Source organism: Cinclus cinclus, chromosome 15 (assembly GCF_963662255.1).
Source record: "Cinclus cinclus chromosome 15, bCinCin1.1, whole genome shotgun sequence".
In the NCBI taxonomy this organism is placed as follows: domain Eukaryota; kingdom Metazoa; phylum Chordata; class Aves; order Passeriformes; family Cinclidae; genus Cinclus; species Cinclus cinclus.
This window is the reverse complement of record NC_085060.1, coordinates 18,900,610-19,044,344: the sequence shown is the minus strand read 5'-3', so window position 1 is coordinate 19,044,344 and position 143,735 is coordinate 18,900,610. Positions and strand designations below refer to the sequence as shown.

At 48.1% G+C, this 143,735-nt stretch overlaps 2 protein-coding genes across 3 annotated transcripts; one reads left to right on the top strand and one right to left on the bottom strand.

Annotated features, from left to right (window-relative positions):
- The first annotated feature begins 72,234 nt into the window (after positions 1-72,234).
- On the top strand, positions 72,235-84,369 carry F9 (coagulation factor IX). Its single transcript, XM_062502902.1, has 8 exons — positions 72,235-72,301; positions 74,307-74,470; positions 74,758-74,782; positions 76,485-76,598; positions 78,176-78,304; positions 80,300-80,562; positions 81,077-81,200; positions 83,822-84,369. Exons 1-8 carry the CDS (start codon positions 72,235-72,237, stop codon positions 84,367-84,369), a joined length of 1,434 nt encoding a protein of 477 aa, XP_062358886.1.
- Positions 84,370-84,903: 534 nt separating this feature from the next.
- MCF2 (MCF.2 cell line derived transforming sequence) lies at positions 84,904-132,429 on the bottom strand. 2 transcript variants are annotated; one of them, XM_062502639.1, is made up of 29 exons: positions 132,385-132,429; positions 131,720-131,834; positions 125,825-125,915; positions 117,906-118,025; positions 115,777-115,893; positions 114,973-115,122; positions 112,118-112,242; positions 111,532-111,646; positions 111,052-111,171; positions 109,755-109,946; positions 108,313-108,504; positions 108,008-108,179; positions 105,318-105,406; positions 104,667-104,755; positions 104,373-104,439; positions 102,510-102,625; positions 102,339-102,408; positions 101,914-102,006; positions 101,467-101,559; positions 100,398-100,523; positions 99,430-99,651; positions 96,001-96,093; positions 95,635-95,713; positions 95,032-95,095; positions 92,927-93,033; positions 92,742-92,854; positions 92,352-92,464; positions 90,815-90,915; positions 84,904-87,044 (listed from the first exon to the last, which is right to left on the bottom strand). In XM_062502639.1, exons 1-29 carry the CDS (start codon positions 132,407-132,409, stop codon positions 87,004-87,006), a joined length of 3,210 nt encoding a protein of 1,069 aa, XP_062358623.1. In that variant the 5' UTR covers positions 132,410-132,429; the 3' UTR covers positions 84,904-87,003. The 2 variants fall into 2 exon arrangements, with proteins under 2 accessions (XP_062358623.1, XP_062358624.1); XM_062502640.1 differs by lacking the exon at positions 84,904-87,044 and adding an exon at positions 90,510-90,562 and having other exon boundaries at positions 95,032-95,098.
- Positions 132,430-143,735: the final 11,306 nt, after the last annotated feature.

Here is a 143,735-nt window from a genome sequence, read left to right as displayed (position 1 = left end):
ACTTTCTCAAAAGGACAACATGGCTGGAAGCAGGACTTGTCTGTTCCCTTGCTTTGTCTTTATCCTGCTTGTATTTTTATAGAAGTATGAACAGAGAAAACAAATGTTTCCCGTATGTCCTCAGATAAAAGCTGCTCTAACAGTTTCACATGAGAGCCACAAAGATTCTGTCTTTGGGCTCTGTTGTTCTGGTTTTGGACAGAGACAAGGAGGTGCCATTACTCAAACTCCACTGATTTCCAGAGTCCTCAAATTTAGGTTGGAAAAAACCTTTAAGTTCACCAAGGGCTACTATTAAGTTAAACCACCAAGCCCACCACTAAACCCTGTTTTTAAGTGCCACAACTACACGTCTGCCCTTCTTATCCTTCTCCTTTGCCCTTCTTCCTCATTCATCTCCACTCTCCTCTGCCCATCCTGGCCCTTCCTTTGCCCTTCTCTCATCTTCCCCCAGAGCTGTGTCCACAGCACAGCTCATACAGACACGGATTCTTTTCTGTGGAGGTTGGATACTGAGTTGTCCTTGAGAAAAAAAATCCCTACAAGAGATGTTTTGCTTCTTTAAACACTTTAAAGGTTTATGAAAGTGAAAGGAGATTAAAAACATATATGTGACTGCTCATTACATAAGTAGTTTTTGAAGGCATGCTGAGTTTAATGATCTCTCAGTGGAACAAAATGAAGCAAATCACCAATCACATAAAAAAATATTCTTTTAGCAAAGTACTTTTCTTAGTTTCTTGTTTAAAGTGGTTTCACCTGCCTTATGAACACTGACATTTAATCAATCCATTTTAGAAATGATATCTATATCCAAATACCCCAAAGCAAACAAATTCCCAGCACATGACCAGCCCAAGAGCCCAATGAACACACATGGGACAGCACAGTGCCATGGGTGAGACACTGCCAGAGCCAGGGACAGGGACACACCAACCCTGTCCTGAGACAGGGCACAGGGACACTCCAGCCTGCTCTAACCAGCAGCAGGGGCCAGAGGAGCAGTGTGAGCACAGGGATGCAGGAACTGACCCCTGGCAGTGCCCAGCCCTTCATTCCCCAGCAGCTGCACAGCTCCACATTTTACAGCCTCTGGCACCGACTGCTGCCATCAGCTACAGCACACTTGCCTTTCATCATCCTCCTCCTGGTCCCAGCCCATCTTTTTTCCTCTCCTATCTATTGAAATGTACCTTTTCAGGGCAGGGGCCATCTCGTACCTTCCTGCATCCATAAAACTCATCCAGGGCTGTCCTGAGCTCAGCAGAGGTCTCCAGAGTCAGGATGTCCTGTGGGGACAGGAACAGGCTGCAGGCACGTGCCATCACCGGGCTGTGATTTCTGACACCCAGCAAGCCCCAAGGTTTGACAGAAAAGTCTCCAGATAGCCAATCCAGGGAAGCGAAGCTCTCTTTTTTATGAGCTGCAGGCAAGGCTATTTATATTCCAGTTCTCAGTTAATGTCATGGCTTTGTGGTTTCCCAAAGCATGTTTTAGCATTTCTCTTCACTATGACATCTGGCAGCACATCCTCAATATTCCCTGACAGCAACGAGGGCTGCCAGTATTCAGCTCAATACCTGGATTACAATCACACTGACCACATCTTCATCTGCAAGTGGTTCCATCACTTACCCTGAAACTATTTCCACACAGTGAGGGAAGAGCAATAGAATTTGGCTTCAAACACACAAGAACTTGCCAGGCAGAAGTTTTAAGGACTGACATCTAAATGAATGAAATCACTCACATGGCAATAACCCACCAAAAGCAGTGTCATCAAGGCTTTATAAATGAAAAAGCTTTTAAGAAATCAGCTCTAATTAGCTGAACTCAGATACGCTACTCACTATCATGGAATAAAGTAAATCTCAGTGGGGTTTTTTTACCATCTGATGCATTACAAAATAGTGCCTTTGACAAAGACTCCTCTCCCCAGCATCCAAAAGGCCCTTTCCCCTTCCTCTAGGTAAAGCCACTAGCAAGCAGCTGTTACCTACGTGAAGTCCATTCCATGGCCCAGCAGTAACTACACACTGAACATCTGTAGGCCACTGCAATCCTGCTTCTCCAAAGTCAGTGACAGAAGGGTGCAGTGTGGCACTTCCAGGCTCTGCAGATCAGGGGAATGGACCAGCCTGACTTTTATAGAGGCTGCAAAAAGCACAAAGTCCATGCTGGAAACTCTCAGGATTGTGAACACCTGTCCACAGAGCAGGAGCATTTCTGTGGGATCCAGCCATGCATCTGCCAATTAATGGCAATACATACACAATAATTACAGCTATCACATCACCACACATTCTCCCCTAATTATTTCTAGTCATAATATTTACACCTTTGAACGCAACAGCAATGGTACAGGACTCTCTTGCAGTAGTTCTTGCTGATTTTGCCCACAAGAATTTCCCCAGTTCACTGGAGGAGCCCAGTGAGTGCAAGAGCCTGGGCTGAGCCCTACAGAAACAGGACCTTGAAGGCTCTGAGCCACAAGGTTTTATTACTCACATTTACTGGGACGTGTGCTCATTTGAGGATATGAGTTTCACAAATGTACGTCCTGACTTGCTAGACCAACAGTGAACTGTCACATTAAATCCATCTGGGAAAAAACTGTGTTTAAACTGGGGCCTCCAACTGCCCTCCATGCAACTCCTTCACACTGGGACCTCAGCCTGGACCCAAGGAGCATCCCTGTCCTTTTCTCCGGGACCCCAAGCAGCATCCCTGCTATTTCCTGCAGTGTCCTATACCTGTGTTTCTGTCACAGTGGGGAAACAGTTCACACTTCCAAGCCATCTAAAGGTGAACTGCACAAAAAGAAACACCTTCCCAATAGCTATGGAAGCAGTGCATCCCAGCCATGGCAATTTACTCTCTTGAGAACCCAAAGAATTCACAAAATGAGACATACTGATTCCTGTTTCTACAAAAACAAATTATCACCTAAGCTGTTTGAGAGGCTAAGCCAGGTGAGCGATCCATGTTTTCTCAATTAAACAAAGTTTTAACCTACACCAGTCAACAGAAGACTAATTCCTGGCTACACCAGTGAGCAGCCAGTGTAGGTGGGTAAGAGCCAGCAGGTTTATAAACAAATCATTGGAGCAGACACCTTTTGCTGTTTGGATGCTGCTGTGGGTATGTGCGGCCACCACCCCCCATGCCAGCACCTCATCCCAAAGCCCTGAGCCCCATTTCAAAGCCTCTGACAGGCACAACCTGTGAGTCTCCAGTAATGCCTCACCAGCCTCAGTTATCCCAAGCTAGGAGAGACAGAAATGAAGGAATTAAGCAAATCCATCTCAGCTTCTGCTGGCTTCCTTCATCAGATCTCCCCTGCTGAAGGTCTATGCAAGCACTGCTGGCTTAAGCACACCCTGAAATGCAGCTCTCTTCCCTCTGCACACCAAACCTGCCAATTCCTCTCAGACGAGGGATCAGAAAGGGGAAGGGGAAAAGCAACAGGAAAGAAAAACAAAATTAGGATGAGATCCAAACCTTGCCAAAATCAATAGGAGCCTCTCTATTAACTTCAGTGGGTTTCTGATGTAGCACAGAGACGTTAAACAGACTGAATGGCAAGGAAATCAATTTGTTAGATGCTCAGATAGCAGTAAGTGATGCCTTGGGCAGAGACTACAGAGCACTGATCTCCTCTCATGATGGTTTTCATATATTATACATCACACACACATACGCAGATCTCCTAAATAATACTGAAAAGAGAAAACACCAGAATAAAGGCATTCTGGATTACCTCATTAAGCACGTCAAAAATATACTCAGGAGAAAATATCACCCTTCATCTCCACTTCTGCCTCCAACATTAGATGTTCCCATTATTTTTAAATAGCAATAGGCCGGCAAAAATATAGAACAATTGAGATTTGCATTAAAAACATGCACTAGCAGCAATTGCTTTTTCTGAAACTGCAAAATATTGTGAAATTGAGTCTAATTTTGAATGCACATGATGAGAATCAAAATACATGTGACCATTTTCAAATTTATAATTTACTTATCTCAACAAGCACATATTCCATTGAGTATTTAAAAAGAATATTTTTCCAATGTTAAGGAAAAATGGGACCAAAAAAAAGAATTTCCGCAGTAAGTTCTGAAAAGGACATTTGCAAGCATGGCAGGTAATAACAGGATGAAGAAATAAACCAGTCATTATGGATCATGGTCAAGAAATAGCAGCAGAAGTGTCTGTACATCATTATTATTGCTAACTGTAGTTCATCCTTATGGTTTGTTGTCTCATATGTTGTTATTAATTTCAGAAAACTCATGGTAACATTCACCTAAGTTTCCCTTGCTCAGGAAAAAAAAAAAAAAAAAAAAAAAAAAAAAAAAAAAAAAAACAGAAAATAGAAAGTTCTAGGCTGCCAGGCTTTGGCTTGAAGCAAGCGGATTATTCCTGTGGTTGGGATCTTGCCACCACTGTCTGTGTGCTTCTCAGGGCTGCTTGTGAAGGTGAACCCCCACAGAGGAACAGCCCCGTTCCTCTGTACCCCTGTGCCCCCTTTCCTCACTGTCCCTGCTCCCCTGTCCCCCATTCTTCTGTATCCCTGTTCCTCTGTGCCCCTGCTCCCCTGTCCCCCATTCTTCTGTATCCCTGTTCCCCTGTTCAGACCCCACTGAACCAGTGAGTTCCTCCAGCACACCACAGCCTCTGCTTTTCAAAAATCCCTTAGCAAGACAGACGTGCTGCCACCATAGAGCTGCTCCCAAGGCTAATTCTCCTAACATGGGGACGTGAGCCCAGACTCTGGAATTGTGCTACAGAGCCTGACTCTCATCCACCTCAGACTGATTCACAGCTCGCATTAAACACTCGCCCTGCTAAAACTTTGGTTTTGGGAATAATTTCTGTGTCCCATTCACTGGTTTCCTTATCACAGCCCCAGCCCTATGGCAAGTCTGATTCATTGACTGTGATTCACAGCAGCCCCCACCCCAGCACAACACTGTCACCTGCCCTGGGCAGGGACCCACTGCAGTCCCCTGCCCCTCCAGGACACTCTCCTGGGCAGTCCCCAGCCCCTCCAGGACACTCTCCTGGGCAGTCCCCAGCCCTGCAGGGACCCCACTGCAGTCCCCTGCCCCTCCAGGACACTCTCCTGAGCAGTCCCCAGCCCCTCCAGGACACTCTCCTGGGCAGTCCCCAGCCCTGCAGGGACCCCACTGCAGTCCCCTGCCCTTCCAGGACACTCTCCTGGGCAGTCCCCAGCCCTGCAGGGACCCCACTGCAGTCCCCTGCCCTTCCAGGACACTCTCCTGGGCAGTCCCTGCCCAGCTGCTCCCACAGCTCTGCCACACTCCATCACCAGCAGATCCTGCAGTGCCCCTCAGCACCATCAGTGCAGCTGTGCCTGCACACGCACACCTGACACAGGAGTGCAGGTACCCCTCACACCACATCTGAGTCCTGCAGCCTGGAAATGGAGAGGCAGGAACCATTCTGGCTCTGACAGCACCAGCACATCCTCCCTGCGTTATAAACCCACCTGAACCTTACAGCACTGCAGGTTCAGCCAGTAAAGCCAGAGCAGAAAACGCAACGTGCGCTGGATAGGATATTAAGTCTGTGCAGAAATGGAAGGTTCTGTAGTGCCTCAGTGTTTATGTGAAGCCAACAGCCCCAGAAATGTGGCTGTTTGCATTTAAATGCTTCAAATATTTCAGGTTGGTCTTTCGGGGGTTGGAGGGGTAAGGAGTAGGGGTGGTGGTTGGAGGATTAATTGTTCGGCATTCTGGGGTTTGTTTTGGGTTAATATCTTTGTATCCTGTTCTTTTTAATAGAAATTTTCTTCGTGGCAGGTTCCAAACACATGGAAAACCTCCTCGAAATTTGGGAAGTCTAATGAGTGGTGGAAACTATTCAGAAGTGCAAAAGCTGCACTGCTGTCCCCCAGGTGCTCCTCAAGACAGCATCATTGAGTGAATTCACACTGGGCTTTCCTGCTAAGCAATACCAGCACTTCTCACTGAGGCACAGCCTCTCCCAAACACTCCACACTGGCTCAGTTGCACTTATCCCATACTTGCAGCTACCCTTCTGAAGAGCAGATGACAGCACTTGTTTAGCTCATCAGCCCACAGCTACAGCCCTTTCTTCTTTCTCTTCCCCGTCTTCTTTTCCCTTTTTAATTGAACTACTTTGGACACAAGCAGCTCTTCCTGCAGCGGAAATCAATTATGAAATAAATCTAATATTCAGATCAGACTGTATTAGAAAGGACTACTCATCATATATATGATATTTCCAGATTACATCTTAGCATGGTTCCCTGAGTCATCACTTCAGCATTCTCACTAAATAAAAAATTAAACAAAGTGAATCAGTCAATTAAAGGGGCTGCTCCTTGCTCTGTGCTCACATAATCCTTTCAAGTCCAAGCCTTAACTCAATTTGGAGCAGGGAGTGCTCAGTGTCTGGGAAGGAGCAGTTACAGGACAGGACAGCCAGCGCAGGGTCTGGAGCTGGGCCACCAGCCCCACCGGGGCCACCAGCCACAGCCCCAGCCCGAGTCCCTCATTCCCAGCAAAGAAACCCTGCACTGCTCAGGGAACAACACCCCAACAACCAGAGCTAAGGATCCTTCTACTCCTTCCACACACCCACATCTCCCCAAACTGTGCCAAGCATGGAAGACACTCTGGGCATCTCTCATTTCTTCATCTACTGACAACCTGGCTGCACCCACAGCCAGAACAGGGAGAAGATGCAGGATGCTCTGATCCTCAGCAAACACAGCCACTTGCTGATTACAACCACAGCATTCCCTTTTCAGCATGTCCCTTTCAAAGGGAAGGGGAAGGACAGGTTCAGTGCACAAGAAAATATTCTGCCCTTGAGAAATTCTTCCTAAGTCTGAAATATCTGCCTGTATCAGTACAGAGACAGGTCCAACACCACCAAATGTGATTTATGCAGCCTCTCCACAGTTACAGCAGGGTTAGATGCTTGGTTTTTAAAGCAAAACAACAGCCTATATAAACTCCCTTTAGCACAAAAAGCTACAACTCCTAAGTGACTATCCATGACCTGGCACGGGTCACAGTTCTGTCCTTCCAAAGCAACAGCCACACTGGGTCAGAACAAAGCTGTGCTCAGTAGCTAGCTCCTGAAGAAACAGCCAAATTCAAACCTTCTCTCAGCTGGGACACAGGCAAAGCAACTGGATAAATATTCCTTTGCAGTAGCAAAGATGTGCTTGTTTCTCCCTCTCACACACAAGTGTTTGTGCATTTGCTCTCCAATTCAAAACACACCCTCCTTTAATTTTTCATTCCCTCCTCACATGGACGTGGCTCCAAGAAAAGAAACTTTGAACTAGTGATGAGAAGTTTCAGTCTCATTAAAGTGTGCAGAGCAGCTTTACAATGGATTTAAACGGATTAGAGCCTTTATCTAGATTAACAGTGCTTAACAGCACAGCTAACAAACAAGCTGCTCTGCATAAGGAAGAATGATGATTGGATTTTTCTTGACTGGTCACTTTTCCCCCCAACATCTCCCCCTTACCAGCATCTGCAGTGTCTGTGCACATTCCAGCCTATAATATTTTCCCACTCTTCCCCGGTTTCTGGCCTGGCCTGACATATGGTTGTGACTTGAGGATACAATCACATCAGCACCTGGTCAGTTCTCTGACTGTGAGAGAGGTGTGAGCCCCCGTCTCACTAAAGGTGCTGGCTTGGGTCCTTTCCCTTCACACAACAGCACATCCCATGAAATTGCAGAAACTCAACACTTTTGAAGTCCCACTGACTTTGCTCAGTTCAAGCTTTACACAAATGAAAATCTTTGACAGATCATGTAATCATGCACAGCACTGTCCCTAAGAAACCAAACTGGGATGTCATCTTTTGCACAGACATAGGGGTTGAGTATAATGTGCTGTAACTACGAAACTAAAAGCCTAAGGACTTATACTTCACCTTGCATCTGCCAGGAACTGCTGCTATGGTAAATTGGATCAGCAGTGCAAGCTAACAAGGGAGGCAATCTCAGCTATGAAAGCAGAGTGCTACTTCAATATATCTGCATCACTTCTCTTGTACTTCATATTGTTTAGATAAATCCAAATAATTTAACTTCACGGATATTTCTCCAGGGTTTTGGACCAAGGACTGTGAAAGGCAGCATCTCCCTAACAAGACCTACTGCTCCAGTGCTTCCTGGGGAACATCTGCCATAGCTTTGTCCCTGCTTTTGTTCTTTTATTGTGGCAAAGTCCCTGGAAATCGTTTCTAATGTCCTAATCACCAGCTTCAAACACACTGCCATTGCAAAGTCAGGCATGCACAGCATCCTGTGCTTTAATGCTTTCCAACAAAGCATTGTCCATATTAAAATTGTTTTCCTTTCAATGTATGTGTTCCAGCACCTCATCTCAAAGTTCTCTATCTGCAGCTTTGTCAAAACAGCTCCAAAGAACTGCCTGCTAAGCTTCATAATTATGCAAAGTACCAGAATCTAATAATTCATGGGCATATAGAAAGCTACCTGAATGGTTACTCTTCCTCAGGTCAGGGCAAAGCAGAACTGATGTCTGTGTGTAGAGCCTGCATTACTTTTACAGAACGATGTGAACAACAGAATCACTGGGACACTGCCCATGGAGCCACTCCTGAAGCAAACCCAGCCCCATCCAAACCTGAGTGGGAGCTCCAGCACACAGCTGGGCTGAGCAGCAGCACCAGTGCCATGGAACAGCTTTACAAATCCCTCACGTTTTTAACAGTAAGTATTGCACTTTTCTGATGTGCACTGCTTTGACTGGATATTACTAGCTATGGCACCATCCCAATTGGTTTTCTTTTCCCCCCTGCTCCATCTCCCTGCAAATCACCTTCTCCCTGGCAAATGTTTCTGAGTCTTCACCTTCTTTTGAACATGAAATACATTAATGCAGTGAATTGATTTTATTATCTTTAAGACATCATCTACCTCTGATTACTTCACACTTAATGCACAAAGAACATTCGTGTGTAATCTAGACATGTTGGGCATCCAGACTAATAATTATACAGTAAAGAGCTCCCATTTAAATGTGTCATTTACATTTAAAACCCTGCTCATTTTTCTTAACATTCTATATTAAAGCTGATTTAAATCATATCCCAATACTGCCTTGTAATTGCAAGAGTAAAATTTAGTATTTATTCCAAAGTTAATGAGGATCTGTAACTTATATTAACTGGGAAGCAATAAATTACAGTAGAATATTAATTGCTGCATTAAGACCTAGCAGAAACTCTACTGCAGCATAACAGGTAGTTCCAATTCTAAGATTTACAAGTTAGCACCGCACACAGGGGACAACAGCCAGCAGCAGCCAGCTCAGGCACAGAGATGGCTCCAGCTGATCTTTTAATCCCTCTGATACCAAGAAGTCCCATCTGAACATCATTTCCATGATGTCTTTGAGATATTCAACATCCATAAGCAGGGCATAAGAAATGCAAATTGTTTTTGGTTTTTTTTTTTTTTTTTTTTTAATTCAAATCAAGACATGAAATGCAAGCCCCACCAAGAAATACATTGTGTTTTCCATAAAGGAAACCACTCCCACTCTGGGTGCAGGCTGAGCTCAACTTCCCAGCAGGATGGGACAGGAGGAGGCAAACTCTGAGGGTGCTGCTCCAGCAACAGCTCTGCTCTCCCAAAGGCAGGTGACGTGCACAGACCTCCCAAACCCAGCCAGGATCCCACATGGGGTTTGCTTTCACTAGAGAACAGAAACACAAACACCTTGATGGATCCATCACAGAACTAGATCAGAGGTGCCATTTTAATACCCCTGGAGGTACACCCTCCATACCCCTGCAGGAAAGCAGAACAAGAGCATCTCTGAGTCCTGCCTTCCCAGGTCTGGACAGCTGCCCACAGCACCTGGCCACAGTCACATCTGGGCACACATTAACAAAAGGCTCAGATGCCAAATCAGCCTGCTCAAGTGAACCACGAGTGATAAGAGAACAGCAGAGAACAGAGAATTTGTCTGATGAAAGCCCAAAGCTAGCGTGGTGCTCCAGAACACCAGGAACATTTATTTACTCAACACCATCACTGCAAGGAGAATGAGTATCTTAATGCCTTCAGAAGGCACACACCTGGATTTCTAAAGAAGTGAGATTTGTTTATTCTACACAGATGTAATTAACATCTACAGAGTGGATAATATACTTCACACCTGCTTCTGGTTACTAATTTAGCCAGTCTCTAAAACAGAGGTATGCAAACTGCAAAGACAGACTCATTACCTTTACAACAAAGACCACCAGTTGATTCCCACCAGGACCTGGCCTTATTAACCTTAATTTTAGATTACAAAGTCACAGATGTACTCATCAGTTTCTTGATGAAGATTCATTTGCCAATCTCATCTCACAAAAGGAGTAATTAACGTGAAGACATTACAGGCTGATGATTGGACCTGTTATAATGCAGGACTGCGGACAAATAGCAAGGCACCTGCATATCTGTAACAATTAAAAGCCCTCTCAAAAGTTCCCATTTACCGGCATAATTATAAAAAATTAAGTAAAAAGCACTGAATTGCATCAGTCATGGGCCTGTTCTGCACAGAAATACAATTCTGACAAATAAATTCATGTCTCCCCTGTTATAGCCATGGTGGTTTGAAGACAGAAAGCAAGAACTCTGTCATTTCTTTGGCCATTTTATTAGGAAAGACTGAACAAGTTCTGGGCACATAATCCCTTCACCAGATATGACAAAAGCGGAAGCAAACTCCAGGTTAAATACAGGTTAGACATCAGTACCCATGGAGGAAAGAAGGGTGTTGAGTGGGGAGATGAAAGGCTGGCAACTGTGGAGAAAGGAGGTAGGACACAGGCCCCCAGGGAGTCAGCTGAGAAAATAACAGATCAAAGCACAAAGACACCAAAGGCCCAGGTGCTCCCAGCCAAGCTCCAGGAGCCAAGGCTCTCTGATCTCCAGGAAAGGGCTGGGTGTGATGTCCTGAGCACCCTGGTCCCTCACCCACCACAGCCTCTCCACGGGAGACCAAAGGGACCAAAAGGTGTGAAAATCCCTGAGAAATGCCAGAGGGCCATCCTAGGCTCAGCTGGGCTGTGCAAATCCACCTGGTGCTGATGCCCAGCCTCAGTAGCCCCAAATTATCTGCCAGGGACCCTGGAAGCAAGGAATGGCTGGAGACATTCCTGCCCAGGGCAGCACTGCTCTCTCCTTTCCTGTGCCAGCTCCACTTCCCCAGGGCCTCTTGTATTGCATCTGCTGGAGTGCTGAAAGAGCAGACAGAACACACGCTACACAGGGCAAGAAACCCACTGCACTATTTAGGGGTTATCTGGGGACCCTGGGGAGCAGCACTGCTGAAAAACCTGATCTTTAGATGTAGGAGGGTTTGCTGGAGTAGGAACTTTAAACTGCACCCCTCAGCTACAGGCAGATCAAGCTCACTTGTGTGGCTGAGTTTCCCTGCCCCTTTAGGGGTACCTCTGCAGTGCCCCACACATCTCACCACAGAGCAGGGAGTGCCAGCTCCTCTCCCTAAAAACAAGAGCTGTGAATCTCAGCTGGAGAAGGGCTCAGCACAGGACACAGCTCTGAGCTGGCAGCCCCAGAGCCAGGAGGCAGTGACTGCAGAGCTGTGCTGGCCATGAGATGTGCCAGCCTGCCCACAGCTGGAGTCACACGCAGAGCATCCCTGCAGATGCTCCCTGTCCCTGGATCACAGGTCATTTCAGCATCCCAGGGTCTGGGCAGGTCTGTACCTTTGCAGGCCTTTCCCAGCACGATCTCTCCTCAAAATCCAAATTCAAAGGTACAAAGCAGCAAAACCCACAAAAATACTCATGTTTATAGTCAGAACAAAGTTACCTAGAAAAGGAAAGTGAAAGCTGTGCACCTATGGGGGTCTCCTGTCAAAGAGAACAGCTTTTACATCTCCAGATTCTTGGTCTTTAATTCTCTGTCTTACCACTGTCATTTAAGAACTCTCAGGCATTTGCTAAGGATTAGTTCAGCTCCAAACACTCTCCTTCCCCTCTGCTTTGCTTGCAACCACCCAACAGCCAGAAGGACCATGAGCACACAAGAAACATCCACAGCCAGGTAAACAAACCACAACCAGGTAAACAAACCCAAGCCAGGTATTTAGAGCAGCTCCACCACAGCACCACTGAGCACTTGGGGTTTTAGCCCAAGCTTATTTACCCTGAACAGAATAACTTGGACAAGCAAAATGCACTAGATGACAACAGCCCGGGAACAAAACCAACCCAGAACCGTTGTAGAAACTTCAGAAGGAGAATGGAAAAGGACACGAATATGTGAGTACTGGAAAAGAAAATTAGTGCCCTTGTAAGGTATACTGAACTAATCTCTTCCCTTCAGTGAAAAGCACTAAGATATTATGCTAAGATTCTTCAGCAGCTAAGCTTTTCCAAACATACTCAGGGACAGAGAGAAGCTATTTTGAAAGATACCTAGAAGGGTTTTCAGGAGACAAAGACAAAAAATAAAGTCAGTGATGAGCAGGAACTGTATAATCCTGAGTCTGTACTGCCCATCTGAATGTCAGCTGTTTCATGTACAATTCTCCTCTGACATTTTGCTTCCAAGGCTGCCTGACTGCTCGGGGCTCAAGCCACACATTTTTCAGCTAATCCTGATCTGGGAAGAAGTTTTATCAGTAGCTATTTAATAGCAATACTGCTACTAAAACACAACAGGATATGAACAGCTGGAGTGTTACACAGACAGATTTCCTTGCATAAAGGAATAAAGACAATCTGAGGGTGCACACAGTCACTGAAAAGTTCCTTCACTGAAATGACAAGTGCCAGGTTGTGCAGACCTTATTAATGAGAAGAATTTACTTAGCTAAGCAGCCTGGAAAATCTCATCTTTGGGGATCTGCTTTCAGCATGAAAGTACCGCAATGGAACTGTACACATGAAGCAAAGAAGAAAATCCTGAAATATCCAATATTAACTAGATACAATTCAATTAAGGAAAGCTTTCACACAACCCATGATTTACACTGAGAAAGGACTTGACCAGTTTGAAGACAGCTCTCGGCATCCAGCGACTCCACAGGTGCAGGAATACATTCCACCATCCTTTGTGCTCCAAACCAAAACACGGACTGTGGAGGCCCATGGGCCAGTTGACAAAAACCTAACCCCCCTCTCCCTTGGAGAGAAGTGCCTTAGCACCAGCCTCTCTCGTAGTGGTGAGGAAAAGACCAGTCCCAGCTCCAGATTGTCCCCCTGCTCCAGGCAGATTGTCCGTACCCCACTGGTCCTTCCCCTCTTGCTCTGCCCCTGTGCCCTCAGTCCGTGTGCCTGCTGCTCCACCCCACCCAAAGCTTTGCTATATCAACCCACCTCCCGCGGCCCTTGGCAGCAAGTTCATGTCTGGTACCCCTTGAGGGGGAACACCAGTAAACTTCTCCTGGGAACGCCACACGGGCTCGCGTCCTTCTCTCCAGCATCGGCTGAAGAAGGACGTTCACAGCAGAGCTAAATCGCCGTGCCCGGAAGAGCAGCCACACCTGTGTCAGCGGGGCGTCCTCCTCAGGTGCGCTCCACCGGACAGCAGAGTGTTTATCATCTAACACACCCGGCTAACGACCTCGAGAATACTCTGACACTGCATCCTCGGTTTAAAAAACATGTAACAAAACCGCAGAAATCTTCAGAAGTACAGGTATTACATTTTAAAAGCTGGGAACTCAGGATGCCAGTCAACCACAATATAAAGATGGAGAGCTGGCTAAAGATCAAAAGGTTGAAAGATAAATCTGACCAGAGTGGTCTTCATTCCAACATACTGGTTTTTCTCAGGCAGAGCACTCAGTGTGCCGTGATCTTTGGGGCTTTAGACAAGTATTCTCTAAAATGTCATTTGTGATACGTTATACACAGCTTACTGAGGAGGTTTATTACTTCAGATGAGACGGATTTATAAATCATCTCTCCATCACCACTGTGCACTAGTGCTGGTTTAGCCAGCTCCCATGAAGCTGGAGCAAGGATGGACCACAGAGCAGTGCAGGAGGGCAGGACCAGCTCAAGCTGATCCAGGCTGTGGCCATGGAGAACCCTTCACTGTCACCCACTGCCCTTTTGCTGACAGCTCCCAAACCCTGGTGATTAGGATGGTGAACAAAATTACCCAGCACACGACACCCACAGAGGATCCACAGCCATGGATCTGTGAAGTGCCCTGAACACCACATTCATACCCTAATTTTATCCTCACCCCCATCTCCCATAAATACCCACAACCCTTAAACTGGGTCACTGTTGCCTGGAGGGTGGCAGGGGAAAATTCATAAATATTGATGCAGGAGAAAGAAATAAACTTTTCTTGGAGAAGTGGGTTCTGCCTACCATGTCCCAGGAGCCTCAGTGCCATAAGCATTTTGTGGTGCCAAACCATAATTGAAAGGCTGAATTTTTTGCCAACTCACCAGCCCTGTCAAGGCTTCCCATTTTCCATTTCAGCTCACTAATATCATAAGAATCAAGAGCTGCCTTTGGCCTCAGCACTACTTCTGGAAAGGACTTGTACTGCCTCCAAAAGCTGCCTTTCCTGAGGAGGCTGGAGAGAAGATGCTCTTCACATGCCAGGAAAGCACAAACTCCTCCACCTCTAACTCCAAAGTCCAGCACCAGTCAGCAGAATTTGTGTTTCAAAGTCATGCATTTTCAAGAGACATGGTTTTCTGATTCAGAAGAGCCTTCTAATAATGAACTGCATGGCCCATAGCTATTTCAGTTTGGTGGTTTTTAAATTGCACAAAAATCCATGATAAATTAGGTTTTTTAAATAACTTAAGGTAGGGGAAACAATAATCACAACCAAGTCGTCCATTTGTAAAGAAATGCTTTCCAGTAAACACCTCCATCATAAAGGAGAGAACAGACAGCAAAGTCCTCCTCTATCACTAAAATTCAGGTTTTGCCACAGAGGCAGAGCAGACAGCACGAGCTAAGCTCCGTACGTCACTGACTGATTATCTCCTGAGAGAATAATGCAGCTTTCACATCAAGAACACACAGTTATAGGTCTCTGCAAGAAATTGCTCAGAAATACAATTAGCAGGTAATGTAATTGAACAAATATGTCTCGTGGAAAGGACATAAACTTCAAATTAACCTGGGCCTGAATGGACCTTGTTGTTGATCACATTTCATACAAGCTTCAACAAAGCCAGCCTCAGACTGAAGGGACACTCAAACCATCAGTCATGCTGAGCCAAAGCCTGCACCCAACAGGAGCTTATGAACACAAGAAAAATCTACTTGCATATTTTTAATTCAACATATTCTATTTGGGATGTTGTTGTTTTGATATTCAAACAATTCCCACTGGCATTCAAGTTATTCATGATTTGTTCTATCAGCCCAGCCAGGAGAGCAGTGAACTGCAGCTGGGGAGGCAGGAGGTAGAAGAGGCTGAAGAAGCTCCATGGACCCTCAGAGAGGTTTTGTATCCTTTCAGTGCATGGATGTGTGTGCAGGAGGAGAGCAGGCTCTTGAATCAGAGCTGGTTCAAGGCTTCCTGGTGGCACCCCCAAGGGAATGCCTTCAGACACCAAAGCTGTGTGCATGCATCACCTATTATCTGCACAAGGGAGTCCTTTCCACGCCTCCAGTGTTTGCCACAGAAGAAAGCATTAAAAATGAAGGTAAGACCTGCCTGCTCCTGTCCCACAGCAGAACAGCACAAACATGTGCCATCACTCATCCCCCCGTGCCTACTGAATTATTCCCCCTGGCTCTGAAAGCAAGGGCCAGCAAGGAGAAAAGTATCACAGTTACAACAACTGAAACCAAAGTGAAAAACCGGCATTTGAATGGCTCCACTCTTTCAGGAAAACACCTCCTTAGAGCAATCAGTAGGTGCCACGTCCCCTGTAACTGGCATTAGGACATAACCACTGCACTGATCCCCAAAAGGAACCAACACCAGCCGTGCAGCAGCACTGCAGGGCGAGCTCCATCCCCACATCCACCTCTCCCCAAAGTCCTCCAGGTTTGTACAGCCTCAGATAGATTAATAAAACTGACCAAGGATGAAGGAGGACTAAAATAGCTGCTTGCTTGCTTTCTGAAGCCACTGGCAAAAATCAAACCAATTAAAATCATGATCTGAGTCAGTTTTAGTCGATTGTTGGCACCTCGGGCAAAGCGCCTCTAGAGCAGAGCTGAAGTTGGTTTCCAATTTAACTGTCAGTGAGACAAAGAAGGGGCTTGAGAAGATGAAAGAAGGCATTAATAATGACAGAGGCAAAGAGCTTGGTCCACACCATGGGCACAGGATTTGCATCAACTTCCCACTCCTGTCTGACAGCAAGCCTGGCCCAGGGCAATAATAAAACCAGGAATCAAAGAGGAAAACTTGAACAAAAAAAAAAAAAAGTAATACATAGTCAATAAAGAATATTTTTACAAAGCAGTTTAAACCAAATGTTCCCAGAAAAAATGTTTCCAATGGGCAGGTGACAAAAGCACCTCACAGAGCACTGTGGATGTTTCATGGACAGCAAGTCCTGTCACCTGGCCAAGCAGAGAGGGAGGCTGGGATCATCAACTCCAACAGAATAAACAAACAGTACAAGATGCTCTGACAGACCCCTGACACAGGAGTCCAAAGCTAAAAAAACCCCAAGTGATCAAACAACAATAACAAAACCACCACCAGAGGACAGAAGCTAAAAATAAGATTCAGCAATGCTGCTTTTCATCAGGTGTTCCTCTGTGCCTGAAAGCAGAGAGCCTGCAGTGAGCAATAACTGCCCTCCCTTTGGATTCAGAAAGACACAGAGCTCATCAATTCCCAGTAGCTCACACACTGCTTGAGCCAAGGCATCGCTCTTCTGGGGAGCTAAAAGAAGAGCAAGGAACTGTTACAACTCTATAAATCACGTAAAAAACCTCTATAAATTGTATAAAATCAACGCTTTAGATCTCTAAACCCCACGGGGAGATGAACTGGGAGGCTGGGTCCTGGCACAGGCTGGCTCTGCTCTCACACACGCGTGGTGCTGTGTGAGCTGTGCCCACACACCCCTGGCCCTTCTGGGCTAAGGGAGGAACTCTTCTTTGCAGGAAAGCCTGGCAAGGTGCTTGTTCCCTTCCAGCTGCACCCTCAGTGCTTCAGGCTGATCTAAAGTTCAGTCCTTACGGTTCATGAGGCACTGAGAGCAGCATAGGAAGGATTTATGTGTTTGTCATCCTAGCTTGTGGGGACAGACTCCACAGAGGATCTGAAAAGGGACCACTTTCCAGAGGTAGCCAAGGTGCAGGAAATAATTAAGAGGTGGACAACTGATAGTCTTTGTATTCTGAGATTCCCATCCTTAACCTCATTCCAGATGAAGTGAAAAGGATGGAGATGTGACATGTTTCCAAAAGGACTAGCTGAAAAAAACATTAACCTGGATACGTGCAAAGAGCAGTGCTGAACACCACAGCACCCAGAGAACAGCCTGGTACTACACAGGATAGGAATTTAGCTACCACCACGCCACATCAAAAAAAACTTCATCACATTTCAGTTTTCTAATTTAAAATCTGTCCCACGCCTTCCTCATATGTCTGCACGTCCTGATCAATTACCTTACATCAAAGCCTTGCTGTACACACTCACAAGTTTTAATTGATTTACTCAAGTCAGTGAGCAAGGAATAAATTACATCTTAGGAAATAAAGCTGGGGCAGCCCGCTTCACTGCTGCAAGATTTAAAAGCTCAGGAACAAAGGCAGATCTGGGTTGTTGCCACAGTTTGATCTTAATCCTGAAACTGCCCGGTGCTCCGAGAGCTGTGCTAGCCCAGCTGGTCACCAGCCAGCCCAGGGATGGTTTGTATCAGTGTGGCCAGGCTACTGAGCCTACAGCTACAGCCATAAACTGACACTGATCACAGCAGCATTAGCTAGAATTCATACAGCATCAGCCATTCTCTCTACACAGCAAAACAGACATCACACTGCACATCTGCATGCTGAACAGAAGATGTACACCAAACTAACAGTTCCATGCTTTGTACTGGTGTTTTGAGTGGGTCAAAAATTGATGCCACCACGTTTTAAAGGCTCTTCATTCACACCGTATTTGCCAAGGTGTTAATGGTCCTTCAAGACCCTTGAGTCAATAATCCTTATGCTTGTGAATAAAGGTAAAATATCAATAAGAAACACAAAGATAATGCAAGAGACTGTATTATACAGTATAATTCCCAAAGCCAAGTTTTGAAGCACAAGCAACCAAAATACAGCAGAACTGGAGAGGCAGCAGCTGCCTTCAAGGACATCCAGCACAGGATGGGACAAAACTTCAAACCACACTGTTTCAGTTCACAGCATCTTCCAGGCAATCTGTGAAGATGCAAACTAAACACAGGATTCTGCTCCCTTTTATTCACCAACATGGTTTTCTGCTGCTGCAAGATCAGATTTCAGGAACCAAATCTGTTTCTCTTACATGCTTCAGTCTCTGTTAAACTTGCTGGAACTACCATGGCAATTCCTTGACACACACAAATCCCACACTGCAGAACCAAGCCCCAAAATTACAGTTCATTGTAGCAATCTTCAGGCCTATCTTAGAACACTGATTCAACACAACCCCCTACAGACTTTTTATAAAGAGAAAAACTGAAAAAAAAAAAAAAAAAAGAGAGAGCAAATATTTAAAATATTCATCACAACAGTGGCCAGCACTATGAAATGCAAAGCATATCACACTTCCAGTGAGGATTTGATTCAGGAAGGCTGGTACTGAACAGCACAAATCACGTTTCAGTCTGACCTGACAGGACAGTACTGGCTCAGATTCTGTTCTTTATAAGGTGCCACCCAAACAAACACAGATGAGCTATCAAAATATCTTGCCCCTAGTTATTCAAACCCATCCCATGCACAGGGACAGTTCGGAATCCTTAAAGCAGCAGTAAGAACAATAACTAGAGATCTGACTGAGGAGGCAAAGGCACTTTAAGAAAAGCAATTGAAAAGAAGAGTTTCACTCAGTGCAAGAGCTGTGGATGAAGTAACAGCAGAGATGTTCCCAGCTTTATGAAAGAAGAGCAGTGCATTTTCTCTCAGTGACACAGGTACCTGACAAACAGCTCACTCAGACTCTGAACCACGGCAATCGAAGCCTGCCAGGTTTTCTCCATTTCTTTCACAAGCCTTTTGTCACTCACTCAGGCTACTTCATGCACAGTGGCTGCTTCTGAAATGCATTTAACGTGAATTTGTGATAGTGGAACATGGCATGACAAGAATATCCAGTATTCACTGATAGGGGCCCCAACCAGAGCACTCCCAGGTTTTAGGTAAATGGAAATAGAGATGTTTGGCACCTTGCAGGACAGATTGTCACATCTCTTCTGCACCATTTCAGGCTGTCAAACCTGTGCACTTCCACTGCAGTCTGGTATTACTACGAGTTATACCCATAATATCTCCTCTTCCATTACATCCCTCAGCTTCCTTGTGCTCTCCAGAGACTTCTCAAAGCTAATTTTCCATCATTCAAAGTCTCAAAGAATTTTCTTTCTCCTGACACTGCACCACACTTTCTCCCTCTTCCATTCTCAGCCTGGCACCTCTTATTCATTCCATAAAGCAATTTATAGTTCATCCTCCATGATCAAATGTGGAGTGAAATAAAAACCAGACCAAAAGGCACAGCCACTGACTTAAAACCCTGCTTTTTTCAGCTGTTATACAGTTCAAAATCTCTTCCTAACATTGTTCAGAAGAGCCTAACTAATTTTTCTGATCATACTCAAAAGTCTTTTGAAAACATCTCAGTTTTGACAGGAGGCCTTTTCAGACCAAGGGTGGAACAAGGACAGGGATGGAAAACCTGACAGGTCTTTTTCATTCAAAGAGCTCCAGCGTGACTATTTTTCCTGAGTAACCTCAAAGAAGTTTTGCTTATGTCCAAGTCGGGGAACAAATTCAAATTTTTAAATCCTGAAAGTTGACATGAAAAGAACTGACAACTTTCACAACTCTGCATAATCCTTTTTTTCTCTACATTCATTAATTGCTGCCACTTAATTTAAGCATCCCTAAACAAGAGCATCTACTACTCTTTAATGAACTACTAGGAAAAAGTACAAGTTTGTCTTTCTCCTGTCTTCCATGGTGCTCTCTCCTTGTACAGGAGTTACTGGATCACCCCCTATAAAGCTTTCACTCCTCTCCATCACCTAACAGGAGACCCCTCATGAAAAGACTTATTTACAGGAATCCCCAACATCCCAGAAATCACGTGATAGAAATTCCTCCCAAAGACACAATTATACACAATTATTTTCAAGCAGAACTTGAAAATTGGGGTTTGCACTGATAATCTGAAAATTCCCAAAAACAAACAACATGAAACCCAACCCCAAAACAAACACCCCAGCCAAAAAAACCGAGTGTGCTGCTCGCCAGTGGCCAAATAGCACAGCTCCGCACGGTCAGCAGCCAGGCTTCAGCACCAAAGCAGCTATTCCTCCATCAGGCTCCCTGGCCAGGCAGTGTGTCCTGACCTCACAGGGGTCTGGAACAGGTCACACCTCACCAGAAATCTCTTTTCAGCTGCAGTCACATTCTGACACTCTGCTGCTGGAGCCTCTCCATGAGGTGACCAAGAAGAACTTTGGCATTCGATCCCTTTTGACTCACTTCACTTTCACCACCTTTTATTGAGTTCTGCCAAAACAAATGAAACCCAATATCCTTTCCTCAGAAAGCAAACACGGGGCACAGCGAGGAGAAGAGAAGAAAGAGCAGCAGATGAAAGTCACTCCAGCTCTCCTTGCCCAATCACTTGAAAGCAGCCTGCTATTTTTGGCAGTCTCTGAACATTCGGTCACTGGTATGCAAGATGAGAAGAAACGTAAAGCAGAGCACATGACAGACCTGCTCTGACCAGCGTGGCTGCAGGGACTTCTCTCCCCTTCCCAGCAGGAGAAATAACATTTCCACATCTGCAGCGTGGGCTGGGCAGGAGCACCTGCACTACATGATTGCCTCAAACAGCTACAAATCCCAGTGCCCTTAGGAAATGCATCCACCTGTCATCCCCACCAATACTACAACTCCCAAAAACACCTCCACATCTTTATTTTACTAGGGAAGACTTTCACAGATCAGGCGTTCCAGCTCTGCACCCCACTGAATGTGTCAATGGCTTGCAGTGACTACTGGGTCCATCCTGATTTCTCACTCTCCTGCAGCACTCGGAGGAACAAAGTGTAAGTGACAGCAGTTCAGAGCACTGTGTGTAACTGCAATTAAAACATTTATCATTTTCCAGGCAGTACTACAGCACAACTTGGGCAAATTGAGGTGCAAGAGCCACATAAGAATCTCACATGTGTGCCGAACACAAAAGATAGCTGCACAGAACTCCACAGCAGATGTAAAATCCAAAGGAAGAATGCGCCTGTGTAAGCAGTTTGACAGCACACTGACAATGTGTGGAAGTAAATCCAGTCTCAGCTATGAACATTGTGGGCAGCACCAACGAGCTACTCAAGAGACACAAGGGAAGAGAGAGGAACCCACCATGGGTAACTGCTGGAAGAACAAAACCAGAAGAAATCTGTGTGCCCTTTGTCCCTGCTGGGCAGGGGAGGGTGTGAGCAGAGCTGTGCATCACCTGCAGCTCACCCTGCACTGCTCCCTCCTCCTGCTGGCTCTCCCCCCTGCCCCCCTCTCGTAGCTTTCCTCTCTAGCTCTTTCATACTTTTTTTACATTGGATCTTTCCATTTTATGCAAGAAAAAAAATGTCCTGTGCTTCTTCCCTTCATTTAATGAAAATCAGAAATGTCTAAAATTTGAGCAAAAAGTCACCTACAAAGAAGAGGAAAAACTGATTTCCCTTTCCTGGAGGCACTCAAAGGTTTCTGAGCACAGTCCTGAGTGATATGCTCAGGAGATCCTGCTGGACTGGACTGGAGGAGCTCCAGTGCTCCCTGGTGAGGACCATCCTGTGATTCCGTACACAGAATGAACAGAAAAATAAAACAATTAGATGAGTGCTAATTACCACTGGATTTGAATATACAGGCTATAAACAGAGGACAGGGGCAAATGGCTCAGAACTCCTAAACTTCTATAATTAAACTCAGTGGATAAAACCTGAGTGAAGGTCCTGGAAGCACACAGCTGATGGTTGGGTTGTCACCTCTGCTTGCAATCCCTGGGGAAGCCACCAGCACCGGGAACAGTCACTGTGGTCAGGACAGAGAGGGAACTATCCAGCTGCTGCCCAGGGAGAAGGGAAGTGACCCGTCACCTTTGTCACCAGGTGCTAGGGCTCAGTGTCACCCATCACCGTGCTGAGCTGTGTCACTGCCCAGCGCTCAGCCCTCTGTGAGGTGACAGCAGCGATGCCCCAAGAGGCTTCCGGCACCTCCCAGGTGGTTCCAGAAGGTTCCACCGAGGCCTCCCCAGTCATGGCAGCAACACTGGGTATGTTTGCAGGGGATGGAGGAGGGAGAAGGGCGAGCAGATGGGTGCTGGACTGGTGAAATCCCACTGTGGGACATCAGCCCCAGCTGGGAGAGCCCACAGGAACCGGGACACAAACCCAGAGCAGCTCAGCACTGCTGTGCATCCCCTGTGCCGAGCAGAGGTGAAGCTGTCACTTCACACAGTGACACCCAAAGCCTGCAGAACATTCGGTCAGGTGAGGACTCCACCATACCCACTCTGATCTAATCCCTCTAATACACAACAAATTCATCCTAAATTGGGTGGCAACTAAAGGCACATGTATCAGAGATATCAAGCACTGGTTAAACAATTTATTCCTAAGGCCACCGAGAGAGCCTAATATCAGTTATGTCAAGCCCCAGGTTGTGAAAAGCATCTAGCGAGTCCCTGGGCCACAGAAGAGTGATCTCTATAAATACACCCTCATTTCAGCTGCGAGCACAACCAGTGTCACAGGTAACGAAGCACCACTAGCTCAGATTTAGTCAATCTTGAGCCGTGTGCATGTAATGCAGCCCAGATCAATGGTAATTCGATTGCTATTTCAGGAATATCTCTTCTTCCTACTTCATTTCTGTCCTCTGCTCCCTCCCACCTCACAGTGATGCTCTAATTATTCAAACAACGTAAGCAGTGTTCAATCCATGCCAGCCCTTTACTCTTTTAGCACTGACCTTGCCTTATACATCACTCGCACAAAACTAATTAACCGGAGAACAGTCTCACTTTACACTCTCTTCATGAAAAGAGCTGAACTGTTACCTGCCTCAGGGTGCAACTGAAATTATTTCTGTCTTCATCTCACTCAGCAACACAATACAAATATTGAGCATGAAACAAGACCAGGCAATTAATGGAAACCCTTTACCCAGGATACCAAATACAAAAATTAAAGGATTATTATAAGTAACATATATAATATAGTTGTCTCATGAACTTCCACGTAAGCTTGACCAAGACATGTTTTGGGAAAAGCAGGGAATTTTGTTAGGTCAAATGACTGAGTTGAGGGAAGAGAAACAGTTTGGGCTACCCAAGCCCTAGAGCCAGGCTCAACTAAGAGGGACAGGAGTGGCTAAGAAACCTTCAGAGGAGATCTGGAAACACAGAACCTGAGAGAGCATCCAGCCACCAACAGGGCAGCTCCTGCCCAAAGTACATAAACACAAAAATCCTGGTCTGAAAAATGCTCAGCTAGAGGCTGCCCAGGATGTGAGGCTTGTCCTCTCAGAGTTACAAGGGTTTTGTTTGTACACAGGACACCTCCAGGTTCACAGAGGATTCTATAAAAGCAGGGATTCACTGCTTGCAGGAGATTGAGGGACAGGACTTGCCCTGTGTTCACCCCTAAGGAAATGGTTCCTACAACTCTGGAGCTGTGCCTTCAACACACAGCGAGGAAAAGCAGAAAATGAACATTCATTGACCCAAGGCTACCCTGCAGCATTCAACTCCCAAAGCACAGGGCTCAGACCAGTGCCTTGAGGACATCCCAGTAAATGGCACCAACACAGTTAATGACAAGTACTGGGGGTGGCCACTGACCCGAGATGCCAGAAGCCCAAGCCACGCAAATTCTCCTGCATCTGCACCAGGCTGGTGCTCCTGCCTTTGCAGCAATGCCCTGTGGGGCTTCTCGTCTTCCAGGCTTCATCTGCCTCGGAGTTTTTCCTTTGAAGATGAGATTTGGCATCTGCCAAGAAGCAGCTATTATTAAGTCTTCCTCTAGAAGCAAATAAAAAAAAAAAAAAAGATGACTTCTACTACCTTCTGTACAACATGGACAGCAGCCACACAAGAACCAACACTAACAAGCCCAGGAGCTTGTCCCTGAAAATCCTGTGTTGCTGTGGATTTCCTCAACACTGAAAATCATTCAAGAGCATCAGCACGGATGTGCTGGCATTTTGATCTCAAGACTGCTTCCACTTTTTCATTGCTGACGTTTCATCAACATATGTGAGGGCCACTGTCTTGGGATTGAGAGGGAAGGATGTTTCTTTTAAAGAGAATTACTGTCATTTGTGGAGCAAAGCCAGTCCCAGATAATGAGTCATAACAGGAGGTAGTTACTGTAAATATTCCAAGCATGGGCACATTAACAACCACCCACTAATGACAGGCAATGCCACAGGCAGACACAGAACTCCCACTGCTGTAAATGGGAGTTCTGAATGGATCAGAACCTCAGCCAAGCACCGAGCAGCCACTGTGACCTGCAGCATCAATATCCAGGGTGGGATGGGTCATGGCCCAGATTCTGGCTGTCACTCTCCAGTGGGAGATACAGGCATCTATTCAAAGTGAAATCTGGAACCTCAGACAGAAAGCTCAGAAATTTCTAGTGTGAACAAAACAAATGCACTGTGTTTAATACTTGTTCTCCAGTGTCATTCACTGTTTATAATACAAACACAAGTTCTGATGTGTCAGCCAATAGCACCAATTGACCACAAAAAGACCAAATCTGCTGCTGGCAAACATCTGCCTGAAAAGATCCCCAAGCTCATATCCCAAACTGCAGCTGCGGCTGAAGTTTGGTGGGGCTTTTGGTCTGAAATCCAAAAGATCTGGCACCCAAATTTCTGACAAAAGACAAAGAAATGCCTGCCTGTGACCTGAGCTGGCCAAGCAGCTCTCCAGGCAGTCAGCACTGCGTTCCCTTCCCCCTTCTCACCCAGGGCTGCACTTGCTGCTAATTTTGATTCCGTGGACTCAGACCAAGACGTGGTCAGTTTACACTCTGCTCCTCCTCAGTCCCTGAAGTAAGTTACTTTCTCATGATTCAGTACTATGGAAATATAACTGTTGAGATCAGCTTCTTTATTTTTGTCAGCTTTTCTCCAGACCTTTCAATCATAAAATACATCATACTATATTCCTATAAAGCCAGGAAAAGCAGCAATAGATACCTCAAAAATCTGACTTTTTTCCTGCCAAGTGATTTCTCTAAGTGCTGTTCTCTGCTGTCACTGAATTAGAATAGTACCTGTGCTTCTAAAGTTTTCACTGTTATTGTCAGTATTTCAATACACTTTTCTCAGAACAGAACTTTCAGCTTCAAAAATGCTCCTATTTTGCTTTCCGCAGAAGAAAATACGCTCTGCATTTTCTCACTGCTTTATGGCTGAGGTTATCAGACTTTTGGACAAAAGCTATCCAAGTTCCTTGTGGTGACAGTACGGTGACAGGAAGAGATCCCCCTGTATCTGCTTTGATGGGGAAGCCAACAGTACATAAACTCCTCAGCAAAAAGAAAAAACAAATGCAGATGAATCCACTCCTCAGACTTAGTTTGAGACTCTCTGCTCCAGCACAGCAAATTGCACAGCAGCCTCTGGAAAGAGCCTGCCTGTAATACCAGACAGCACGAGCTCTCTAAGGCCCTGGTCCAAAGCACAGGGCTTTCAGCACATCCCAGATCCCTTTCCAATGCCCAGTATTCTCCTACTGCCCCACAGGTCTCCCCCAAACAGAAGATAAAGACTATTTAATTCAGAACAGGTTATGTTGATACAGCCCCAAGGAGCGATGGGGACACTCAACGTACTGTGCCCAAAGTGCAAGGCAAAACCTTTTGGGGAAAACACCCTGCCACACCTGAGGCTCTGTGCACAGCAGGTCTGTGGCAGGATGAGAATCTGCCTGGTGGAAACTGCTCTGCTGTGCTGGGAATGCACCCAGAGCATCTCCTGAGCACAGGGCTGCTCCCAACCCAACCATCAGTGACCAGTGCAGTGCTGGGAATGCACCCAGAGCATCTCCTGAGCACAGGGCTGCTCCCATCCCAACCATCAGTGACCAGTGCAGTGCTGGGAATGCACCCAGAGCATCTCCTGAGCACAGGGCTGCTCCCAACCCAACCATCAGTGACCAGTGCAGTGCTGGGAATGCACCCAGAGCATCTCCTGAGCACAGGGCTGCTCCCATCCCAACCATCAGTGACCAGTGCAGTGCTGGGAATGCACCCAGAGCATCTCCTGAGCACAGGGCTGCTCCCAACCCAACCATCAGTGACCAGTGCAGTGCTGGGAATGCACCCAGAGCATCTCCTGAGCACAGGGCTGCTCCCATCCCAACCATCAGTGACCAGTGCAGTGCTGGGAATACACCCAGAGCATCTCCTGAGCACAGGGCTGCTCCCAACCCAACCATCAGTGACCAGTGCAGTGCTGGGAATGCACCCAGAGCATCTCCTGAGCACAGGGCTGCTCCCATCCCAACCATCAGTGACCAGTGCAGTGCTGGGAATGCACCCAGAGCATCTCCTGAGCACAGGGCTGCTCCCATCCCAACCATCAGTGACCAGTGCAGTGCTGGGAATACACCCAGAGCATCTCCTGAGCACAGGGCTGCTCCCAACCCAACCATCAGTGACCAGTGCAGTGCTGGGAATGCACCCAGAGCATCTCCTGAGCACAGGGCTGCTCCCATCCCAACCATCAGTGACCAGTGCAGTGCTGGGAATGCACCCAGAGCATCTCCTGAGCACAGGGCTGCTCCCATCCCAACCATCAGTGACCAGTGCAGTGCTGGGAATGCACCCAGAGCATCTCCTCAGCAAAGGGCTGCTCCCAACCCAACCATCAGTGACCAGTGCAGTGCTGGGAATGCACCCAGAGCATCTCCTGAGCACAGGGCTGCTCCCATCCCAACCATCAGTGACCAGTGCAGTGCTGGGAATGCACCCAGAGCATCTCCTGAGCACAGGGCTGCTCCCATCCCAACCATCAGTGACCACTGTGAGATGCTGAGCTGTTCTCCAGATCCTCATATTCCTGCTGACCCTGAGAACAGGACACAGCAAGGAGTAGTGCAGCAGACCTCTCATTAGGGGTAGTAATGAGCTAAGACTCTCATTTACCTACACAAAAAAGGTCTTGGTTTATTCCTTTTACACATTATCCATCCTGACTCCAACTAACCACATACTACAGCAAACTCCCACAGCAGTTTCTTTAGCAGGCTCTGACTGAGAACAGGTTATTTCTTGCTGGATTATGACTACAAGCATTAGTTTGCAGACTCTGACCACAGGTTTCACCTCACTCAACTATGACTGCACATCCCCACCACAAGGTGTAACTGCAGACCCAGACTGACCTCAGAGTGTTCCTTCAGTTCCTTGCTCCTCAGAGCTTCTCTACCTCCTCCAGCTCCTTTGCCTCCAAGCTCCCCTGACCAGCCACCCCACCCCTTGTATCACATTTTATTAGTCACAGCTACATCCCATTAAGAGCAAGGCTGTTCTCTGGGAATTAGTACAGATGTGACTGTCAGGGGCAAGGTCACCTGTAATCTTCTTCTACACCTACAAGGAGAGACAGGACACCTGCCCCAGGATGAACCAAGCCAGAGGGGACAGGCTGCTCTCTGGAACCAGCTGCTGCTGCCCCAACCAGCCTGCAGCCTGGAGCAGCAGCAGCAACACTGCCCACCTGCCTGTGGGAGGGTACCTGGCTCACAGCACCCTGCACCTGCCCAACCCTCACACAGCCCGAAAAAACAGGAGGGAGGAGAAATCAGTGCCATCGTCTGCCATAATCTTATAGGTACACGCTCCCAGTTAATGCAGCATCTTGCAGAAAGTAAAGGTGCACATCCCTGACTTCATTCTGTTAATCAATGAGCTTTATTTAATATTAGTGTAGATAATTCTCAAATGTCCACAGTCACTTTTAAAAGCAACCAGATACTGAAAACACAGTCCTCACTGGGTTTTCTAGGCAGGACTTAGAAGTGAGACCTACACACTCTAAAGCAAGAAGTTACTTTCCTGTTTGGCTTCAGAAAAGAAGCGGGGGAGGGGGAACCCAACTATTTTAAATAAAAATAGATTTTTATACTTCTGTAACACCTGCAGAACTCCACTGACACCACTTTACAAAAGTGTAATTTAACTGCAAACATCACTGCAAGGCAGTTAAGCATTTGCTGTGGATTGTGCTTGTTCCCACCAAAATCCATGGCCCTTCAAGGCTTCATATAAATCAGGTTTTTTTCCTAAAAAGACCCACCCCAAAAGCCGAATGAAGAAAATAAAAGAAGAAAGAAGAAGTTCAACAACTCATACAGCACAGCTCCTACATTTGGGCTGAACATGGCTTTCCCCAAATTCTGTCAATAACTACAGCAAGGTCTCACCTCAGGCATGGCCCTGCAATGCCTAAGGAAGCTTCAGCAGTAAGAAAAGCTGACACAGCTCTCACGGAGAAGCATTCCATGTTCTTTAGGCAAACATAACCCTGGGACACCTGCATTTACAGCAGGCATTCAAAGCACATCATGTTACCCTACAGGAACCAGCACCACAATAAGCTACTCCTATATAAAACATGATTATATTGCTCTTTGAAGGAGGGGTTAACTAACTCAGAAACACAGAGCTTTCTTTCAGGACTCCAGTGCCACACTACAGCTGCAGAAAAATGCAGGAAATGGTATCCCATCCCTTCCAGGCAAATCACTCCTTTATTGCGTAAAAAAAAAATTCCAACCAAACAAAAAAAAAAAATCTAACAGAAAACCCACCCATCACTGCCTGGATTTGCTACAGCTGGAGCCAAATTCAACATTCCCATTCAGGACTATTAACACTTCCAATCGCCAAAAGAGAATTCAGGTGGTTCAGAGGAAAAATAATTTCCTATTTTAGTCTACCACTCAAGAGAATGAAGACAACCACGCAGCCCATACATGAGCTAGTAAACATTAACTCCTTCCCCGCATCCCCGGAGCTTTTCTAAAAGCGATTTCACAGGTGCTAACCATGACTCACAAAGCACCTCACACGTACCAGTTCCTCCTGCTGTATCTAAAACTGCCTCTTCGCTTGGTGCTAACACAGAAAGTTTTTAAGTGAGCTCAGGCAGTGGAACAGCATCTCCTGGAAGCAGAGTAGCACCAACTGCTTTCTCCTGGGAGCCTGAGAATATTCACCTTCTGGTATCCTGTCAGCACTGACATCACAGCCTCGCACGTCTCAGGCATCCCTGACTCATTACAGACATACAAATGCCTTTGTTCCACTGCTCTGAAACGTGCCAAAGTCTGGACACCGGCAATTTCAGACATGAAATGTGTCATTAAAACTTGTCGTCATAGCACAAAATGGAAAATGTAAGCCTGGTTTTTAAAGAACAAGCTTTCAGACAAGCAGAGTGTAAGTATGGCAATTTCTTTTTGCTTACGGTTATAAGGCGGTTCTAAATCATACAAAATAATTCCTCAAAGGCAGGAATCTTTTGTTCTGCCCTGCTTAATAAATTATTTAAAGCACAATACAGTGAATAAGGCCACCATGGGAGAAAATCGAAACCAACTCAACTTCAGTGAATATAATGTAAAGGCAAAACATATTTATCCAGAAAATAGTTAAGTTTCACAACGCATCTAAGTAGCGAAGTTGGTTGTGTTACTGAGGAAAAAAAAATGTCATGCAAACACTAAGGATTTGGACATGAGACAAAACATAGTAAGAATGGGAAAGACAGAGCTGGGGAAAAAATTCACAGGGAAAAAAAAAAGGAAAGAAAAATTAAAAGCTTTCCAAAGTGTTAAATTTTCAAAATCATGAAATCAAAATGCTTTTTACCAAGAATAGAAAGGCTGTATTGTTTTGACTCGGCCTCTCAGGCTGCTAAGAAAGTGAAAGACGGGGAAGTGTCCCACTCCGTTTACAGAACCAGTGAATAAAGAGTAGTTTCTGGTCCTTCGGAAGGGCCCGGCCCACGGCCGGGTGTGCGGGAGCACTGGGGGCAGCGAGCCCCGCACCGCCCGCAGCCCGGCCAGGGCTGGGCACGGGGGACACGGACACCGCCACCTGTGCGACCCCGGCAGGGACCCCCGTACCCCGGTACGGACCCGGGCAGGGACCCCCCGTACCCCGGTACGGACCCGGGCAGGGACCCCCCGTACCCCGGTACGGACCCCCGGCCGTGCACCCGGCGCGGGCAGCCCGGCCCCGCACGCCCCCCGCGCCGCGGGGCCGGGGCGAATCGGGCCGGGGAAGCCCCCGTGCCCACCCCCGGTGGGGTCCCCCCGTGCCCGGTGCAGTCCCCTCCGTGCCTCCACGGCGATGTCTCCCCGCAGCACCGAGCACCCCCGGCCCGGCCGGGAGCCGCCCCCTCCCTCCCCGCGGGGCCCGGGGGGCTCCGATCCCGCGGGTGCCGCATTGAGCGGCCCCCGCAGCCGCGCCGGGGTGTCCCGGGGTGCGCCAGGGTGCCGGGCACGGCGGCACCGCTGCCTCCCGTGCCGGGGGCCCCCGGAGCAGAGCCCCCCTCCCGGCCCGGTGAGGTCGGGCTGCCCGCGGTCGGGCCGGGAACGAGCCGGTTCATCGGGGCGGCTGCGTCTGCCTTACCCTTGGAAGCATCTTTCTCTTCTTTGGGCTTGATCACCTTCCCGCTCATAGACCCCAGCTTGGGTGGGAAAATCCCCGGGAGCGTCGCGAATTCCGGCTGGACCCAAAGAACCCTCGGGCGGGGGGCAGCGTGCGTGCGTGTGGGGGATCCTCCACGCCGAAAAGGCAGAAATAACACCGGGAGAAGGGGAGGGGGACGCAGACGAGGAGCCGGCGAGCTGCCCGCTCCCCGGCGCGGAGCCTCGGAGCCCGGCGGCGGCGCGGAGCCTGCGGGAGCGGAGCGGGGAGCGGGGGGCTCCGGCAGCCGCAGCACCGAGCCCCTGCGCCGCTCGCCGTGCCGGAGACAAAAGCGATATTCCCTGTGTCTGCCCGGCCCCGGCCCCCTCCTTCCCCCGCCTCCCCGGCTCTGCCTCCCCTCCCCAGGGCCAGGGAAGCGCAGCTGGTCCTGCAAGTCCCACCGACCGGGGCGAGGGGGGTACCGTCACTTGGGGGGGGTTGTTCGCTTGGGTGTGTTTGGTTTGGGTTTTTCTCTTTTCGCATCCTCCCTTAATAATAATGGGATGGAGCAGCAGAGCTGCAGCCGCGGATAGGAGGAGGAGGAAGAGGACGCGAGTCCCCGTCACTGCAGAAGAGGCGGCAGGTTTACGCTGGCAGCAGCGAGCAGGGCTGAGGGGGCAGCTCCAGCCCCCCGGTTCCGCGTACCCCCTCCCCATCGCCCACACCATTAACCGGGGCTCCATTAACCGGTCCGGGGTGGGAACGGGAACAACACGCATCCCGCTGCCCTGCGAGGACAGAACGATGCCCGCGGCCGGAGCGGGACTGTTCCCCCGCTCTGGGGCCGCTGCCACCCCGGTGCTGAGGGCGGCTCTGCCCGCGGGACCCCAGTCTGCGGTGCCTTCGGGGGGCAAAGGGGATCGGGTTCCCTCGACAGCGAACACGCAGAGCTGCCGCCCAGCCCTGCTGCCCTGCCCCGGGGCGTGGGACGGAGCTCACCCTCTCCCTCCCGCTGCTCCATCCCCTCGGGGAGCAGCACGGGACCCCCCAGAGCAGCCAGAGCCCCTCACCTGTAGTACAGCGGCGTGTCCCGCCCCCCTCCTCCCCCTGGCCCCGTTCTCCTCGGCGGGGCAGAACTTCCTCTGCCGGGGCCGCCGCGGTGCCGGGAGAAACCCGATGCACCCTTGGAGCCCCGCTCGGCAGCGCCCAAAATAAATCGCCGGAAAGGGCGAGCCGTGCAGTGCCTGGGGAACCCCTCGGGGCTCGTCCTGCCCCTCTCCCCACGGCCGGAGGGGCCTCTTGGGGCGGGGCACACGGGGGGTTTCTGCAGGACCCGGGGCGAGCGGGACAGGGCTGGCAGCCCGGGGAAAGCAGGGCACTCTGTGCCCCTCTGCCCGCCGGGGGTCCCCGGCGCAGCAGCAGCCCCGTGGCCGCTATTTTTAGTGGGGCCGAATTCCTGCCCGGCACCGTGCCCTGCTGCAGCGTGGGACAGCCGGGGATAGCTCGGCTTTTCCCTGCCCCTGCTGCCCTGCACCTGTCCCTGCCCCAGTCCCTGTTCCTGTTCTTGCCCCAGTCCCTGCCCCAATCCCTGTTCCTGCCCCAATCCCTGTTCCTGCCCCGGTCCCTGTTCCTGCCCTGGCCCCTGCCCCTGTCCCTACCCGGCCAGGATCACGCTGCTGCTGTGTTCTTACTCACAACAGCCTCTGAGGAGGTGGGTGATGAAACACGGCGTGGGATGGAGTCCCACTGCCGCTGCACACAAGTGGCTGGAGATCAAGAGCAGTTCGGGATGTTCGAAGCTAAGAATCAGGAGCTGGGATGGCAGCTGCGATCCTGGCTCTTCATTGACTTGGGAGGGTCAGCTTTGCTTTGCGGAGACACAGGACTGCTGGGGAAATGGTGAATACCTCACCATTGCTGGAGGCATTTAAAACCACAGCGATGTGGCACTTACGGACATGGTTTAGGGGGGAGCATGAGAGTGCTGGCTAACAGATCTGATGATCTCAGAGGCCTTTCCCAGTCAGAATGACTCCAGGATTCAATAAGCCCTCTGATAGCGGAGTTGCAGTGCTCTCCGTGTAAGTCTATTTTACATGAGCCTCTTCAGCTGTTTGGGTTTTAACACATGGGACTCTCCAGGGGGTTAAAAATCTGGTCTTTCCTTGTCTTTCTCTCCAAACAGGGACCACTGAATCCAGAGAGCTGGAGGTGGAACGGGGAAGGAGAGATTCTCTGGTTCAGCTGAGCCAGCACTGTCACAAGTAGCTGATGAACCCCAGCAAGGAGATTTCAGCTGTCCAATACAACTTGGAGCTGAATTTCAAAGGCACTTGCAGTCTTTGCTGAGAGTCAGTGACAATTCACACTTTTGGCCTGAGATCTTTCCAACACCAAATGTCACCCATAAACGCTGTGTCAGTGCTGACAGTGAGCCCGCCTCACCTGAGCCATTCTCAGCTTTGCCAGACCTGTTCAGTTCTGCAGGAATAGTTACTACATCGTAAAATGAGGCCTATACACTCAAACTTACTGCACTGGAAGGAGGGAGCAGCTCAGCAGGTTGTGAAGAATTGTACCAACTGGTGGGCAGAGGGAGCTGACCCTGCTGTTTTAAAATGAGTTCGTTTTCCCCCTTACCAGTTTTCAGGGCCTAGAAGTGTGAGTTAAAACAGTAATAAAATATCGTGTTGTGTATGCAAAATATAAGGGGATTTGTATGAAGGCTCATTGCAATCCAGGTACAGTTTGCACAGCCTTTAATTTGAAAGCTGCCTTGATGGCTGGAATATCCTAGTGGAGATGGTGTCTGTGGTCAGGATGCTGACTTATGTCTTCAGATTCCCTCATCAGCTCCTCACTTTGAAGTGAGCCTCCCTGGATTTTAGGGAACTCACTTCAGGTCTGCCTTTGCAACAGAATTTCTTTAACTCGCAAATATTTCAACATTAATCTGAGCCTCAGTGTCTTGGTACATCACTTCCCAACTATAGCAGGGAAAATTGTCACCTCCTTGCTCAGAAACACTCGGATACTGCGGTGGAAGAAGTGATATACAACAACTGCACAGCACAGCCAGGCTCAGGCAGAAAATTCCCTACACATGGCCCTGACATGGATCCTGTACCTCTCACTGACAGCATTCTCTGAGTTTCTGAATTTACAGCAATTTCTGCACCTCCAGAAAAATCAGGTACCCAGAGGAAGATTTAGTGAAGTTGAGTACAAAGAAATCTGATGTGTCCGTGGAAATGCTGTTTAGGTGTTCCCTGCCTGCCTGTGTTCCTTGAGAGGGTTGAAATTCAAGATAGCCTTTGTTAGGGGGAGCATGATTTAAAGTCAAATATCAGCAAATTGTTCTAATTGCACACCTTTAGTGTGCCTCCCCACATTGGATTGAGTCATTTAAGCTGAGTGGCAGCAAGCCAGGCAGCACAAATGGCTGGAGCATCATCTGTACCCTTGTATGATGTCTGAGCTCTCCTTCCCAGAGGGACAAACGCGATTGCCCCAGGCACAGCAAGGCTCACAAGCTCCGGGTGTGAAGTGAAACATGAGGCTTTTGTAGCAGCCACACACAGAGATGGTATTTGGGCTCTCTGAATGCTCCCAGCTCGGGGTGGCTCTCGGGGAGCAGACACAGCAGAGCTGACAGGTTGCACGGAGCTGTGCCTCTGCTGAGGGCGTTTATTCCCTCAGAAACATCTCCCAGAAGGTTCTTCTTTGGCTCAGGCTTGGCTAAGTTGAGTATCACGTAACAGTCTGAAACTGTAAACTGTAAGTGCTTTTGTACAGCAAATCTCGTGCTGCTTAATGTGCAGTAGCTGTATGTGTATAAAACACACACTCGAGTCATAAACGTGCTTTTCCTGCCCTCGTAAAATATCTACAGAGATATATCTCCCCTGAGGAATTTTGGAACTCAGATACAGCAGTGACATTGCTCCTCAGTGTACTTTTTCCTTGGTTCTTTGGCTGATTCTAAAGTTGAAATTTTCTTTTTTTCTGTAGGCAGGGGTTTGTAAAAGGTCCAGATTCGGCTCTTTTGTATAGCAGGAATCCTACATTGTGCCTTTAAAGCTTTATCATGATGGCTCCTGGTATGTTCCCAGTTAAATCTGAAGTAAAACTCTCCCTATATTCAGGCAGAGCAGGATTGGGCCTTACATTTAAGATTCCAAGCATGATAAAGTCTCACTAATGCAAGTACTTAATACTCATTTCAATTTATATTTCAATATTCATACTGGCATCTCGAGGTATCTACTCAATGTTGATAAAATAAGTAAGGCATGCGTCTGGTTTAGTAGCCAGTGTTTTGCAGTGGTGCCTATAAAATCAGCCCAAAGAAATCCATTGCACATCTCCTTATTTCCTGGCCTACCACTGCTTCAGTTGGAATGCCAGGGCACATTTCTGTACTAGCAGCCGTGTGTTACAATAAAACCCACAAGGGTTTACAGGTGAGATAAACACTAAACACAGGGCCAAAGCACAGCCTGTCCTCAAGTAGGCATGTCCCTGTTCAATGGATATCTCATTTGGCCCCCAAATTATTTTTACCATTCCCGTTCCTATGAAGTCTCAAGCATTACACAGATCTTTTTTGGGCAGATAGCTTGCTGTGCACAATCTTCCTCCTTCTGATTGCCAAAACCCAACCGTTACAAGCAAATAGAGTTCCAGCTAATGGATGGTACAGAGATTGCAGTTTAATTTCTCTAAGTAATTCAGTCTGATCCACAGAGACGCCCTTAGAAAATCCAAGTGGTTGAAGGAACAGTGATCACACATCCCTGGAGTGCCAGGTCCCACTGCTCTATCACTGCCCTCCTCAGCAGGACAGGGGACAGAAAATATAACAAAAGTCTCGTGGGTTGGGATAAAGACAGGTAGAGATCACTCACCAATTACTGCCACAGGCAAAACAATTAATTCAGTCTTACAAATAAATGAGAAGTAAAAGTGAAATCTTGAATACCTGCAAAAGAAGCTTCCTGTCTTTAAATCCCACTCAGAGTATCTCCAATAGATGCCTGCTTGCCAGCCCTCCTCTGAGGTTGCCCCTCTCCTCAAGTTTGATGAATTGCAGCTGTTTATGAATTCTCCTTGGCACCAGCAGTGTCACCCTGACTCCAGAACCTTCAGACGTGCAATAACCACTTATCACCACTGATAAATGGCCCTGAGGAGCAGTGACAGGGGGTTCAGGTGTGTCACAGGGCTGTGCTGCAGTGGGACAGGGCAATAAAGGAGCACCTTTACCTGTCCCTGTCCCTTCAGCTCAGCCAGCCCTGCCTGTGTTTGCCTGTGTTTGCACACACACAAAGCAGACAGCCTGGGTCCTGGCAGAAAGGAAAAAAAGGAAAGGAAAAAAAGGAAAAACTGAAAGATATTAGTTTAATTCAAGAAACTCATCTTAAAAAGAAAATTCTAAGCGTTGCAAGGAGCCTACAGTGTATAAGACAAGATATATTCTGCTAATTTGAACAGGCTCTTTCACACCAAGCAGCACTAGAATTGTGCTGCCACAAAGTAAGTTGCTTCCTCTGACACGAGCCTATTACCCCTATTGCTTTTATTCTTTTCCTCCATGGAATTGCCTTCTCTAAGATTCTGTGCAGTTCCCCCCATTGCCTTGGTTCTTTTTAACTTGCAGCAATTTTAAGCAGCACCTGATGGAATTTTTTCTATAATTTTCTTCCCTCAGACATGCTCTAGGTTCAGCCCTCCCCCAGGATCAGAAGATGAAGCTCACCCATATTGCAATGAACACTTCTGCACCATTTCTCCTCTTTCCTTGGGTCATGACCCTCTGGTTATGTGTCCCCAGGCTTCCCGTTCATTTCCAGCTGAGCTGAACTTGCAGCTACCGCATAAACCTCTCACATGTCTTCATCAAATGGCAGCTGGTATTTATGTGTCAACCAAATTTTGATCTCGATGACATGCACGGTGCCATGTGTGAGCAGGGGCAAAGAAATGGGAAATTCCATTTTATTTTTATGGAACTGTGTGAGTCTTTCCACCCGCCCCCCCCCCCCCCCCCAAATTTCCACAGCACAAAAGGCTGGCTGTAGCAGTGGTCGAGTAGCTAACTTGATCTTGGAGAAAAGCAGAGCTTTACTCTGAAAATCAAGTGTCTCATGGCTGGAGTTTTGTTTTTTTTTAACAAAGCAGACTTCAGGTAATTTGGGGGATTTGGATTTGTTTAAGGCAGAGCTTGCAGCTACAGCCTTTCTCCTTTAGACCAGATTCAAGTGCAGGTCCTTGCCTGGCCAGCGCAGGAGGATTCTGCCTGCTCATCCTTTGTAGAGAACCACAGCTACTTCAGGAGAGGTACCCTGTTCAAAGGACTGTACTTGGAGGTCAGAATTTAGAAAGGGAAAGAATTTTAAATGAGTTTGTGTGCATTTACAAATCTGTTTCTAGAGCTCCGTATGGACTGTGTTGATAAAATTGATTTTTTTTTTTTGTTTTGTTTTGTTTTTGTTTTCCTCTCTCCTCTTTTCAAAGCAGCAGCCAATCGGGGCGTTCAGATCAGAGATGCTGTGTGCAGTCACCTGTGTGCACCAACACTTGGCATTCTGTGGGAGGCGGAACAGCACCTAGGCTCAGTGCTGGTGACTGCAAATTGGTGACACCTTGTCATGCCATCCTTCACTGGCCTTTTCCTGAAACACTGCTGACACCACCTTGGAGCACCACTAAAATTGTGCTTCCAGCTTTGGCTCCCTGTTCCCCATTTCCCTACTCCAAAATTATCCCTAGGTGTACGTACTTCTTAATTTCTTGTGACACTATGATAGCTCCAGGTATATTATTTATAGCCTCAGGGTCTGGCACTCTGTGCCTCCAATCCGAGTGGTCCCTTAGCTCTCACACTTTCTATCCCATTTTGTTTTTCCTGTAGGGAATGTGCCAGCAGGGATGGGGCTGAAATCCTGCTGGATTAGGAGCAGAGACGAATGCTGCTCTGTTTATAAACACTTCAAGGCTAAATTTAGCAGGAGTCAGAAGAATCATTTATGAACATCAAGCTCCCCCAGCCATCCTGAGGAACGTCTCAGGCATGTGGCCACATGTGCCAGGTTCAAACGGTGCCCATGTCACCCTCCTGCCAGCTGCCACCCCCTCGTGCCCAGCCTGGCCTGGCTGCACACCCCTGGGCTGGCAGCACCACCACGAGTGCTCGAGCACATTTTCAGCTGCAGGGACTCTCCAGGGCCGCTGTAACACCTTGCAGAGACTGGGGAAAAGCCCTGGGCAGCTGCAGTATTGTCCAGAAGAGGGGAGGGGTTTGGGGTCTTGGTTAGACATTGGAACACCAGGAAACCCTCACGGTGTGAGCATCTCTAAACAGCCTTGGGCTGAGCAATTTCAGGCTTGAGGGAAGACTGAGCCACACAAGGTACAGCAGACAATGAGCCAGGGTGGATGAGCCCCACGTGTCCCTTCCTTCAGCAGATGACAAGAACAGCCTTGGCTGTGTCTGCAGGAAAACACACCCAGACAGAAGCAGTGCCATGCTCAGACAATGGGTTCAGTACAATCCATGCTGCAACCACATCCAAAAAAATCTGAATACATCGTGGCAGCTAAACTCAAGTCTTTGCAGACCCTGAAGGAGATCTTGGCTTCTCCAGTCCTTGAGGCACAGCAGCTCTGTTGACCCCTCAGTGATGGAGCTGAGTTGGTGACAGGTGCCACCATCCCTTGGGCAGGCACCGCTGGGCAGCAGGACACAGAGAGGCTGATGTGCTGAGACCACCCAGGTGAGTGTGACAAGAGCCCAGCACCGCCAGCTCACCAAGCCCCACAGATCCTATCACTCCAGCTCTCACACAAGCCCAGAGCTCCTGAACTTGGAAAGTATCAGCAACTCCTTAAAAGAAGCAGTAAGAGTTATGTGACACAAGGCATTTTGGGGGAGCCACGTCCTTTCCATTTGAAGTGTGGTGCTTGTCAGCATTTACATTCCTCCGCCCTTGGCAGAGCATGCACACGTGCACCATGCCATGTCCACAAAATCCTCAGCTGCAATTTATGTCCCCACACTCTTTCTTGTATGCAGAATATCCCATCCATTTAAAGAGGAGGATTATAGGAGTAGGAGGAAGCTTAACACAAACAATAGCTGTGATCCAGCCCTTCGTGCACCAGGGATTTGGGGGAAGTGTGAGACGTGAGATGGCAGGTGCTGCTCTGCTTGAGAGCTATTTATACTGGTGGAGCCACTCCACAAACACTCCTTGCTTTAGAATGCTTGTAGGATTCCTTTCAAAAGGAGAGGAGAGGTGTGGAGTATGAAAGCATGGGCCAAGTCTGTAATTTGAAAGATAACAGAATTAAGTGTTACATAAATATCCTGCTATAATATACAAAGAGGAGTAGCCTGACATGAGCAGTTTCAAAGTAGGGAATCACAACAAACAAGGAAATACATAACACTGGGGAAGACACACAAAAAGAATGGAAGGGGAACAAATGAAATATTTTTGTTTCAGAAAATACAAACCTTAGAGATCCAGGCTCTGACAGGATTTTGTTTTTTATATTTTTAACAAAGGACTCCCTGCCTCCCATAAGAAGTAAATATAATTGGTAAACAAAGCTTGACTGCTTTCTTCTGAGGGTTGAGTGATGAACATGCCCAGCAGATGCTTTTGTGGGTTTATCCCCAAGGTGGGACCCCAGAGCTGAAGAGTGAGCTGGAAGAGCACTCAGGCCATGGGGCATGGCCCAGGCTGTGCCACATCCTGCACTGGAAACTTCTCTCACGGTCCCCAAAACACCACAGCACCCATGCACGGCACTGAACGAAGGCTTCGAATTCAACTGGAAATAAAAGGTGGGGACCACGGAGCACAGGCCATCCAGGGACACTCTCAGAGTCAGCCCCAGCACTCTCAGCTGCTGTGAGACCTTGTAAAGTCCAGGATTAGTGCCCTGCACTCTCCTTGCAGTGGGGAGGAGCAGAGATGCCCCCACAGTCTGAAGCCTGCATCCACATCCAGCATCCCCCCTGCAGGTGGGGCAGCCCAGGTGCCCTTTCAGAGACCCCCCCAGCACTGCCAGCCTCGCTCGTGCTGGTCTGCAGAGCTGCTGTTTCTGACTCACAGTTCCAGCTGTGAGCCTGTGCATGACAGAAAGGTGAGCCCATGTTATTTACATCCCAGCTCAGAGCCACTCACAAAGGCTCAAGAAAGCAAGTTGTGGTGAATGTCACCTGCTTTTTGTAGTCTTCATCCTAAGCCTGGCACACCTCTGTTAAAATGAATAAGAACTTCTGTGATGAAGCTGGCAAATTCACCAAAAATCATCCTCCTCATGTTTATTACAGCCATGTAGTTTTCAGTTGCTCCTGAGACACAGTTCTCATAGGCACAAATTGCATCACTACCAATTATTTTTCTTGAAATACCAAGCATCGCTGTCACTATGTCATAACTAAGGCACTAACACAACTCTCAGAAGTGATTTGGGGAAATAAAGTAGATCTGATTGGCAAGCATCTTCTTTAAAGCAAACTACCACAAGTCATTAATCATAAAAGTTTCTAATTTCAGAAATGTGATAACTGAACTTTAATGAGACAAACAGCTTTTAAAAGCTGCCACCATGAGACTGTCTGCATTAGGCTGGGAGAGTGCTGTGAAATGACTGATTTCATTACCAGTCCCAGGAAATGCTCTGCCAGCAACAGCTTGAGGAATACAAAACATCTCCAAATCCCTTTCAAAAATTCTACTTATTTGTGGTGTCTTCCAGACCAATATTTCTGAGTTTGCTGCCCTTAGGATACCAGTGTGATCAATGCACCCGTTCCCAACCAAAGCAGTCCCTGAAAAGCAGAAAGCCCAAAACACCAGGGAAGTGCAGGGACCGATGCCCTGTTCTGGGAGCAATCCAGTCTTGCTGAGTGCCAAACCTGCAGAGGGATTGAGGGATGGGATCAGCAATCCAAGGAATTCAGCCCTCTGTATTTAAAGGAATTTGACAATAAGCTGTTCAAGAATCTTTTTGCTGTGTTCATCAGTACAACGTAGTGTCATAATTATTTTTTTTAATTAAAAGATAATTAAGGGCAACAGCAGCAACCAATAACTTGAAGAAAGGGAATTGAATCAGCTAAAAAACTCCCTTCCTTGAGTAAAAAGTTAGATGCACCTGTATTTACTGACATCTAGTGTGGCAAGATCATGCTTCCCAAGAAACAATCCAAGTGCTGTTCCTGACAGTGAAGCACGAGGAACAACTTCCATGAAGAACACCTCCTCTTCTTCCTGAAGGAGGCATGAGCTGAGAGCTCTTCACTAATGACTTGTGATTCATTTCCTCAGCACCTCTGGTACTGAAGCACTGTTGTGTTCTCTTCCCTGTGTGAAGCACTGACTCCCTCATTTCCAGGGCATAAGCTCAGGTTTTTCCCTTTCCTTACTTAGGCAGAGTTTAAAAACGCCACTGCACTATCTGGGTAGCTTCGATCCCCAAGAAAAATAGGTTCTTTCTAGAAGAAATATTTGCCTTCCAGACTCACTGTTTCAACTCTACTGGGTGATCATCAAGGACATTGGACCAGCACCCACCAGCAAGAAATCCTCCAAATTTGACACAGAGTGAGTAAAGGTGGTATTTTGTGTGAGGAGTTGCTTTGTCTGAACAAAATGGGAAGGCAATAACTAACAGGCTGTGAAGCTTTAGAGTTATACACTAAAGAAGGAGAAGATCTGGAAAATATACAAGCTAAAATCCTAAGGCATCAGTAGAACAAGCAGGGCTGGACCCGTGCTGGGTCTAAACAACATAAGGCTTTCAAAAGTAGGCTAACGAAATATCATGTCTAGAGCAAGAAGATGCTCTAGAAGGGTCATGCAGGTGCTCAGGAGATGCTGAACAGTTCAGAAGAGCACAGTCCATGTTCCCAGATGTCAGAAGCATTCAGGCCCGAGGTCTGGCCCCTCTCAGCATCCTCCCCATGTTCTACTAACAGTGCCTTTGTCACTACAGATTAAACAGCAGTGGATCAACTCTCCCAGAAGCCTCTTGCTCTGTTCCCTTCACCCCTTCCCTTCCACCAGTAGTATTGACCAGCTGCAAATGCAGCCTGGTGTGAGCTGGGGAGGCTCGTGCCCCTAGAGCAGAGCCCCTTGACCCAGGGAAACACACAGCCTTTGGTGTCCTGAGTACTCCTCGATGGGTGATTGTATGAAATATTCATTACGAATCTGCAAATTCCCAAACTTCAACCACAAATCAAGCTGAAGAGATGAGATTTGTTGCAGAATGATGCAGCAAACAGAAAAAGGAGTAAAGCTCTTCCCCTGTCCCATGCAGGGCTGTGTTTGCTCTGCTCAGCCCCGTTCTGCTGGGCTGCAGAGACAATCGCACCTTTGGTGTGAATTGCAGGGGTTTGTGGCAGGCACCACACTCCTCTCTCAGCACAGGACACCTGGGTCTGCCCAATGCTGAGGGGGTGAAAGTCTCTCTAGTTTGAGATGTTAAGAGCTTTACACCCACTGCCTGCTGCTGCCAGCAGGAAAATCCCAATTATATCCCTGAGGGGAAGACCAGGGAAAGGGGACAGGATGGATGCTCCTGTGCTAGCTGGGAGAAAGCAGGAAGGAGCTGCCTCCTCTCTCCTCCATCTCATCTGCTGGAGCTCAGCAGCCACAATTAGCACTAGATTAGGGTTTTTAATGGATTAACTACCTGCCATGTAGGCTGGACCCTACATTCAGGTGCCCTAATCACAGAGATGAAAGGGGATTTTTTTTTTCTGTGTCTAAGGGAGTTTTGGATCCATTAGCAATTATGATAATGGATCTCTTTCCAGAGAATTAATTGCTCCTTTGCCCAAATCACAGACAAGTTTGCTGTAAAAATTAATTACTTGGCATATACAATACACTTAACAGTCAAGTAATAAGCTAATTTTTAGAGAATCCACAGAGGCTCCCCAGTCTCCCAACTTCTCAGAGTAGTTTCTGAGTATCCAGTGAAAAGTGCTGTGGCACCTGGAGCCAGCCAACATTCCACAACATTTCACCAAATTGTTCAACAGCAAAGGAGAGCAGGTTCACAACAAGACATTTCTCCTTAGGAAAGCAGACTGAAAATATGCACAGAGTGTTTGCAAGCAGCCTAATTAGCTCTCCTGAACAACCCCTCACCCATCAGGTAGCCCACAGTGACTGATGCTGTGAGCGCCTCTTGCCTGCCCCAGAAGGAGAGTGAAACATTTTGCTTATATTAGCACAAAGATGTTGGTTTTGACCAAGATCCAAATCCTTTTGCCAGATGCCCACAGTAAGTAAATGCTTTCTGTGCAAGTGTGATCACAGGATAGTTAATTTGCTCAGGTTGGTAAGATGATCACTTTACAAGAGGGGATGCTTGGCTCTTTGTAGTAGTGTTTAGTGCAGCTATCTGCAGCCCCTGCAAATTTCTTTCAGCAGCTGAAATATTAAAGGTCTTTTTGTAGCCCTCACGAACACATGGAGCACTTTGCATAAGCCCCATCCAAACAGATGCAAAGGGTCCAGAGCTGGGCTGAGCGTGGATGGAAACCAGAGGAGACAGGCTGGGAGGGAGCAGGGCAGCAAGGACAGAGCCTCCCGGGGCAGCTGGCCCCAGCAGAGCTCCCCAGAGGCACCCCAGGGCTGGCCGTGCTTGGTTCTACTCCTTTCATGAGAGCTGAGCAGCCAAACACCAGCGCTGGGAACCCCAGGCTCGGCACAGAGGCTGCCTTCAGAAATCCTGCCCCCAGGATGGAAATTCTGCACAGGAGGGAGCCAGTGCTCAGCTCCCATGGCTGGCAGTGGCAACAGCCATAAACTAATGCTAAGCATATCTGGAGGGGAAAAAAATTAAGCCAAGAAACTCCCCCAAAACAGAAAAGCAGCACATTCCTCTTAGTAAAAATTACAGTTTTTACCATAAAGCTTCTGTTTGCTGGTGGGTTCCATGACCACTTTACCACATGAAGGTATTTTTAACAATAAGATGATCCACAACAAATCAACAGCAAATCTAAATGTTAATCTAACCTCCCTTTAGAAAATTAATCTGTTTTAAAAGTACAGAACAGTCCTGGCTCAGTTATTTTCTCAACCTTCTCCATGCCCTTGAGTGGGCACAATTCATACAAGGAAACAGCATTTTCAATTTCTTGTGGACATATGTTATCCAACTTCACAGAAGAATGCTGGAAATGATCATCTATGAAGAGCATGGGGCTTCCATCTGGCACCGTTTGGATTTGAGGCTGACAAAAATATCCAGTAGAACTGCACAGAAAACACTGAGATTGCTAATGGCCCAAATGCATCTTCTGGGGAAAAGGGGGAAAGAAATAGGATAAAGACAATGAAAATCAGACAACATGCCAAGAGGCATTTAAAATAGAAAAAGGGAGAGGGAGATTCGTGGTTTGGGTCATGTCTCTTTTTCCCCTGTAGTGCTGTGAGTGTTCCTGGTTCCTGCTGCAGGGAGCCGCACAAATCTTTTCCTCAAGTTTTATTCACAGGAGGTGGGGAAATCACAGTTGCCAAAGGAAGACAGGTCAGGATTAAAAGCAAGAAATATGTTGGTTTGGTCCCAGAAAATTCAGCAGCAAAGAACCCAATCAGAAACATTCAGTTCTGTTTTGGCTCATGTCAAAATCAATTGAAATTTTCATCCATTTGAAATAAAACCATAAAAAGTGTCAGTTTAATAGAGATTTTAAAAATAAAATAATTTTTATAAGGTAGGGTAAGAGAGAGCACATGGGAAATCACCACATGGTGCTACCAGCCAGCCATAACTGCTTGAAGTGGATCCCAAGTCCAGAACAACTGAAAACAAACAAATACGGCCACACAGCTTTTACCCTTACAGGAGAAGCTTTTCCAGCTCTGTGGTTCAAGACAGAGAAGGGATTTTGGGGAAGTTTTCACAGCACTCTGCCCCTTGCTCATGTCCAGCCAACTACAGCTCTGTGTGCCAGGAAATTGATTAATGGGCTAAATATCTCACGTAACAGAGATTCTGCAAAAAACAAGTTCCTGCAGTGAGAGCTAGTGTGTGAGCTGCACCATCAAACTTTTACAGACTTCCAAATGTCAGCCAGACTGGCAAGACCTTTTACTGTAACCCAGGATATTTATTTCTAGGGAAACACTCAGATTTATCTCATAGTGGGGCTTTAAAAGGAAGAATTAGTGCTTTCCTGGGACTCCAAATAGCCTGTTATGGCCTGTTACTTCCACTCTGCCTCTGGCTGGAGTGATGAGAATTTTTTGTATCTTTTGAGCAGTTTTATGATGTTTAGACTCTGCTCTCCAGACAGAAAACATCTGCCAAAGCAAGCTGTGCCTTGAGAGGAAGGAAGGAAGGCTCATTCTCCTCACCTGGTGCTCTGGGGGTGCAGGATGGGGAGGGTGCTGTCCTTCCATCCCCTTCTGTGCCTGGAGGAGAGACCTTCACCTTCTCCTGCTCTTGGCTCTGAAACGCTGCCAGATCCCAGCAACAGGAATCTCTAGTCCAGGATGCTGCAAGTGCCACTGGCGGGGGATTTGCTCCATCCTCCCAGCAGGAGTATAAGCAGGCAGTGACTTTGAGAGCAGCATCTCCCCTGCTCTGAGCTGTGCGTTTGAGTGTTTGCCTCCCCTCCCACAGGCATTTGCTCCCTGCCCTGCTTCACACACCACATGTGCCTTGTTTCCTGCTCAGAGGCTCAGCACAGACCTCCCAGCAGCTGAAAACAAGGCAAGTCCTCATTAAACTGGGAGGTGCTGCCTGCTCTGCCATCCCGTCCCCTCCCAGCTGTGGGGATCCAGCTGTTCTGCCCACCATCATCATCCTCTCCCTGTCCCAGACAGACCTGTCCTCTTTCTTGCCATGCACACATTTCTGTGCTTGGGGAATATGAAACACACTTTGCAAGCCAGAACAAATCCCTTTAGCATCCTTTCCTCCAGCAGTATTTCCAGGAATGGCACAGAGAAAAATTTGAGGGGTTTTCTCTGCTGCTGTTTCCACCACAGACCCACCCAGGGCCCTTGGCTGTGCCACTGCTTTATCACAGCTGGGCAGTGGGTCAGTATCTCACCAGCACAGGGGAAAAACACCTCAAGAGAGCTGAGCTGGAAACAGCTTTGTGACTTCCCAGCACTGCTCTCAGAGCCTCAGCTGCTCTGCCTCAGAAAAGATATCTCCAGACTGCAGGTGTTGCTTCAGAACATCCACAGGAATGTAGACAAGCTTTAAGCATTATGTTTAAAGGAAATATTCAGCTGTTAAATGCCTCAGCTGTCTACCTCTCTGCAGAGAAGGATGCAAATTTTTGAGTCTAGGCAGTTTAAAAAAAAAAAAAAAGAAAAAGGCAAATTTCTGTCTGGCACTGTTTCTGTCAAGTTCTAAGAAATATTTCTCTTTCTGTGAGAGCTGGTGAACTTGATCCAGGGGAGAATTTAATCTTAAACTAATTTTTCATTTGTCTTAGCTTTGACAGACCCTGCACCTCTACCTCCCAGCCACCTAGAAGCTCTTACTTGTGACATATCCATGTCACAGGAATGTGGGGAAAGCTGTAAATAAGGCATGGCACTGAAGGTGGCGGGGCCTTGCTTTCCATAACCCTGGGAAAAAAGCTCCAGCCAGGTAGAACAACACTGCAGGTGTGTCAGTGTAAGTGCCACAGCAGTGTGGAAGGGGGAACCAAACAGGCAAGGCTCAAAGCACCCAATAGTGGTACCACAGCACCCACAGCTCTGCTGCCCAGTACATCCTCTGGCACTCTGTGCCATTGCCTTTTGCTGTACAGTTGTGGCAAGAAAAGCAAGCGATTCTTACTTCATTGTGTGCAGTTCCTGATTTTCTAGAGCTATAGGTTAGATTTATATAGACTAAGTGTTGATAGATCCTATACATCTCCCAGTGGCTCCTCAAGGAGAACAAATGCCTTTGAGATCTCTGAATGAACACGTAGGACTAAAGCCATGGGGCTGCAAAGATCATCAAGGTAAGCTCTTACAGGAAAAAATCCTCCAAACCGTGTGAAAACACACTTCTTAATTGGTGAAAACCACGGTTGGGAACCATCCCAGGCAGCTGTTCTTCAGCAGCTGGAGCCCTGCCAAGCCTTACATAGATATCAGCCTTGAGCTGAGAGTGAGTGTGATGAATTCTGTGATGAATTCCCACCAAGAAGACAATGGTTTTGAGCTATAAGCACCTAAAATAGTGATATGTAATGAAATTGCCTCCTCGGCCATAACTGCTATAGGGGTACAGTGCACCATGACCCCCAAAGCTGTGGGTTCCTGAATCCCACTGAGCCAGGGCATCACTGGCACAGGGGCTCCTCTCACCTGTGCTCAGCAGGTGAAAACCAGCCCAGGGCAGGGCCCCACTGCAGCTGCAGCCAGGGCAGCAGCGTTTGCAGCACCAGTTCCACTGGGAGAGCACGGGATGATCATTTCTAAACATTACCCTTGCAGCGCATACAGAAAGCTCAGACTTAATCTCATAACATTTGCAAGGAAATCTTTTTAATCAGTAACAAAACCCAAACATTATCCAGCCTTTATTGACCTGCAATAACAGAACACTGCTGCTACATTTCCCTTGTGCCTCTGCACAGGTTCATTTGACTCCATCTGTGATTGGTGTTTATTCTTAGCCCACTAAGCTCAAAGAGTTTATATTATTGATTTGCTGTATTTCACATTCAATCCCTTTGGTGGCCCTCACCCTGAATGAATTAAGTCAGAAAGAGTTAACACCTTTACTTCCAAGACACACACACATGATGGGGGTTTATCCAAACCCCATATCGCTCTGCCACTGCTCAGCACATTAGCTGGGAAGTGCAGCAATATCAATATTTACAGCAGCAGTATTCACAAATGGGAGTTTGCTCCTGGCAAAGGAAAAAGTGGTGAGTTCAGAACAGGAGAGGCACAAGGCACGGCACAGAAGTCCTCCAGGCTGGGAATAGCCCTTCCCTCAGTGATGGCCACAGTGTGGGTTATCAGCCCATGTGCAGGTGCAGCCTCTGGTCCTGCTTTCCAAGCCCTTTTCCCTCTTTATTTTGGGTACACTTGGCCCCCATGCTGGGAGTACCTGGGGGCAGGGGCTGTCCCTTTACCTGGTGGCTCCATGACATTTGCTCACATCCCTCAGTGCAAGGACTAAGGAGCGTCAGCTGAAGGCAGCAATGGGGAGTTCAAAGCCGTACACCCCAGTGCAGTGTGCAGTCACCCTCTCCTGAGAGCTGCAGGACACAAGCTCAGTCCCTTGGGCTTTCTGTACTGGGTGAGCCTTTTCAGGAACATCCACCTCCTGCTCAGAAGTGGCTTACCCAGTGTTCATTTTCAGCTTAGAGGAACCCAAAGCCACAGTAAACACTGTACAATTTCCACGTTATTTTCCTCTCAGTGTGTTGCATCCCTGAGGACATGACAAGATGAGCTTCAAGAAGATTTAACAAGTGGCACAGAGAGGGTAGGAACAGACTGGACCACAACCTTATCTGGAGAAGCTATGGAACAATTTTCCCAGGTATCTCAGCTGAATGAATGTGTTATTTCTCCCAAGCACCAGCCTGGGGAAGGGCTGCCTGTTGTAGCCACAGGAGCATCTGAAAACTGCACTGATCAGACTGAGCTGGGAATGCACATACAGAGGTGCCACAATTTCCTTTATTTTCCCTTCCTTGGGAGCTTTTCCAACAAGCTGAGCTAAGAACTGGCGCTATGGAGTTTGACTCACAGCCACTGCTATGCACCCAGGGTAGCACTGACCTTCCCACCTCCCAGACCCCAGCACCAGGGCTCCACACCAAAGCCACCTCTGTAATCAGACAAGTTGCACCTTTCAAGGGCATTCTGGTGTAAAAATATTCCTTTGCTAGAGAATTGAGCTGAAAAAGCAAACTATTGTGCTGAAATATGGAGGCCAGGAGCAGAAGAAATACTGGCTGGAGCGCAGCCAGGAGAACCTGGCTTCAATGGCAGGAATCTTGAGTGGAATCTCCGGTGGCTCATGTGCCACTAATGTTAACCATTAACCCCTTTTTTTCCATGCAGAAAGCTTTAGCAGAGTGCTCAGTGTCTGCTGACTCCATAACCACGGTGTCACCCTGCACTGCCATGGGACATCTGACAGCCCTTTTCCATTTCTTACCGAGCCCAGGGAGGCCGTGTGCAAGCATGAAGAACCAGCCTCTGCATCCATGTGCTTCCTAGGTAAGGGTTTCTCACAAAGGGTTGTGCTGGGGCTGTGTGCCCAGCCACAGCAAATTTATAGTGACCACAGTGTGACAGAGCACTAAAATATTAAAGTCTTTGTATTGTGATTGCACCTGGGGCTTGCTCAGCTGGCTCTGAGAAGTAGCTGTGACTCTGTAAATAGTAAGTACTTCATCATTTCCTGCCTACTTCAAACACGCTGCTGTATTTCAATCATGATTCAGAGTAAATCAAATTCCACGTGAGGCATGGTGGAAATGTTGTGTGTGCCAGAGGTGCACCTTGAGCTCCTATAAATCAGCACAGCTCCATGGATGGCTGTGGGAAGGATGCCAGCTTCTGCCAGCTGCAGCTCTGCAGGGCACTGTGAGCATCACTTGTGCAGGACTGAGATACAAACAAGTAAGCGTCAAACACCAAAATATTCACTGTGGCCCTCACTGTCCTCCTAAGTTCCACTCAAAGCAGCACTCTGAAAGTGTTCATCCCCTGTCATGTCACTCACTCCTATAAAAATATTAGAAGTGTTGTTTAGAGCTACTTAATATTTGCCATAAATCTCCATGCTATGTAACAGTACATTTTGTTTAGGAATACTACCTGGAAATTAGAAACCCAGTGAACCACTGATTTTTTGAAATGCCATGGATCCAGAATTTCTTTACAACAGGATGCAAATAAACTCAAAGTAAATTAGTGCTTACCAGAGGGGAAAACAGAACAGGATCTATGTCCTAGGTAACACAAGAAAACAAAAGATTAATGAAACCCTCACTTGAAAAACTTTAATGGCCAAGGAACAAAGAAATGTACCTGTAGAAGGTAATATTAACTGAGGAGTTGTGGGGAAATACACAGCTGGTAGAGCACAAATACATTTCCCTGCTCTCTGCAGCACTGGAGCTTGCTGTGCACACCATGTCCTGTGAGCTGGATTAGAGCTGGCTTTTTAATACACAGCTCCACAGTCTGGGTCAGAGAGAGACAATAACTCATGCAGCCTGGCATTCCACACAGCACAGCTCTGCAATCCACACGTTTACCTCCACCTCACACCCAGCCTGACGTAGCCAATGGTTTTTGTAGGGCAGTGGTTTTGTCTTGGCCTCAGACAAAAGTTCTTGGGCTCAGCCAGAGCACTGCTGTTTCCTCTGAGGAAGGCTACGCTCGGTGGCTCAGAAGAATTTCAAACACTTCTGTGTAGCTGCTTTCAAAGGGCTCTGAGGTACCTGAAAGGTAGAAGCAAAGATTCCTGTTATCCCTTTTTCCTGAGTCCTGGTTTTCAAATACACTCTGCTGGTGGCATCAAAGCATCCAAGTCTGCCTCTGCTCTCACAGGAGAATGCAACAGGCACAGACACCACACAGCTTCCCCAGGCAGCACATTGGCACATCCTGAAATGGTTAAAGCATCACCACGGGAAAGCAGGCTGCGGTGCTAAAAATAGAAAACCGTCAAAAAAGAAAAAGAAAAAGAAAATTTAAACCCGCTTCAACTCATCTTAAATAAATCCATTTATTCCAGGGTTTCATAGAAACTATATAGCTGAAATTGCTACAGGATAATTCCTTATAAGCCTTATAAGAAATGTTGCTGTCCCGGAGTCCCACTACAAATCCTGGCAAGAGTATTGGAGATAACAGATTGGATGCCATGGAAACTGAGACAGACCTAATTTGAGCAGTAACTATTGCTGTTATTTATTTAATTCTGATAAGCCATCTAAATGTAGAATGACTAAAGGTTCCACTGTGCTAAAAATAGCAGCCTTGTAATATTTTAATTCACGGATCACTGGTGTTTAACAATATTTTGGGCATCTGACATTAACATTTCTTGTGCACTTGTGGAAGCTCATCATTGACCCTGTTCTGTTCCATTCAGTAAGGAGGAGAAGGGTGCCTTGTCCCTTCCTTCTGATATTAATTTTCTACATGCTGGATCCTTCCAACAGCCCAGGTTTCTTGTGGGAGCTTGGAGGTCCCTGCTGCCCTCTTGTCCTCCCCCAGGCTTAAAGCAAATGTTTGAAAGAAGGCAGAACTGGGCCAAAGGAACCAAATCCCCCCTCTCTAGATGGTACCAAGCATATTCTGTGATTGTTTGAGCTCAACAACTCCACAAATAAAGCACCTCCTGAGGCACATCACTTCTGAGCTGCCTGGTAGCTCCCATCTGTTCTTGCAACCCTGCCTCCATTTCCTGAGCTGGAGATGCAAAAACCTACAGGTGTAAATTTGCAATTCCTGTGGCTTTGGGATTTTACAGTGCTTCCAAAATGCCTGGAAACAGAGGAGAAATTGCCTTTGGGATGTCAGTACCACAGAGGGCCCCAATTGAATTTCCTTCTGTCTCTGGCTGTGTTTTTTCCCTTGCAATCTTCACTGTTTCCACAGCAGGAATAACACCTCCATTTCTCCACTGGTCTGGATTTTAACCTTAAAGTGTGAATGCAGCTGTATTCCCTGGGAGGTTTTGCACAGCATGTACAACAAATAAAATCCTAGACGTGTTTTTGTTCTCAGGAATCCTCTGTTTCTTGCTGCCCTGCCTCCAGAGGGATCGTGGGGAGCCTGTTCCTGGCTCCTCAGGGCATGATCCCTCTTGTCAGGAAGATCCAGCTGCCCGAGCATCAGGCACTCTCCACATCTCACCTTCCTCAGGAACTTCCCTGTTCTCTGACACATGCCTGGGTTTTTTGTTTCCACACCTTTGGAGCTGGGAGTTGGTGCTGTGGGATGCAGGCATGGAGTACTGCTGGCAGCTCTGTGCTGTCCAGAGCAGCCCAAATCATCCTCTGGGCTAATGAAGCCTGGATCCTCCTGCCAATGAAAGCAAAGAGTGTTGATGGCATCAATGCAGCAGTGCCAGGGGAAAGCAGATAAAGATGCTGATCCTTAATGGGAGTCTGGGTTTGGTACAGGAAGGAGGGAAATGGCCAATATTGTGTTTCACTCTGCAATCAGCTGTGCAGAGCCTTTCCTCTCTGCATCACAGGGCTCAAGGGTGAGTTGTCAGTGTTGTTTTCTTCAACGGCGCAGAAGTAGGACTGCAAGAAAGATATTCTGGGCAAGAATCAAAATGAATAAGAATTGCTTTCAGGATCTGTCACAACTAGAGTCAGCATATATTTAGCTTCCATTGCTCTGATTTAGAAACAGGGAGCAATGCTGGGGTATTTATAGCCTTCAAAGACCTTTTTCAATGGATTGCAGCTCCAGAGGTTCCTGCTGGGGTGGACAGGCACTGATACTCTATATTAGCATACAGTGCTACACCAGTCAATCTATGTGTGGCACAATAAGACTGGAATTATTCTGGACGAGCACAGGTAGCAATTACAGCTTTTTACCATTTCCCTGACTGTGCTGCAGGACTGTTGCCAGTTTAAAGCTTTAATGGTTAGCAATTACTCACACAAGTGAAGGGTTCATTCATCAGATGGGGTTTAATCTCAAGCATGACATGACTGCACAGTGAATGCTGCACAACAAGCTGCTCATGTTATCTGGGTAAATGAGATCTTGATGGGCAGGCTCAGGATGAAGAATCTGATATGGTACTTCCCTCCAAAAACCTGGACAAGGCTTCTAACAACCAGGCTGTAGCTGTTACAGAAATAGTTTCCTGTCCAAGTTTCCTAAAAGCAAAAGTTGTGGGGGGTAGAGGGCATATGTGATCTCACATCCTGGTCACCTCTCTCTTCTGATTAGAGTCTGCAGAGATGTTCATCTTCTGAAGGGTATCCAAAGGCTGGATCTCACAAAGGAAATCTTTCCTGAGTTATCCAACCAACACCAAGAAGTAGCTGCTGAAAGGATTTTTGTTCAGACATCTCACAGCACGATAAAACACTGATTATTCATAGGTAATAGGAAGATGTTGAATAATTTCAAACTGAGATTTCACATAATAGGTATCTCAGACAGTCTATATTTAGCCTCCCAAATCTATACTTAAACTCCTACGTAAAAATGGCCAGAAGGAAATCAGCCATTTGGAGCTGGTTGTTACAGCTCATTATTATCAGTATGAATTTGTTGGTACCATTTAATTTTCCCTTTCTCTTTCTAATCCTCCTCCTCTCTGATCCTAAGCTTCTTCCCCACTGTCTTCTTTGCCTTTTAATATTGTGACAACTACGTTTGAATGGAAGAGACTTGGACAGCAGCACCTCTGAAAGATTTGAACAATGCTCGAAAACTTCAGTGACCCTGAAAAGTTGATGTGGTCCCAGTGCTGCTGTCCAGCTCCTTCCTTCTCTGGAGAGCCCATCCACCACCCACCCATCTGTTCTGAAGAACATGGGTTCTGTTCACCAATTCATTGAATTAAACATAATATTTTGTTCTAAATTTAAACAGACAGATGTGTGGCTCTGTAGGACTTGTCTGTTTTCACAGGTGTGCACACAAGATGGCAACACTGCCACCAACACTCTGCTGTTCAGCACCAAAACTTTTGGCCATCCATTCCCTGCTTCAAAGCTGAAACAATTCCTGCAATCACAGCAGAGGACATGGGAAGAAATTGCTAATTTCCTTTAATTCTTGAGCTGCCCTTTTCATTCAGCAGAAAGATGTGAGTGTACTGAAACAAGTGTAAATAAAGTTAAAACATCAAGAGAATTGCTCCTAAAATTGAAAGATGTAGTAGTCTGCTGACAGCTCTCTGTTCTCTCCTCAGAGAGTCATAGCAGGGCCACTGTGACTGCAGCCACAGCTGAGTCAGCATTTTCATTATCACCTGCCATTTTCTAGGATTTATATCTTGTCTTGGCTGAAATTTCCACAGAAGCTACTTGGGCCTGCTGCTGACACCTTTTACTCCACCTGGTCCTGTCAGCTGTTCCTGCCCGGCACAAAGTGAAACACTCCAGCAGGGAATCACTGTCAGTGCAATCACTGCACAACCAGGGCTGACAATTGAAGGGGCAAGAGAGCAGAGAATCCATTCCTGCAGAACTGCTGCCATGGCTGAATATGAATTTCAGCCACCTGCCAGAGCTGGAGATATTTGAGTTAGCTTCCAGTAATGACATCTGGCAAATGCCACCCCTGCTATGCTGTGCCACAGAATCAGCCCTGATATAGCCCAAAATCACAACTGCTGGGTCTGCAGTCAAGGTTTTGCCCTAAGTCAGCTCTGAAGGGGTTTGCTCTGTCTTTGCTCCTGCCTGCAGCAGCCAGGCAGGCTGGCAGCTCTTCTGCCATGCAGTACTCACAGCTACTTCCAGGTTTTAGAAACTGTTTGTAAGGAATTATTCAGCTGCACAGGACAGATCTTCTGAAGAGATTATTCAGTGCCTATCAGCCCGGCCACAGGAAGATGCACCTTTCATCAAAAGAGGGAGCAGAAGAGCAGAGTGCACATCAACTGCCTCACTGCCCCCTCAGCAGCACATGGAGCTTTAGCTCAAGATTTATGTTCAGCTTCTCCAGCTGGCTCCAGGTCAGACCAGACTCACTGCACTCCATCAGCTGTGTGAGTGTGAGAGCCACCAAATATCACAGTGCAAGATGCACCAAGGCTTCGCATTAATCACAGCTCTGCACTGCCAGACCTGCTGCTACAGCACCTACTCACAGAGATGCTCCTCAAGACCACGAGCTCATTTTATACTCCTAATTCACATCCTACAAGCAGCTTGTGCCTAGTAGTAGCATGTAATAAATACAACTTGTGTATAATTTATAATTTATGTAATAAATACAACTTAGACTGGGGCAGATGAAACTGCAGCAGGGCAAGTTGCCCTGAGCAGGTCACAGTCCTGGTGTCACAGGAGCATTTCTGACCTCCTTGTGACCAAGCTGCCAGTGGCTGCCCTAGGATTTTTCCACAGCTGTTTGTCCATCCCTCCCTGCACACATCAGCTCACCTGTGTCCTGTGGGGCTGCAGTTGGAGGAAGAAGAGAAAGAGAAGGAGAAGGAGAAGGAGAAGGAGAAGGAGAAGGAGAAGGAGAAGGAGAAGGAGAAGGAGAAGGAGAAGGAGAAGGAGAAGGAGAAGGAGCAACACCTGCTCTCCTGGGCATCCCTGTGCTGGGAGCCTTCAAGTCCTCCCAGCTCTGGCCAGCTGAGTTCATTAAGAACAGCCTTGTTTGGTGTTGTTTACTCACAGCCTCAATCAGCTTTGTGTTTTCACTGTTTTCTTTGTGCTATTTTTCCCCCAGAGGAGGAAAACAGATTTATCCTGTTGGTTCTCATGTAGTCCTGAGTTTCTACATTTTGTTCACTTCTTTCTTATGTCCTCTGCTGCCCCATGAAGCCTTCAGAAGCTCATCCCTTCCCCCATGGCTGATTCTTCTCTTCCTGTGCCCTGTGGTGGCTCTCACTTACTTCCAGTGACATTCAAAAGGAAGTGCCCTGCTGCCAGGCTGATCAACACTCACAACATCTCTTAAACCATTGATCAGTCTTCAGAGACTGAGTTTAGTTGTTTTTTATGTCAAAGAAATTGAAAAGAAAAAAAGATAAAATTTCAGACCTCAGAATATGTTCAGGTAAATGGTGCGTGCATCATTTTGACAAGAAAACTTCTCACAGAAACTGTTTATGTGAATGCTGATTGTGCCTCAATGAGAAATGTAATTAATCTTTTCTCTGGTTTTTCCTAGCTAGAACTAAATATTGCCATTGGGATATTTTATGTTACATGGAAGAATGAATTTAAGTCTCAATGGGAGGCTTTAACATAGCAAAATATTTAAGCCCTTGTGTAACTTTAAAAGGACAGGAATAGTCCCACTGAAGTCAATGGGATTTAATGCACACACTTCAGAGCCAAGCTGAATCCTGGCCTGAACAAATGTTGGTTTCATCCTACAGAATTGTGTGACCTGATACCCTACTTCCAGCTCTGCTGACTGCTCTCCATCCTGCACAGCCTAAACACAAACCCAAGTACTGGCTCACATGCAGCTTAGCAGCACTCCGTTCTTAAAAGTCACATTCCCCAAGCATCTTATCTTTTTACCTCCTCTATTAGAAGTAGCACTTGATATGGCAATTATAAAATGAGATTCCAGGAAAAATTATTTGCCAGTCCATTGACTTGATGCCTTTGTCAATCATTAATGTATCACCACTGTCACTATGTGGTGTTCCCTCTCCTACAGGTTTTTCCTGTCACCAGCAGGTCCTTGGCAGCAGCAGGAGGCACAGCAAGGAGTGCCAGCACAGCCTGGGCCCTGCAAGGACAGGAGCTCTGCGAGTGGCACAGGGAGCTGCATCTCAGGGCAGACTGCTTCTCATCCCTTTTGGGGGCTGTCACTGCTCGTGCTGGGAGCCTGAACAGCGAGCTGGGTGCTGCTGAGGAGAGGAGCTAGGGACAGGACACCAGTCAGGCTGCTGGCACTGCAATCCCTGTGCCCCAGTGTCCTTCCTGTGCCCCAGTGTCCTTCCCTGTGCCCCAGTATCCTTCCTGTGCCCCAGTGTCCCTCTCTCTCTGCCTCTTTCTCTCACTGTCCCTCTCTCTCTGTGTCCCCCTCTCTCTCTCTCTCTCTGTGTCCCTCTCTCTCTCTCACTGTCCCTCTCTCTCTCACTGTCCCTCTCTCTCTGTGTCCCCCTCTCTCTCTCTCTCTCTCTCTCTCTCTGTGTCCCTCTCTCTCTCTCACTGTCCCTCTCTCTCTCTCTGTGTCCCTCTCTCTCTCTCTCTCAGTGTCCCTCTCTCTCAGCCCAGCTGGACACTGGGCACCAGTGCTGGGGCAGCAGAGGCTGCAACACACCCCCACCCCCATGGGGTACCCCCAGCACCCTGTCTGACCGTGGGGATGGGGAGGAGGATGGGACAGGACACCAGTCAGGCTGCTGGCACTGCAATCCCTGTGCCCCAGTGTCCTTCCTGTGCCCCAGTGTCCTTCCCTGTACCCCAGTATCCTTCCTGTGCCCCAGTGTCCCTCTCTCTCTGCCTCTTTCTCTCACTGTCCCTCTCTCTCTGTGTCCCCCTCTCTCTCTCTCTCTCTGTGTCCCTCTCTCTCTGTGTCCCCCTCTCTCTCTCTCTCTCTGTGTCCCTCTCTCTCTCTCACTGTCCCTCTCTCTCTCAGTGTCCCTCTCTCTCTCTGTGTCCCTCTCTCTCTCTCACTGTCCCTCTCTCTCTCACTGTCCCTCTCTCTCTGTGTCCCCCCCCCCCCCCCCTCTCTCTCAGTGTCCCTCTCTCTCTCTCTGTGTCCCTCTCTCTCTCTCACTGTCCCTCTCTCTCTCTCTGTGTCCCTCTCTCTCTCTCTCTCAGTGTCCCTCTCTCTCAGCCCAGCTGGACACTGGGCACCAGTGCTGGGGCAGCAGAGGCTGCAACACACCCCCACCCCCATGGGGTACCCCCAGCACCCTGTCTGACCGTGGGGATGGGGAGGAGGATGGGACAGGACACCTGCTCCATACAGGGGGTCAAACTGAGTCCAGATTTTTGTCATCCAAGTCACAATTGAGCCTTACATTTTAGCAGCTTCAGGTGCAAGGGCCATAAAACCTTTAAAAATGAGGAGGAGGAGATAAGCTCTCTCCTAGGCACAGCAGAGAAGATGTGATTTAAACACTTAACTCTCCTTGTCTTGGAAAGGGTTACATTAACCTACAATAGGACTTTTTCTGTTGGTGAAGCTTCTCTGTACCCTTCAAATCAGCAGCATCAGAGAGAGGTTTAGCCACGAAGAACAGCATCTCAGAGCTGTGTCAGACCAAAGGCTCCATCCTTACCCTGTACAGGAGGTGTTCCAAGTTTTTGTTACCAAAAAGGGAACAGGCAAGCTGAGCAAACCTGTTTGCTTGCCAATTTAAGGATTACAATTCAAATGACTGCTATGGCTCTGTGCACCAAAGCAACTAAAATATTGACAAGGCTACTTCCAGGACTGATAGCGTTGCTAAAACAATCCTGCAGTAAATAGGGCAATTGACTGGAAGCTAAAGTGGGGAATGTTTTCTGGGCTAAAAATTCCTTCAGATATATTTATTAATTCATTAGTCAATGATGACGTGCATAGTGCTGCGTGCATTTAAACATGAGGCACTGCTGCAACTGCTTCTTGAAATTCTGATTTGCTTAAAATATTTAGTTCATTTTCATGTTAATTAAGGAGCAGTCAAGAAGGGAAGCCATATATCTGTGAGAGGAAAGACAGATCTTCTCATTGAAAGGAGACTTGCCCCTTTCACCTTAGCCAAAATTTTACATGACTTTATAAATACTCTCATGCATTTGAGCCATTTGAAGTAATCACAGCTACAGGACAGCGCAGCCAGCAGAGGTCAAGGGGCGAGGGATGTCAGCCGTGCCCAAGAATCAGAGGTAAGGTACAAAATGGAGTGCTACAGCTGTCCAAAGGAAATCAAGCTGCTTGGAGCCTGCTGTGTTACAAGCTAGAGTCTTTTGCTACTTCACTGGCGATAATTGTGCATCTGGCAGTGAGGATTTGAGCACAGAAGCAGCTCTCCAGTCATTTCTCAGTTGCAATTGTGGCTGGAGGATGCCAGAGCTGGCTGACCAGCTGGGAAACAGCAGGTTTTGCCAACAGGATCAAACGCCTAATCTTTCTGAACACTGTGATATTATTAGTTCTGAGTTCCAGGTTTTGGGGGCTCTGGATTTTCATGTCTCTGTCTCAGTTCTCTATCTGTTTGCCACCCCACCCACCCTCTTCCTCAGGCAACAAATAAAGTCATCCACAAAAAACACTCAAGGAAGAGTGAGGGGCTGGCAGCTGCAACCCAAATCCCAAATTTTGTTATTACAATTGGTTTTGGACCCACTCCAATAATTAAAGTGGTATTTGTTTAGACAGTGCCATCCTTTGGGTTTCCAAGGCTGTTCCAGACAAATCCCCTGCCTGGCTGACAGGAGGGGATTGACCACAGCAGATCTGCTGGAGCCTGGCACAAGGTGGGAACTGCAATCCAAAGGACCTCAGCAGGGACAAGGCAGAGATCCCATTTCATTTTTCCTATCAGGCTGAAAGCAATTTTCAAAATGCTGCTGAGAGCAATAAGTGAAACAGGTAAAACAGAAGAGAATGATGGCTGGGGAAACAGCTGCTGCCTTGGAGAGAACATAGCCCTAAGAAAATCTCTCTTTGCAAGTACATCTTCCAGCATTTCACAGTTCAACAGAAAGTACAAGCAGAGCTACCTCAAGAGATTTTGCTGAAGTGAACAAGTACAAAGAGACTCCAGAGAATAAACAGGCACTTGCATCTTCCTAGATTACTGCATTTCTAGAGCAGTTTGCAAATAATATGAAATGGATCTGGGTAACTTTTCCCACCTGCACAAGTTTCAGGAGCAATTTCATTGCTTTGTCCTGCTTTACTATTCTGTTTTCAGTGACAACACCAGCAACACTTTACTGATACCTAGTTCTCCACACAAAAAACCACAGGCAGAGAGGAGTTCTCCTTCCAGAACATGCCTGACACATCCTGTTGAGTCAGGCTATCATTCATTTGAGTTTGTCTGATAGCCTTGAATCTCCAGCTTTGGATGGGTGCACAGATCTTTTCATTGTCAAATGCCAGAAGTTAACTCTCTACCCACTCATTAAAAACTGTAATGACCTCCTAAAAGCTCTGTGGGCCAGGAGCTGACACTGCCTTTGGGAGCTGAGACCAGTTCTTGTCTTCCCTGTGGTCTGCAGACCACTGTGAGCTCTGCAAGTGCATCTGTGTAGGCACTCCAAAAGTTCTTAATATCCACAACTGTTCATTTCAGCTCTGATTCTTCTCTGCAGTCTCCAAATAATCATCACATGATCCACCAGAAAAGCTGCCTGACTGCCACCCACCAGCACTGACCCCACTCTGAACCTGAGGCATTTCACTGCACTTTCAGTTTTGTTCTGCCAGCTGAAATTTCTCACTGCAAATTGCATTTGAGAAGACCTGCAAATATTTTAGGTGCGCAGTGAATATGCTGCAGATGAAAAATTACCAAGTAGAAAAGGAAAAAATCCATGGCTATAAAGCATGGATTCAATGTTGAATTAAAAAGTCTAATAAAGTGACAGCTACCATCATGAGACACAGACATCTGATCCACTCTGCCAGCAACTGCATTATTTCAAAGAAATGTTTATATGGTATTTATCTTACCCTATTCATCAGCTCCCATCAAATCAAGAGTGTCCCTGCACTACAGACTCTCTATCCTTAAAATAAAGCTGTGAAAATTGAAAGGCTAAAGGGATGAAAGTTATATTATGGATAATGTAGAAATATATGTTAATTACCCATGTATGCAGAGCTTCAGTGCAAACAGTGGTCTGCAGTCAGGCAGCAGTGACTGACACGAGGTATGATGCAAGAGGCATGTGGGGAAAGCACTTGGCAATATTTAAATAAATGTTTTCCTATCCAAGGATGATCCTGGTTTTTAAAGTGATCTGGCTAGTGCAATGAATCACATGCCAGAGAATCAGTCTGCACTCATTCTGATGTTCCTGGGGTACCTGGTCCCTGTCCTGCCTCTGGGCCAAGGCTGCTGCTTGGCAGAGTCTGCTCCAAATTCCCTTCCTACGCCTGGCAAGGGGATGATGCTTCTCACTTGTATTCACTGAAAGGTCGAGCTTTGCTGTGCTTTTTCTGGAGCAGGGATTTTGTTTGTGCCCTGGTGGGTCTGTGGAGCTGAAGACCCAACTGATTGCATGGAAGGGGAAGGCATTAACAGTGCTCCCCTGAAGCCTTGCTGTGAGTCTGGGTCTCACACTGAGATGAGGCTTGCACACACAGCAGCAGCAGTTCCAGCACATCTGCCTGTTTCCACAGCAGCCCTTGGTAGGCAGCCTTGGCTTGGCTTTTGACAGAATTATAAAAATATTTAAGGATTCACCTTTCAGGTATAGAATTCACAACCCCAAGTCTTCACCTACAGCTTCAAACCTTTCCCCAGCCAGGTGTAAGCTGCTTCATCATTGCTCAAAGAGCTGGTGTTTCCATTTCTCTGGAACAGGGAAAGGAGAAGGGTAAAGAAAAGCTAAAGGATCACAGGATGCACTCTGAGCCTGTCAGATCCTAAAGGGATTTAGGAACCTAACTGGCAGCACTCCCACTACTCACAGCCTCCCATGGCAGTGGCAAAGGAGTCTCCAGCTCAGGACACCTACAGGGCTGTGTGGAAACCAAAGACAAGTGACAGAAGGCTCCAGCCATTTCCACCTGCAATCAGAGCTCTCTGGGGCATGTTCCCCTTCCAGCTTAATATCCTCACCACTCTAGAATGGAGAAAATTGGGGATTTTTGCCTAGACAATTTTTCCCCAAATCAGTCTAACTAACCCCTAGAATTACTCTCCTCTTCCTCAACCTTGTTTTTGGATCAGGACCATTCATGTCTGATGTCTCAGAGTCTGATGTCTCTCCATGCATTTTTCTGGCAGACATTAGCTGAACCTTGCATTCCCTTCTCCTGTCTGTGCTGGCTGGAGGAGCAAAAGGCTCAGTCTGTGGCCATCACAACATGATTTTTACATCTGGAAGTAGCGAGCTGAACAACCACATCCAGAGGGGTTGAAATGAGATGCACAGAGACATTTGCTTAATGAGTTTGATGGAGCAAGTAAGAGACAGGCAGATGGGTTTTGAAGTCTGCTCCTCTAATGGATGAAAAGGTGCTGGAATCTGGCTGGTTTGAATCAGAGAGAATAAAACAGACCGTAAAAATGAGTGTGAATGAGTGATTGGCCTGTCTCTTTCCTACATAAAAACACCATTAGTTCATTTCATGTGCCACATGTTATTTACTGAGCAGGTCGCTGGAAAGCCTGTGTTCTCCACCCAAAATGCTGCTGTTAATGCACAAATGCTTTTTTCCAGAGGGTGGATGGAGGCAGGAGTGGCTCTCCCCAGCATAGCTAACACTGTTATGGGGACAAACATCCATTTCATCTGCAGTGGCAGCAGGCAGAGCGCTCCCACCAGCACCTGAACCTTCCCAGAGCAGCAGCAGCTCCAGAACCCTGTGCACACAGCAGGGGCTGCCCAGCAGCCCTGGCAGAATGAACTTGGGCAGAGCTGCAGGTCTCAGTGCTCTGCCCCTCACAGACCGCCCTGCCATGAGCCATGGAGCCTGATGGCCACAGCAGACATGTGGTGGCTTCTGCAGGACCCAGAGCAGCCCCAGGAGCTGCCCTGGCCACTGGGCTCATTCCCAGCTAAGCTGTGCTGTGCACAAAGCCAGCCCCCCTAGACGAGGGCTCTGCTTTGCCCCCTGTCCCAGGGAAGGACAGGCAGGATTCTGCTCAGCAAACAGAGCCTCGGGTTCCAGTGTATGACAAGGGAACGTGAGGAATAAAAATAGGTGGAGAGCCCTCAGGTAAAGGAAGAATGAATACTGAACCTGTTTGTGAAAATGCTTTTGCTGTAAGAGAATCTCTTTTGAGCACATTGCCAGCAGTTTGTTCAGTAAAAAAACCCCAGCAACCTTAAGGAATTGACAATTTTTGGAAAGATAACTAAACAAGAGGTCAAAACATGACTTGGGAAGCAAGTATGGCAATTACTTAGCCTTGATGCTTGAGAACAGCTGAGAGCCAAATGTGTACAGCATCCTTCTGGGCAGTTTAGGCTTTCATTTCCCATTCCTGTGGCTCCTGTCCATCCCTGGCCAGCCAGAGCACTGGAGGTTGACCAAGGAGCAAGGAGGAGACTGGCAGATGGGAAAGAGGAACCAGCACAGGGGGATAAACCTGCAGTCCCACTGCCATAACCACTCACTAATTAACCCTGGTACCCTGAGATGTCATTGGAATCTTTGAAATCATTACAAGATTGGGGTGGTGATGCATTTTGGATGCCATTTGGAGGCTCAAGGCTGGGCCCTGTGGCTCTACGTGGAAATGTAACAATCCCACACCCTCCTATATAGCACAGAGAAATCTCTATGAATCACCCCAAGCTATCAGGCAGAGCTGAGCCCTCACATTTGTCTTATTCCCAAGAAATATTCAGCTTCCCCCTGCTGCAGTGACACACACCACAGCTTTGATCTGGAGGGGAAGGAGGGCAAGGGAGGTGCTCCCCTGCTAGTGATGGTGAGGAGAAGCACAGGGCACAGGCAGAGGGTTCTATGCTCAATGGGCTGAGAGGCAGCACCAGAACACCAGGACCTGTCCCCTGCTCCCCAGCCTCTCCACCAGGTTCCCTGGGGCTCATACCAGACCCTGAGCATCTCTCAGGGACAGAAAGCCATAAAGTGCTGCCAGGAAATGCCAAAGTCAGGCCAGGAAAAGCAGGCATGATGATTCAGAGTTGCCTTTAAACTACAGGCTTCCTTCAAAGTGCCAGCCACCGCAGTCACAGCAGCTGCAAGACAAGTGCCTAGGGGAGACAACTCCGTTTCTTCACTAAATGAAGTGGAAGAGGCGCTGTACTCACTCTCACCCGCTCTAATTGCTGCTGTTTGCATCAACTTTCAGGCCTGCATGTTGAATAAGAAATAGCGTTCCTATTTCAAAAGCATCCTTGGTTCTTCACTCTGTGCAAAGACAATGAGATACAGGCAAAAACCCAAAGCTTTGATGTGGCACATTGCTGAAGGTGCTGATTGCCTTTCACAGAGAGCACGGGGCAGGACGGGTTCTGTCTCCAGGCTGAAAACATAATTTCCCCCAAAATGTTACATTGCAGGTATTCAGATTCATGGGACTAATTCAGAGGGGTCCTGGGACTCTTCGCCTGGCATGAGGTAAACTGATTGCTATGACAGAATTGCTTTGAAACTCTGCCCTAAACTGCACAGCAGGAGCCAAGGGTCATCCCAATGCATCATTTTTTAATTCCACATCAATGCTAAATGCATCTAGAGTACTGCAGCAATGGTACTTGACCGTGACCTCTGTTACTGTCCCAGTGACCAATCACTCATATTTCTTGAGTGGAGAGGCTTCTTTTCAACTTGCAGGATGTGATTAGAGCTTTATCTGCTCTATTGAAAGGGCTCCCTTTACAACCTTTTGTTCTAAATATGGAGAGTTCAGACTCTTGGTTAACACAAAACTGTTACTTTAATAACCAAGCAAATTGCTCAGGTTTCTCACAACAAGGCATGTTAATGAATCCTGCTATTATTTTTGTAAACCTTCTTGGAGGGGACCCTGATTAACCCCAAAACTTTTTGAACTGCTGGCCTAGACAGACTCTTCATGCAGCAATTATTGCACAGGGGCTCTGTTCCCCCCCCAGTGGATGTGTGATCAAGGACTACACTCATGTTTTGGCTAGAGGCGAACCCATATTCAGTATTTATCCCCATCCTTTGCCCTCTCTGCCTGTGGCACTGCCCTGGTTTGTGGCTGGAATCTCCTGCCAGTGCCATTCCCAGTCAGTGGATTTGCATCATGCAAAGGGAGAGAAGGTGATCTTTGGAGAGCACCCACTATGCCAGCAGCTGACAATGATAATTTTGAGGATCATTAGTTAGAGAATTTTAAATCCCTCTAACACGCACTTTATTCATTTTTGCTCTCTCTAGTTACTTAATATGAAGGGCTCCGAGATACAAAATTATCTACCTTGCTGAAGTCTATATATATTCTGTTGTCTCAACCCAAGTGTTTTCATCAACTAAACTTGTAAATTCACCTCAAAATACTACACTGAGCTCCTTCAAATAGATTACATTTCCCTTAATACACAATGGTAGGAAGGAAGGGAGGAAATTTTTCCTTCTATAATCCACTGCTCAATCTAATTCTTTAAGATTTCTTTCAGATAACATAAACAATCCATAAAATTTATGATTCTCTGCATACATTCAAAACCCAGCAGGTTTAGTCACTCTTCTATTTGCATTAGCTTGAAGCACAAACACCAAAGACTTAAAAGAATCTCTATTCAGGGCAGGTAAAAAAAAAAGGCAGAAAAAGAAAACAGCAACGAAAATAACTCCTTCCCTCTGCATCTCAATGCAAACCTAAATTCATTTTTATTTTAAGGCACTGGCTGTTTTCTGCTGTTAAAGGTACCACAGAGGCTGTAGGACAGAAGATTACAGATATCTGCCATATTTTATGTAATGGAAAAGAGAGAAACCTCCGAGGCCCTTGACAGATTATTCACACATTTAAGCACCAGCAGAATCAAGATGCCTCAAATTTGTATGGGAAAAACAATGGCTCCTCCTCGGAAGGGCTTGTTTCAGTTCAAAGCTTCCTCTCATTTGCAATAATTAACCAGCAATGAGATTGATCATGTCATTCAGGTTGTACGAGTCCTGCTAGAATGTATCGTCTCTCAGGCTCTGCTGCTGTTTCTGCTCCTAGAGGAGCCAGCAGCCAGCTCAGCTCCCCCAGCTCTCATTCCTAGGGCTGAGGAGCAAAGGCCTGAAGGGCATGGAATCAGCTCCTCCTGAAGATCCAAAGTAACAGACTGAGGTGCTCCAGGGCTTTGGTGAAACCCAAGAACTGCGCTCTCATTTCTGCTTCATTTCACGCATCACCTGCAAGGATCTGGACCGCTGCTCTTTCCACCCAAAAACCTCTTCCTTTGATGGTCACAGGGCAGCTGCCCAGGCAAACCTTGCACTTTGTGATCAGAGGTGCAGCTTTGTCCCCTTCCACCCCAGTTCTGGGATTTCCTGCTGTCCCCAGGAGTTGCTTTTAGCAGGTTTTGCTTTAAAGCTTTTTTTCACCACTTTTTCGTCACCTGTTCCCCATCCCTGCTGCTACTGGCAGCTTCCAAACTCTTTCTCTCAGGTGAGGAACTTGCCTTTAAATCCTCCTCCCTGTTTGTTTATTACTGCTTTATACTGTTCTGCTCTTAAATCACTGTTCCCTTCCTCCTGTAGGACACAAAATTTAGATTTTAAAAAGCCAAACCACAAAAAAGACCCCCAACAAGATCTTGTTTCAGTCTTGCAGAATGTCTCCAACCTGAGAGGTATGCACAACTGGCAACATGTAGATTTGCTCTTTTCTGTAGTTAAGTATTTTGTAGCTTTTAAGAAGAAATGAGAAAGGAAAAGTGAATGGACATGAAAAATAAAGATCTGTGCCAGCTCATCTTGCTTAGGCTTCTAGAGCCTGTGCTGAGGAAAGGTGTTACTCAGATTTAACTCTGAATAAATTCCCTTCTGGATGGCTCAAGCTCCTTCTCCAGATACAGACAGAGCTTTCCCCATGGCCAGGCAGGATGGAGGTGGTGGTTTGCAGGAAGCTCCTGCAGAGGAAATCCACAGCCAGGTCTTTCCAGACTGGAGCACACAGGGACAGGAGAGAGATAGGGCTGGGGTGTGGGGAGGGTCTGCAGGAGTTCTCTGACTCTGACTGGGAGCAGGTGGAAATCCCAGTAAAAATCCCAGTGGTGTTTAAAGCCCACAGACGTGGGATGTGATACATGAACCTCAGCGCTACAGAAGGTTTCCCACAATGAAATTCTTTCCCAAATTAATCCACTTCTGGTATATTTTAGCTTTAGTGGCACACATCACAATTCGTTTCTTTCTGATGAGTTTGTCACTGTTTAGAGCAAAAGTGAAGGTACAAATGGCATTTAGAACTTCCACTAGACAGATTAGAAACATTAATTAAAACTCATTTGATTTCAGGCACAATGATTTGTTTTCCTTCATTGTGCCATTGACAATTTGCTGCCCCCTTGTCTTTCCCACGAAGCCGGGCTGAGCAGCCCTGCACTGAGGGCTCAGCTCAGAGCCCAGGCTGCTCTGGCACCTGAGAGGAGAGAGCTGGGCCCTGCAGATGGAGGAGGGGGTGACTTCACCAGCTGAAATAGCAGATTTTGGAGAGGGGACATTGTGCAATTCGAAATCCTATTCAATATCACATCTTTCTTCTCTTCACTACCATGTAGAGAACTCTTTGGAAGTTTTAAAGCTTTTTGTTGTTGTTTTAAGAAAGGACTACAGGTATTTGGGTCGTTGAACAGGGAGAAAAAAGTTTCCTCAGATTTTCCAAGCCTTAAGTTATTGCCCTCAGAGATTACAGCAGGCTGTTTCCTACACAGCTAAAGGGGAAAACAGAACCTAAAATAGAACAATAAGCCCCCCAAAAGTCCCACATGTACAAATGAAGAGCATGAGGCATACAAAGAACTCAGTGTGAGGAGCAACTTGGTGGATCTGCCCAGAGAAATACCTGCACTGCTCCAACAGGGGCAAGCACGAGAAAGAACCACAAAAATGTGTAAAGCAAAGGAGATTTAAAGGAGAAAAAAAACCCAAACCCTATTTCTAGCTGTACTACAGAGAAGACAAAAGCACCAATTGCTTTTCCAAACACTGTAATCTGAAGTGGCATTTTCTGTTTGGTTTTAATCAAATGGATTGTTTCCCTCCTTAGAATGGTGCTGAGCCTTTTAACATTGCTGCAGAGCCAAGATGCTGCTAATAAATATTTAAAGTCTCAGAGCTTTAAATGAAAGGAAGGATTTGTTGGATAATATTTTGTTTCCTTTAAACTGTTTATTCACCATTAAAATTGAAAATTTTAATTTTACGGGGATTGCTCAGAGAGCTGATGTTCAGACACTTCCACAAAAAACCCAAGAGTCAGGATGGCAGTCTATAAACAGCCACCTTGGGAACAAACTTCTGGGAATTGGACAGAGCCCAGATGAGATTTTCAAGTGTGTTGTAAATTACCTACAGCCAGGGCATAGGTCAGAAGTATTTATTAGCATTGAGCTTCGTTCCTCACATTTACCTGGCAGAAGTGTTTTAAGCCTGGAGTAGAGAACTTCAGAGGCCTGAGGGTCAGTTTTGCTCACCTCCAGCCCTGGGGGGAGTATTTATTTTATTTATTCATGTGCTGACAGAGCAGTTTTGTCTCCTGGCCTTGCACTAGTGCAAGTGATTAAATCCAGGTGGATGAACCCAAACTTTGCACCAGAGGATGGAACACTCCCCTGCAAAGGGTCATGAGAGATCTCCCCATCAGCAGGCTCCTTCCACTAGCAGGAAGGTGCCTGCCCTGCACCCCAGTGACAATCACCCCTCTGGAGCTCCCTGGGTACCCAGCTGCCATCCTTCCTGAGATTTCAAAGCACTGCCCAAGCACTGCACACGACTCTGCCTGCCTCTCCTGGTGAATTTGGCTGCAAATTATTCTTCAGAGCAGAGCTCTGCTGGCTCTGAGAACTGGCAAGTCAGAGAGAGCATCCATTAGTGAGCAGGAGAAGCACTCCAGGGCACTGGGTCAGGGAACAGAGGAGAAAACCCAAGTAGGTCACGTTCACTAAAAACACCAATTCATGCTCACCATTCATCACGTCCCACAGCTCTGATTTCTGGGATCTCAGGAGCAGAACTGCAGTGTCTCCCTCTGGAACCAGGGCAGCGGTTCACTCAGCAGCAGTGTGGATGTGAGTGGGCACTGCAGAGCGTCCAGTCCCTCTCTCTGAATTTCCACCATCACTGCCCAGGGAGGGCTCTCAGCACCTCCAGCTGCCTCTCAAGTCCAGAAGCTGGAAGGGATGTTCTAAGATCACATTTATTGAGCAGAGAACAGGCTTTGAGGGCCACTGCTGAAGTACCTGTGACCCAGGGACCTGGTTGTGGCATCAATTAAGGATGCATGCCTTAGAAATACCCCTCTCTCTCTTCTCTGCACATCCTGCCCTTGGATTTTAGTGCTCATACCACAGTTTTGCTCCTAAAGGGCAAGAAGGTGAGCTCTAAAGAGCAAGAAAAAAGGGAGGTGGGAAAAGTGAATAGGACACAAGGATGCCCTGAGACAAGGAGCAGATAAATACTACAGATGAAATATGATTAAGGCAAAGAAAAGGAACAAGGGAATAGCCACAAATGTTGACCTAGAAAATGGGCAGAACAATGAATAACTGAATGCTGTTTCTTTAAGCTCAGTGTTAGGTACAAGAGCTCTGGCTATGGTGGGTTTGGATGTACTGGCTGAGATTCCTTTCACCCCAGTTTGAACTATTCAAAAATGAAGTTTGATGTATAATGTGATCTGTCAGTTGACAGATTTTTTTCTAGTTAACAGAAAAGGAGAGGAAGAGAGAAACACCTCCCTCCTCCAGCAAAAGGCACCAGAGCCAGGCACAGTGAGTGCTCCCCTGTCAGTGGAGAAGGAATCAAGCTCAGATGGATGCAGGCCTGGGGCAGGACAAACCTCTACCTCCCACACGTGCCTGGTCTGCCAGGGGTTGTGTCATCTCATGCCAACACACAGCACCAAGCCAGATTTTCAGCTTATATTTAATTCAGCTCTTGCTCTGTACACTGATGTTTGAGCCTAGTGATCTACTTGACCCATCAAAACCTGCAAAAGCTGAGCTTCCTTTCATTGATTTATCCACAGTTTGAAGCGGAGACGGTGAATTCTAAATTTAGAGTGGCTTCAGCAGCATGCTGTGTCTACCCATGTTTGCACTCTGCTTTCTGGAAAGATGATGACCAAACCAAATCCAGATTTCCTTTTAAACTGGCCTATTTTAAATTAAACTGCAAAGAAAGATACTAAAGCTGCTACTGTGAAACGTGCTGCTCCATGAATTAGTAATTGTGTTTATCTTCTACCTTGGGGAATTTTTGCCTGTGTTGCTGTTTTCTTACTGCCACTCAACGTGAGGAGCTTTTATTTGAATGAGACTGTTTCAAAGCACTTTTACACTCATGTAGAGTCAGGCACTTATTTACTTTCTGACAGTTATTTACTTCCTGTAAATATTTCACAGCCACAGGACCTCCCAGATGAAAGCAGAGTTTGCTCTGTGCTGCTGTTCAGGAGTCTAATTAAAAACAGAATAAAATGGGAGGGATGGAGCTAAGTGCTGACTGCAATGGATGGATCTAGAGGGAATTCAGCAAGGGAGCATTTCTTGGCACAATTATTGAAGCATACAAGCAGAGGAAAAGTGCCCAACTCAAAACTGAAATGCCTGAGACTGATAAGGAGAGGAGAGGCTCTGAGAGATGGCAGAGCCAACAGTGTCCTGTACCCACTCTGCTGCCAGCACTGAGAAGTTCATCCTCGATGCTATTTCACATCACTGAGCCCTCCTAAATCCCTAAAATCCCCTCCCACAGCACAGAACTGAAGTCAGCAGCAGCAGCATCTCTGTGTGCCTGTGATCCCACCAGCCCAGAACCTCCCAAAGCCCACCTGGAAAGCTCAAGGTGTGTTCTCACTTGGGGCAGTCACTGGTGCCTCTGCAAGCACACCTGAGTGTCTGGGGCTGATGGAACTCTTAGCAGTGCTAAGGTGGGTTCTTTCTCTTTTCTCCAGGATGTTAATGATTACAGCAGGACGGCAGTACTGCCAAGGATTCCATGGCTCTGCTGCCTCCCTATTTGCATCATTTCCCACAAACAAAGCTGCAGAAAAAGCCAGCAGCTCTGGAGTAATCCCAGAAAGAATAAGAGAAAATAAAGATCAAGCATTACTTCCCCTGTGTTGGCTTTTTTTTTTCTTCAGAAATAGCTTGTTTGCTCTTGGTTAAGGAAAGATTACTTGCCACAGCTGTCTAGAGGGCAAGGGCAAATTGCTTCAGGTTTTGAGCGAGGATTTTTCACTTAAAGGAGTGCATTTGGAGACAAGGGAGATTATGAACAATCCTTTAACAAGATCCTTAAGCCATCAGACTGTTTAACATTATTGACCAGTGCAGCCAGTGCACATTTTTTAAAATAATCTATCAGAATAAATGGAAATAGATCTCTGGTTCTGACTTCTCACAAGCTTCATTTCCCTTGGCAGCAGAGAGCTGCTCTGAAGGAGGAGCAGCCCCCAGACCAGAGGGGGGACCCTGCCAGCCCCTCTGCCTTGGGCACAACCAGAGGCCCAGGAGCCATGTCTGGGATGCTTCTGTTCCCACAAAAATGGGAATATTTCAACAAAAAAACCCAAACCACATCAAACCAGGAAAGACATCTCCTAACAGCTCAGTGCTACATCAGCCTGTTCAACAGCAAGGACCAACACTTGGGTGTTATTTTAAACTCTCTTCTTTTGAGAACATTGAACAAGTCAAAATACATGCAGATCTGATCAGTGTCACCCATCTAAACAACGGAGCTTTCATCTCCAAAGGGCCCATGCTAGGGATCACAGTTCTGAGGATTTGTTTGCAAAATAAATAAAAAGAAGCACTTTGCTTTCAAATTAGTGCCCCAGAAGTTGACACCAATAGTAGTAAACAATAGAAATTATTTGTATTAATAGCCATGCTTATTCTAATGATCTTGGCATTCTCTGTGAAGATTAATTGGCAATAATGTTGCAAAAACTTTTACACATGAAATATAAACCATAAACCTAAAATAATTTGACTGACCTATGTTCTAAAGTAAATATTTACAGTAATGAGATTCTAATTATCCTTTGTTATGGCAGGCCATTCTCCACACTCCTCTTTATGATAGGAGATGTATTGTTTCAGCATTTTACCTTAATTTATTTTCTCACATTTTCATTTCCTTATGCACAGAAAACGAGAGGCGATCATTACCTTCTTCACTTTGCATTCAATTTACACCAACAGCACCTTACCTCATCCTAACTCATTTATCAACCAAAGAAATTTGATAACAAAAGCTACTGTCAGGGATGAATAAAGATAATTTCAAATGGAGCAAGAAGAAACAAGATGGATTATAGGTTTCAGGACCTTTTGTTTGCTTAAGAGAAGGAAAAGATTTTTTGCACCTAGACAAGATGGATCTCACGTGGCTGTAACTCATATCCAGCATCTCCTGTTCACCTGCAGCTGCTGGGTCTGTGCTGCACACACAGGTAACTCCAAATACCAAGAACCATGAATGACTGTGCCATTTGCCTCACAAAGGAATGTTCCTCATTTTCTGGACTGAGTACACAGAATTTATGGCTCATAAGCTCGAGCAAAAGCTTTAACAAGCACACAACTGCTGCAGCCTCAGATCAATGAATGATGCTCCAGCCTGGGAGACACCAGCAGGTCCAGCAGGTCCCATCCCTGTCCCAGCCTGGGAACCCTCCCAGAGCCAGGAGCACCCCAGGCCATTCCCTGCACTGCTGGTGGCAGAAACATCAGCTGGCTTTGCTGGGCACTGCAGCATCTGGGGACTTTAAATGCAAGGGTTACCCTGAGTCAGCAAACAAGCACTTGCCCTTTGGAACTACGGACTGAGCTCTGCTGCCTGAACAAGCTGTGAGCCAGAGGTGTGGACAGGGGGAGAAGATGGCAAATACCCCCTTAATACTCTCCATATGTCTTCTGGGAGCTTGTCTTGGTGATGAAAACACAGGTGAGTTCATTCAAAAGCCAGCAAACCCCTCACTTTTGGATACAGGGTGTTAGAGATATGGCAAAGGCACAGTTTGTCACTTTGGCACTTGGTAGTGCGACAGCTTGTGCAGTCTTGTGAGAGACAACAGCTCAGAGGCATTGCTGCATTTTATAGCTTCTCTTTAAGGCTCTGGCTCTTTTCTGGGGAACAAAATAATAGCTTTTATGCTGATTTCATACAGTGTGTGTCACAGGGATTAGTTTTAGAATGGATTTTTTTCTTAGCTTTTTTGCATCTTTAAGCTTTCAGAGCTCGATTCGGCCATTTTAGAAGGCACACATAGAAGGGGACGAGGGGAGAGCACTGCTGTTGGAGTGACAGTCACACCTCTTTGTGTGCCACCGCTTTGTCCTGGAGAACAAACAAGTGCTCACCTCCATAAAACACTCATTGGATTTGCCACTGGGAGGACTGTTTAAAGCCAAACCCAGGGTGATTTTAACAAAGAGTGTAGGATGCAGCCAAAGCTGGAGACAAGGCAGAGCAGGTGATGGATGCGGGCAATCACACCAGTAATGCAGGCTGCTTCCTGATTTCTCTATAGCAGCAACAGTTCCAGCAGAGGCTGCTTCACATCCACCCGAGTTCCTGTTTGCTGCAAGGCTGCCCTTTCTTCTTTCATTAAAACATTGCTGGAAACAATCTTTCCATAATGTTTGTTCAGCAATGAAAAGTGAGCAGAAGCTCATATTTTTGCCACCACCCACCCGGGCGTCCCCCCAGTAAAATACAGTGCATAGCACAGATGTGCCCTGCCGGGACCTGGCCCATGGAGCTGTCTCGCTGTCCCAGACCGTGCTTCACAAGTTGATAAATGGTGAGTGAGTGCATTCTCCGGGTGAGGATGGCTTCCAGCCAGGCGAGGGCCATTCCCGTCCCCATCAGGTTCCTGCAAAAGCAGCGTGTGGGACCTGTCAGCAGCACAGACAGCCCAGAGGGGTCTGAGGGGAGGTAAAGCTGTGCTCATTAGAAGGAGCTCTCTCCATTAAATGGGTTAATCGCCGCAGGTGCCTGCACATCCCACGGGAGGAGCTGAGCAGCGTTTTCAGTCTCTTGCAGAGACAGCTGGCAGTGAAGGGGCTCCTGACGCTCTAAGCGGCCTGCTGGCACCCAGACGGACCAGCTGGGCTCACGGAGCCCCCGAACCCACCCTCAGCAGCCCAGCAGGGCCGGCCCTGCTCTGCGTGGGAGCGGGACCCGGCCCTGAGAAGGGACCAGCGGCTGGTGCTTGGCCCTCTCTCTCTGCCAGGACAACACCCGTGGCAGCACCGCGACCGCGGCGAGGCTGGTGGCCGCTGTGGCCATCCCACACTGGGGATCCCACCTGGACTGGGGTCCCTGCGGTGCCAGCAGCTCTTGCGGGTGGCCCTGCCCAGGAGCGTGGGAAGGCTGCTTGAGGTGCTAGAAATGCCCCGCTGCCGGGGGGGAGAAGGTTCATGTCACCCCTCCTGCCAGCAGGACATGCTGGGACCCGGAGCTGTGAGCAAGGATGAGGAGCAGGGAGAGGAGGAAATGGCCCCTTGTTCCAAGGGCAGAGCTGCTTGCAGAGGCAAATGTCCTTTCACAACAACACAGGCAAAGACAAAGCAGGACAAGTTGTTGTCCAAACAAGACCTCACCAAGCAGCAGCATGAAGAAGCCTTTTGTTTTCCCCTCTCAAACAGCTTATTCCAGTCTGTGCATCTGTGATGGGAGATTCTCACACCATCTGCTTTAGGGTATTTTAAGCATCAAACCAGCATTCCACATCACCCTCTTGCCATCAGTCATTTCTGCTTATTGACTGTTTCCACTCTGCTTCTGAGGATTTGATCCTCTGGGTTGCACTGAAGCTGGGCGATAAAGGTCCCCAGTCACGTTCCTGAAGTGTCCCTGGCAATGGGGGCACAGGTGGAAGGGTTTGTTTTCTGGGAAAACAGAGCCCTGACAGCCCAGCCCAGCCCCATTGTTGTCCCAATTTCAGTGTTCATTGAGAACAAAGAGGCCAGCTCAGTTCTGCAGAGGCAAAGGCGAGCCAACTCCAACAGGCTGGAGGAGGTCATTCCAGGGAACCTCGAGAGGGAGTGCATAGAAGAGAAATGCAGCTATGAAGAGGCCCGAGAAGTATTTGAGAACGAAGAGAAAACGGTGAGTACTGATGCATTCCCTGCACCGTGTTCCCTGCAGCCCACACCTGCAGGAGCCCTGCAAGGGGAGAGAACTTACAGGGCTGAGGGCAGCATCTGGCATGGTTGATTCTCATTTGTGCTCCACCATTGGGCTGGGGAACTTTTAAAAGCTTCATCAGTCACCACTGGGATTATGGAGGTGCTGGTTTCTCTGCAAGGCTTTTCCTTCAGCTTTGGAGCCATCCAGGTACTACTTCACCCAGAAATTAGAAAACAAAGGAAACTTTTTCTTTTTTCCCTTTGCAGATGCAGTTTTGGCAAACATACGTTGGTAAGAGCTGCTTTCTCCATGTTCTAATGCTTACTATTCCTCTCTCAGTGTATAAAGAGCTGATGTCACTGTAACAAATGTATTTCAGCATCCAGAAACTGTAATGACAGAGCCAGTCAGAGCCTTGCACCCCAAATCCTGCAGCACCCAGCAAAATTTCAGAAACCTCACAGAACAAAACCAGTTCAGGCAGACTACTGGATCTCATTGAGCCCAGATCATGCTCTGGGCTTCAGTTTCAGCTGTGCCACAGAGTAAAATACCACAGCAATAATTAACACCCCTTCAGCAAACAGTAAATGTTCTGTTCTCAAGCAGAGATCTCCAGATAAGGCACAGCCTTGCGAAGGCACAGTGTGAATCCCTAGAAATGTCATATTAAAGTGGAAACTCAACATGATCATAGCAAACAGCTGTTTGTAATTCTCACCCTTACTGCACTGGTTTCTCTCCACATCTACTTCTTCCTTTCCAGCCTCCATCCCCAACGACTCCTTGGTCCCTTAACAAAAAGACTTCAGTGCCCACTACACCATCTGAAACTAATTTTAAGGACATTTCAATAAATGAACTGTTTTGTAGGTTGGCAAAGTGCCCAGAACATCTCACTAAAAAGCCTTAAATAATTCAGATTACTCAGTCCAGGCTATAAAATAAAAACATTACATTTGCATTGTAGGACTGTCCTCTGAAAAAAACAACTCATGAAACTCAACGCTTGCATTTGTTTCCCTGCCACTGTAACAAATTAGCTCATCAAAAATAAGGAATGCCATGTATTCCTCTGTCATCCCAGGTGCCTGGTTTGCTGTTGAGAGTGCAAGCTGCTGCTCCCCACCAGCAGCCCTCAGGAGCTCAGCCTTGCACAGCACCCGAGCCCAGCTGCCCTCACCAGGCACCAACATCAGCTGCAATCCTCCCCTGCCTGCAAAGCTCCACAGCAGGACTCAGACAAGCCCAAAACATTTGGTTCATGTTTGCATTTTGCATCCCAGCCATTCCTGAGCATCCCATTGACTGCCACACCGTCTTGCCACTTTGCAGGGCACAAACTCTGCATTGCCCTTTCTCCATGCCCTGGTACAAGCATTGCAAAGGGCATCCCCCATCATTTAACATCACCAATTCACTTTTCCAAAGTTTTAGATCGCCCATTTTGCAATAGTGAGTGTTTTCATTAAAGCCTCAGGTCCTCAGCTGAAGGCAGCTGTGAATATAAAAGCCTTGGCACATGAGGAAAAATCTAGACCAGGTAATGGTAGTACAGAGCTGGGAAAGAAAGAGCAACAGGAAGGGTTCTCAATCCTGGCACACAGACAGGATTCCACAGCCCCCTGGACAGACCCAAACTTTCACAGAACAGTATTAGTGTTAGAACAACCCAGATTAGGATACTTAAAGCCCTGTTGAATAGCAAACCTAAACTTGTCAGATTTGGCCCAGACATGAGGTTCTGCTGAGGGCAACTGAAGAGGGGCTCTGCTAAAGGAGCAGAATGAGCCCACAGGGGACACAGCCCTGCTGCTGCTGCTACCCCAGAGCTGGCACTGCCTGCTGATGGGCTGCCAGGACCTGATTTATTCTCCCTCCCAAAGAAGGAGGCTGTGCTGGCTCTTGTTGGGCTGCCCAAAGCCAGGCTCCAGTCCATGGGCACAGCCCTGGAGGAGCCTGGTGTTGTTAACTCTCCTGTCTTCTCTCCAAGATGGGGATCAGTGCAACCCCAACCCATGCAAGAACGGAGCTGTCTGCAAGGATGAAATCAATTCCTACGTGTGCTGGTGCCCAGCTGGGTACGAGGGCAAGAACTGTGAGATTGGTACGTACCAGGGCTGCTCTGGTGTGCTGCCCCACTGGAGACCCCTGGGATCACAGTAGGCTCACAGTGCTCTTGGGGCTGTTTGAGACACTTCTTGCTGTGTTGTAAGGCACTGCAAAGTGCCAGTTCGGTCTCTTGGCACTGGGGCTGGCAGAGGGACATGCCTGGGGTTGCAGCAGTGGGGATCTCTGCTTGTCCCCAGCCCCTGCTCTGCTGAGCCCCTGCTCTCAGGGAGTGCTCAGTGGAGACAGTCTCAAGCTCTTCTGTTCAGCTGTGGCTGCCAGGACAAATGTTGGCACAGAGCCCTTCCTTTGTGTCCCAGCATGGGTCTTTCTGGGACTCTCAACCTGCTCACCTGCTAAAAGCAGAGTTTCCCACAGACCCCCCATGGAACTCCCATTCTCCCACTCGACTTTCCCTTTCTCATGCCAGGCTGAGCAGCAGGTGCTGGGCAGGGCAGGATTATCCTGACTTCCTCTCAAAGGTACTCTGCTTAATTCATAATTATAATTATCAGCAGCAACCTTGATTCTGGAGGCAAATAAAAGGCAAATATTTTCCTGATGGGTTGAGGAGTTTATGAAAACCAAACAGCTGATAATTTAAGCAAGAGGGATATTCAGCTCTTATAATATAATCAGGGGCTGTGCAACTCGCATAATGTGCTAGACTCACTGCACTAATAAAAGATTCTCTTTCTAGTTGTATTTCTGCTCTGGCAGAGAGGAGTGTACGTTAAAAAGAGCATTTCAAAGTTGCATCAAATTTAAATAGTCTCATTGCAGACTTCTTGGGGAGTGAGGAGCAAAAATAGAGCTGGAAGTGAGGCGTGAAGAAGAGCTCTGTAAAAATAGTAAATGATGGCATTAAAATGGCTACAGGAAGGGAGGTGTCCTTGAGGAAGTAGGAGTGGAGTTAATCTGCTGTGAAGCTATTTGAAAACTCACTGAGAATTGCAAGGGCCTCTGCAGATTGGTGGTTCCCCACCTCCAAGGTGTTCCCAGCACAGAGGAGTGAGGGAAGAGACAGGTGCAAGGCAGGGGAATCTCACTGTGCCTCAGGCTGGCATTTGTCCCATCACTCATCCTGCTGAAATGGCTCTTCCAAGCCAGCCTGGGAGACTGATGGGTACCTCAGGAAGAGCAGAGCCCAGCAGTAATCCCAGTACAGAGCCCTGCTGGGACACTCCAGTCTGATACAGGGTGTTCTCCCCCACTGCCAAAAACACTGAAGTGGGGAAATCACGTGGTTTGTCACCAAATATTTGCAGGAGTCCTTTAGGGTCAGGCTGCCAAATCTCAGCCAGCACACAGCTGTCAGAGGCAGGAGGCTGTGCCAGGGCTCTGTGAGCTGTCTGTAAGCTCCTCAAACTGCCTGCTGAGAGAATTGCCCACTGCTCCTTCATCATGAAGGGATGGGATTGCCCTTCTTTCCCATCTCCTTGTCAACAATCACTTGTTTTCCATAGTCTGCATCAACTACGGGGGGTTACTGAGCCCAAACCCCCAAGTCTCAACAAATTGCTGACCAGCTGTGTTTCCAAAGAGCTCTCACAGTTTCATTTTAATTTCTTTCAGACTTCACTTGTGCTATTAAAAATGGAGGCTGCAAGCACTTTTGCAGCCATCAGCCCCCACAGAAGGTTGTGTGTTCCTGTGCTCCTGGCTATAAACTGCATGAAGATGGAAAGTCCTGCGAACCTACAGGTTAACCTTTAAATTCTTTTTAAGAGATTTGGGTTAAAGTTTTCAAGGTCTTGTCCTGGATTTAGTTACATGAATTTCATAGATGTAATATCCTGTTGGAAGCCTCGTTGCTTGTTTTCCTGCTTAGCAAATGAAGACCCCGACCCTGCACCTTCCCCAGGGCAGATGTGGGGTCTGGCTTGAAGGGTTCAATGTAAACATCCCTTTTTTAGCCTGGGCGAGTGGGGAGAGAGGGTACTTGTCCAGGAATTTGTTCAAAGGCAAATGCTTGTTTCAGATGGCTGCTCAGACAGGCTCCAGCCATCCTACAGTTGTAAATCTTAATCAGAAATTTTCTGAAGGCAGAAAGGTGATGTTCAGCTACACCAGCACCCAGCCAGGGCTCACTCCTGTGTTCTTCCAGTATGAGCTAGTTAATTATTGACTCTACACTGAGGATGCTCTGAACTTCTCAGAACAAAAGATTTTGCTCACTCTGAATCCTCCCGAGGGTGTATTTCATGGCTGGTCATGACCCAGTGTTTTATAATCTGAGTTGGGTGGGTACAAGTAAAGTTTGGTGGTGGTGCTGTCCTCCCAGCAATGTGTATCTGTGGAGACCCTCAGTGAGAACTGGACTCTGGCTTAGCTCTTGTATTGGGTGGGGTGGAAGGAAAATGCACTGCTTGAGGCTGCAGCTTCACCAAGGGCTAAAGAATTACTGGTTCTTGTTGTGTTCCCCAGCTCTACCCTACTCCTAGACCATTGCAATACCCATAACTGCACTGACAAGGACCCAACCCATCACAACACAGCAAATTAATTGGGCATGAGCACCTCAGAAACACATCTGGCAGAGAAGAGATTGAACAGATAAATATTTTGTCCTCTAAAGTCAGTTTAACATTCAATGCTATCTCATTTCTAACACCTGACTGCAGCAGGTCTGCATGCCCAAGCTGAGATGCAGGTACCTGCCCAGGGGAGCTCTGTCAGCTGCAGCAGGGAGCACAGGCCTCCCATATGTGCTGCCTGTCAGTAATCAGTTTAGGAATGTATCTTAGGTTGGGAATCCTGGTAACAGAGGATCTCATCAAGAGCTCAGGCCTGTGTTGCCCAACATGCTGTATCACTTTCACTGGAGCAGAAAGGTTTGCAGTTAGCGAGAAGATCATCTTTCAGGTTGGCTGACTGCCCTTCCTGCAAAAGCTTAGCTTTGTTGGCTCTGAAACCTTCATTTCACAGGCTAAGCTTGCAGGTACCACTTTCCATCACTCAGCGCTCAGCTGAGTCCTGCTGCTAAAGTGAACTGTTTAAAAATAAAGGATGAAGTCTCAGTAGGCCACACTCACATCTGATTTTACACTAATGTTTGTTTGCTCAGTGCTTCTGAAAGCTTTTCAGATGAAAGACAATGCCTGGTGCTATTTACTATTTTGACTGCCACCACCAGCAGGAATTCAACACACACTGTGTGGGAGAGGAATGGGAAGAGCTCATCTGAAATGAGCCTACAGATGAGCTCTTCATTAACAGAGAAAATATACAACTCTAGGAAGAGTTTATTAATGTTTTCCTCACCTTGGTGCCAAGCAGGATTATCTGTACAATTGGCAGCTGTTATTTCTTGCCCTGACCCGGCTGCTGTTCATTGTTCTGCAGTCACTGGCCGTCCAGCCCAGGACTCCCAGGTATGCAGCACACATCCTGCCAGGAGCAGGCACAGCTGCCCCAGCCCATCAGGCACACGTGCTCAGCACAAGCTTTTGTCACTGTTAAAGCTGTTCAGATGTCATTTGCAAAGCCCAGAAACAATCTGTGCTTTCGCTGTCTTTACGTACCACTCACACTGCGGCTCCAAGGCACAGGCTCGTGTGCACAGGGCACTCATGGTCAGCCCACAGCCCTGGGCTGGTCCCAAACTACTGAGATGAGGCAGCACTTCCCTCCTCACCTGCCCCTTTTTGTCACTCGGTGTGACACAGCCGGTGCCAGCTGTGCCTGTTCCTCTCCCAGTGCCATTTCCCTGTGGGAGGATCACAGCTCCTGAAGCCAAGAGGAAGCTGACCCGATCCATGAACACCTTTGAGCACTGGAACATCACCGGTGATGACCTTGATGATGGCCATGAGGAGGTGCTGTCCAACAGCACAGAAAGCAGCACTGCTAACAGCACGGAATCCAGCGCTGCTGTTGCCACCAGGATCTCACCTGTGCTCAGGACGGACACACGCGTGGTTGGCGGGGCAGACAGCATGAAAGGAGAGGTGCCCTGGCAGGTACCAGCTCTTTCTGCAACCCTTCTGTAACCCCAGCAATCACTTTCTGAGTACAGGATCATACTTTTAAATAACCAAAGCCTGTCTCTGAGGTTAGACTTGCAGTGGTCTCATGCCTAACAGGAACAGCCTAACAGCTGTTTCTTTCTGTACACAGCTTTATGCCACGACAACAAAACTTGCCTGCATGGGGCTCTCATCAGGCAATGAAAGCCAGAAGTCAGAGTCACAGCAGCTTTAGCTGGTGACGCAGAGTTGAGCTTCACAACAGATTTCCCAGTAGTCCATGAATGGACCAAAAGTAAGCTGAAGGCTGAGGGAAGGGAGTTTTGCAAGGAGCAAAAATTTCATTTTTTGGCTCCATCAGTTTCAGCAGATCATAGAATCATCCAACAGTTTGGGTTGGAAGGGGCTTTAAAGATCACTTAGTTCCAACCCCTTGCTGTGACCAGGGCCCACTTCCAGTGGTCTAGGCTTACGCAAACCCGAGAGTGTTTTCCCCCTGCTCCCACAGGTTCTGCTGGTGAACAGCGAGGGCTTGGGCTTCTGCGGCGCATCCATCATCAACGAGAAGTGGGTGGTGACAGCAGCGCACTGCCTGAAGCCGGGCTACACCCACAACCTCACTGCTGTGGCAGGTGAGCACCTGGGCACGGGAGGGACATGGCGTGGGGCTGGCAGTGGCTGGACAAGGCATGGCACGGAACACGGTGACCGCAGTGACGGGACACGAGCTGCTGCGGGGCACCGAGGGCCCAGCTGATGCTGCAACATTTCACCAGCCAGGTCTCTGCAGGTACCAGCCCCGGGAGGGGCAGGGAGCTAGGTCTGCCTTGGTCCAGAGCTGCTGGACCGCAGTGAAAACACACATCAACCTGGCCATGGGCGAACTCACCTGAGCCACAGGCTCACCCAGGCAGCTTTAAAGCCTGGTGGAAGAAGCATTTCCCTCCCCTACGCTTCTTTGCTTCTCCCACTTTCATTCCTGAATCCCATTTTCAGGTCCCCAGCAATAGGAGCATCTCTAACGTAAGAAAAGCCGCCTGAAAGTCTTCCCCACATATTTCTTGTGTTTACACTGTAGAGACAGCCTGGGGGGGAACTGACATTCCCACTCTGCCCAGAAAAGCCCGTGCCGAGCCTGCAGGACCCACTCACCTGTGCTGGCTCCACGCCGGCTCCGCAGCAGCGCAGGCACAGCTGGGCCTGGGTGCCACAAATGCTGCTCAGGGGCAATGGAGCTCAGGGGCAATGGAGATCAGGGGCGATGGAGCTCAGGGGCGATGGAGCTCAGGGGCGGTGGAGCTCAGGGGTGATGGAGCTCAGGGGCCGTGGAGCTCAGGGGTGATGGAGCTCAGGGGCGATGGAGCTCAGGGGCCGTGGAGCTCAGGGGTGATGGAGCTCAGGGGCGATGGAGCTCAGGGGTGATGGAGCTCAGGGGCGATGGAGCTCAGGGGCAATGGAGCTCAGGGGCGGTGGAGCTCAGGGGCGATGGAGCTCAGGGGCAGTGGAGCTCAGGGGCGATGGAGCTCAGGGGTGATGGAGCTCAGGGGCAGTGGAGCTCAGGGGCGGTGGAGCTCAGGGGCGATGGAGCTCAGGGGCAGTGGAGCTCAGGGGCGATGGAGCTCAGGGGTGATGGAGCTCAGGGGCAGTGGAGCTCAGGGGCGGTGGAGCTCAGGGGCGATGGAGCTCAGGGGCAGTGGAGCTCAGGGGCGATGGAGCTCAGGGGTGATGGAGCTCAGGGGCAGTGGAGCTCAGGGGCGGTGGAGCTCAGGGGCGATGGAGCTCAGGGGCGGTGGAGCTCAGGGGCGATGGAGCTCAGGGGCGATGGAGCTCAGGGGCCGTGGAGCTCAGGGGCGATGGAGCTCAGGGGCGGTGGAGCTCAGGGGTGATGGAGCTCAGGGGCGATGGAGCTCAGGGGCGATGGAGCTCAGGGGTGATGGAGCTCAGGGGCAGTGGAGCTCAGGGGCCGTGGAGCTCAGGGGCGATGGAGCTCAGGGGCGATGGAGCTCAGGGGCGATGGAGCTCAGGGGCCGTGGAGCTCAGGGGCGATGGAGCTCAGGGGCGGTGGAGCTCAGGGGTGATGGAGCTCAGGGGCGATGGAGCTCAGGGGCGGTGGAGCTCAGGGGCGATGGAGCTCAGGGGCGATGGAGCTCAGGGGCCGTGGAGCTCAGGGGCGATGGAGCTCAGGGGCCGTGGAGCTCAGGGGCGATGGAGCTCAGGGGCGATGGAGCTCAGGGGCGATGGAGCTCAGGGGCGATGGAGCTCAGGGGCGGTGGAGCTCAGGGGCGATGGAGCTCAGGGGCGGTGGAGCTCAGGGGCGGTGGAGCTCAGGGGTGATGGAGCTCAGGGGCCGTGGAGCTCAGGGGCGATGGAGCTCAGGGGTGATGGAGCTCAGGGGCCGTGGAGCTCAGGGGCGATGGAGCTCAGGGGTGATGGAGCTCAGGGGCAGTGGAGCTCAGGGGTGATGGAGCTCAGGGGCGATGGAGCTCAGGGGTGATGGAGCTCAGGGGTGATGGAGTGCTCTGGAGAGCCCGGCAGGGCGAGTAAAAGCCCGCGGCAGGAGCCACACACCGCGGGGGCTGCGGGAGAGCACTTGGGAAAAGCCATCCCGCCCTGGGCACAGCCACGGCTGCTGCCCCTTCAGCCACCCTGCAGCTCAGAATGTTCTCCCTCCCCTCTCCCTGCTCCACAAGCCGAGGGAGGCTGCGGGCTGCCCGCACCTCCATCACAGCCACGACTGCGAGCAGCTGAGCCTCGGGCGGGCACCTGCGAGCATCAGGGGTGGCATCGGTGCCCTCCTGCGCCTCACCTGCCCCGTGGCTCTGGGCGTTTAGAAAGGGGAAGGTAAGGTTTCATTTTAGTAATGCATTGTTTATTTTAAAGCAAGATTTTTTCATCAGCGAGTTCTGCGCCCTTTGCTGCAAGGGCGATATCCCCTTACACCTCTCTGAGGGTGCTAAATCCCCAAAACAGCCAGTTTGCCGCTGACTCTGGCAGAAGCATCTGCATCTTTGGTGTGTGGATGTGTGCCCAGTGTCACATCCGGGTTGTGCTGGGGGTTTGAGAAGGAACCTGTGGCTTCCTTTGACAAGGAGCCAGCAGCCTGGCCAGGAATAGCCTCAGAGCAACCCGAGCTCAGCTCTCTGCAGCCGCTGGGCTGAGCTGGAGCAGCACTGGAGTGGCACCACCAGGGCACGGTCGAGGTCCCTGGTGCTGCCAGGGAGGGATGCAGCCCCAGTCCCGCTGGTCTGTGCAGGTGAACACGATGTCAGGAGCGATGACCACACGGAGCAGCGGCGGAAGGTGGTGAGGCTGCTCCCCCACCCCACCTACGACGCCTCCATCAACGAGTACCACAACGACATCGCCCTCCTGGAGCTGGACCAGCCGCTCACCTTCACCAGCTACGTGACCCCCATCTGCCTGGGCAGCCGAGAATTCACCAACGCTCTGCTGAAGCAAGGCGTGGGCACGGTCAGCGGCTGGGGCAGGCAGCTCTTCCGCGGCCGCAAGGCCACCACCCTGCAGGTGCTCAAGGTGCCCTTTGTGGACCGGCCCACCTGCCTCAAGAGCACCTCCACCACCATCCTGCAGAACATGTTCTGTGCGGGCTTCCCGTCCGGGGGCAGGGACACCTGCGAGGGGGACAGCGGGGGACCCTACACCACAGAGATCGAGGGCACCTGGTTCCTCACGGGCATCACCAGCTGGGGAGAGGAATGCGCCCTGCCAGGCAAATACGGCATCTACACCAGGGTCTCCAAGTACGTGAAGTGGATAAAGCAAACCACGAGGCTGCCCTAAGCCTGTGCCGATAAACTGGGGAGCTGGAGAGAGACCACAGCAAGCTCCGTGGTTCTGAGAGATCATTGCATTTCAATAAACGTTTCTAAATGAAATAACTTCTGCTCTTGGAAGGCAAAAGTTGAGAGAACGCAATGAAAATGTGGTAATAAGGAAATAAAAAGCCCTTTAATGACCCATGGCTGCATTTCTGAATGCACTGGTGCCGCTGTGGTGGTGTAAGTCCCCAGATCCCAAATGCAGCGGTTGGTGGATCAGCAGGGGAATGGCTCTCACACGTCCCAAGCCAGTTCCACAGCTGGCACGCAGCAGCGTGGGCAAGGGAAGCCCAGCAGGCACTGGTGCCTCAGCAGCGTCCCGGCCGCAGGAGCCCACGGGGACGGGAACACGCCCAGCAGGGCGCCCACCCTGCTCCCAAACAGATGTTCTCACATGGAACAGGCTGGGGTTCATCACGGCAGCAGCCATGGTCCTCGGCCCAGAGGTGGCTCTTGGCAGCACTGCCCAGTGCTGGAAGGAAAGGGAGGCTGGGGCTGGGAACACCCTGAGCTGTGCTGGGATGGGTGCAGGAGGGGCTGGGGCTGGGGGCACCCTGAGTCAGGGCAGGGTGGCAGCAGGAAACTAACTGGATCATCTGCCACTGCTTGCCTTAAAATCAAAATGCACGTAAGAAGGTTTTAAGTTGTTCCAAGGAAATGAAGTAAAACCAACGCTGTGAACTCTTTTTTTTTTTTTCTCTAGTATTCTAGCAGATGCATCTTTGAACAGAATTACATATTCTCAGATGGATTTATTTAACAAGTTTTTATTCTTTAAATATAGATTTAACACATTTTTACAGGTACATATACAATATAGTTTATTTAAACTTGCAGTCAGAAAATTCTCTACTGTAATTTATACATATACATGAAGAGCCTAGTTCAACAGCATACTCAGGGGAACATACCATGTGTGCAAAATTTAAAATGTTAAAAACCTCAGACTGTACATTCAGATTTGCAGAACTTATCAACCCCATAAATTAATAAAAGCTTAGATTTAAAACTATGGAAGACAAAAAAAGATTAAAATCATTTAATATGCAATGTGTGCTCTGTTTCAGACAAATATTTACAGTTGTACCTCAAAATGTGCATTGTTACCACAATAATTGTTACCACTATAAACAGCCCCAACAGGAACTTAAGACACTCCTACTTTCCCACCTAATTAGTGCACTGTGATTGATTTGAAAGTAGATGAGAAGAATATTCAGTGGCTGAACATCTCTGCACTGTGACTGCCAGTGGCTGAAGGATCTTCTGGCTCTTGGTGTTGCTCAGTCCTAACTGAGCTGGGCCCAGCTCTGAGGGTGCACAAGGGTCACCCCAAACCTGGAGACCCAGAGTGGAGAAATGGCCACTGTGAGCTGGGGAACCCCCATGCAAGCACAGCCAGTGAGCAGCTCCACAATTCCTCTACACAAAAATGGTCACAAAACTAACCCAGGATGCTTTAACTGAACTTGGGACTGTGCCTAAGGACTGGTTCACAAATAAAAGATCACAAAGGTCCCCCTTTAGTCTGTGGTATAAACATCTCATTTGGCTGGGGCAGAGCAAATTCACTACTGCATGCACACTATTAACCCTGCTTCCACACACTCAGGTGCTCTTTGCACACATCTGCTTAGAAGTTCAAACCACCTGTACCTACCTATGTTCTACAAAAGCAAACTAGACAAACACAAAGTTAAATTATGACTCTTCGACATTCTTTTTCCTTTCTCAAAAGTTCAATAGATACATTATTGTTAAAGATGCTGAAAAAGTCTTATCACAAGAACATCCTTAGTGCAAACATGGACATGTAGCTTGGATTTATGGCACGTGTTCCAAAAGTACATACATTAATGTAAACTTCAACACTTGCTAGATACAGGTTTCAGCCCTGGGACGCTTTGGGACCCTAAGTGATTGGTGACAACCCTGAGTTGTCAGTTTGACCTGATCCAGACCTCACTGAAATGAAGGAGGCTGCAGTGGGCTGGAGTCAGGTCCTAAGTGCAAAAAGAGGATCTTTAGTGTTATTGCATCCTCACATGTGAGTCAGCCAGATGATGCTCTTACAGAACATTACATTCACATAGCTGAAGCAGATATTTAAGAAAAATCCACCCATAAAATCAATTATGCAGGACATACAGCTTATTTGTTTGGCTTTTTTTTCTTTTTGGTTTACCAAAAACTCAACTCTTGTTTGCAACTTCAACAGTTGTTAGCTAATAAGTAGGCAAAACCTACTTCAACCTGTAGAGGAAATTTCAAGCATCTAAACAAAGTGTCAGGAAACTGTAGTGTACTTCTCTGATGAAACATGATGCATGTCATGGAAAAACAGCAGGAAAAAAAATCAATAAAATACCATAATTTCCACAGGCAAAAAGAAACAAAGAGCAGAGAATGGCTTCCTTTATGAGCATGAGAAGCTGCTTAGGACCCCGGTCCCACTCAGTGCAGATGAAGCTGTGGAGGTCTGGGAATGTGATGAATAGTACAGGACAACTCCAACTACTGTGCTAGTTCTCTGTAACACTTAGCTGAAAGCTTCCAAAGAGCATCGAAAATAGGATGCTACAAGTTCACCCTTAATTCAAGGGGAACTAAACTTTCTTGTGTTACACAGGGCAGCATCTATAAAGTAATGGAGAATGATGTTAATATTAAAGCATGTTATTCCAAGAAATACATTGTTCCCTGTAATCATGTAACATTTGTATAACAGAAAAAAAAAAATGCACTCCTGCATTTCTCCCTAAAAGCTACACTCCCACTCACTTCAGTGAGAGCCTTGACTAAGGCAGGACCACAGGGTTTGACTCATTTCCATCATCTCTCACTTCATTATCACAGCAAGGCCAGCTGATCTCTTCTCTAGGCTCCTTATTTTGTCAGGCTGGCAATGGTTTTCTAAAGAGCTGTTCTGTGAAGCTGGCTGGCACCGCAGGTTGTAGGAGAGACCCTGCTTTATGCTTCAAAAAGAAATCAGCACTGCCTCTAAGGGACCCTGTGGCTGCAGTCATTAAAGTGCTGAGGGACAGTGCAAACAGCTGTGTTGCAGCTGCAAACTGCAAGGGCCATTTTACCAGAGCGTGCACAAAGCTGGCACACTGCAGCCAACATGCTCACAGCATGCCAGAGCTCAAGCCAGACAAGAAATACCCTGAGCAGGCACATGGGAGCCACAAAAGGGGACAGTGCCCAGTGCCCTGTCCAGAGGGGGCACAGGACACACAAGCTCAGTCCTTCAGGCACTGCCAGCGGGGGGGAAGCTTTGCTCAGCTTTATGGCATGGGGAGCAGGCACAGGGAATCCCCCTAAGGCTTGGAAGAGAGAATTTGGCAAGTGGGATGTTAAATAAACTAGGAGAGGGTCTGGCATGTAGAACAGAAGCCTGTGCCCACCTTAAATCACCAGAATGGCTTGGGTAGTAAGAGACTTCAAAAATGATGTGGCTGCAGCCCCTGCCGTGAGTGCTGCAGCACACTGAGAGGTGAGACGCCCTTCTCTTCACTGACACACCTGCCAGTGCTGCCAAGTGGGATGCCTGGAACACTGGCCACCAAGGGACATGCAGAAATGTTTCGTCTCCTGCTCCAGTGCAGAAAAAGGAGTTGGGATTGTAATGCTGGAGCCCCAAGCCTCCCTGAAATGATCATCTTGCATCTCCATGTTAATTCATGGCAAAACTAAGTCAGTTAACAAGGCAATGCCTGACCACTTGCAAGGCAGCTGGAACTACCAACACATGGGTGAGCCTCAGAACTAGTTACATTCTGAGAACTGCTCTTTCTGAGCACAGCTCTCTCCAAACATTTTTCATTTTGAGCTCTGCATGTTACCTCCTGCGATACAAAACCGTTCCTTCAGGGACATTAAAAAAATCCACCATGGGTTTGCACAGCAGAGAGAATAAGTCTGTTTGGAAGAAAGCAGCAAGGACTAAATGTCAGAACTTAGAGCTAGAACCACACCAGAAGGAAAACTGATTTTCAAAATTATCTCCAAGCCAGCCACCTTCCTCCGAGAGAACCTAATGGCTTTTATCTAGGCCAAGATTTACAGGAGGACTGTGGATTTGCAAGGTTGGAATGGCTGGGGTGTGAAGCACTTACCAAACACCCCTCTGCTAACTTAAAATGGACAGCAAAGAGCTCCCTGTAACTTCATAATGATTTGTATTGGCTCAACACTGGAATAATTAGCAAGAGGGCAGAGGAACAGCTTGTAGGCATGCAGGTATCAGCCATCCTGATGGGCCACATTATAAATCTAAAGAGAAATGTGAAGGTAAGGGAACCATTTCTTCTATTCAGATAAAGGCTTTGCCCTGAAAAAAAATCCCAAACTCCAGGTTTGTATGAATTCTGCTATGAAGTTTTGTGACTGGACATAAGAGTTTTATTTACGGGAACCTGGAGCTGAACAATGAGACAGGCACTGCCCCCATAAAATGCCAGAGCTGCCTCTCCCCCAGCACTGAAGTGACTCCAACACTCTCCAAGCTCTTGGGGACCCCACAATGTTAGTGGAATTCACGTTGCTAACATGCAAACCAGCATTCCAGCACAAGCAGCTCATAATCCGTGAGGGTTCTGATGCTCCCTCCTGCCCCTACTGCCGAGCTCTCCCTCTGCTATACTGGAGCAAGAGCTCCATCTTCTGCAGAAGCAGGAAAGAGCCCAGCCCAGAGCATACCCAAGGAGTCAGTGTCACCTGCAGGGTGAAGCCACCAGCCCCCAGAGGAACAGGAGTTGCTGAGCTCAGAAATACTGAATGAAAATGCATTTTCAGAATGCAAGTTGCTTATGGCTGTAAAGACACTTGGCTGAAAACCTCTAGGAATAGCTCTAGGAAACAGCAAGAGAACATCCTATATCATGCCCCAATATTTCCTGGAGTGTGTGTAAGATCAGAATTGTGCCTTGGGACTGCAGGCATGATCAGAACAGCTAAAGAAAACAGTTACCTTGGCAGGGAAAGCAGAGCCTCAGTGCTCTCAGACCCTGGGATATGCTCTGGAATATCTGGGCAGTGCTGTGGGACCCACAGGAGGCATTTTCTGTGGTTTCACCCCATGCAATTCCCCTTAGGTTGTACTCAGTAACTTTATAAACCAGTCTGGAGCTGACGGTCTCCAGGTTTTTGGGGATATGACCACTGACAATGAAAACTTGGGTTCAAAGTTTCCCAGCACCGTTTTTTTGAGATACATTCCCAGCTGGAAAACCCTTCTGCATAGGAGCTGGTGAGGTGGGGAGCTGTACATGGAGAGAAGATGAAGGGAGCCATAACTGCATCTTGGCAACAGGGTGCCAGTAAACTCTGGACACTGGTTAGCAAACTACCCCTTACAGAATATCAGCAAACCTTCAACCTGTGAGATTTAACTGCCCTGCAACAAAAGGGGATAAAAAATACCTTCCTCTATAGGAAGGATTTCACTGAAATGTACCCAAAAAACCATCAAGAGCTGACTGGAATTTATGCCTTTCAGATGGCTTCCTTCACATTCATCAAAATAATAGATTCTGACAGAAAGAAGTGGTTAAAAGAGACATCTCCTTTCAAGATTTGCCTCATACAGTTGTAACTAGTTTGGGTTTTTTGCTTTGTTTTGTTTTTTTTTTTTTAATGGACTAAATCTACATGGGCTTCCTGAGCTGTTCCATCTCCAACCCCGGTCTCCCATTTGCAGAGGACAGCATGATGATGAGCAACACATGGAGCAGTGACACTGCAGAAATGGCAAGGGCAACAGGCTGCTCTTAAGGCATTTTCTTGTGTCATTTCTTATGCTTTCCTATTGATTTCTATGTACAGTTACAGCTAGAAAATGAGAAACATGGGTTTGGAGACTCTAAGCCTTTGGCTGAAACCTGATAACCTGTTTATCATAAACTTTATCTAAGGATGGATTAACCAGCAGTGAGGCAGCAGTGAGGGCAGGAGTGAGGCAGCAGGGAGGAAGTATTGCCTTTACAGTGTTGGGTCAGGCCACGATGTCTTTTGCAGCAGGAGCAGATTTTGCTTAGGTACCTGCTGTTCACACGGGGTTTGAGCTACAGCAGGGAGGAAAACAGTCACAGGAATCCCTGTTCAGACTCCATCTCTTCTCCCAGGTCTTCTACCCAGTGCTCTTGCAATGAAATCTATGTTTTTAAATGCTTGGTTTTAATTTACTAGTGCCTAAAGTCTCAGAAACATCTTATTGTGTTAAACAAACAAACAGAAAAAGCTTAATTTGCTACTTTTGCAGGCCTTTTGGAATAGCTGCTTGCTTTTCTATTTTTCCAGCAGAGGCATATGCAGCCAGATTTAGTAAATCAAGTGTAATGCAAATGGCTTAAAAGACCTGATTTGAGAAATACTGAAATACTTCTGCTAGGTGTGCTATCAAATACCTGCAACTTTGGCATTCCGAAATCTGCAGTCACCGACTACTATCTGCAGACTGTGCACAGGAATCCAGCCTTCTTTTCTTCTGTTCAGGTTTTTCACCAACCTTGGAATGACAACAGCATTAGGAACAGAAGCCAGTCAACCCAGAAGCAGTTTGGTGAGGGCACACTCTACATAGCTGGGGGTGCAAGCAACAATTCATTCAAAAAAGGGAAACATTTTAACAGGACCTGGCCATGCACTTAAAGGATTTTTCCAACCTAAATTTAGGAACCTAATTAAACAGCTTTCATCTCTCTAGACAATGGAGAAGAACAGGAACCCCTCTCAAGTCATCCTGCCCAAGACCTTGAGAGATTCCAGCTGAGGAAAACTGGCTACTGAAGGAGCCAGGGCCAATTATTTTTCCCACCCCTCTGCTATTTAGACTGATAGAATGATTTTAGTCAAGGTACTGTAAGTAAATTCAAACCAAGATTTAGGCAGCTAGAAATACTCATACTCATAAATGACAACCCTCTGTCTCACTCATACAGTGAAATTTGTGCTAACAAAAAGCTTGGTGTGAGAAATCTTTGACTGGCACCGGCTGAAGCCCCCAGGAGTGGTGAACTTTCAGCAAACCTGAGATGCTTTGCATCTGCTTTTTCTAACAACAAACTGAATTTTTCAAAATGTGGTGGGAATAGATGATCCTTGCAGATCCCTTGCAATTGAAATATTCTATTTTATCCTATTCTGATTTCCCTTGAAGTGCAAGGGCTGTAGCTGCCAGCCAGGAATCCTGCACAGGACATTGACATCTGTGCATTTGCAGGCTGGTGCCTGCACAAATGTGAGCCAGGTTCCTGCTAACATCACCCTTCCCACACCCCAAACAAGGCTTTAGTACACTGGGCTCCCTCCTGCTGAGAGCCTGGGCTGGCTGAGGAGAGCAGGTCACAATCACCAGAAAGCTCAGCCAAGCTGCTGGACATCTCAGCAGGGGCAGGCTGCCCCTCCAGACAAGGACACCAATGGTCCAACAGGAGCAGGCCCAGGGGTGTCCCCAGGTGATGCTCCCAGGCACCTGTGAAACAGCTGGGAGCTGTTCTGTTGTGAGCCACAGCTTCACACACAACAGGAAGAGTCTGAGCCACCCCCCAGGTCACATTCCTACAGCTGTCTGAGGGAGGGAATGCCTTGCAGGTACTCACTGTGGCTGTTCATGAGCCCAGAGGAACAGAGCCTGGAGCTGAGCTGGGATGAGCAAAGGGAAGCATCATCTGACGTGGGAAGAGCATGGCAAGAAGTGCTGGGAAGGTGCTGGTAAAACCCAGCTCATGCAGAGACCCACGGGAGGGAAGTCCTGATTCGTTTCCCCAGGCCAGGCCAGTGCAGATGGCATCTGGGGCTGGCAGGAGAATGAATTCTCCAGCTTTCTGAAATAGTCTAAAGCTCAGTCAGGAGCGTAATGAGTGCATCACCAGGCAAGGGACATTTCAAGGGACTGCCCTGCACACTCTTAGAGATAAGGCAAAGTAATCCTAAAATACCTACCACTGTCCCTCACCATCTTCATGCAAGAGCTGAATTTCATCCCCGTTTTTCACCAACAGGTCCTCTGATCCTCTCCTCTTGCAGTCTGCAAGGGCTTTGTATTTTCCTGGAGACTGTGGTGGAAAGAAAAACTTATCTTCTTTAGCTGCATTTTGTATCATGCAGCTGTGATTTCTGACTGCTGCAGGGAATGTGACAGAGCCCTATCAGCTACCTTAATTAAAATTATTTCAACAAACTGTGGCTGAGACATCTTCTCATTCTCCAAAGTGAGATATGGAAATTCTGAGCGACAAGGACAAGATACATCCATTATCCAGCAGGCAAAGCAAGGCAGGATGCCTGCCCAGGGCAGCCCCCACGCTCTGGGGATGTCACATCCCCACCTACCAGCTGGTTCCCATCCTCCTCCTCGGTGTCCGAGCAGTTGGAGAGGTACTGCTGCCCCGACCACTCCTCTAGCCCCTCACAGATTTCCAGGGACTGGGACATTCCTGGCCAGCCTGCAAGACAGCGTGGGGCTCAGCCTGGGGACCCCAGCAGCCCCAGAGGGAGAGGAAGGGAAGGGGCCATACCTCTGGGGGGTTTGCTCTGGGGGGACACGAGCCCACTGTCCAGCATCACCGGGCTGGTGCGCTCCGAGTCGTTCTCTTCTGAGCTGATGGAGGCTCGCTGTTGCTTCCTGAATGGTTCAAAACTCACAGAATCAATCTTAGCTTTGCTCCAAGAACGAGCACAAACTCCACAAAGTTTTGTTAAACAAAGTCAGAAATAACACTGGTACATGATTGTGTTTTTGTAAAGATTAATTGGGAGGGGAAAGGAATGCTACAGCATCTCGACCCTGAGTCAGAGCCCAGCCTTTACCCTGTGCCCTGAGTCACAGCCCATCCTTTGCCCTGTGCCCTGAGTTACAGCCCATCCTTTCCCCTGTGCCCTGAGTCACAGCCCATCCTTTGCTCTGTCCCGTCAGTCACAGCCCAGCCTTTGCCCTGTCCCCTGAGTTACAGCCCTGCCTTTGCCCTTTGCCCTAAGTCACAGCCCAGCCTTTGCCCTGTGCCCTGAGTCACAGCCCATCCATTGCCCTGTCCCCTGAGTTACAGCCCAGCCTTTGCCCTTTGCCCTGAGTTACAGCCCATCCTTTGCCCTGTGCCCTGAGTCACAGCCCATCCTTTGCTCTGTCCCGAGTCACAGCCCATCCTTTGCTCTGTCCCCTGAGTCACAGCCCATCCTTTGCTCTGTCCCCTGAGTCACAGCCCTGCCTTTGCCCTGTCCCGAGTCACAGCCCTGCCTTTGCCCTGTGCCCTGAGTCACAGCCCATCCTTTGCCCTGTCCCCTGAGTCACAGCCCTGCCTTTGCCCTGTGCCCTGAGTCACAGCCCATCCTTTACCCTGTCCCCTGAGTCACAGCCCAGCATTTACCCTGAGCCCTGAGTCACAGCCCAGCCTTTGCCCTGTGCCCTGAGTCACAGCCCATCCTTAGCCCTGTCCCCTGAGTCACAGCCCTGCCTTTGCCCTGTCCCCTGAGTCACAGCCCTGCCTTTGCCCTGTCCCCTGAGTCACAGCCCAGCATTTACCCTGAGCCCTGAGTCACAGCCCATCCTTTGCCCTGTCCCCCGAGTTACAGCCCTGCCTTTGCCCTGTGCCCGGAGTCACAGCCCATCCTTTGCCCTGTCCCCTGAGTCACAGCCCAGCCTTTGCCCTGTGCCCTGAGTTACAGCCCTGCCTTTGCCCTTTGCCCTGAGTCACAGCCCAGCCTTTGCCCTGTGCCCTGAGTCACAGCCCATCCATTGCCCTGTCCCCTGAGTTACAGCCCAGCCTTTGCCCTTTGCCCTGAGTTACAGCCCATCCTTTGCCCTGTGTCCTGAGTCACAGCCCAGCCTTTGCCCTGTGCCCTGAGCTACAGCCCTGCCTTTGCCCTGTCCCCTGAGTCACAGCCCATCCTTTGCCCTGTGCCCTGAGTTACAGCCCATCCTTTACCCTGTCCCCTGAGTCACAGCCCATCCTTTGCCCTGTCCCCTGAGTCACAGCCCAGCATTTACCCTGAGCCCTGAGTCACAGCCCATCCTTTGCTCTGTCCCCTGAGTCACAGCCCATCCTTTGCCCTGTCCCCTGAGTCACAGCCCATCCTTTGCCCTGTCCCCTGAGTCACAGCCCATCCTTTGCCCTGTCCCCTGAGTCACAGCCCATCCTTTGCCCTGTCCCCTGAGTCACAGCCCATCCTTTGCTCTGTCCCCTGAGTCACAGCCCATCCTTTGCCCTGTGCCCTGAGTCACAGCCCATCCTTTGCCCTGTCCCCTGAGTCACAGCCCATCCTTTGCCCTGTCCCCTGAGTCACAGCCCATCCTTTGCCCTGTCCCCTGAGTCACAGCCCATCCTTTGCCCTGTCCCCTGAGTCACAGCCCATCCTTTGCCCTGTGCCCTGAGTTACAGCTCTGCCTTTGCCCCATCTCCATCTGCAGAGGAGCTGCAGCTCAGGCTGAGCTTCTTGCCTCAGGGGTGCCCCTTGCAGACCCTGTCCCCAGCCACTGCCACCAGAGGCTGAGCAGCAGCACAGCCCTCCTGTCCCCTCCTGTCCCCTCCTGTCCCCTGCCCAGAGGCAGGAATGGGGCCAGCACAGAGCCAGCAGGCTCTGGGTGCCCCAAGTGAGGGCACCCCCAGAGCCCCAGCCTGGCGCTCACCTGTCACCCAGCTGGGAGGAGAGCTGTGGCTGCTCCGAGCACGAGCCAGGCTGCTGCTTCTCCACTGCTGGGGGGACAAACACAGCTTGAAATCCAGGTTTTTAGTAGCAACTGTCACATTGAAGCATTGCTTTAAAAATGAGACCTTTTGTACAACGCTATTGATTTCTGTTTAGAGAAAAAACAGACCTAGGTCTAGAAAAATGGAGTCTAGAAAAATAGATTCTTGCAAAGCACAGACTTAATTATGATTGAAGTGGCATGTTAGCACTAACCTAACACCGAGCATGCTACTGAGAAGCACAATATGCTTAAAATTAGGCATCTGTTATGTATCTTGTTGAATGAAACCTATGATAACAAATGTGAAATAATCCCCAAGGTAATGACAACCAAAAAATGTACTTCTGTGATTCATTTCCACATGAGCACCCAGTTTTTACTGCTCGGTGTTATCTCTCTGCAATGTAAGGTTCTACTCCAGCTACCAGGTTTCTAAAAATCAATTCTCCAGTGAGTATTAGTGGACTTCAGATCAGCAATGTGACAATAGAAAAGCTTCTGCTGCAGAGGGAAAGGCACAGAGAAATTGGTCAAATGTACCTTTTATAAGCTCTTGCTGCTTGAACAGAATTTTTCTTATTTCATTCAACCATGCCATCTTCAGATCTACTGTTTGGGCCTGGAAGAAGAGAAAATTGTCTGAATTTTGATTTAAGAGTCATCCATTATAACATAGGAATAAAATCTCACTTTTCTATGCTGTAATTATCTGAAATCCCCTTTTCCCCCCAAAGCTACTACTAAATTTTAAACAGTCTTGATCTTTTAAAATTGATGATTCCCATTACATCCAGGCAAGGCACAATGGAAATTCAGAACTATCACTACAACCATACAGACCAATGAGACATTTTCTTCTCCCTGCTCTGAGTATGTGCAAACACCCAGAATTCTGGAGCTACAAACCTGCACCACATACACCTCTTCTCTCCCACTGTACCAGATCTCGAATTTCCGATGATCTCCTTTCACATTCTCAGTTATTCCAACTGCATTCATCTGCAAATCCAAACAAACAAAGAATTAAACATAATGCAAAGCTCCCTCTTCCCGAGGAATCCAGCAAGTTAAACCTGTTTTCACGGAATTTAACGTGTTTCATCAATTTTAATTTAAGTAGCAACTGAAAGTCATTATCTGGCTCATCCCTCCTGACTTTCTATCAGCTGCATTTCAGATAAGCTTTCCAAAATAAATCAGTGGACCTTGGGGAACTTTTCATTTGGAAATCAGAGGAACTAACTGGAGCATCATCCCAGCTGCCTCTTTCAGCATAGAATTTCTCAGATTTGGCATATGAAGATTTATAAATACATGACATGTTATTTATCCACGTACATTATTTCTGCCTTATTATTCTTTATTCACTCACTAAATTCTTTGTTTCCCTCTGTCAGTGATCTTTCAAACCCATTTGTGATGCCCTTAGCTTCTTTAGGAGTTTGAGTTCAATGCTTTTTGGCCCCCTGACCATCTCTGTATTGGTGGCAGCACCCTAAGAAGAATTAACCCTTCTTCCCAAAAGGAGGATTAATTTTTGGGGTACAGCCTGAGCTGCCCCCAGCCTAGCTTCCAGCACACATGCAGGCTGGAAGCTGAATGCTGCTTTACTCATTATCACCAACCACTTTGGAGAGTTTGGATAAAAACAAAGTCCCAAGTCCTTCAGGATCTGCACAATGTGACCCGCCTGAACCAAGCTTAAACCATGATTAGAGACAAGAAACTCTTCAGCAACAGGAGACCTCTGACCTCCCTCCTGAACAGGGCATGAAGCTGAAAACTGCTGTAATAGCTGATACCACATTCACCATCCTTTCCCTTAAAGCAGGGTTTAATGACAATTATTCACTGATTAAAGGATGGTCAAAAACAGCTCAAGTATCCCACTTGAATGTTTTGGAACAGATGTAATGATAAAGGTATCATCTATCATAAATTATTCACGCAGACTGGATTAGACAAATCCACTACAAACACAAACAAAACCTCAGAAATAACATCTGTTCAACACTGCTGTTCCTCCTTGATAATATGTGCACGCCCAGAGCTTTAGGCCTGAAAGACTTGGATGATTTGCAGAATAGGTGCCATGGACAAATGGTCTGTTCCAGCTGTTTCATGTGTTGGTCTCCCTTTCCAGTGACATAAACAGCCTCAGGGAGCAGGAACCAAGCTGCTCTTGACATCACAAACATTTAGGCTGGAAAAGACCCCTGAAACCACCAGGTCCAACCATTCTCCCAGAACTGCCATGGCCACTACTAACCCTGTCCCCAAGTGCCACATCCACGTGGCTTTAAATCCCTCCAGGGATGGGGACCCCCCTCTGCCCTGGGCAGCTGTGCCAGTGCCTGCCCACTCCTCATATCCAAGCTGAAACCCCCTGGCACAACTTGAGGCCATTTCCCCTTTAGAAAGCTGAATGAGGCTCCATTTTGATTTTATAAAAGCTTAAAACTGATGCAAGCTGTTGGAAGGGCACCTCATCCAGTCACTGCAATCCCCAGTTCTCTGCATCTTGTTTACCTTGGCAATCTATAAAGGCTCCTACAAAACTGCCCAGGCATCAAGACATTAGAAATTTTAGATGATCTACTATGATGATGCAAAGAATAAGTGCCAGGAAGAGACAGATTTAAGGTCTCTTCATTCAGGTTAGTGGATTCTAAAGTTCCATTTCCTCCCCCTGGCCAGGATTTACTGTCAGCTGTTGGATCACCGCTGTGCAGACCAAACTGGGCTAGTGCCAAGCTCTGGGATGGTTCATCTACATCAGGCAGATTTACCTGGCAGTGCAGTAACCTGCATCCTCTAGGTTACTGCATCTCAGCTGAACAGGTATTTACCACTGCTCACTTCACACAGGATGCAGAATATTATCCTGAGGGTTTCTTTTGTTTGTTTTATGGGTGATCTCATTACACAGCATCTACCCAACAGCTCATTTCAATCCTGAATCCCTCAAAAACATTGCTGCAAAGAAGAACAATTTCCTGATACTTAGGGACGTGGTTTAGGGGTGGATTTGGCAGTGATGGACTGCTTTCAACAGTTGGACTCGATGATCATGGAGGTCTTTTCCAATATCAGTGTCTGCAATTACAATTAAATGTCCAGCTCCAGAAACAGGATTTTGCCCACAGCAGAGCAATTCTCAAAACACGTGTGTGCAGATGTAATCCTGCCACATCCATGGATTCTCTAGCTCCAGCCTCTGTGCATCAACACCAACTGGAAAATGAGGCAAAGCAAATCTGTGGACACATTTCCTGGACTCCCAAGTGCAGGATTTTCTCTGAGCTGCATTTCCCCCTGCCACCTCTTCAGTCCTTTCAATAGTAAAACAAGCACTGCAGAGGAAACAAGCTGTACAGAAAGAAAATTATGCTGTTTGGGGAAAACACTGGTACCAAAACATATGGCTTGAGTCTTGCTTTTATTACATCATTTGTAATGTGCACCAGAGCTGAGCAGACTTCTCTGCTGTCACCTTCTTTTCTGACTACTTATGGCAAATCCCTCCCCAGACCCCACTGAGAGCAGGGACAGCAGCAGGGATCTGCTCTGCCTCCAAGTTCTCAGTTTTCTCCAATCTAATATATACCCCCATGGGTTTTCACTTTTCAAGAAAAACAAGGCAGACCACTGAGAAAAAAAATGCTGGTCTAGAATTGCTTATCACACACTGTATGCCAGAAGGTCTCTTTTAGAGCAGCACTTTGGGAATTTTATTGACAATAGTTAGCATTTACAGGGCTGGTACAGTTGTTCACATCCCTCATATTTTGCCATAGGCTACCCTTGTCATCTGATAATTGTCCTTTTAGCTGCAGCTGAAGCCTGCCAAAGGAGAGAGGAAGGGGAAGGAAGAGAGTTAAACCTACACCTCCTGCAGGGTGAAAAATAGGGCTCAGGAGCAGCCAAGCAGAGTCTGCCCTAGGGGCCTCCCTGGGCAGGAGGAGCCCCCTGCTCTTCCAGCTGGGCTGGGGAAAACACAAAATGTCCTTCCGTGGCCTCACCCAGTCTTGGAACACAGACTGGAGCAGGGGCCAGGCACATCTGCACCCCTGGCACTGGCACAGCTCCATTTCCCTGGCAGTCACAGCCCTGACTGAGTCCAGGGGCTCTCCCAGCTGCTGCCTCAGCTCTAAAGGGTCCTGAGAGCTCATTCAACAAGAGCCTTCCATGGACAGGGCACATCCCTGTGAGGAACCACAGCCCTCAGCAGCAGAAACCCAGCCAGCACGTCAGAGAAAAACCCCTCTGGCTCTGCAATATACACAGTTGTGTAAAACACCCTTACTTTCACAAATAAAGATCAAAACTCCTTACTTTCAGAAAGTGCTTAAAGCTGTAAGATGAGGTTTTGTCATATCCATCCCCGTGCTCCTCTCGCTTCTTGCAGAAGACCAAGGCTTTCTCATACAGAAACAGGTGCCTCTGCATGGGCTTGAACCTGGCCAGATCCTTCATCTTTGTTGGCCCTTTTCGGTGTCCTGTCCAAACACTGAAAGATCCCTGCATCAATACTTTCCCCAGCTCGCTCAGGTCACCCTGGGGAGAGCATGACAAGTAAAAAAGAAAGAAAAAGATGTCAATTAAAACTTAAGAGGACTCCGCAAACAATAATGGGACACAAGGCCAGCTCTGTTCCAAGGCATGTCCCTCTAAGGATAGATCTTCCTGGAAGGATCAGAGGACCCTGTGGGAGTGATGACCTGGTGCCAGAGGGAAGCACAGGGCTCATGCAGAGCTGCAGCTAGGCTAGGGAGTCAGAAACTGGAAGGACTAAAAAGAATGGAAAACCATCCAGCTCCTGTGGAAGAGTATGGTCAAGGGCTCTGGCTACCTTAGTGGGACAAAGAAGTGAGATTTGAACCTGAACTGAGGTATCAGAAAATGGAATTCTCCAGGAGGCCAGGCCTGGGATCAGCAGCTTTCCTGAAACCCTAGGAAAGACAACCACCCCAGTGGGAAAGGTTCCAAATCAGCCCCAGAGAGTCATTTTTTAAATGGGAAATGCTATGAAAACACCCCAGGTGAGTTACTGGGTCAGCCATGAGAACACAAAGGGCCACACTGGGAAAATACTCTGGAAAACCATAAGGTGGCAAGTGTGGGCACTGTGCAGCTCGGGGTATTCCCAAGCCCCTGAAGTCAGAGGGAACACTGTCACCTAGGAGGTGACAGCCCCGATCCCAGTCTGCAGCTGCTCTGGACTAGTTCTAGCACTGGATACCATCCACCCCCAGTGCCCACCCAGCCCTGTGCAAGGGCTCTCACTGCTCAGACCTACTCACATCATATCCTGTGATTGAAATCTGATGCATGGAGTCATTGACTGACTTCAGCAAATCCAACATTGCAACCAGAGCTTCTTGAAGTTCCTGAACTCCATCACAGCTTGTGCTGTACTTGAGCAGCTCCTGAAAATAGAAATAGGAAAGCACATGTTTGCACCTGAACAAAGCAGATTTTTTCCACCTTGCCCAAAGTGTTCAATGCCCAGCAGTGACCTACACTGAGTTTCTTTTTTCATGTCACTGGAGAAAGGCTCGCTCTAAAGCACAGTCAGTATAAGGTGTGGAACAGCTCAGAAGGGATGGTCTGTTTTTAATGTTTCCTTAAGGATGGTGTCAGCATAGAGCAACACCACCTTCTTCTGATTCCTTTGTGTTGTGTTTTCCTGCTTAGTAAGGTATGGCAAATAAGGCTCAGATTTTTCATTAGCTGCCAATCTGCCCTCAAATGAGCTTGCAGCAGATGACTGTCTTCAGACTGGGAGACACAAGGAACAGAATTTGTAAAACCCAGAGCCTTCAAGTGAGTAAATGGAAGACAGAATTATACCACTGAGATAAAATTAGTTCCATTTCCAATCTCCTGTGCCCACCTATAGCAGCATGTATACTCATTCAAGAGGTAAGAAGGTGGTTCAGGAGCTACTACCCAAGTGTTATTCAAAGTGAGAATAACTGCATTGCTCTGCCTCAGATGGGGGGAACAGAATAAATGCATTAAAGATTACAGGTGCTATTAACACCTAAGGAAAAGAAGAGATGCAACAATATATTTCATTCATCAGATCCTCATGATCATCTCTGGCTTGGTTTTCTTGTAAGTGCTTCTGTAAGTTTGCATCTCTGAACAGATTCAAAAGGAGTCTCTCCTTAAAAATGGCCTGTCAAAGCACTTGTTCCTTTTTCAAGTATGTGAACATTCATCTTCACTGAAAGTCACTTTGGGAGAGGCCAAGATGAGCAATATGTCATCCAAAGCTTTGTGTTAATTTACAAGTAAACTTTAATTGAAAAATAAAACAAATCTAATCAATCTGGTGATGCCCTTTGGAAGCAGAACATGAAATACCTTCAGAAGTAGCTGGTACTTTGTCAGGCGCTGCACTGGTTTGAGCAGATAGGAATCCAGCCCCAGTTTGTGTTCTAATTTTCTCTGGCATTCCTGGAACACAGAAGTCAGCCTAAGTAAGTTTTGCACCATCTGTAAGTAGTTATTCCAACAGCACAGCTGTGGACTTTGATGACTTCAAAGGTTCTATGCCAAAGTGTTGGATGGTACCCACAACTATAGAAATATTATAACATGAAAATAACACAGCGAGTGGAGCTGCCTTGTGTTCCTGGGGTACAGGAAACTTCAACATCTCTTGTGAACATTTAGTGTGTGTTTTTCACACAACACTAAACAAAATGCAGAACTGTGGGCTGCTGAGGAGGAGCTTAAGATGAAGAGTGTCCCATGGTGGGGCCTGCCTGGGTAGGAGCAGCAGCTCACCTGGAGGAAGGGGCAGCTCACCTGGAAGAAGGAGCTCTCAGAGCACTGCCTCCACAGGGACTCTGAGCGGGGTTTGTTCTGGCAGTACTTCTCATACATCTGGAAATCCTCCCGCTGCAAGGCAAGCAAGAGGCAAGTCACCCCCAGGAACCCAATCCTACCGGGCAGCAAATGAGCCAACACTAGGCTGGGTGTGCTTTTGTCTCTGCTGCCAGCTGTAATGTCTAAAAGTGACAGAGTTGGGGTGAAGAAAGCACAGCTGGGGATCACAGGAGTGGTCGGGACAGCTGCGCTGCCCCATCTCTGCTGGCCACACACAGCCACTGCTGGTCCTGAGGTCAGGAGCCTCTCATTCAGCCAGCATAACTGAGGTGTTGCAGACTGTGACAAACCAGCAGAAACACTGGCCTTCCAATCTGCTTTATATGTGAAAATGATTTACCCACCCTGTCTAGGAAACAGCATCCCACTCTCTCGGGTGCTCCCAGGCAGCTCTCCAAACTGTGCAGGAAAATTCTGCAAGAGATGGGAGAAGGGACAAAACCACAGCAGTGAGCAAGGTGAGGTTTGGGTACTCCAGCATGACAAGGTAACAGGAGAGCAGAGCAGCACCATACTTGTTGTGGAAGTCATAGATCTCGGGCATGTTTCCAAAGAGAACATCCTTCCTGTTCCTCAGCACAGGGGGCAGGAGGATGAGCATGGCAGGATTGTCCATCTCAGCTCTGTAGCCCTGCCAGATGAAAAAGGGTTCATCACTTAGCTGCCACCTCCTCAAAGGCAGATGGAAAGGGGACATGAACAGACTTTCAATATGACCTCTGTTTCTCAGTGCAATATCCCTTTTATTCCATGTTTTGCTCTCTAAATCCCTGTCTTTCAGTCTGTGGGCACACAGGGCTGTGGTCCAGAAGGGAAGGGTGTGGGACAGCTGCCGTGGGGCTGGCAGCACTGCAGAGATGCTCCCAATTCTCCAAAGGCAGATCAGGAGGGAGCAGGAGAGGGCCCACAGGAATACTTGTGTGGGAAGAACAGGTCTTTTTCCTTGAGCAGGAGACTCATCAGTGGCAGTGTGTGTGTGCAGGGGTGCAGCTCCACACAGCCCCACCAGAAGCAGTGCAGGAGGCGAGCTACAGTCCAGAGACAGCTTGAGAACAAATCCTAAATCAGGGCTTTTTGCCCCTGTACAGGATGTGCTGAGCACTAGGGTCTTGCTCTCCTCAGTGCTTCAGGAATTCTGGGCTCTGCAGCTCTACTTGCCCCTTGAAATCCTGGGCTCTCAAACTGGGGAGGAGCTGGAAGGAAAAACACTGAAATACAAATTGCTGGGTGGAATTAGGAAATAATGTAAAGCTCCCTGAGGTAAGAGCCCATCACTGCACCAGATTTGGCAAATTCCCTAACTGCAGTGCAGGGAGAAGGCACAGCCAGAGCTCAGCACCATCAGTGCAAAGAGGCCCCAGGAATGCCATTAGCCACAGCTCAGACTGGCCTTGCTGGTCACCAAGGACTGCACTGCACTGAGAACTTTCAGCACAAGCAGCAAAAATGTGTTCAGTATGTACAGCACATCTCCTCCAGCTTTCCGACATAATCTCTCACACTCACTGAGGCTGGAATCAATATTCCTTATACTAAGCAGGCATTTTGTAGTTGATTAGGGATGCAATAGATAAGTATCTGGAAAATCAGTCATTTTTATTTGAGGCCAGCAAGTAGGCTTCCCTCTTTAAAGGAAATACAATTTTCAGAAAACTGAAGTTTATCTGTCCATTTTTCTCTATCTAGACTCGATGTGCACAGCAATAAATCTGTATACCTGCCAGCTGCTTCATCACAGAGAGCGTGATTTAACAAAAATCCCAATCAGTGCAGGGGAATTGCCTGTAACTACCTACAGTCCAACAGATGTATACCCTGCTTGCTCCTGGGTGAGAGAATGTGAGGGGGGAGAGATATTTAACAGCCAACTTGTTTTGGCCATCAGCAAGAGTTATTTTGGAATAAAGTAGTAATGTCTAGAATGACAGTATGAGAAATCATTATCTGCTTTCTAAAGTAATGTGCTTCATACAGTCACAAACTTCACGGTACTGAGACAGAATTCTCCCAAGGATAAAACACAAGCTGCTTCGTTTTGTCTCCTAAAGGTAAAGGAAATTAGGGAACCATAAAAAGAAACAGCCTTTTGTATGTTTTACAGGCACTGCTAAGGCTAATTACCAGTGCTTTTGTGTACAAACAGAAGGATTCTCCTTCATTGAAGATGAAAAGCTCATCCTGACACCAGCTGTTCCTGCAGATGCCTCCAACAAAGAAAACCTAAGGAGCAAACTTGAGCATTTATGAGTAGATTGGGACCTGACAGTCTGGTGACAGTCCTGCCCTGCCACATCTTTGCTCAGTTTGACAGAGTGGCAGGTGCCCTTTTGTACAAGTCACCAGGGAACAGCAGTGAGCAACCTGGAGAAGTCACTCACCGTCAAAACAGTGAAGAGTTCTTCCACATACACTCTCTCTGTTTCTATAAGCTCATTTATGACATGGCTAAAATGAAAAACAAAATAGAAGCGTATTATTTTCACGTCTAGAAAAAGCCCCACAGGTGATCAGTGCAGTTCAAGGAGCCCAAAACATTGTGTGATCTCATGAATAACCAAGAGATAATAGCACAAGAGATGACACGTGGATCAGGATAGAGGAACACAGGGGTGGGGAAAGGATTGGCCAGAAGTAAACATCATTTAGATGATAGAAGTGGGGTGAGTGCTTACCCTTTCAGTATATCTAAGCTGTCATCACTGTCTGAAATAAAATACTGCAAGGAATTCCTCTTCTCCTGGTAGTCGTGCATGACTTCGATCTGGAGGAGAAATGGGATGCACTGGGAAGAGCAGGAAGGGCCCTGCAGGGGCAGGAGGAGCCAGCCCCTGGTGCCAGCCAGGACACTCAGGGGAAGGATGACACGTGCTTCCTTACAAGAACCCTTGGACAGTAAACCTTGAAAGGGAGCAACATGCAATGGGTAGCCAAATATTCCCAGAAATTACTCTGCTACATAAAATCTGAAAATCCTGGTAACATAATTATTCAGTGAAGAAGCCAGAGAAGAGTTTCCACAGGGGAAATTTCTATGGATGGGGATATTTCCTGATACACACCTCTGTTATGTAAGGAATAAACTCAGGGAATAACACACAGGAAATAGGCATCCAGATACTGGAAAATCAATTCAAGAGAGAGCTCAGGTGTTGGACTAATCCAACTACACCATGTGGATATAAAAGGGTTTGGGTTTGCTTGATTTTTTTTAAAAAGAAAAGAGAAAATAGAGAGCATCTCCAAATCCAAAGTACATTCAATCTTTAGAGCAGTTTCAGTTTTCTGGTGTATAAAACTAACTCGGATTTCATGAATAATCTTACCTTGCGAGAACTTGGAGTTTTTCTTGAAGTTTTCTTCCCAGGGAGAGAGAGATCAAATGAAAATTTCAAACTGGAATTAAAATCTACACCTTAGGTAGAAAAAAGAAGCAGAATTACATAATGTACATGTAGAGTGAAGGAGATTCTTCAGAAAGAAACCAGGAAGTCAGGAAGAAAAATGGGATACACTTTAAGAATAAATAATTAGTTAGCTAGTACTAATAGTGAACTGACAAAACAAAGGGTATTTATCCCAAACAATGCTGATTCCACACAACACGTCACACGGTCACGAAGGTCATGAAGTACAAATGTTTAGAAAAAACAAAATGCCCACCAAGGGAACACAGTAATAAAACCTAACAAAGTCTCTGGAGCCTGAGCATATGATAACAGCAAAAACAATAAAAGCAAATAAACTACAAAAAATAACATCCCCTACTAGGACTCTGTTTGAAAGTCCTTTTATGAATGTAGGGCAAGATGTTCCTCCAAATTTATTGATATTGTCAGCAAATAATTACAAGTTGTAACTGAGCTACAGAGGTAAACTGGAAGCTTAAAGCATCAATCTCTCCAATGAGTTGGATTACATAATTCAAATACTCTGTGAGAAGAATGTGGCCATGAGGAAGAGGTCCAGAGGAGATGGAGCATCCATTCATGGAGATGCTCTGAGGGCAGACTGGTGTGGAGAGCCCATCTGCAGCTGGGGCAGCTGTGAGATCCAGCTGTTGTAGGTTATCCCAGCCAGGCCTTGCACTCTGTGGTGCAGAGAGCTCTGGATGCTGCAGACATCCAGAGGTGTGCATGGTGATGCTCCCCATCACACGTGAGGATTTGCCAGTGGCCCTGCCCAGAGACTCCCCTGGGAGAGGGGAACACAGCTATGGGGCTGGAGGGGAGATGGGCACAGCTCCTCTTGCAAGAGTCACTCTTCTCCAGCACCTGGGCTCTGCTCCAGCCTGCAGTGCCACTTCTGCACACCTGAGGCCTCAGAGCAGGAGGGATTTACCCTCCCCTCCTCCCCACCCCCAAAAAATGGTTTAAAAATTAGAACCACATTTCTCAGACAGGCTTCAAATCCAGGGCAAAGATAAAAGAGGAGGCATCCACCCTCAGACAGAGAAAGCAGGGGGAGAAAGGAGCATAAAAACACAAGAAAGAAAGGAAGGAACAGAAGATGCAAGTGATGTGCTCAGAGTTGGTTTGGTTTCAAGCCTCACCATAAAACCCATCCATCTCAAAGCAAAGCTCAGCATGTGCCTTTGACACTGCCCATCATGCCAGCAGGTCTGCAGCAGTTTGATGTTTGGTATCAAACAGACTTTATTAAAAAGCTCTCTTGTCATGATCTATCCAAAGAGGAGCCTTTTGTCTTTCCCACACTTGATCATCGCTTTCAGGCAGGATTAATGGAGGACACCTGTGCTTTGCAGGTGACCATGTGCCTCTGCTGGAAAAACTTGTCCCATAAAGGCATGAAATAAATCCAGCTGAGTGATGATGACCTCACAACATCCCACAGAGGTGACCACCCATTTACCCTACTCTTTGGGTCAGTAATTTGTGTTTAACCCTTTCCTCTTTCTAGAAAGCTGGAAAAGCTGTGCTAGGTAAAATGGGCAATGCTCTAGTTTAAACATTCAGAGCTGAAGAAGGTAATGTGCTTTAGAGAGGGTGGCATGAGCCTGGGAAGAGGAAATCTGAGATTTATTTGTTGCACTGGCTGCATCTTGAGTAATTTAATTTCCCTCATTGCATCCAGCTTCATTCCCACCCCTCCACTTGGCTATTTACATTTCTGATTCCCTGAATTGAAGCTGTTTTGGTGTTATATGACACCTGCTACAACTCACCATAACCAATATTTGTTAATTCATCATAAAAACCTTGCTCTAAAAAACAAATGTTTAATTGCTTTTATGTGGTCAGATGACTGAATTTAATATTCTGACATAATTTAGCAAGTCCCTGTTTGAAAATACAGGGATGCTACTTTGGAATCTCTTAATTTTGCCTAATACACTCAGGGTTGCCAAGGAGGAAAGTTTTAATAATACCATTTAATGCTAACATGGTGCCACATCCCATTACCAAAACTAAGGCAGAACATTCAGTGACCTCAGTTCAGTGAGAATTTGTACCTCTATGGGCATTAATTATTCCACAACTGGGATTTAAGGAAGACACCCTGAAGAATCAAAAGGAGTTAAGCATCCACCTAACTTCTCTTCATGAGATTTGAGCTCCTCATTTCTCCAAGCTCCTTTGCAAACATCAGTCTAACTTTATGTCACTTCCAGCTCAAGACAGCCACAGAGAATAGGCAAGCTAATAAATTTATAAACCCTGCCCTTTTTTCCCTGCAGTGTTAATTCACCAGTTTCCAGCCCAGCAGGATGCCAGTAAAGCAGAACTGGAGGTGTGCACTACTTACAACTCTTTTTCACTGAGTAGGAAGTGGAAATAAATAATAAGCAACCAGCTTCATCCTTCACACAACTATGGGAACATGAACACAAACATTGGAATGTTGATAAATCACCTGACAGGTATTTAACACAATCCAATAACTCTGTATCTGCCAGCAAGGCTTAGTCAGCATCTCAAAACTATCCTAATCCTTACTCTTCCTGCCTCAAAGCAAGATTATCAGCTGAAAACACCACAATTGCCCAGCATTTTACCATGTTTAGGGGAGAATAAGGGTGACTTGGATCTGGATGGGTTCTCTGGCCGAGGAGCTACCAGCTGGACGGGCCTCACGTGTTTGTCCAGCAGCCTCTTGAAGCAGGACTGGCGGCTCTCGAACAGGCTGCGAACGTTCTCCAGCTTCACCTGCACAGACTGGACCTGGCACTGCAGAGAGCCAAGAACACTCACATCATCATTGTTAATTTGCACCCAAACGCAGCACTGCAAAGGTGACAGCACTGCCACAGCTCCAACCCTGTTTTCACTTGTATGACAAGTAACTGGAGGCCTTGCTTACCTTCAACTCAGGTGTTAAGACTGACTCAAAGTCGTAGTACAGGGCTTGGGGATCATAGTTTAAGTAGGTTGAAGAGCTTTCAAGAAATCTTTCTATGTCCTGGAGTGCTTTCTGAGCACCTTCCTTAGATTGGCACTTATCCATCTGCTGGTTGGCGAGAAGGTAGGCACCTTCATCACAGCACTGCAGAGCCTGGGGACAGCACAGGGACAGAGACCTCAGTGCCACCTCCACTGCAACGAGGTTCTCCTGAGGAGTATCCCTGACTGCAGCTGCATGCAGCTGAGCAGTCCTCCCAAAGACCTCAGCACTTACTGTGGTTTGAGTAGAAAGCAGAAAGGCCACATTTTTTTTTCTGTGAGGGAACTGCAGTCCTCAACAGACCCAGGCAAGTTGTTCCTACCTGTCCCTGGCTAATATCAGTGGTGCACCTGACATGGAAGTACTAGCTCACAGCTGACCCCAGTGAAAAGCAAATGCTTATTTCTCAGCCGAGAAAGCTACAGTGGGTACTTTGGAACTTACAGGGAGGCTGGCAGGTTTTTTGAGGCTCAGTACACACCTGAACTGGGGCTCACTGGTGTGTACAGGGTGAGAAGATGCTCTGGCCAAGAAGAAAAGAGAATCTGCAGTGCTGTGAACAGGAAGGCAGACATGGAGAGCAGGACCATGCTGTCCTCCAGCACAGCCCCAGGCACCAACCAGGCCTGAAGGAGCCCAGGAGAGGCCCCTGTCCCACAGCTGAGGGAATGCCAAGGAACTATCTGTCCCCACAGACCAGCACCATGCTGAAGTGGAGCACACAGAGAGGAAAAAGAGCTCCCCAGCTCCCCAAAACAGGGAAATGGAACAGGGTCAAAATTCACTGCTTCTCTTAATTGGACTCAAGCACATAACAGCCATGTGCCTTCTGGCCTAATTAGTGTGAATTTCCCTAAATGAATATTTGATGCTGATTAAGATATCAAGGCGTGTTGGAGCCACATGACTCCACTTCCATGCTAGCACACAGCAGCTGTGCCTATCTACCAATCTGCCACCTTATTTTACACCCAGCTATGTTCATTCTTAATAAACCGCTCAGAAAAAAGGGCTGGAGTTCATGTGAAACATTACCTCTGTCATCCTGGGCATGAAACACTCCAAAGTTAATTAATGCATGGATGTAGCATGAAAGCATGACCAAGAGCAGCAGCTGAACATGGTGCTCTGTGGAGATGGCCACCTCTTTCTGTTGCTCTGCCAGCACCAGCTGTGACCTGTTTGCTGACTGCCCAGCTAAGGGAGGGGTGAGGCACTCCTCCAGCCTCTGGGGAACACCTCTCTATCATCAACTGCTGCAGAAATCTGCACATTTCAGCTGCTTCCAGCTAAGAAGAGAGGCCAACCCCACAGAGAAGCTAACTAACTCTTTCCTCAGAGTGCTGTGTCTCTGACTGTACCTGCTGAAGGTGGGTGTGAAGGTCCAAGGTCTTCTGCAGGCACGTCTGCTTCCTCTTGATCTCATCAGCCAGGAGGTCGCAGTGGTGCCGCAGCTCATTGCACTGCTGGCAGATCAGGTTCAGGGCATAGTGATGGTTGGCTGCGAGCTGGTGGCCATGCAGGATCACCACCTGAGCCTTCCCTATCAGATCCTGCAGGGAAAGGGAGAGAATGCAGTGCACAAGTACAGAAATAAATAGTGCTGAAGTGTCCACATGTACCAACACGCACTCTTGCCTTAGAGTTCAGGCACACGTGGAGATGACTGCCATGAGTGCCATTAGGTGTAGCCAGCATGGGTGGCTTACACTGGATAAAATAGTGCCCACACCACCTGGGAAGACAAACCTTTGCTATCTATAAAGAAAACGAAGAAGAAAACAGTATTTCAGCAAACTAGCAATGCTGTGAGTGCCTGCTGGCAACGTACCACTTCCCCCTCAGGAACTGCACCTCTGAGTAAACTGCAGCTGATGTCCAGGCCCGCTGTGCTCCCAGGAACCAAAGGGAATTGGAGTAGCTCAGGTTTATCTGGATGCCAAGAACACAGCATCTTTTCTGCCCACCTTAGTCAGTGTAATGGTTATGGGTTCTCCAGGACTGGCTTTCCACTGGCATGGCTTTTTGATCCTCCTCCCTCTCTCCATAAACATTTCTTCCAAATGGCCAGCAAGCCTCAGACCTTTCTCTAGAACTCTTCTCTCCTGTATCCAGATCCCTCAGGATTTCTCTGCTGACCCTGGCCCACATGTCCAGCACATCCCTTTGCAAAGGTCACACCCTTAGCTGGGCTCCTGTGAGTCACTTCACTCTTCTTTCCCCTACATCTCTTAGTCTTCGCCCATATGTTATGTTCAAGTCACAGACATGTCAGGATACAACTTTTTTTTTGCAACTCCATGTGCCTGGTAACAAGTTTCTGCCTATTAGCTTAGCTAAAGCACTTAAAATATAAATAATTCTTCTTCCAGCTCATTAAATCCCACACCTCCCCCACGTTCAGACATCTATCTGTTCCAGATTTTCACGGTGGCTCAGCAATTTATTTTAACTATGCTAATTAAATACCCTGTTTCTGGCTTTCAGAGTGATCCCAGCATGGCTGCTCAGAGCAGAGATGTGAAATCCATCCTTTTGTGCAGCACTTGCCAGCAAATTACACCAGAACCAGGTGATTTCAGCAAACACCTCCTACCACAAACATGGAATGTGGCTCTTGTGTTTCCTTAGTGCTGCTTCTGTGCGAGATCAGCTCACCTGAGCCATGCCATCAAAATGCTCCAGGTCCTTGAGCCTCTGTTTCACCTGGGGGATGCTGTCACCAGTGTCGGGCAGCTCTGCCTGCTGACCCATTAAAAATTCAATGGCATTCTTGACCTGGACACAGAGAAGAAGACTGCTGTAAAAGTGTACAAAGCACAGGCAGGAAATCATTCTGAGCCCAACATTAATCACACTTGAGCTAAGATTGCTAAATCCAACAATACAACTAGTGTCCAAGAAGTAATTTCTAAATTAAAAGATGCTTTCATCAGCAAAATCCATGCGACTGCAGGGCAGTGATACCTAAATTAGCTCTCAGTGAGGAAGCACAGCCATCTCCCCAAACTAGCCAGCCCTGCCACAGTCAAGGAACAGCAGCAGAAATTAAACACTCTCAAAATAAAAAATCTAAAAACTCCTCTCCATCAGATCTCCAACTCTCCCTTTTGCCAATGGAAGCAGATCTGATCCTACCTCTTGAAAACTTTGTTCAAACTTCCAGAGTTGTAAATATTGCTCCATTTTTAACTGGTGTTTTTCCCAGAAGCCATCAAAGGCAGTCTCCATCTCATGCAGCTGACCAAGCAACCTTGGGCACAGAAAAAGGACAGGATTGGAACAATTTGCAGACAGAGGGCAAGCAGAGATGGACAAGACTTAGAGCTCATTTACACAGGTTCTTCTGGACCCAAGGTCTCAGAAGAAGTCAACAGACAAGTACATATGACTTGAGATGATCTCAGAGAGAGATTTAATGAAATCACCACTGCAGAGGACAGCATCTGTGTGAAGCAGTTGCTGCTATCTCCATTTATCTGGGTAAAACCTGGGAGCCTGGCATGGGAGAGCACTGCATCTGCTCCACAGCCTCATCAGAACAGTGGGGATAAAGATCAGAGCAAGTCAAAATCATGACAGAAGTCTCCCAGTAATTTGACAGACTGGAGCAAAATTCTGGTACCTTTGTCTTTGATGGGTAACCTAAACAACACATCCACACCTAAAAAATTTGAGCATTTCAATTGAAAAGTCAGGGAATTTAGGAACATAGTGCACTCACCTATTCACAGTCTCCCAGTCCCCAGGCCTTTCCTGCTGCTGGTCCTGACTGCACTCCCCAGAGTCAGGCTCTTCAAAACTGCTCAAAAGCAACTTTCCCTCCTTTGTGACTGCTGTAATATCTTCCTGTACAACACAAAACATTCCTCGTTCAGGCTAATCTTTGTGAGGTAAGGATAAGCCATTTTGTTTCACCTGCCTTAGTTTCCCTGTGTGAACTGAAGCACTGAGGACTCCCAGCAGACATTTTAGTCCTCTGAACATGGAATTAGCCCCTGGAGCTGCATGAGCTGAGCCATGGACCAGTCATCAGGCTGGGTGCAAACTGGTACATGTAAATACATCGGGCCACAGAATGATTCAGGAGGCCAGCACTGCCCCAGCTCCCTCCTGATGAGCAGGTGGTGGTGGTGGGAAATACCTGTCCACAAGTTCATGTCTTCAAGCCAGATTTTTCACAGCTTGAAGGCTGTGCTTCTTCATCAAGGTCAGGAGAGGAGCTTGTAAGAGGAGCATCCCATGGGGGAAGCAAAGCCAGGACTGACCCACACAGCACCACTCCCTGCAACCTCCACACACAAAATCACCACTCCCAACACAACATTTGCTCAGGGAGAATTTAAACCCTTCATGTCAGCATCGGCTGAGGTGCTTTGTGCTGGCTGAGCTCAGCCCCAAAGCAAACATGTGCATTGAGTCAACTCTTTTCAGGAAAAAGAGGCCAAACACAGAAATGAGGAGGGAGAAAACACACGTGGCTGATGAACTGAGGTGCAAGCGGCCCTGAAGAAGTGATCTGTGTACGGTCCACGGGAGAACAGGTACTGGAGGAGTAACAGCCCATCCTAGGAGATGGCCAGGTTTCTATTGTGAGAGAAACAATGGCAAAACCTCTTCAGGGAGAAGATGCAGAAAGCCCAGACTTGCTTCAATGTCTGCCTGCCCCAGAGAGCTCACAGCCCAGGAGCACGACACAGCTGCAGGAACTTCTCTCCCACACACAGTGCCCACTGCCAGCCTGCAGCCCTGCCACTGAAACACCCTGGGAGATGATCCAAGGCAGAAACCCCATCCCCCTGTGATAGTGCCACAGGCAGGAGACTCAGAACAGAAGAGGAATGATGCAGCACGTTGTAAACTGCAGGTGGCTCTTATTCCATCTCTTATACTTCACTCTCCAGAGACCCCTGTTCCTCTTTTGATTCACAGCCATTCATTATCCACAAAGCAAAGTGGTCTGACTGTCAAACAGGTGGCAACTTGACTTTTTCTGTTCAATATAGCAATGGGGTTAATTTATTAGTTACTCTGTTTAATTAATTTCTGTCATCTTTTCATTGTTCTTGCCACCAGTTTCTGTTCAGCATCACAGCTACATAAATTATTGTGATTGACTAATTATTTGAATTCAGGAATCAACTGTACCAATCTTGGTGTTACCATGAGAGAGACAAGGATCCCATGTCTTACTGTCACCACAATCTGTGCAGTTTCTCATCTGCTTTTGTATTTCATGGTCTTAGACGGAACAAAAGAAAAAAAAAGCCAACAGACCTCATTTCAGACAAAAGCCAACTAGTGGTTTTGATATTTGAAATTAATAGATGAGGAATTAAAAGCAACAGATGGCTTGTACTGAGTGCTGCTGGGCTTTCTACGCAAATGAAAACACATGATGGGTTTTGTTTCTCCACAGAGAAAAGTGGGCGCTGCTGGCTGGCTTATACAAAGACCTACCCTGTGGAGCTGATACCTGCCCCCTACCCTGTGGCCACAGTTCTGAGCATGAAGCAGAAGTCACGGAGTCATGTTGCAATAGCTGTAGCTGCTACTTTATATTACTCTTCATTTTCAAAGAGGAGATGGAGGCCCATTGACAGTATCTCTAATGATACTTTCTGAACATGCACACATGTATTTATGCCTACACACAGCACAACTTGGATGACATTTTCAGCATTTCCTAGAGGCAGCTTTCTGGGAACTTGCTGTCACACGAATGACAAATGACTATAAATTAAAATAGATACAATTCTTTGACTTAGGTAAATGAAACCTGTCACAAAGCAAAGGAGCTCATTCTTCAGCCACACATAACAACTATTAACACAGTGATTGCTTCTGAAGGAAGAGTTTGGGGCCAGGCCTGTGCTGCTCCCAAAGATGCAGAAGCATCAAAGACAACAGGCTGATAAAGCAGTAGCTGGCTGCATTAGACTTTCCATTGACTCCTTTAGTAATATTAATCACAATCACAAAGAGTTGGAAAATAAATTTTAAATATTCAAGAAAGCAATGTTGTTTAAGATAAAACATAAAGGCTCTCATGAAGACAGGAATCACATCATGGATGCTCTGCACCATGTGCTTACACAGAAGTCTTCACCTTGGATGCTCTCCAGCACAGTTCCCTGAAGTGCCCGCAGGGAAGATCCAGCAGGCAGAGCGACCAGGGGACAAACCAGCCCTCCAGCCCTGCTGATGAGCTCTGCGTGCAGCTTTCTGCGGCTAAGAGGGTGACACAGGGGATCCCAGCTGGGGACAGGAGCACGCAGATGACAGAGCCTCCCACGGCCCTCCTGGCAGCCAGACGTGCACAGCCCAGGGGAGGAGCAGCTCCAGACAGCGACTGCTGCAGGTAGGAGGAAGCTGGCAGCTCAGACATTTGCTGGCTGCTGGCAGGGGGATGTGCTCCGTGCATGGCAAAGGGAAGATGGGAACAGCCCTGCTATGCTCTCTCTGCCTTGTCTGACAAGATGCACACGTGCACGAGAGGGAGGAACAGCGGGCATAAAACCAAGGGGAAGGCAGAAAGCCCAGCTGGCAGTGCAGGCACAGAGCTGTGCTGAGCCCTACCTTGAGCTGGGAGTACCTCTGGGTGCGCAGGGCCAGGATGTGCTCGATGGAGTTCATGTCCTCCGGCAGCTCCGTCTCGGCCAGCTCCGTGCCAAAGCACTGCAGCATCTGGGCAATCTCCTTCACGGTCAGTGCAAAGCTCTCTATGGCCTGCTGGGACACAGGGATTGCAATTGGGGTCCACGGCATTCCCACAGCTCACCAGGTGTGCCAGGGGAGCCCTTGCTCTGAGAGGGCTGGGTGTCCACAGCACACAGAGACAACGTTCCATAATGTTCTCCATCAACCTGCCATCCATCTAGGAGACAACATCCCAGGGAAAACTGACAGTGTACAGGAAGCATGAAAACATCCAGCAAGGCACAACAACTGATTTCTGGCAGTATGAAACTATAGTCCTTGCAAAGGGAGAGAAACAAGCCTAGAAGGAGATTTTCTAAATTCTCTGCATTTGATCAGTGTGCAGTAGGCATTACCCTGCTTCCCAAACACAGTTCTGATCTTAATCACGTTAAGTGACCATTATTAACCAAAAAGCCTATTTGCTATCTCCCATTAAGGGAATTTTAATAAAGATTTACTAAGATCTTTCAGAAGCAGTTTCAGAAGGAGCCTGAGGAAGTCAATCACCCAGTTCCCCTGGTTCCCATCAAAGCCTAACACCTCCTGTCTCCTTTACACGTCTGATCTAGGAGGGGCAGTGGCTCTGGGGATGACTTCCAGCCCCCAATGCTCACTGCCTGACTGAAAACCTTCCCCAGGGAGACCCAGGTGGCTGGGAGGCCGTGGCCAGCCCGCACTCACCGTCCTGAAGACGACCCACTCGCTGTGGCAGTACTCCAGAGTGCCCCCCAGCTCCGGGGTCAGCTGCTGCTCATCGATGTAGGTCAGCAGGTCACTCACCGAGCTCAGCATGACCACCTGCACACACACAGGGCACTGCTGCGACGGGAACCACTCTCTGCCCATCACAACCCCCTGCTGAAAAAGGTTTCAAAGGATGGCCTTGCAAATAAGACCAGGTACTTTGGAGAACTAGAACTATGATATTTTAATAGAACCCACGAGGGGTGATGTAGGAGATTGGTTAGAAGCAAGAGGCCATGGGTCTCTTGCTGCTTTGCACAATCGTAACATTGAGCTCCAATAAGTCTGTAAATAACCTTGATAGTAACAAAAGAAGGAAGCAATGTACTAGAGACTGATAAACAAAATGCCTTAACAAGATGTTGGAAACTGCACGGCTGACCAAGCAGAAGTTTGACGCAGCTTTATTCACCAATGAAATGTGTCACATTGTCGTGTGTTAAGACAGCTTTGTCCAATAAGTTTAAGCTGCTATGCGTGATTGTGGCATGTCAGATAATTAACACTATGAAGAAGTACAGTATTTAACTAATAAACAAAACAAGTTGCTAACTCATATTGAGTTGTCTCTTGATTCCCGAACCTGCTCCCAACAGGGTGATTTTAGATGATTGGCTTTAAGGCATTTTACAGCATGATGTGACAAAAGCTGATAGGCCAAGAAACGCCTACAATGTATTGTAATTAGGAAATAGCTGGCTTCTGATTATGACAGCTTGAATTATAATATCTGTATTGTCTCACCCTTCATAAGAAACTAAAAATGGAATAAAAGTTTTTTAAAACGCCTCTCAGTCGCCCCATCTCTGAGTCAGAATAGGGCAAAATCCAACACCTCAAACCTGAGTGTGCTCTACACCTTCTTCTGGAGCAGGGCTCCCTTCTTACACTTAGAGCTTAACACAACTTTTATTTGGTGTATCTGACCATTGCTGTAAGCCAACCTTCATCTCCAGGTGCTTTCTTTCCTAAATGCAGAGCACAGGGAGATGCTGCAGAGCAGGGCTGAAAGCAAAGTGCTGCAGGTTTAAGCAATGCATGACCAGTAAACTGGTAAGAGTAAACACATACATCTTAATAAGTTGTGAAGCACAGGGCAATTTCACATAAATATGTACTCATTATTTTTTTGTGTGTCTTGATCTGCCATGAGATATGTCAGGAATGTTCAAAATTGTGCAAAGAACAGCCATTTTAGAGTGAGAAATGTAGAGTTTGTGAAAATCATGCTATTTCCAAAAGGAAAGCATTGATTTGTTTTCTGTGTTTGTAATAGCATCAATCTTATATTCTATAAATGTACTTTTCTTCTCTTCATTATTCTTATTATGTCCTGTAAATAAGATGGTTTAAAAGTGTGGAAATTTTGAGTTGAGAATATAAACTCATTTCAGTTGCTATTTTAGGAACAAATACCAGCATGATGTTGGTATGGAGTCTACACTTAGACAAGTGTGGATAAAATACACAGCAAAAGCTCCACTAGACATGTCTTTTGACTTTCCAGACATCAAACAAATTCCTGGCTACTCTTCACATAGAATGGTTTGGGTTGGAAGGGACCTTTAGGATCACAAAGTTTCCAGCCCTGCTCCTATGGGCAGCGACACCTCCCAGTGTCCCGGGCTGGTCCAAACCCCAGTGTCCAGCCTGGCCTTGGGCACTGCCAGGGATCCAGGGACAGCCACAGCTGCTCTAGGCACTCTGTGCCAGGGCCTCACCACTCCCACAGTGAAGAATTTCTTCCTAATATCTCATCTATATCTACCCATTTTCAGTGGGAAGCCATTCCCTGTGTCCTGTCCCTCCATCCTTGTTCCCAGTCCCTCTCCAGCTCTCCCGGAACCCCTTCAGGCTCTGGAAGGAGCTCTGAGGTCCCCCTGGATCCTTCTCCTCTCCAGGTGAGCACCCCCAGCTATCCCAGCCTGGTTCCAGGTCAGAGTGGCTGAGCCCTCTCAGTGCTGCAGAGGATCCACGTCCTTCTGCGGGGGACCCCAGCAGAGGGGGGACAGCACCACCCTGAGCCTGGCCGGGCTCTGAGCACAGCCCGCTCTGCAGAGCCGTACCGGTAACTTGAGCAGGAAATCCTCCTGGCTGAACCGAAAGCCAATGTCAGTGAAGGTGCGCTGGAAAAACCCCGTGGGACGCAGAACCATCACCAAGTGCAGATTCCCTGGGAAGGACGCCTGCAAGGAAACACAGGTGACATCATGACATCCACCCAGGGCACATGGCAGGTCCAGCAACAGCTTCCAATGCACTGAAAAGAGGGGGAATCATTCCGTGTTAGGGTGGTTTTCCCATTGCTCCTGAAAGCCTTTTCTTATTTTTAAAACAGGAGGGAGATGCTGGGAGTGGTTTAGAGATATGGGATGTAACTGCAGCAGGGTTGTCGAGCCCCACTTCCCTTTGGAGCAGGCAGGAGTTCAGCTTGGAGGCACACTTATTATAAACTTTAATAATATAGATACTGTTCATCATTACAACTTGGGGAGTGAAATTACAACTTAGCAGGGAACAGAGGGCTGGAACATTGAGAGGAATGACAGATTGAGGAAGCAAAATTTATTGCCAAACTTGCTAGTCATCCCATAACTGCATCAAGCACACTCATCTTGCCCTTGGTAATTACCAGGAAACATTTAATTTGTGGCAAGAATTTGGAATTTCCTGTCTACACTGCTGGAGCCTTTTTTCAAGCATATGGTTGGCAGGTGCATTTTTAAATAGATCTGTGAAAAGGGCTCTTGAGAATGAAAAAGAATTTTTAAGAAAGTAGGAGTTGCATCATTAAATAATGGATAAGCACATGATGCAAAGACTTGAGTTAATTAAGACATGATTGATTTACTCCGAGATCCTGCCAGGCCAGGTTACATTTCTCTCCTCCTTATATTATCTTCCTCCACAAAACATTTTAATAACCTCTACACCAAGGGTGAGAATAATGAACATATTTAGGTACTTTGCACTGCAAGGCACTTCATCTGTGCCTTCAAACAAAGATCACTCCCACACACATGCATTAGTGCTGTTTAACACAGGCCTGATTTACACTTGAGATCTGGCATCCAGGAACTGCCCTGGCACACATTTGCTCTGCTTTCCTGGGTAGGAAGGGGCAGCTTGTGGCTTCCACTGCCCACAGTTTCCCTTAGAAATGGACAGTGACTTTTAGGAACATATAAGCCACATAAATCCAATATATTGATCTGCTGTTATTTTAAGTATGAGCAGAAAATAAAAAAAAAGACTGTGAATGAAATGACAAACTCATTCCCTTTGGAAGTCAACAAGAGTGGTGCCAGGGCCAAAGACTTGGCATTGGAAAAAACACAAACCATTAAATTCCAGAGACATTGGTGCTGGCTCCAGGCCCTGGGTGCTGTGCTCCTGCTCCAGCACCTGGGCATCACAAAATGCCTCCTCTGGGAACTTCAGGCTCCTACCTTGACCCTCTCCTGAAAAATGCAGCAGGAATATCTTTGAGAACAACCAGCCAGAAATCCATCCTCCCTGGGTCTGATATCACTATTCCCCTTCATTCCCTGTCCCTTTCACCCTGTTTGGCACTTGGAGTTTTGGCCTCTCTTACTCCTTCGAGTCGTTTTTACCAGGCACCCTTTGGGCACAGAGCAAACCCCCTGCAGGAAGAGGCTTCCTCTCCAAACCCTATTGGCCCATGGGGAAACCTGCAGGCTTTGGATGTCTGCTCCTAGAGCCCAGGGGCAGGGAAGCCACAGCTCCAGGAGACAAGCCTAGATGCCTGCCCAAATTCCACTGCACAGGAGAAAGTGAGAGGTGCCTGTCTGAGAGCAGGGGTCCCCCTGTGTGGGAAACAGAAAAGGTACAGAACTCTCAGAAAGCTGTGGGAAAGCAAATCTCAGGATGGAGAAATGCAAGAATGCTGAAGATGCAAAGACAAGAAACCATAGGGCTGTGAGCTGTGTAGAGATGGGCCTCAGGAAAATATGTTAAACTACATAGTAGAAATATGTAAGCTTAATAATGAAGCTTTATCCATTATTTTAAGCTATTGCAAGCAAACATTGTTCAAAGCAAAAGGTACATGTAGCTTTATTAATTGGCCTGAGCAAACACTTGTCAGCTTTTAATATTGTGCTACTGGCTAGAAAGTTATTAAAAAATTTTGTAACAAAGATAAATTCCTCTATTGTGCCAGCAGCTGAAGCTGTTCCATCTCCCTTGCTTGATTCTGGAAAATAAAACTAATGATTGTGATGGAATAGAGCTACAAAACAGCTGCTCCAGCATTCCCATCCCATTGTTTGTACACATAAATATATGCAAATACAAGATAAGAGAAAAAATATATCCCAGGAAACCCAACACCCCGGGACACCTCTGGCTGCAGGATGCCAACATGTTCCACACAGCACCCACATCCTTCCACCACAGGGACAACCTTACACACACAGCTGGATCCCCTCTGCTCCTTGATATTCCACCTCACAATAGCTGGGTTTCCAGGGCAGATGATATGGTTTCCATTCAGTTTAGAAAGCATTTGGGGATTTTTCAGCTGATCTTATACATACAGGATCAAGGTCAGCACTCAGGAGTAGGTACAAAACAAGAAACACAGCTTTGCAAATGATACCTAATGTATTCCAAGTATGGAAAAAATGAACAAGACAAGAAATGAACTTGTAGAAACCAACAAGCCACGTCCTGTGCCTTCTTAGGGACTTAAGGGAAAGGATGAAATGTTAGGAAAAAACCTACAGAGAGCAGTAATTCCTTAACATAACATTCCTGTAGGGACTGTATCTTTTTTAATCATTGTGACGATTTCAGTTTTTCTCAGGACTGAAGTTTCAGTTCCTGAAAACTGAATTCTAATGATGCTGAAGGTACTGCTGAAAAGAAACCCCCTCCCACAATATATTAAAGAAATTAAAGACAAAAGGATCCTTAATCTTGCCTTATGCTTTATCTTATAATTTGTAAGACTAAAAAGAATCCTGTGCACTTGATATACCTGGGGTTATGTAACAAAACACCTAAAGAACCCTCTAAAGCTTTGCCCTCTGCAGCACACCAGGAAAGGCAGAGAACTACCAGCACAATTCCATTAAATCAGGCAGCTGGCAACATTTCACTAGATTCACTGCCTCACTGACCAGAGCCCATGCTCACACAGCCCTCCCCTTCCCAGGACACACACATCATAGCTTAAAGCCAATTCAGCAACTTTTTAAATGCACACTTAACTAAAACCACGCAGAGAGCCCTGATTTAATCAATATAGACAAACTGGGCTAATAAAGAACAATAAAGGACATACACTGAAAGCATCACAGTTACTGCCTCATTACCGAGTGTCTCATTCTGACACATTTAGCGTTAATTTTACATTTCCCCCAGTTTTAGGAACTCAGTTTTCAGAGACTATTCTTCCCTGCAGTTCACTGGAGTATCCATGAGGTTGCTAATTAATAAACATTAAAAAAAAATATAGTATCTGCCAGTAAGTTTCTTTCTGAGCAATGCAGACTGAGGCCAGGAGTCCTTATACAGGTGCTGACCTTAACGACTTTCTGCTGCCCCTTAAAGGAAAAGCCATGCAACAAAATTCCAGGTACTGCTGATTTGAGCCTTTAACTTCCGCCAGAAGAATGAAACTCCCCAGGGTTCTGCTACCTTTACTTCAGCCGGCAGAATAATTTGAATAATTACCTTCCCCCCCAAAATGCTGTCAGCATCACTGGGCACAGATCTGCGCAGGGCCCCCTCCCTGCAGGAGCAACGACAGAGCCACTCCTGCAGATGGAGAGTGCCGGGAGTGGTACGGGGTACCAGCGGTACCAGTGGTACCCAGCAGTACCATTAGTACCAGTGACACCCAGTGACACCCAGTGGTACCAGTGGTACCCAGCGGTACCATTAGTACCAGTGACACCCAGTGGTACCAGTGGTACCAGTGGTACCCAGCGGTACCATTAGTACCAGTGACACCCAGTGACACCCAGTGGTACCAGTGGTACCCAGCGGTACCATTAGTACCAGTGACACCCAGTGACACCCAGTGGTACCAGTGGTACCCAGCGGTACCATTAGTACCAGTGACACCCAGTGACACCCAGTGGTACCAGTGATACCCAGTGGTACCATTAGTACCAGTGACACCCAGTGACACCCAGCGGTACCAGTGGTACCCAGCGGTACCATTAGTACCAGTGACACCCAGTGACACCCAGTGGTACCAGTGGCACCCAGCGGTACCATTAGTACCAGTGACACCCAGTGACACCCAGTGGTACCAGTGGCACCCAGCGGTACCATTAGTACCAGTGACACCCAGTGACACCCAGTGGTACCAGTGGTACCCAGTGGTACCATTAGTACCAGTGACACCCAGTGACACCCAGCGGTACCAGTGATACCCAGCGGTACCATTAGTACCAGTGACACCCAGTGACACCCAGTGGTACCAGTGATACCCAGTGGTACCATTAGTACCAGTGACACCCAGTGGTACCAGTGGTACCCAGCGGTACCATTAGTACCAGTGACACCCAGTGGTACCAGTGGTACCCAGCGGTACCATTAGTACCAGTGACACCCAGTGACACCCAGTGGTACCAGTGGCACCCAGTGGTACCATTAGTACCAGTGACACCCAGTGACACCCAGTGGTACCAGTGATACCCAGTGGTACCATTAGTACCAGTGACACCCAGTGACACCCAGTGGTACCAGTGGCACCCAGTGGTACCATTAGTACCAGTGACACCCAGTGGTACCAGTGATACCCAGCGGTACCATTAGTACCAGTGACAGCCACTGACACCCAGTGGTACCAGTGATACCCAGCGGTACCATTAGTACCAGTGACACCCAGTGACACCCAGTGGTACCAGTGGTACCCAGCGGTACCATTAGTACCAGTGACACCCAGTGACACCCAGTGGTACCAGTGGCACCCAGTGGTACCATTAGTACCAGTGACACCCAGTGACACCCAGTGGTACCAGTGATACCCAGTGGTACCATTAGTACCAGTGACACCCAGTGACACCCAGTGGTACCAGTGGCACCCAGTGGTACCATTAGTACCAGTGACACCCAGTGGTACCAGTGATACCCAGCGGTACCATTAGTACCAGTGACAGCCACTGACACCCAGTGGTACCAGTGATACCCAGCGGTACCATTAGTACCAGTGACACCCAGTGACACCCAGTGGTACCAGTGATACCCAGCGGTACCATTAGTACCAGTGACAGCCACTGACACCCAGTGGTACCAGTGATACCCAGCGGTACCATTAGTACCAGTGACACCCAGTGACACCCAGCGGTACCAGTGATACCCAGCGGTAACATTAGTACCAGTGACATCCAATGACACCCAGTGGTACCAGTGGCACCCAGTGGTACCAGTGGTACCCAGCGGTACCATTAGTACCAGTGACACCCAGCAGTACCAGTGATACCCATTGGTATCAGTGACACCCACAGGTACAATTGGTACCAGTGACACCCAGTGGTACCAGTGATACCAGTGATACCCCGGTGATACCCAGCGGTACCAGTGACACCCAGCGGTACCAGCGCCAGGCCACTCCTGCACGGAGGACCCCTCTAAATCCCCCCACGCCGCCGGACCCCGAGCGCTGTGGGCACAGCCCCGTGCCGGTGCCGGTCCCCAGGCAGTGCCGGTGGCCCGCAGCAGGCGGGCCCGAGCCTTACCGCATGCCGGGCTGGCCGGTAGCCCCGGCGCGGGCCCGCCTCCGCCATCGCCCCGCGCCCGGGATGCGAGCGGGATGCGCTGGGCGCGGATGCTGCGGATGGAGCGATGCTGCGGCTGGAGCCGATGGAGCCGATGGAGCCGATGGAGCCGATGGAGCCGATGGAGCCGAGGGAGCCGATGGAGCCGATGGAGCCGAGGGAGCCGAGGGAGCCGGCGCTGGCCCGGCTCAGCCCCGCTGGCCCGGCAGCGGTTCGGGAGGGCAGGCAGCCCTGCCGGCTCCCGGCTGGCAGCCCCGCTCTCCTCCCCAGCACCGGCTTCGCTTTTAAGGTGGAATGCCAAAAATCATCCTGCAGACGCTCTTTGCAGCGAGGACTGGGCTCCCAGCTCAGAGCTCTCACCCTTCCCTTTCCCCCCTGCCGTTTGCTCCAAGGTGCCTTTTCCAGCTGTTCAGTGGTCCGAGGGCAAACCAAGGGAAGAGGCTCCGGCCAAAACCCGAGGCTTGCCCGACATTGCTCCCCACAGCCGGCGTTAGCCTGGTTTGCCCAGGCAATTAGAGACATACATAAAGAGTTAAAGCAAAAATCTGTACAGTGCGATACAAAAATTTTCAAGATCAGATGCACCACCGCAGAGCTGCAATTGCATATACATATGCTGGGAAAAATAGGACACGGTCTGTGCTTTAAAGTCAGCTTCATGACACTCCCTTACTCCAATATTGTACAAAGATCAAATATATATATATATATATTTAAATTGTATCACGGTTTATGATGTGATTGGAAAAAAAATCAAGACTTAAATTTTTCTCGTTACACCTTCTGGACACAGAGACAGCCATTTAGGACCAGACTGTTTTTAAGGCAATATTCCCAAGTCTCAAGATTCAGTGGACAGAGGTTTCCTGCTTCTCATCTTCTTTGCACAGAGCACCTCCCATTCTTAGCATGGACAGCCCTGATACTGCAGGCAAAGTCACCTCTCCACACGGACACGCAGCACACTCAGGTACACAAACAGGGTGTATGCTCAAATAATTACATTTTCTTATTAAACGCAAAATGAATGACACTTTTGTAGAAGCTACAAATTAGGACAGGATTTTTTCCCATTTGAAACTTCCAGACTATGCAAAGCAAGTACATCACCCTTAAAGGATGCTCTTGGTATTAGCACCTGTTCAAACGCTGGCAGCAGGACTGAATTTTGATGATCACTTTCAAGAACTATTTTCTAAATGCTGCTTTTTTTCTAGTAGTATGGTAACCACACTTGCAAGTTCAGTTTCTAACACTCAGAAAAATCAGAACCAAAAATACTCTTAGTGGTATCTCATTCCCTCTGCAAAAAGGGAACCCTCTCTGCCTCCTATGGGATGCTGACCAGCAAAAAGCCAGCAAAGCCAGGTATTTTTAGCACCATGTTCAGCTGTAGCAGTATTAACAATTTAAAATACCACAAGATCTAACTTTATCAGAACCAGGTAAGCATTGTCTGTCTCAGTACATACCCTTCACTTCATCCTTTCTCAGATGGACCGATGCCTTTAACCATTCCATGGTTATGAGCAGAAACAAACACAATAATAATACACTCAGAATATTTCCATTGACCTACCCACATGGCATGGGGTAGTTAGGAAAGGATTTTTCTGTTAGCTCCTGCCTCCCCATGCACCCATAAACATGACTTTCCTACAGTTGCATGCTCTACTGTAAATCCAAGCTCTGATTCCAAGACACTGCAGAATGCAGAACTGCAAAACCCCACTTGAGAGCTAGGTTCAAGTATCTGCAATTGCTGTGTAGCACATGAACATGTGTGCTAGATCATTTAAAACACATGAATGCATCCATACACTTTTAAAACAAATTTTTCCACCCATCTCCACATAGAAATGCTTGTGAAGCCTGTTTAAAGAACCTAAAACTTCCAGTCATCAACAACTGGGTAAAGTAAACAAATAACCAGTGTCAAGAACATATATGAAACCAAATTTTCCACCCATCAAAAGCATAGAACATGGCACAAAACATATCTGAACCACTGCAAAAGAGTGTAAAACCCAGCAAATGGATCAAACAAGCAAATTAATACACAAACAGCTCATTTATGCACTCCAATTAATTACAGGGCCATAAAGCAAACTGCTGTCTGGAGAGAAAGCAGGAGCAGCACTGCTCCTGGTTCCCAGTGTTTTCTGAAGGAGATACCATAAAGGCATGGTGACTTAGTACACTAAAAGCAATTACCATTACAGAGGACTTACTGCTATTTTTTGGAGAGTCGTTTTGACTGATGTCCATGTGTCCAGTCTTCTATCCAGGATCAGGATAAATTTAGTGTCGGACTCATGCTGACTGCAAGATAAGAAAATATCAGTAACCAGATAATGTTCCAAGAAAAGTGACTCTGGTCCCAAAAATCCCCAAATCCAAGAATTCAGAATGCAAACCACATTTTAGTATTTCTACAGCTCCTGAAATTCCCTTTGAAAAAATCCTCCTGAACTCCCAAACTCTTTCCAGTGGTGCTTAGCAACAGGCACAAACTGAAACACAGGGAATTCCATCTGAATATGAGGGGAAGTGTCTTTCTGCAGAGGGTGACAGCACACAGGAACAGGCTGTGAAAAGAGATTGTGAAACCTCCTTATCTGGATATTTAAAAAACTCAAGCTGGGGCTTTTAATATCTCCAGATATTCCTGCACAACCTGCTCCAGGTGAAGCTGCTCTGGCTGGGGGGTTGGACTGGATGATCTTTAAGATCCCTTCCAACCCAATCCATTCTCTAGGATCTCCACAGCTCCCTTCCCAGCCCAATCTTTCTGTGATTGTGGTAGCCCAGGGCTGAGCATCACCTGTGAATTGTGTGCCAGGTGGTGACAGCAGACTGTTGGAGATCGGATTGCTCGAGACCCAAAGGCATCTCGAGAAGGAGCCTGCAGAGAGAGGCCAGAGGAGCTGATGCCCCAAGACACCCCTGCCCTCTCTGACGTCCCAAGACACCCCTGCCCTCTCTGACGTCCCAAGACACCCCTGCCCTCACTGATGTCCCAAGACACCCCTACCCTCTCTGACGTCCCAAGACACCCCTGCCCTCTCTGACGTCCCAAGACACCCCTGCCCTCACTGATGTCCCAAGACACCCCTGCCCTCTCTGACGTCCCAAGACATCCCTGCCCTCACTGATGTCCCAAGACACCCCTGCCCTCACTGATGTCCCAAGACACCCCTACCCTCTCTGACGTCCCAAGACACCCCTGCCCTCACTGATGTCCCAAGACACCCCTGCCCTCAGTGCCAGCTCCTCCCGCTGAGCCCAGCTCGCAGCAGCCAGACGAAGGCTCCTGGCTTGCTTTGGCAGGGGACAGCAGAGGGGACAGCAGGGCAGGGCAGGGCAGTGCCCCCCTGGCACTGGGAGGAGAGCTGGTGCTCCAGCAGGCTCTGGTGGCTCTCCCAGCACGTCCTGCTGGGGAGGCAGTGATTGCTTGGAGGTGTTTTCCAGCACACTCCTCTTGGCTGGGCAAGCACAGCTCCTGACGTCCCTTTTAACACCCCAACCCTCTGAGCTGCTTTGAAATGCCCAGTCTGACCAAGCCACTCAGGGGTGCCCGGTCTGGCAGGGCCCCAAGGCTGCCCTGTTTGCAATTCAAATATTCCTTCGCAGGCAGGCTCAGCTGTGCCAGCACACACTGCAGGCAGCTGAGGTACAAACTGCACACAGCTATGGCCAGGCCAGCTTGTAACCAAGCCCTCTACCGTGAGTGTATTTACAGGATACTCAGGTAATATCTGCAATATTTATTTTGTGGATGCTGAAACAGGATAGTCATGTCCCACACAACCCTGTCCAGTGCTGGGGAGAGGCTCCCAGTACACGTGCTGGCTCCCCAGAGGGGGTCAGGTGTCTGCACTGGGCACTGCCCTGCGCAAGCAGCCTCTTGCCAGCATCATGTCTGCTAATTCCTGTGCTTGGCAAAGCAAACACGTGGTGGGTTACTCAGAAGTATCACACAGCAGACAACACTTGGCAAGTCACTATAGAAAATAAAAAAACAAAAAAGACGCTTGAAGCCAGTGCAGGAGATTTCATTCAGCACACATCTTGCTGCTCTGGTCTGTGGCAGCTACAACTCTTACAAATATATTTAAGAGGAATTAGCAGCTGTGCTCAGAGGGATAAAAAACAAAATTCCTTTTGACTCATAACAATAACTGACTGAAGACATGTAGAGGCACCCAACTCCCAAGCTATCCTACAGATCTTATGGATCTGGAACATCACACCCAAAGTGCAAGGGTTTCACTTGAATTTATTTGGTAGCTTTGAAGTGTAGAAGAAAAGAGCAAAGAAAATTAATATCAGTTTTTACATATGGGTCATACACAGGACTTCTGCATGTAAAAAAGTCTGAGGTTGTGAGCATGGTGAGTGCTTTTTCAGCCAAAATCTTTATTTGCTTAGAATAGTTTAGGCAACGTGAGACAATTCTACAGGATTCTGTTAGCTCTGTTCACCCCCACCATGAGCTAAGTGACCCAGACGAGTGGGAGCAGGCCAAAGGGTCCTTTGATTTGAGGCAAAAATAAAACCCTTTGTTTTTCAGCAGTCTAAAATTGTAAAAGGTATGTCTCTGAGCTATAAGAAACTATTTCCCCAACCCCCCTTGGTGTTTCCCAAGAGTCTGCAATTGAAAAATCTGAACTGTGTTTACACAGAACTGCTATAATCATAATAAAACCTGAAGAAGAAAACCCCCAGAGCCCAAGTAATTGAGAGAAGGCAGCCAGACTGTAGTGCAGCACTAGTTAAGAAAAGCTGAAGTAGCCATTAACTCAGGATAAGGTTATGCTCAGAGAGCAGCCTCTGAGCATGCTAATTTACCTTTATCAGTTCCCTTACAGAAACAAAGAGGAAAGTTCCCAGCAGTCTGACAGCTTTGTCCCTGTTGTGGGACATTTGTCATTTATTCTAGGGCCGGTGGAGAAAGCCTGTGACTATTTGCAACCCAGGCCTTGCAGCTTTATCAGATTTCCAGGCCTGTGATGTACCTTTTAGACTGAAAATAAAAATAAATCAATACTTTCTGCCGAGCTTCTGAGGGCTGTTTGTTTGCATCCAGCAGCAGAAAGATGGCGACAGATAAGCAGGGCAAGGATTATTTCTCTCTGGATGTTTCCTGTCACTTTTTTTCCCCCCCTCATCCTTAAATTTGTATGAGTAGCAGGATGCACCAGACTAAAAATAAAGACCTGGGATGTTTTGCAGGACTTGAAACTGGATCCTGGAGCCTGCAGTTGAGAGATTTAGCACAGGACTGAGAGGCTCCTTGCTGCTGGTGGGATCAGAGCACACCGTCAGGACCTGCCCGGTATTGAAATTCAGAGGTATTTATAGCCACCAGCACCCTCCACGTGCCACTCCTCTGTGTTATCAGTCACAGCTCTAAACCACTCTGTACCTCCCTCCCAACCTAAATGAAACAGGCAAAGCTTGTCTAAACACCAAAAAGCTGGAGAGCCAAAGAACAGAACAGATATGACATTTCAGTAGGAAGGGAGCCACCGTGATAATCTAATCCAAGTGATCATTCCAGGCTGACCAAAAGTTAGAAGATGTTAAGGGCATTGTCCAAATGCCCCCTAAACACTGACAGCTTGGGGAATCAATGGCATCTCTAGGGGAACTGTTCCAGTGTTTGACACCCCCTCAGCAAATAAATGCTTCCTAAAGTCTGTCCTAAACCTGCCCTGGCACAGCTTGGAACCATTCCCATACATCCTACCCCTGGATGCCAGGGAGAAGAGCTGGGCACCTTGCTGTGCACATGCCATCCTCAGGAAGCTGCAGAGGGCGATGGGATCCCCCCTCAGCCTCCTCTCTCCGCACCAGACAAGCCCAGATCCCTCAGCTGCTCTCACGGCACATTCCTCCAACCTCTCTCACCAGACTTGCTCCCTCTGGACACATTCAAGGACGCTCACATCCTTTTTCAATCTGGCACCCAGAACTGCACACAGGATTGGAGGTAATACCACACCAACGCTGCACTCAGAGGGAATTTTTTGAGTTTTCGAATTTTACTTTAGTAGTAACGAAGCCAGTTTTTTGTAATAACAATCTTACAGATATCATAACTGACTTCAATTGATTTTTACATTTTTTTTTCTTTAAACTTCTACTGGAATTCTGGCTTAACCTGGAAGAGATAAATTCTTTTAGGCTAGAGAATTGATTTGTATTTGCTGTACAGGCCACACTGTCACAGTCTTCAATCCAAGCCTGATTAAAGTGCTGCTTTATCACTCCTGAGGTCTCTTCTGCAATCCCAGGATCTGTCACACTTCCCTGGGCCTCTGCTTCAAGCACACCACTGCAGGCAAGCAGGACAGCACTTTGAGTTGGATGTGCACAGAATAGAAAGTGGGCACCTACTAATTATCCTCCCTTACAGCTCATGCACACAAGCACTTTCTGCTGCCTCCTGCCTGCAGCACAGTTCCCAGAAATACCAAAAATTAACTTGCCTGCAGGACTCACCTTCCTCCTGGCTCAGCTACTAATGCACTCGCCTCGAGGACTCAGGAGTAGCTTTCAGCATCCATCTCTTTTATCTAACAATTATTTCCAGGAGAAAAATGCCTCATGAAATTCAGCTTCCCCAGATCCTACAAACCTGACACCCACGAGGTCTTCTCAGGCTGGTATGGGCAGGACACTGTGCAGTTCCTTTGCAGGGGAAAGGCACAGGCTGTGTGGTTTTGATCAGCCCCTGCACATCCACAGGTAAGAAGGTGTTGGTGCACCCCCACCTAACCCAGATATCTGGGGAAATAAAAAACCTCTGGCAGGTAAATATTTACCTCTTTCAGGGACTTTCTGGGCCAGAGTTGGAGCTCGAATGCCACGGTGTGGTTCTGCTGAGGGATGTGTACACAGGGGCACCAAGCTGACACAGACCTGCCACCCTCACCTAGGTGATGCTCTGCCTGGTCACCTGAGCCTTTCAGCTCCAAAGTTTTAGGGAGAACATGATTTTAAGATGATCAGACATTGGGACAGGCTGTTATGGTGGTAGGATGAGCAGAGCAGGATGATTAAAGTGGTTTTACTAAAAACATGCTGAACGTGTTTGAATCACCAGCAAGCTCGCAGCTCTCATTAGTTTCTTGATTGAGTTTGACCTATTACAGGGACAGCAAGACTGCTCATCATGCTAATGCCAGGGTGTTTACAGTCAGATGGAATAAGAAGCCTTAGAGAAACCTGACAGAGCTGGGAAGTGCAGATGCACAGACCAGGGCTGCCTGCACAGGATGAAGGAGAAACCCCTCTGGCCAGCACTTGGCAAGCTCCTGTTCCTGCTGGGCCAGGAGTCCTTGAAACCTCAGAGTCCACAAAAAAAGAGGACAGAGGAACCAGAAGCTCCTTTTTTTTTTCTTTTTTTTTTTTTTTTAAACAGAGGTACCTAAACACTTCACACTTCTTCCAAATCAGCTGCTGATGGAAAGCTCCCATCAGCTGCTGTCAGCCTGCTCTCCCTGCAGGAAAAAAATTGCCAAAACAAGCATTATTCATGAAAATTAAGCATTCCAGGGAACTGACTCACCAGGTTCAGCAGCAAGAAATAGGAGGGCCATTAATCTAAGTACCCAGGCCTGTATGAGGCACAGGCAGACTGTGAGCAGCTGAACCCTGACACACAGGCAGGGAATGGGAGCTGCTGCTCTCTGCTGAGCCATCACCTGCCAGGGGACCCCAAATGCTTTGTTCCTCTAATTAGTTTCTTCCTCTGGTTTCATTTCTCTTTTTCCACAGTAATGACGCTCTATTTGTACATCTCAAAATATTACTTTGCAGTGGCATGGCATATTTAAGTGGTGACACATGCCAAAGCTTGAGGAAAGCTTGTTGTTAATTAGAAACTTAATCAACTAAATGTGTGATGCACTCCAGCCGACAGATCACAGGGATGATGTCTACTCCCTACTCCCCAGTTCCTGGCACACAAAATACCTCACCTGGACACTTGCATCCTTCTGAGAGTTGCAGAAGCCCGTCACCTCCACACGTGGCTGTGCCCTGAAGATCCCTGCCTAAACCAGGCAGGACGCACAGCTGTGCCCACCCCAGGCAAGAGCCAAGAGGGAGCCCCATACCTTGGGACTGAGGTCAGGTACGTTAAGACTTTGGACACTTTCTCCTCAGGCACCTCGTTGAAGCCAGCATTGTCGGGGAGGGTGATAATCCAAGCCTTGTCCTTCCCTCTTCCACCTGGAAAAAAGACAAGGATGCTTCCCTGGCCACAAGGAGGGCCAGCAGCAGAGCCCAGGTGCACCAGTCAGGTCAGAACACACACTGCCATTGGCAGAGGGGTTTATCACATCACCAGAACAGAGCCAAATCTGCCTCTGAGTGCAAGCACAACACACAAGTGTAGGTGCTAGAAACAAATGTATTAAGTACCAGGTACTTCCTTTATTTACTGACTGTACTACAGAGGACAGCAAAAGAAATCAGAAACACAAGGGCAAATAAACACACTGGTCTGGAACCTAGAGAAACACATTTCACAGCAAATGTTTGTTAATGCATTGAGTGCTGGGAGGTAAGAACATTTTACAGTTGGCACGAGACAGAAACCTAATCTGCTCTTTCAAACTGCCTGCATGTTTTATTAACAACATTTCTAGTGGCACTGGATACTACCTGATGGGCAACAGCCTGTGTGGAGTATCACCCTGACAAAGAGCAAAGAAGTTTGTCTGGAGTATTTAATTACCACAGGGAGAGAGAGAGACCCTGAAGATGTTCTCATACTCACCAGACAGAAAAGCAAACTCCTTCATCAGATCATCACTGATGTCCTTTGCACAGATGGGTATTGCAGTTTCTGCAGAAAGGGAAAAGCAGCAGTCAAAATAAAGCACAAATGCAAAGCAACTACATTTATCAATATGTTAATCCAAAGGTGGAACTTGAACCAAGCACAGCTTCCCTAAACTATGCGTGAAATTGTGTAATAAATGATATATGGATCTTAGAGATGTTATTTCTAATGTTCCAAATGACTCTAACAGGGTGAAAGCCACAAGTCAGTAACAGAAGTATTCCACTAAATGTACCAAGAGCCCTTAGCTTGAGTGCCCTCCCCTCAACGGGCCATATCCAGTGTAAATTTTTATATTTTGGAGTTAGTAATCCTAATCCCCATTTTACAAAATCTCCCCAGCCCTGGCAATACAATGGTCTGAGGTTTCTGCTGGGAACTGCAGTGTCCAAGGCTGCTGCACTGGGAACAAGGCTGGGCTTTCAGACTGTTACAGTCTTTAATTTTGAACAAATAAGCTTCTGAAATCATGTCTTCACTTGGCATGGGGCCACAGACACTGGAGAGACTGTTCTTATGTGCAGTTATTAGATTTCTTCCTAATTAAATAATGGGAGAGGCTGTTTCAATACCATACTTAGCACCATGATCATTTCAGTGGCAATGAAGCACATCAGAACACACACAGCTTCACCTTTCCCTGGGAGAAGGAAACAAAGACCAGACTGACTAAACACAAGAGGAGCTTAAAGCTGGTAAACATTTTTCTGGATTATCTATAAATGGAATGACAGATAAAAATTAAACATCCTTGTTCCTGCAAATAAATGTTTTGAAGCACATCTATACAGATTAAAGTCCTTGGGCTTTCTGATAATAAAATTTTAAACACTGATTAATTCACAGGGTTGATCCTAGGGAATAATCTTCTGGCTGTTTGAAATCTGACAAGCTGCATACTTCAGCACACTCCAGCATAATCAATATTTATTCTATTTCCTTTTTTCAATAGCTTTCTGGTCATTTCTACTTTGTCTAAAGATTTTTCAGGCCAGTACTGGCTGTAGGGTGCTGCAGCACAGCAGCCCACATGTGTGTGGGGGTTACTCTGCCTCCCCCAGCCCCACCGTGGGGCTGCTCTCTGCCCTTCTATGCACACACTGCTGGTTTTCCCTCTTGTAGATAAAACTGTGATTTCTGTTTGTTGAGGATCGAGCCTCAGTCCCACTGGCATCTACAGAAACATTCTTGATTTTGACAGGCCCTAGAATTGGCCTTGGTGAGAAAGAAGTTTGTCTGGCAAAGATATTTCAAATATTTGTCTTTCATTCAACTGCTTCACCCAACTTGAGGACAAGCACCAGCAAGACATTTCTTCTCTATTTGTTGATTTTTTTTTTTTACTAGCTCAATTGTTTCTTACCAATGAAATTCACATTTCAATACTTCATGAGCTCCAACACATGAACTAGATGATCTCAAACGCACGTGTCATTGAAAATATGAGACAAAAGCTCATGCTGTGCACATGAATTTGTCACAAATCAGTGTGGGGCTGCTCTGTGTCCACAGGCAGGGTGAAACCTGTCCCCAGAGCTCACCCTGCCTGGCCCTGGTTTTCCCCAAAATGTAGCACCAGCCAAACCAGGCAGTCTCACCACGTGCTGTAACACCTCTGTGACCCAAGTGCAACAGCAACCACAGCTCCTGGTTGACAGTAAATGCGATTTTTGATTGGTTTCTGCACTGACACCAGAGGGACACACCACTTAATTGAGGCTGATCAGGAAACAAGCTGGAGAAAGGAAGTTAACCTTCCCATGGAGAGAAAAAACAAAACAAAACAAACAAACAAACAAACAAACAAAAAAACACTTAAAAGTTTCACGAGGCACCTTCTCACTAAGAACCACCCAAGAACATGCAGGGAGGTAGGGGGAGTTTGTACCCATCCTCTGGGGAGCAGGAAAATCCAACAGCAGCAGAGGAGCAGGATGCTGCCCTTTGGCAAGGTCAGGGCACAACAACAGCCTGATTGTGGTGTGATCAGAGCTGCTCCTCAGCCAACTCACCCCTGGCACTCACTCTGTGCTGGCCACTGAACTCAACCTCCTGGGCAAATATTAGGGAAAATCAAGTGCTGGCACCAAATCCACAAGGGTGTTGCTGTGCCTGAGGCACATCAGTTGGATGCTGCAAGAAATCCTGAACAGAAGCAGGACCTTTGTCCTCAAATGTTAAACTCTGGAGAAAGAGCAGGGAAAGGCAGTGAGGCATCAAAGACATCAGCCTCTCAAACAAGGCTTCAGCTGATGTTCTGTAGCAAATTGGGGGGGTTTATTTAAAGGACACTCTTATTTAAAAGTACAGAAATCCCCAAGGGTCCTGCCCAGTGCTGGCTATGAACAGCACAGCATCTCACTTGGCACAGGGTGCAGGAAGTCAAGGGTTCAGGAAAGTCCACTCATTTCTTTCCAAGCCAAAAAAGAGGCTTTGTGATCATCAGCTGTTATAAAACCAAGCCTGAACTCCCCATGCCACAGCACCTCAGAGCAGTTTACAAACTTCTGTCCCCATATAGCTGGCACGGGCTCAAGTTTTAGAGTCTTACTAAAAACCAGCAGCACCTGCATGGTAAATTGTCATAACAGCAGTGTCGTTTTTAGATAGGTTCTAAAATGGGCATTCATGAAAAGTTGCTGCAGTTATTAAATTTGGAGACTCCTCTGCAGGGGGAGATTGTTGCCATGATACAGAATTTTGAAGGCTGCACGAAGCCCAGTAGGGAAAAGACAAAGGGGGAATTCAGAGCTCTCTACCCCACTGAGGAAAAGCAGTGTGGCCCAGCAAGGAGCCCTGCTGAACCTGTTCTGTGCCCATCTCCTGGCTGGCACAGCCCAGGCCACTTCACAGGGCCCTGCAGAGGGATGTGCCCGGAGATCCCCGCACAGCCCGAGGCTGTGAGAACAAACCTCACGGCCATGATCACCCCTTCCCAGGAGACACAGGCATGGGGGGCTTTCCTGCGTGGTGGGGGTCTGCAGTGACACCCAGACAGGGGACAGCTCCTGTCCCAGTCCAAATCGCTCTTGTAACACTCAATTATTAACTCTGAAGTGCTTTTCTCTTAGCAACTCTTGTTTCCTTTCCTTTTTCCCAACTTCAGAGGCCTGCAGCATGTGCAAGCAGCAGCTGTGTCACACATCTGCCAAGCTGGCTCACACTGACCAAACACTGTCTGCTGCCACGAAATCCACGTGGAGACAGCTCTGCTGCGAATGAAGAACAGCAGCTTCTCACGTGGGAGCTGCTGCTGTAGTCTAGGAAACAAAACTGAAGTATATCAAATGAGAAGTGTAAAGGATCCCACTGAGCTTCTCCATGATCTGCGGGTTCTCAGCTGCTTGTCCCTCTGGACACCCAGCAAAGCAGCATTTATTTGGTACTGAGGGAACCTCCAAGTCAGCACAGCTGTGACCCATTTCCACATCTCCTGCTGACTTTCTGGGGTAACCAGCCAGTGTCTGTCAGGCTGTCCCACCACAGGAGGGTCCACCTGCCCCAGCAGGTCCTCTGAGGCTGGCACCACCTCACACACACCAGCAGGGTTTGGAGGAAGCTCTGATGCTCAGGGACTTTCAATGAGCTGAGCTTCTTGCAGCTGCCAGAGGCACCCCTGTCTGAGGCCATGTCAGTGCCAGCCTCCCCAGACAGCCCACGGAGCACAAACTGGGGGTGGGCAAGAATTGAGTCATTCCCATTTTTGCTCTGTGCAGGAACGGGAACTGAACTCCCCCGGAGCAGAGTGCCCCAACCATGAACCCAGCACAGTGGGGAGAGCTTCTTCCAGCTTCTCCTGCTGAAGCTGCTCCACTCTGCAAAATTATATATTCACTGGGGCAAAGGAAAGAAATACAGCCCTGTGTCTGAGGAGAAAAACCAATGTAGCACCTGCAGTGCCCAGCCAAGCCTGGACTGCCATAACCACCCAACACACCCCAAAGGAGTGACCCTGCAGTCCATTCCCTCTCCACACACCACGTCCAGAAAGGACAGAGGGAGCCAACAGGGAAAAAATACTACTTTACACTGTCTGCAAACTGCCCTGCTGCAAACAGCACACCTGCTCACCATCTACTTGTGTAGCCAAGTGACAAAATGACAAAGTGCTGTTCCTGGCTGCAGAGAATAGGGCAGGAGGATGGAGGCACCCAGGTGGGCCCTTACTGCCCACACACTGCTCCAGTCTGCACCTTTCAGGGGATCTGAGCACCTGTGTGCTTCTCCAACAAGCTTAGACCTGGAGCAGGATCCTGATATCTATGTGACAGACCCACCTGCGTGCATCTGTCCTGCCCACAACAGGACACACAGCTGGGCACAGCAGCACAGATGTTTACACAGCATCGGTAGAGCCAGGAGGGGCTGGCAGCCAGACAGGTGGCACAGGAGATACCCCATGGCACGTGCAGAACGCGTGGCACAGAACAGCGCACTGCGCTCCTCAGCAAGGAGGAGTCACAACTGCTCCAGTCACCAAAAGGTGACTACAGGGTCTGGTCTGAGCAGGGAACAGACAGACGAGGTCCTGAGGCTGCCACCAAACTCTTTGGTAGGTGAGAGCAAATCCAGTGGCTCCGGGTCCCCATCTGGGAGCAGAACAGGCACCAGTGCCAGCAGGACTTGGTGTTAGCAAAGAGCAATGAGCATGTTTGGTGCCAAGAGCAGGAGAGAGCCCTGCAGCCCCCAGCCATCAGGCTGGTGCAGGTGTCCATGTCTGCACGGCTGTGTGAGGGCTGGCACCAAAGGGGGAGTGATAAAACCCTGCTGGGTGGTGCTGGACTGAGCTGACAGCTGCGTACACCATGTAACTCCTTGTAATTCCAGGTGGTGCAGCCATTCCCCAAGCCAAGTGAGTGACTGAGAGGACACATTAAAATATTTATGGCACAAAGCTTCAACACCGGTGAGGGCTGCAAGTCCCTTTGTCCCCAGAGGCTACAAGGACTGCTCACATCTCTCTGTGGCCAGGGGCTTACAGGAGCATCTGCACTCCCCGAGCCCTGGCTCAGCCTGAAGGTACCTGCTGCCTATCTACAGCCACTCAAAACCAGGCTCTCATCCTGAGGAAAAGGTCAGGATTAGGTTTATAAATGCCTATTTTTCTGAAAGAGATGATGCATTGATGCTGAGGAAGATGGCCCTGCAAGGCCTGCATGTGGAATGCAAGTTCCACCAGGATTAGCCCATTGCTAGGAGTGATGGCTTGGCCACCTCACCAGGTTCAAGGACTTCTTAAATTATCTTTTCTCAGACAGGGGAACATTTTTAAGGAAAGGCTCACTCTATTTTCAAGCTCCTTCTTTAGTTCTCCCCAAGCACCTGCTCCAGCACAGCGTAGGAAGCAGGACCAGATGGTTTTCTCTTCTGACCCAGGGCTGTGCTTCTCCTCCAAGGCCCTCCAAAGCTCCTGTGCAGTCAATGCTTCAGTGCAGGCACATCCCCACCACCCCAGCCTGGGGGTGTGCTCAGCTCAGAAACCACACAGCAAAAAAGGGAAAGCTTCTGAAAAACTGGAATGACCTTTTCAAATGGCTTAGATTTAGAAACATTGAGGATAAGGAGGGGGGGGGGGGGAAGAAAACACTGTGAAAGGAAAAAAAGACAAGAAATAGAAAATGTTGAAAATGTTTACTCAGTGCAATTCAGGTTTGAGGACTGTCATCCAGGCAGCATGACTGACCCAAGGAAAATGTCCTCACAGCACCAAAATCAGAATCAGAATCAGCATCCCCACCTTCCAGCAGGAGCTGATCCATGTGCCAGGCAGGAACATCCCACTGCCGGCTGCCAGGCAGGAGCGTCCCTGCAGCAGCTGAGTGGGGAAACCTCAGCTGTGACCCAGAAGGAGTACCCAGGGCACCAGGGAGGCACAGCACAGCCACAGCCACAGCCACTCACCGACACAAAACCAGCACCACCTCATTCCTCTGACCACTGCTGCCAGCAGGACAAGGTGCAGCCAGCCAAGGGTCCCAGCCAAAGTGCAGCCAGATAAAGATCCCACAGTCATGGAAGTGTCATCCTTCAACACAATTCTGGGAGCTGGAGCGAGCAGCAGGGTCTGCAGGAGCCATGGCTGAGCCACGCTGCCAGTGAGGAGGAGGAGGATGTTCAGGGGAGGTTACAAGATCCTGTGTGATGGAGACCGTGGCGTTTTGGGGCTGGGGGAGGGGGGGAAATCTCTTCCAATTTATAATTAGCAGCTGAGAAACTGTGCAAGCTTTGCTAAGTAAAGGTGAAGCAAAAGCAAATGAAGCAGCAGCAAGGCTTAGTTGTTACCTCCTGTTATGCTGTGATGTCTTCATGTCCAATCAGAAAAACTCTATTCTTATATCACACCAAACTAAGCAAAAATTGGGAAAGATAAAAGCCTACTCCACCACACATGAATTCACGTCTATTGCAAGAAATGTAATAAAAGCTTCTCAATACCCACTCTTTTGGATTCAACCACACCGTGGGAGTTGAGAAAATCTAGTTTCTTTCATTTCTAACATATAGGAGCTTCAATCTACTTTCAATTTTCTCCTTTCTCCAGTTTCAGTCCCTCTTCCCTCACCACAGAGAGCAGTACAGGTGTTTGCACACCAGCACCAGGGAACACGTGCCAGCTGTGCACGAAAAGGAAAAGGCACATTTAGCATCTGCCACCAGTGAAGATATTCCAAGCCCAAACCACAGCCCCTACACCAAACACAGCCCATTCACCACAAAAGACTTCCAAAACCCAATAAAATACACGGACATCAGTAGCTTTCCCATCATCATTCAGTACCATGCAAGGAGTTTTCAAAGAGAAATTCCACCACAAAGTAACTCCTGGGAGATATTTCAGCAGTAAATCCTGGGGCTCCACCACCTGCCTAGGAAACCTGGAATGAAGTTCACTGAGGATGCTGAAACAACTTCTTTCACAGCTAATACAGCCAGGAAACTAAACTGGAAATGCAGCCAGGTTCCCCCAATGGCATCACCTGGAAACTCTACTGTAAAGCAAGGGAAAATAAATACAATTTTTCCTGCACTGAAAGTGGAAATGCCCAATTCTGGCATATCCCCACTGAGCAAAAGCACATTTCCAAATCCAGCTCAGCGTGCTCCTGCAGCAGGAGCAGGCCTGAGCAATGGGAAGTGAGATGGGGAGGGTGTTGCTGGTGCTTGCTGGCTCCTCACCACCCAGCCCCTGCACAAACATCCCCAGAGCAGCAGGATAACTGCACTGTGTGCTGGGTCCCAGGGAACAGCTCTGCCCCAGGACATCCTGACTCATCTCCACTCTAAAACCAAACCCAGCATTGCCTGGGAGGGAAAAGGGGTTCAGAAAACAGGGCAGCACCAGCCAGCCACTTCCACCAGCACTCCTCACATTCCATTTCCTCTGCCCAGCGATTTTTCCAATGGCCTTACATTTCTCTTGGCTAGGAAAGCTGGCAGATGAGCTGGGCAAGGCTGTGGCAGCAGAGCAGGCAGAGGAGGGACCTGCCCTGTGCTCAGCACATGTCCCCAAAGCAGCTCTGTCATGGCGACACGTGGCACTCCACAGAGGGCACCCACTGCTCTGTGCCTCCAGGATTTCCCTGCAAGTGCTACCTGCCAAAACCAACACTGACAAAAGGCTCCCACACCAGGGGCAATGTCCCGATTCTAAACCCCACCTCCATGCACACGGGAATCTCTGGGTCTCCAAGAATCCCCTAGGTGAGGCAAAGAGAGAGTGCTTTGGAAAACTTTCTTTCCCTCACCATGTTTTACACTTCAGTTGTTCCCTCCCACACAGCCCTGCTGTCACTTCACTTTTGTCCTGGTACATGAATGATAAGCTGATTAAACTGGTTGTAACAAGAGTAATGTAGGGAGAGGAAGCACATCCCACATACTACTGACTGCTCCCAGACTACTACTGCTCTGTGGCCCACCCTGAGGGTCTGGGCTGTTGCAGGCTCAGAGCTTTTGGAGGCTGCTGCGCTTCTCCCATGCTCTGAAGGAGCCCAAGCCATTTTAGAGATGAGAACGGCCATAAAAGGCTTGGGATTTTTACAGGCTTTTATCTCAGATATGGGGGGATCACCTTCTACCAGAAATAACCAACAAGTTTCCAGTACTGCTGCATACAGGGAAATGGTTAAAACACGGTCCCAGATCAGGCTGAATGCTCAGAAATCAGCAATAAGGGGAAAAACCTTCTGATTTATTTTTAATCTCATGATCTGGAGAATCTTCCTCAACGTTGTCTCTTTCTGAATATTTTATTTTAAGAACCTGTGTAGATGCCAAATCATGGGTCCAGATCCCGCAGCTACAACCACACAAGTGTGCCTTTGTGGGGATATTCTGGCTCTGTATGACCATTACACAGAGGTCATCTGCCAAAAGCTGGTTAGGAGACAGGGCTCATGCTCAGAGGAAACCCAGTGCCTGCTTTCACCTGGTTCCCATTACACAGCTCAGAGCAAACGTGCACACCATCTGTGTCCCCATCCCCTGTCACCAGCTCCTGCTCCAGCAGCGTGGGTGCTCCATGGTGACAGCAGCACAAGGAGCATTTCACCACATCTATTCAAGCAGCATCCCGTGCTGACCATGGCCACCCCTGCCTACGTTTATCAACCCCATTTTAGGGTGCAGGGAAACGAGCAGGGTCAGGTGGGCAGGACAGCAGGACAGAAGGTGCTGCTGGCACCACATCAGAAGGGCATGCACACACATGGCTCCTGGGAAGCAGGGGACACGTTGGCAGAGTCCTCACCTGTGACCTACCCCCTGACAAATTCTTCCTTCACCCCCAGTTGTGCCTTGCAAAGATGTCAAGAAAGCTGGCATTAGACAGGAAGCTTTTTTGGGGTCATTGTGCCTTTTCTGAGCCTGGCACCAGCTCCACGCTGCAGACTCCACTCCACCAGTTGCAGACAGGTGAGGAGCGGTGCCTTTGCCTGCTCTCCACTCCTGACAAGATGTGCATCCTCTGGTGAGGCTGGAGTCACCCGAGGGGCCACTTCCCTCCTGGTTTAGGAAAGACCTGAGTGCAGAAACACCTGTAACTCCCCACAGGAAAACAGGAAAATAATGAAAAAGTGAGGGCCCCACAGAACTTCTGAGCAGATGGCTGTCCATCAAAGGAAACATCGCTGAGGCAGCCACGGCCTGAGATAAGGGATCAGGTTGCATTTGCTTCTCACGTTCGGGGTGTGCAGCCGTAGAACCACAGCCGCTGCAGTACAGTGCCACACTCCCGGCACAGCCCGGCACTCAGAGGTGTTTGAGGACCAAGGGACACGGGAGGGATGACGAGGTGTCTGACAGAGATGCACACCTTACACACATCTCCTGCTTCCCTATTTCCGACCGGGGAACGGGCAGTCACGGCCAGCAGGCTGAGATACAACTTCCCAGGGAAGGAAGAGTTCCTTAGTTCTGGCCACGGGAATCCGCGCAGGGGGCTCGCACTGGCCAACATGCTCCTGCCACGTCCTGTGCTCAGCCCGCACTCTGCCGCTGACATGCGGGGGATGCCAGCAGCGCGGGGGACGCGGCTTCTCCTGAAAACCCGGGGCCGTTCCGCACCCACGGTGCCGTCCATTGAATAAATAACAGAACAGCAGCTCGAACCCTCGGCCGCCCGCGATCCACGAACCCTCCCGAGGCTTCCGCGGGCGGCGGGACCCGAGCGCGCCCAGCGCGCCCGGCACCGGCACCGGCACCGGGAGGGATGCGGCACCTGTGGGGACAGCCTGTGGGGACAACCTGTGGGGACAACCTGTGGGCTGTGCCGCTGTCCCCACGGGTTTCCGGGAAAAGCCGCTGTCCCCCCGCCCGCACACCGCCGGCCCGGCCGCCCGCACTCACCGGCGGCGGCTTCCAGCAGCGCGGCGGAGCGGAGCAGGCGGTAATAGCGCTCCATGTCCCCGGCCGAGGTGCCACCCGGCGGGGGCCCGCCCGGGGCCGCGGCCAGGGCCATGCCACGGGCAGCGCTCCCCGCCGGCAGCGCCCGCTCCGAGCCCCGGGCCCGCCAGGCACCGCCCCGGTACCGCCCCGGCACCGCTCTGCACCGCCCCTCATCGCCCGGTACCGCCCCGGTACCACTCTGCACCGCCCCGGTACCACCCCGGCACCGCTCTGCACCGCCCCGCATCGCCCGGTACCGCCCCGGTACCACTCTGCACCGCCCCGGTACCACCCCGGCACCGCTCTGCACCGCCCCGCATCGCCCGGTACCGCCCCGGTACCACTCTGCACCGCCCCGGTACCACCCCGGCACCGCTCTGCACCGCCCCGGTACCGCCCCGGTACCGCTCTGCACCGCCCCGCATCGCCCGGTACCGCCCCGGCACCGCTCTGCACCGCCCCGGTACCACCCCGGTACCGCCCCGGTACCGCTCTGCACCGCCCCGGTACCGCCCCGGTACCGCCCCGGTACCGCTCTGCACCGCCCCGGTACCGCCCCGCATCGCCCCGGCGCCGCTCTGCACCGCCCCGGTACCGCCCCGGCGCCGCTCTGCACCGCCCCGCATTGCCCGGTACCACCCCGGTACCGCTCTGCACCGCCCCGGTACCACCCCGGTACCGCCCCGGTACCACCCCGGTACCACTCTGCACCACCCCGGTACCACCCCGGCACCGCTCTGCACCGCCCCGCATCGCCCGGTACCACCCCAGTACCGCTCTGCACCGCCCCAGCACCGGCCTGGTACCGCCCCGCTACTGCCCGACACTGCCCCGGTACCGCCCCCGGCCGCGGGCAGTTCTTTCCCTTGTTTTGTTTTTCTTTAGCCCCTTTCCTCCGCTTTTTCCTTCCTGGGTTGTTTGCTTGCCTCCTTTTCTTCCCTCTTCCTCTGTGATTCTATTTCTTTCCCTCCCCCCCCCGCCCCCCCCCCCCCCGCCTTTTTCCTTTTTTTCCCCCTTTTCCCCTCTTTATTCATTTTTCTATTTCTCCCTTTTTATCTTTTTCCTTTTTGCCCTTTTTTTCCGTTTCTTTAGTTTATTTCCTTCCCTACCTTTTTCCTCCCTTTCCCCTTTTTTATTCCCTGTTTCTTTTCTTCCTTTCTCCCTTTTTTCCTTTTCCTTTCCCCTATTTTTCCTCTTTTGCCCCCTTTTTAGTTTTTTCCCGTTATTTCTTTCTATTCTCTTTTTTGCTTTTTTCCTCCTTTCCCCATCTTTTTCCTTCCTCCCCCTTTTCCCTTTTCTTCCCTTTCCCACCCCTTTTATTCCTTTTTTTCTTTAATTTACCATTATACCCCATGTCCCCCAGCAAACCACCCTGCAGCTGGATTTGCTCCCTGCCTTAG

Coding starts and splice junctions, on each gene's coding strand:
- F9 (XM_062502902.1), top strand. CDS start 72,235: ATGGCAAATACCCCCTTAATACTCTCCATATGTCTTCTGGGAGCTTGT. Junction 72,302..74,306: donor TCTTGGTGATGAAAACACAG/GTGAGTTCATTC, acceptor TCCCAATTTCAG/TGTTCATTGAGAACAAAGAG. Junction 74,783..76,484: donor GTTTTGGCAAACATACGTTG/GTAAGAGCTGCT, acceptor CTTCTCTCCAAG/ATGGGGATCAGTGCAACCCC.
- MCF2 (XM_062502640.1), bottom strand. CDS start 132,409: ATGAAGGAGTTTGCTTTTCTGTCTG. Junction 125,916..131,719: donor TACCTGACCTCAGTCCCAAG/GTATGGGGCTCC, acceptor CTTATCTTGCAG/TCAGCATGAGTCCGACACTA. Junction 93,034..95,031: donor TCCTCCCAGCTGGGTGACAG/GTGAGCGCCAGG, acceptor TGAACCATTCAG/GAAGCAACAGCGAGCCTCCA.